The sequence below is a fragment of the Carex rostrata genome, chromosome 6, assembly GCF_964058835.1.
Source record: "Carex rostrata chromosome 6, lpCarRost1.2, whole genome shotgun sequence".
Lineage (NCBI taxonomy): Eukaryota > Viridiplantae > Streptophyta > Magnoliopsida > Poales > Cyperaceae > Carex > Carex rostrata.
In genome coordinates this window covers 517,878-624,683 of record NC_135923.1, presented here as the reverse complement: position 1 = coordinate 624,683, position 106,806 = coordinate 517,878, and the positions used below count along the sequence as shown (strand labels likewise).

Here is a 106,806-nt window from a genome sequence, read left to right as displayed (position 1 = left end):
TAGGAGTATCCGAATTGACTTAAACATAGCCATGGGTGAAAAAGTTTCATCAATTCCCAGAATTTGTTTGAAACCTTTTCGCTACTAGCCGTGCTTTGTAAATAGTCATATTGTCATCCATGTCTGTTTTTCTTTGAAAACCCACTTGTTAGCTATGGGCTTCACCCCATCAAGTGGTACAACTAGGTTCCAAACCGTGTTGTCATACATGGACTGTATTTCAGATCTTATGGCCTCCAGCCATTTATCAGAGTCAGGCCTATCCATTGCTTCCGCATAGGTCAGAGGATCTTCAGTGTCAAAAACTGAGACCTCGTGCAGTCCCAAGTACCTCTCGGGTGCATGGACTGTTCTTGTTGACCTACGTAGCACTTGTTCTTCGGGCTGTCGAACTTGATCCACAACTGTCTGCGGATCCAGTTCTACTTCAACTTGCGTTGAAGCACTTGAGCTCGAGACTAGAACGTCATCCACAACTACTTGTGGACTTGGTACTTCCAGATGCTCATCAGCCAAAAAATCAAGAGGTGGGTTAATCTGATCTAGTTCAGATATTGTATTGTGTGATGTATCTTGAATTTCTTCAAGTATTACATTACTCCCACTACTTCCTTTTGCAAGAAACTCGTTCTCCAAAAGTATACCATGACGAGCAACAACTAATTTGTTCTCGGACTGGTAATAGAAGTAATATCCTTTCGTTTCCTTAGGATACTCTACGAAAAAGCACTTGTCAGATTTGGGACCAAGTTTGTCAGACGTCAGGCGTTTGACAAATACTTCGCAACCCTATTTTTTAAGATAAGACATATTTGGGATTTCCCAAACCATAACTCGTATGGAGTCTTTTCAACTGACTTGGATGAAACCATATTTATCGTTAGTGCGGCAGTATCTAGTGCGTGTCCCCAAAATGATTTTGGAAGGGTGGCGTTACTCATCATGGAATGAATCATGTCCAGCATGGTTTGTTTCATTTTCTTGGCAACACCGTAACATTGCGGTGTCCCTAGAAGTGTGAGTTGTGAGACTATCTCACATTCCTTTAAGTACATTTTGAAAACCATAACTCAAGTATTCGCCTCCACGGTCCTACCGTAATGCCTTAATACTTTTGTTCAGTTGATTTTCTACTTTAGTCTTAAATTCCTTGAACTCGTCAAAGGATTCAGACTTATGTCTCATGTAAGTCAATACTTTCATGAAACGTTTTGAGTCTTTTGTTATTGATGTTAAACACGGAATTTTCCATTTCTAGCATATAAAGACCATTTAACAAGTAAGATGATCCATAATATGTCTCATTTTTATAAATAGAACATCTATTGTCCTTTATAACAAACGAGAAATCATTCATCTCTAAACACGAGATTGATATGATATTTCTAGAAATGGTAGGAACAAAATAGACATTTTCTAGTTCCAGAATAAACCCGCTAGGCAAGTACAATTCTATCCTACCGACTGTAACGGCTGCAACATGTGCTCCGTTTCCAACTCGGAGTTGTACTTCCTTATTGCGTAACTTTCTCTTAGTGCGTGCATATTCGTGCAAATATGAGCACATGATTCGGTATCCAGTACCCAATCATTAAGAGAGATCGCAACATTAATTTCAATAACATAAATACTTGAGACTGAGACTTTTGAGACATTCTCAAACTTCATATCTCCAAGAGACTCCGGGCAGTTTCTCTTCTAGTGACCTTTGCTATTGCTAAAATAGCAGTCAGAGTTAGCAGAAACATTTATCTTGGGAGAGTTCGTTCCTGGAACCAACTTCCCTTTGCCTTTGTACTTAATAGCCGTTTTTCCCTTTTGTTTTCTTGATCTTCTTCCCACCTTCTTGGACCATGAGGACATGAGAGCTATTCTCGATGTCTTTATCAGTGATCCTCAGCATCCCTTGGGGCTCCTGCAAGCTCTTATCCAACTCTTGCTTTATGGGAGTTCACAATTAACTCCGAATAGCTGGGAGGAAATAAGTTCAGGATAACTTCCGTGGCCAACTCGTGGCTCAACGGACAGTTAAGCTTCTCCAGTTTCTCATCATCACTTGTCATACGAAGCGTGTGAGTACTGACAGAGCTGCTCTCTACTATTTAAGCAGGGACCGGTGTATTTAGGATATATTCCTTTTTCTCATGTATGTCTACCTTTTCGAGTAGGTAGCTTAAAGAGAAAGACGTTTCTTTAGCCATATTTCTACAACGTTTAAAGTAAAGATTTTTAGCTTTGTTCATGTAATGTTTTATTCAATAATAAAACTCCCACTCCAAATTTGTTCTATTCCCGTTTGCAGTAGGACCAAGATCCATATTTTCACCAATAACCAAGGCAGTGTATGCATATCATGGCTATCAGTTATCTTAGGTAAGCAAACTTGCTAATCACAACTCTTTGTGATTCTTAGTTTCGTTAAAACATCACGTGTATTTAACGAAGACTTTGCCCCGAGCCTAAAACTCTTTTAGAAATCATCGATAAGTAACCTCACTCTATTTTGTTTTGTTATGTCTCACATAACCCTCGACCACCAAAGGTAAAAGGCGATGCCTACTGAGTAGGTTTCAATCATACAACCAATGAACAATGATGTGAGGAGGATAGAGTGGGAAGGGCATACTACTTAATATTTAATGGGTTGGTGTTTATGCTTAACAGTGCCAGCAATCTTCAAAGGGGTATGTGAAAAAGAACGACTAATGTGATTCTATTCGTATCTTTATAGCGACTTCTTTCATATGCTTCATTAAGCAATTATAGAAATGAAGTCTTGAATACGACTAATGTGATTCTATTTTGAATGGACTGCCATCTAGCTCCGCAAATCGATCACGCAGATGCTTGAATGTTCGTCCCAGCTTGTCAAAGTTGATACCATCAAACGCCTTGCAGTGACTCGTTGCTTTCCCACCTACAGGAAGATGTACCTCTTCGCGTGGTTCCTGCAAAATTTCGTAATAAATTGAAATAAAATCCATAATGAACCATGACTCTGTCATATAGATACAAATTAAGAAGTATAAGAACTTAGCAATAATATACCTCATCTGAACCTGTCAATATCATGGGCATCGGCCATGCGGTGAAACTGCCGAGGACCGATCCAAGGGTTAACTACTCACCATTTGGTACAGGTAAGGGGAGCTCTAGGAAGTCCACATCTTTAACACCATCCACCGTTACTCTTGCATGGTCGGGCGGCATCGGCCTGTTGTGAATTGTTCCACCGGGTGCAACTGGAACATGAATTGTCCCCATGGCCACCACAATAGTATTCTCACCTACTTTCGCCATGAGTTTGCAGCCGAGTTCTGCCTCCTGTACAAGTATATGTATTTACTCGAATAAAATCCGAATATATATGAAACTAAGGCATATGCCAACTGATTTAAATCTGAATTTGCATTACCTCAGTAAACTCGGAAAGATCGGTATATGATTTGACTGACTGGCAGCTGCTCTGAAGGACCGTTGGGGTAAACGTCTTTTCTTGTTGGCCCATCGTCTGCCGAACCAAAATTGCAAGTTCAGATTTCATTTGTTCGGTTATTTCTTGCCGTAATCTCTCCTCTATTCCTCTTACTCTCTCCTCCACTCTTTGATCCACTCTCGCGTTAATTTCTTCTTCTGATGTCTTCGAGGTACGTGTCCTCTTTATCCGGCCCTTCCCGAATGTTTGTGAGTGTGGAATCAGACCTCCCACTCCTCTCACCCTCCCAGGATGTTCCGTATTTGGCAGAGATTTTCCTAGAACATCCTCGTATCGTACCACCGCCAACTAGCCTTGTTTGAAAGCCGCTTCTTGTTCTTCCTGAAATGATAACATGCATGTTACAACATAATAATTTAAAGTGGAATTTCAATTAATAACAATATCTAAACCCTCACAATTCTGTTGATGACCGGTATGTATGTTTCTGGATAAAAGCGTTCCTTGGTCTCGTTTGAGAGCTTCTGTCTGGCTAGTTTCCATGTGACGTGCCTATGCTCAACAGACAAATCAACAAGCTCCTCTGGTGTCAATACAGTACTAGTTGACCCTTGGGAAGACGGATCACTAGATGCTTTCTCGTCTGCAATCGCCTGCATAGCATCTTTAAGTCTGTTTTGGAAACCTTCACCATTGTAACCTCTGGATCCCAAGAAATGCGGATACTTGTTGTGGGCCTGGTTCTCCATCCCAATCTGGCTGGCAGCCTTCAATTTCAACAAATAAATAATTGGCCTTAATTATAAATAAATTTGAATTCTAGATTAGAGATAAGATAGGTGGTTCCTAGAAATAAACATACATCAAATTCCGCTGTCATTCGGTACTTGACAAATTCTTCCCAATCTTTTTCTTCAATCTGGAGCTTACCAAAATCGGGCGTCTCACCCTCGCGCCACACTTTAGTCAACTCGGTTCTGAACTTCCGGAGACAAGTAGCCATTTTCTGATAATAATATTTCTTCACTTCTACTTTTTCGGGTAATTTCCAGCTCACCTACCAAACAAATAGAAATTAGGGTTTATAGTTAAACTAATCAAATGGTTTTTAATGAAATTAGTACCATGTTATCTACCTTAAGTATTTCCCATATTTTTTGCTTGTACTCATCTGGAACATCTTTCCATAGTTGGAACCTTATAGGAATAGTCCTTCTTACCAATATCCCAAAATCTGTTGCAAAACTCGTTGTCTCTCGAGTAACAACCGGCCTGAAATATTTGTCAAGTTCCAGCGTTTTGTCTTTCTCGTTAAACTTCTCCTTAATTTTGTTAGGCCCTCTTCCTCGTTTCTTAATCGATGCCGACACACTACCATCATGATCACTGCCACCTTCCATATCTGTTTTTTTTAAAACAATTAATTGAACTCAATGCTACATTATCTCTAGAAAACTATAATTAGTACAACAAAGTTATACCATACAACAATTAATAGCAATGCAATTACCCGATTATACAATGAAATAAAGAGGAGATAATCCAATCCATGCATAAAATTAAAATGAGACCACAAAATTGATCTAATCTAGGGTTAACAAAAATAATTAAATAAACCGAATTAATTACCCGAATTAATTAGCAACAAATACCAAATAAAATTCTCACAATGCCTTGGTACCAATTATACTTGAGTAACTAGGGTTAACAAAAATAATTAAATAAACCGAATTAATTAGCAACAAATACAAATAAAATTCTCACAATGCCTTGGTACCAATTATACTTGAGTAACTAGGGTTAACAAAAATAATTAAATAAACCGAATTAATTAGCAACAAATACCAAATAAAATTCTCACAATGCCTTGGTACCAATTACACTTGAGTAACTAGGGTTAACAAAAATAATTAAATAAACCAAATTAATTACCCGAATTAATTAGCAACAATGCTAACAACAATTCTCACAATGCTAACAATTTCTCACAATGCTAACAATTTCTAAAAAATTCACAATAAACCGAATTAATTAGCAACAATTTCTAATCCGATCCTAACAACAATTTCTAATTCAAAATGCTAACAATTTCTAAACCATTCCTAACAAATCAATTTTAGAGAGGGAGAGGGAGATGGGACTTACCCGAATTTGAGAGAGAGGGCCGGGTTTAAGAGAGAGGCGGGGCCACCAAGCCAACGGAGAGGAAGGAGTGGAGGAGAGGCCACGGGTTTGATTTTAAGGAGAGGCCACCAAGCCACGGGTTTGATTTGGAGATCAAATCCACATGTAAGTATTGCAAGAGGCGGGGCCACCAAGCCGACGGAGAGGGAGGAGTGGAGGAGAACGCCTTCACGGAGGAGAAGAGGCGGCGGACTAGGTTTTGAGGAGGAGGAGAGGGTGGAGCCGATGCATCCACAAGGTTTGAACAAGGGTTTTGAGAAGGACAGGAGAGGCCAAGGGTTTTGAGAAGAAGACGCCACGGGTTTGATTTGAGGTTTTAGTCTAAGGAGAGGAGAGGCCAAGGGTTTTGAGAAGAAGCCGATGCATCCACAAGTATTGCAATAGGCGCCAAGGAGACACCTATCAGGATCGGTTTTAGTCTAATAACCGATCCAGATAGTATCTGGATCGGTTATTAGACTAAAACCGATCCAGATAGGTGGATAGGTCATGGTATTTATTTCAAATTATCAGGATCGGTTTTTAAAAATAAAACCGATCCTGATAGTTTTTTCTTATATTTGAGGAATAATTAATCTGGTTTTGTTTAAGTAAATATGAGTAGATTTTTAAAATTGAACATGAGTGGTAATTAAAAAATGTATAAATATGAGTAGATATTTTTCAAAATGTTATTTTAAATATATATTTGATGTTTAAATATATATCTTATATATTTAGATCCTATTCTGCTGTTTAAGAATGTAATACTAAAATAAATTTTAGGATGTCATAATTTTTAAGAATTATATTAGAATAAAATAATAATACAATTTTACAAAATAAATTTTAATGTGTAAGTTACTTTTCTAATTTTTTATATAATTGAAAGAAAAATGTGTGTTACTAACTTTCTAACCTGTAAATTGAAAGAAAAATGGACATCTGGATCGGTTTTTGTATAATAACCGATCCAGATAACTATCTGGATCGGTTTTTAGTGAAGAACCGATCCAGATAACTATCTGGATCGGTTATTATGTACAAAACCGATCCAGATTCTATTTTCTGATTTAAGTTGATTTATTAGATGTGTTTGAGATATATGTAAGTTAATTACTAATATAATATCTCTGGATTATGTATAAAAATTTTAAGATATGTTTTATTAAATAATCTATTCGATAATTAAATGGTTATTATTAAAATAAATTGGAAGTAATACAATTTACAAAATAAAATATAAGATGTCATAATCTTTAAGAATTATGTTAGAATAAAATGCTAATACAATTTTACAAAATTAATTTCACTGTAAATTACACATCTAATTTTTTATACAATAAATTAAAGAAAAAAGGACATCTGGATCAGTTTTTGTATAATAACCGATCCAGATAACTATCTGGATCGGTTTTTAGTGAAGAACCGATCCAGATTCTATTTATTTTTCTGATTTATTTTTTATAGAATAATTGAAAGAAAAATGGACATCTGGATCGGTTTTTGTATAATAACCGATCCAGATAGTTATCTGGATCGGTTTTTAGTGAAGAACCGATCCAGATTCTATTTTCTGATTTAAGTTGATTTATTAGATGTGTTTGAGATATATGTAAGTTAATTACTAATATAATATCTCTGGATTATGTATAAAAATTTTAAGATATGTTTTATGAAATAATCTATTCGATAATTAAATGGTTATTATTAAAATAAATTGGAAGTAATACAATTTACAAAATAAAATATAAGATGTCATAATCTTTAAGAATTATGTTAGAATAAAATGCTAATACAATTTTACAAAATTAATTTCACTGCAAATTACACATCTAATTTTTTATAGAATAAATGAAAAAAAAATGGACATCTGGATCGGTTTTTGTATAATAACTGATCCAGATAACTATCTGGATCGGTTTTTATTAATAGAACCGATCCAGATTTATTTTTCTGATTTATTTTAATTTATTAGATGTGTTTGAGATAAATGAAAGATAAAAAAATAACTACATAAATATCTTCATAAATAACTGTACAAAAATAATTGCATGCTTCATAAATATCTTCATTAAATAAATATTTTTCGCCATGAATAGATATAAGCTACAACAAATTTCGAAGAATTACTTGCATGCTTCTCACTGACTAGTGGTTCAATTCATCCTGAAAAAAAAATTATAAAGTCAGTAATATTAACGAATATTAACTCACATTTTCATATTTTTATATTTTGACATACTCATAAGCTTTTAGGGATTGTTGCTAGTGGGAACACCTTCAATCCATTCTCCTTCATTATGATCGTTGCGCGTGTGACTTGTTTCGTTTCCATCACCGCTTGGTAAAAATGTCATGCCAGTAGAAAACGGTGGTATCTCATCAAAATGATCATACGCTTCTTCGTCTTCTACATTATCAATTCCGATTATACGTCTTTTACCAGGGAGGACAACATGTCTGGAACGATCGGTGGGATCAGTTATGTAGAACACTTGTGTTGCTTGTCTTGCAAGTATAAATGGATCATCCTTGTATCCAGCCTTACTGAAATCCACCAAAATAAAACCATCTTCGTCGACTTTAACCCCCCTACGGTTATCGACCCATTTACACATAAATAACGGGATGTTAAATTTTCTATAATCTAGCTCCCAAATTTCTTCAACAAATCCGTAATATGACATCGATGCATGCGATGGTCCGGCACCTTTAGGATCTGACAAATCACTCGAAACAGCTACTAACGTCACTCCACTGTTTTGCACGGTACTCTTTGAATCTTGCTTTCTTGTGTAAAATGTGTAACCGTTGATGTCATATCGTTGGAAGGTCCTAACGACATGGACTGGACCAAGAGCCAACAATCTGACAGTTTCTTTAATGTTTTCTCCCTCTGGAGCTTGCATGACTCTACATGTAAACCATCCTTCAAACTTTTTATTGTGTTCACCGATTAACCACTTGTCGGATTTCTTGGGATTCTGTTGCCGCATGAGAGTTATATACTCGTCCCAAAATGGATGAACGTCAGTGAGGTGTTGCAAAACATGGAAATGTGCTAGTGACATCGTTGTACGGTCAGGCTCGAATAATTTTGCACCGATTGTGCCTACCCCGTGAAGTCTACCCTCGTGCCGAGATTTAGGAATGTCAATAGCTTTCGCATCGTCCATGTAATTAGTACAAAACTCAATAACCTCTTCGGCAGCATAAGCTCTTACAATGCTGCCCTCAGGCCGATATCGATTCCTCACATATGCCTTTAACAAGCCCATGTATCTCTCGAACGGATACATGTACCGCAAGAAGACAGGTCCACACATCTTAATTTCTCTAATTAGGTGAACGATTAAATGAACCATGATATCAAAAAAGGACGGCGGAAAATACATTTCAAGATGACAAAGAGTGACAACAACCTCCTTCTGCATAGCATCTAGCGTAACAGTATCATTTACTTTGCAACAGATGGCGTTAAAGAAAAAGCAAAGCTTCGTGATGATCTGCCTAACACACTTTGGCAATATGCCCCGAATTGCAACAGGAAGAAGCTGTGTCATTAAAACATGACAGTCGTGAGACTTCATTCCTGTCAATTTTAAATCTTCCAGTGAAACTAGGTTTTTAAAATTCGAAGAATATCCAGATGGAACTTTGACACCATGAAGGCATTCCAATAAGCTTTTCTTCTCTGCTTTCGACAGCGTATGCATTGCGGGTTTTAGATATATACAAGTTTTTCCACTTTCTCTTTCTTTCTCTGTTGGTTGTAGATCCGACCGTATGTTCAAGAATTGCATGTCTTTCCGAGCATTGATACCGTCCTTAGTCTTACCCGGAATATTCAATAATGTTCCAACCAGGCTATCACACACATTTTTAACCACATGCATCACATCGAGACAGTGTCGAACATCTAACTGCTGCCAGTATGGTAAATCCCAGAATATTGACCTCTTCCTCCAACTAATTTTCGGTGCCCCTTTCTTTCTCACCGCCTTTTTTTTAAATTTCCCAAATTGAACTTTGATATCCTTTACTCGCGAGTAAACAGTTTTACCAATCAATAGATAATTTGCCCTGGTATTCTCGGTTTTTCCATTGAATTCTTTCTTTCTTTTTCGGTGTACGTGGTGTTAGTTTGTAATAATCTAGAAGTCAATAATACGATAAATTAATCATATAGCTTTGTTCATGAATTGAATGTTTATTTATATATCATTTTGTTGCCTTGAGTATTATTGCATTTATGGATCATTTCGAGTTCATGACTGAAATTGTGAAACTCCATAATATAGATGATATATACTCTTAAAAGGTCACTGACCAAGGTAATTAGCAGGAACACTAATTACCGCTATAAGGTTAGTATGTGGATTAAAAGATGGTTAAGTTTTACAAACCACCTGACACGAGATGTCATTTTAATCACATAGATACATGTTCTAGGAACATGGTATTTGACAGACCCCGAATGAAACATTAAATAGAATTGTGTTCGTGTCATTAATGTTTTCATTCAGTGTCAAAGTTCTACAGTATGAGGTATTTATCGTTCCCACTAAGAAATATATATGAGTAAGTGTTATCTAACGCTGTCCGTAAAAAGCAGTCATAACGGTAGCATTTCCATATATATAACTTAGCTGAGGAAGTGATAGTCTACCAAGAATACTACTTGTCCCTCGTATCTCTATACGAGCTATAGCATCACTGGACCCCTTGATAGAGTTAGATTATCTGCATGCGGTATAATTACAAGAGTAATTATATTTGATAATCTACTCAAGATCAAGAAAAGATACAGTTACCAAGGATGACACACATCTACCTTGAAACTGATCTGATAGCAATGAGACAGAAGAACTGACACAAGTAAATTGTTTACTGGATCGTGATATTGTACAGTACAGCATCATCTGTGTAATTGGATGGTCATGATGTGTTGCCAGATGCCACCCATGACTAACAGAAGTTAAAACAGTTTTAACTCTGTTTACCAACATAACACAGATCCTATTGGGTCACACCATATAGGAGCTACTCGGAGAATCTTACTGATTAATTATAAATTGATTATAATTAATATTAAGATGGTTATAATTAATTATACGTGATATAATTAAATTATAAATGTCATTTAGAATGACAAGCAGAAACAACGGTTAATTTATAAATGTACACGTTACGTTGTATAAAAGTTACCGAAGAATAACCGAAAAGAAATATAATTGTACATGACAATTATATATATATGATTTGGAATTTTAATTGTTAATTATGGATTTGAATTATGGGTTTAAAAGCCCAAAATAATCAAAGCCTTAATTAAAATTAAAGGCCCAAAGTCAAAGCCCAAAATCAAAGCCTTTTACTATTCATGCCTTAATGGTCATTTCACACCTATGCCACCTTGCATGACACCTTAGGGGTGTAGAAACATGGAGAAGAGTGTGGAAGGGTGTGGAAGGGGTATTTTGGTCTTTTCACATATTAAAGGATGAGGTGTCAAGGGCTTTTGGTAAATAGATTTGTTTTGAGGGGTATTTTGGTCTTTTGCGAACCTCCTCAAAACACTATAAATAGAGGGGTGAGGGTAGAGAGAAAATTTGCTAATTCACATGTTAATCTGATTACTTCGTTAATCGGTTTTTCCTCTCTTCCCTGATTTCGGTTATTACGAGATTCGGAAAAATATATTTTTAGATTCTGCGGTATTTCATGTTTTGCTTTATTAGTAAAACAGAATAACTTGCATTCTTAAATATATTTAAATTGTCCCTTTTTTGGTGAATAGTGTTTCTGCAGAATTCCCCGGTTTACGGTATTTCTGGCAGAAGAAATAAATCGCTCTCCGGTTAGTCCTGGTGGATAACCAATAGAGGTATCACACGTGTGATACTGCGAGTCGATTCCATCCCTGGTGAGGCTCTACTCGCTCGGTCTGCATTCCAACTGAGATTTGGAATCAAGATATAAATTGTTATATTAATCTATTTAATTTGTAAATAGATTTAATGCTTTAGGAAATCAATTATGGAGTAGATCTATAAATAGGATTAAACGAATCTTCTTGATTCATTTAATCTGTAGCTTAAGTTAGATGTAAAAATTTTTGTTTTACTCTTTCCGCAGCTTAAGCTAATTAAATGGGTTTGAACCGTTCCTCGAAACCCAACACGTGGTTGGCAGGAAGAAATCTACGATGACCCATGTACACATTTTTAGAGGAGTTAGGTAGCCACACATCGACTGTATCGTCCAGGCAAACAGGGCACGCTTTCTCTCCTTTAACACTGTAACCCGATAAATTTCCATAAGCCGGAAAATCATTAATGGTGCAGAAAAGCATGGCCCGTAAAGTGAATTTCTCCTTACTGTATGCATCAAATATCTGCACTCCGGGTTGCCATAATTCTTTTAAATCCTCAATTAATGGTGCTAGATACACATCTATGTCGTTCCCGGGCTGTTTGGGTCCTGATATGAGCAAGGTCAACATGATGTATTTGTGTTTCATACATAACCAAGGCGGAAGATTATAAATGCACAATAGAACCGGCCAACTGCTATGCTTGCTGCTCATGCTACTGTGCGGATTTATTCCATCTGCACTCAGCCCAAGCTTTAGATTTCTAGGGTCACGTCCGAATTCGGGAAACTCTCTGTCAATATTTCTCCACTGAGGAGAATCAGCGGGGTGCCGTAATTTTTCATCTTTTTTCCGGTTATCTGCATGCCAACGCACTAATTTTGTATCTTTAGCATTTGAGAACAAACGTTTCAATCTCGGTTTCACGGGGAGGTACCACAATGCTTTTGCCGGAGGTCCTTTATTCGGTTTACAATCATCACTTTTATCGTTGGTTATCTGCTTTGGTTTGTAACGTGATACACCACATTTTGGACACTCGTGAAGATCTTTATACTCATTTCGATATAATATACAATCATTTGGACACGCGTGTATTCTTTGAACTTCCAAATCCACTTGCCACAATATTTTCTTCGCTTCATAAACATTAGGTGGTATCTCGTTCCCATCCGGAAGCATTTCTTTCAAAATTTGTAATAACTCGGTAAAACTTCTATCACTCTAACCGTTAGATGCTTTAAGGTTATATAATTTTAATACACCTTTCAATTTTGAAAATTTCGAACAACCATGATACAATTCCTTATTAGAATCTTCGTACAAATTCTCAAATAAACAATATTGCTTATCATTATCAAAATCCTCTTCTAAATCACGTAACATTTGATCAAAATTATCACACCTATCTACCACCATATCATCATTTTCTTCGGTATGGTATTCCTGATGCTGGGTACGAGTGCCTATGTCGGTTTCCAATCCCCGGAGATTATTCCCGTCATTATCACCGGTATGGTAATCCTGATGCTCAGTACCAGTACCTATGCCGGTTGACAAACTCTCACCGTGCCATAACCAACACTTATATCCTTGCTTGAATCCACGATGGATTAAATGGTTCTTCACTTGGGTCGGGTTGGAAAATTTTTGACCATTGTTACAATCACGACAAGGACACGACATCAGTGCACTCCCTTTGCTCGCCATATCTTCCATAGCAACTCTGATAAATTCCTCGACACCTGTCATATATTCATCAGATAGACGTGATGTTTCGTACATCCAACTGCGGTCCATCTGCAATTATAATAAAACACAATTAATTAAGAACAAGGTTGGGGTACTCAATTCTGTTCACAATAGGGCTTACATAGGGCCGGGTTACCATCCTATCCCACTCTTTGAATACTTTGTCTCAGTAGTGACCACATGTTAGTCGTGTTTTAGCATTTAAGAAAATTTCGGCAGCATTTCCCCTTAGTTCCCCGAGTACTCGGGGAACTAAGGGGAAATGCTGCCGAAATTTTCTTAAATGCTAAAACACGACTAACATGTGACCACATCCTAAATTAGACAAAGTATTCAAAGAGCAGTCCCAAAATGGGGACTATTCAAAATTAATCCCTAATGGATTAATTTTGAACGGGTATCATGACCTAAAGGCATTAATCATGCGGTTGTGGCTCATAATACAATACTCTAGCTAAATATCTAATATAAATACATCTACGTACGTACTCTAGCTATCAAAATACACATTCATGCATGCACAAAACTAATTAAACATGAGTTATTTGCATGTTGTACTTACAACTTTTTTAGATGCCGTACCGAGTGAGATGAAGATCGCTGCACCAAATCTCTCAACAATAGCCAATCTACAAAATTAATCCGGAAAATCGGAACCTAATTAAGAGATGTACATATAGCATATATCCTACAAGTTGAAATAAAAAAAATGCTCATATAGCATATATATAGCAAACTCAAAAGCGTGTGCATGCAAATCTTGAAATAAGAAGAGGTATTCAAACTTGTAAAGAAAATCTCAACATATAAAGAATATATAGGTCATATATAGCTAATATATTTCCTCATAAATTACACATATAGCATGTGCATCCAAATATCCGCATTTAAAGGAAAACTTGAAATGAGAAGAGGTATTCAAACTTAAAAGCTTGTGGAACCAATAAAAGAGCTAAATCAAAATTTAGAAGGTTTAGATTTTGAGCGAGGATCATAACCCACTTGTATAGGCCGGATTTAGGGTTTAGGGTTTAGTGCTCCATTAATATCAAATTTGAGAAAAGAGATGATCAAAATGTACTTGAGAAAAAGAGCTGAGATAGCTGAATATTAGCAGGGCGAAATAGCTGTTGCGCTAATTAAGAGAGGCGAGACCTAGGAAGAGAGACGAGTTTCTGACAAAAATCGAACTGAATTCAGCCTTATATGCACTATTAGGATCAGTTGTTAGAAATAAAACCGATCCTGATACTATCAGGATCGGTTCTTATAAAAACTGATCCTAATAGTTGACTATTAGGATCGGTTTTATTTAAGAACTGATCCTGATAGGTTATGGATAATTTGTAAAATTTATAACATTAACATCTGGATCGGTTTTATGCATTATAACCGATCCAGATATCTTCTGGATCGGTTTTAGGCACTATAACCGATCCAGATACCTTCTGGATCGGTTTTATTCATTATAACCGATCCAGATAGTATCTGGATCGGTTATTATCAACAAAACCGATCCTAATAAAAATTCAGCAATTGTTCTTTATGAAAAAAAATAATAGATATTTTTTTTAAGAAACTAGAAAGATATAATTTTTTTTAATTCCATAGAATAAACATATGAACCAAGGTGTACGGTCGTGATAATACAATCACAATGCAAATGAATTCGCCAGTCATTTCCATTAAGGACTGGAAGAGGGGACAAGTGGGTGGTTCTTCCCTTTTGGTGCCAGTAGGATTTACCGAGAGAAATATGAAGATACATACTTTAATAAAAAAAAAAGTTGTGTAAAAAGTTAGTTGAAGGATCATCAAAGAAAGGGGAAGAGATGGATGAAGGATCTTCGGAGTCAGATGAAGAACCAAATGAATAGTCAGACTGAAAAATGTTGATTCTTTGAATTTTGGATGACTGTAGCTCTGAAAAAGGTTGATTCTTTGAATATTTTTACATTCCATTTGTATAACTAATATGTTTATTCAAGGAATAAAAAAATAATTATCTTTCTAATTTCTTAAAAAATATGTATTACTATCAGGATCGGTTCTAACCAAAAACCGATCCTAATAGTTCAAACTATTAGGATCGGTTTTTGGTTAGAACCGATCCTGATACTATTAGTATCTGTTTTTAATAGAAACCGATCCTGATAGTATCAGGATCGGTTCTAACCAAAAACCGATCCTAATAGTTTGAACTATTAGGATCAGTTTTTAGTTAGAACCGATCCTGATACTATCAGGATCTGTTTTTAATAAAAACCGATCCAAATGATTAAACTATCAGGATCAGTTCCCACAAAAAACCGATCCTAATAGTAATAAATTAGGATCAGTTATTACGAAAAACCGATCTGAATAGTTTTTAGGATCGGTTTTGTTAAATAAACCGATCCAGATACTTATTAGGATCGGGTGGCCCATATAACCGATCCAGATAGGCCGATCCTGATTCCAATTTTTCCACTAGTGGAAGGGTGAAATCTAGAAGGAATGATATCTAGAATGAATTGGGGATGCCTCTTCGCTGGAGCTAAAAGAGCAAATTTGATTGGATGGGTCTGTGATAATTGATAATTCTACAAAGAGCAATTTTTTTGCCAAATATTATATATCATACAGCGTTTCGACCATTACTCTACGCCACGGTGACGCGATGCGTCTTTGATTGGCGTATTAAAATAATTAACTTCAAATGTATTATTAATTACAAAAAATAAAATTAGTGAACAAATTAATTATATACTTAAAAGTGAAAACATAGCTTGCAATAAAGGCAAATCGATCTAGGCCTTTTAAATCAGGATTTAATTTCCAATCTCGATGGAAACATGCATAGAAATACAATTCTGATTAAATGGATATATGACGTCGCAAACAGCGCGAAGAATATTCCACAGTGCTGCGCATGCGCCCGCGGACTCCCGCGTGAACAAGTCAGAAGTGGCGAATAAACCAAATATCATGGAATTGGAGAAATTCATGCGATACTTCAATTCGCTGGAGACAAAAAATAGCTAATTGCACTCCCTTGTATTGTCATTTCATTGCTCCTCCTCTGAAACTTCCCTCATTACCTGAAACAAACCTCTTTAAGAAATAGGAAATTTTGCTTTACTTGCTTGTTTCCATTTCATCTATGCTAGCTCTAATTATGTTCTACTAATTACTACTCGCATATACTATTATACTCCCTCCCTCCCTCCATTTCAAGAGATTGGGAGAGATAGGGAGGCCGGACTGAAGAAAATGGCCTCTTGATATCTAGATCCTTTCTTATATAATCTCAGTCATCAATTTGTGAAACAAGATCAAGTGACAACAAACAACTTCAATAAGCTAGATAGATAGTAGACGAGATAAAATTCGATGGAAAGCAAGTCACAGCAAATGGAGAAGATGATAGAGGCGCATTGTCAACAATTACTCGATGGTATAGTTTCATTCACTATTCTGGATCTCGTTGCTTGTTTCATCTTTTTCATTATTATGCGTTGGATCGAGAACATAATGGAGAACCGGCCGTTCTTGTTCCTTCCTGCCTTGCTTTTGCAATTTCTTTTGTCATATTTGCTTGACAAGTTATGTCCACAATATATTACTCTCATCCTCTCTTACATCTACATCTCCATGTGTAAATCCATACTTCAAAAGAGCATTCTAAAGATTGACTTCTCTCTAGTCACTAGAAACCGAGGGAAGGATTTTTTCTCCATGTGTAAATCCATACATCCAAAGAGCATTCTAAAGATTGACTTCTCTCTAGTCACTAGAAACCGAGGGAAGGATTTTCTCTCTCTGTGTAAATCCATACATCCAAAGAGCATTCTAAAGATTGACTTCTCTCTAGTCACTATAAACCGATGGAAGGTCAATTTTTTTCTTCTTTGTCTAATAATACTCAATTTCTATGTCATGATAACAGACAAATTCTACCCAAAACAACTTCATTACCTCCATTATTAACTTATATCTCACTCAGATACCCAATATAACAAAGCTCCAGTCATAGAATAGGCACTCAACAAAACAGAGTCAACACCCGAGGTCGACACAAAAGATGTTAGAATAAACAGAGACGAACTGGCATTTGTAATGGGGAGAATTGGTGAACCAACAACCAAAGAAGAAGAGCAGACAGATAATTTTTGTATGGGGTATGGAGAATTCTCTGCTCTGTTTCAGGAATCAGAGCCCGGTTTGGATGAAGTGAAGGAAGCGTTCTCTGTTTTTGATCAAAACAGAGATGGTTTAGTTGATGCCCAAGATTTTGCAAAGAGTACTAATTAATCTCGGATTAAGAGAAAGCACGAAGCTTGAGGCATGCCAGCGTATGATTGCACAACATGAGCCTTTTGGGAAATTCTGATTAATTAGAAACAATATCATTCGTGTTTCTCTCCAATTGATTTTTGTTGTATATTAGTGATTGATTTATAAACATATTTTATTCACGTTATGGTTTTTGGATAGATTTTAGTTATATTGACAACAAAATTTATAGTAGTCAACGACAATCAATTTAACAATTCGAGTATCATTAAATTCAATATGCAAACCATTTCAGACAAGAAGAGAAGAGGTATGTACTAATCATGGCTAAAGTAGTTTGCTTGCTGTTAATTTTGTTTAGTTTTGCAGTAATCCAATTTCATTTATTTTTTTATTTTTCATATTGCCAGACAAAATTTTAACAATTATTAATATAAAAAATTGAATTGATAGGCAAGTTTTCAACAATTTTGATGAATCGTGCAGTAAAGTAAAAAAAAAAATAGTTAAGTTGTATTACTTTATAGTTTATAGATAATGTGCATGTAATTAGTCCTGAAGATCAGCTGCAGCTTGATTGGGGGATTGAAGACAATGAATAATTTTAAAAGGCGCTTTGTGTTTTTTGTTTTTAAATCTTAATTATATACTTATCTTATCTAGTACTATAAGAGTTTCTAATCTAATGTGGCAGTTTCTAATACAGCTTTAGAAATGTGGAAGAGTTTCTTATTTATAAATTATGCAGGAGATGAGAGTTTCTTATTAAGAAACTGTTTATAAACTCTATGCTAGCTAAATGATTGACTGAAATTGTTTCTCCTTTTAATTTTATTGCTGACGTGACTTAATAGAAACTTTAAAATTAATTTCAGAGATATGAAAGTTAAAAACTTTAGAGACTATAATTTCTAAAAAGTAGTTAACAGTTATTTAGAAACTCATTTGAGTTGCTGGAACGTAAATACCCTTAGTCTTCTTAATTATGTTGCTGGATTATGGTATTTTGGTGCACAGTTACTATGATATGGATTCACTTTTTTATTGTTTTGGATATGATGCTGGTGATAATCAGTCCTCTGATATTCACATTTGAACTGTGATCTTTAGTAACTCCTTTAAGTTTCAATATATTCAAACGGGCTTAGGCCTTTTTGTCAAAAAAGAAAACTATATATATATATATATATATAGTAAGGCTACGCTATTTCGCGAATTAAACGAGCTGTTTTAATTCACGCTTATATCTCTAATTTCGAAGTTCAAATAGCCGATTCAAACCGTTAGTTGTTTAATCTATATTAAAATGTGCTTGGAGACCAAATTTTATATTTTTTAGAATTTTTTTACTATTTATTAAGATAGTTTGAAAATCGCTGTTTTTTATTAAAATTCTGCACCATTAAAAAACAGCGATTTTCAAACCATCTTAATAAATAGTAAAAGAGTTTCAAAAAGTGTAAAATTTGGTCTCCAAGCACATTTTAATATAGATTAAACATTTAACGGTTTGGATTAGCTATTTGGACTTTGAAACTAGATATATGAGCGCGAATTAAAATAGCACGTTTAATTCGCGAAGTAGCGTAGCCTTATATATATATATAGGACCATTAGCCAATTTTTTTATAAATACCCAAAAGAAATATAAAATTACGAAATCTACCCACTGTCTGATTGAAATTCGAAAAATACCCAATCCGGTTAACCAATAACCGGATTTGGGAAAAACTTCTGGTTAACCATTAACCGATTACCCATTAACCATTCAAAACAATATATCCGGTTAATGGTTAACCGGAAAGTTGTTGGTTTTTTTTTTTTTTTTTTTTGTAAAACAGAAAATTTTAAATTTTTTTATTTTTTGTATTGAAATATTAGAAATGTTGAATATATTTCTTTGAAAATAGATAAAATACAATATAATTTGATTTATTAGAAAGACTGCAACAAATAACCGGATCAATATTTTCCAGGCCGGATTTTTCGCGGCTGTAAGAAAAATTAATATATTTCTTTATGTGTTATTGGAAAAAAATAAAAATGCTTAGATTTTGAGTTATTGATCCCGGTTCAAAAGTCACTTCTATGTAATCCAGAAAATATTGTAATCTTTCTAGGGCATTTAATTTATAAAAAGTTGTATCTATTTTGATAATTCTTTTTAATAACAATTGTTAAATAACTTAAAGTTTATATTTTTTTTTTAAAATAGATACAACTTTTCATAAATTAAATGTCCTAGAAGGATCACAATATTTTCTGGATTACATAGAAGTGACTTTTGAACCGGGATCAATAACTCAGAATCTAAGCATTTTTTTTTCCAATAACACATAAAGAAATATATTAATTTTTCTTACAGCCGCGAAAAATCCGGCCTGAAAAATATTGATCCGGTTATTTGTTGCAGTCTTTATAATAAATCAAATTATATTGTATTTTATCTATTTTCAAAGAAATATATTCAACATTTCTAATATTTCAATACAAAAAATAAAAAAAATTTAAAATTTTCTGTTTTACAAAAAAAAAAAACTAACAACTTTCCGGTTAACCATTAACCGGATATATTGTTTTGAATGGTTAATGGGTAACCGGTTAATGGTTAACCGGAAGTTTTTCCCAAATCCGGTTATTGGTTAGCCGGATTGGGTATTTTTTGAATTTCAATCAGACAGTGGGTAGATTTCGTAATTTTATATTTCTTTTGGGTATTTATAAAAAAATCGGACCATTAGTCTCCGGTGACGCGATGCGTCTTTGATTGGCGTATTAAAAGAACTTGAAATGTATTAATCACACAAAAAAAAAATAGTGAACAAATTTATATATACTTAAAAAGTGAAAAATACACAGTGCTGCCTGACTCCCGCGTGAACAAGTCACAATTAAGTGTCAAATCTCCAATTCATGCGATACTTCGCTGGAGAGAAAAAAACAGCACTTCTCTAGCTAATATTAATATAAAACAAAAGTTAATTAATTAATTGCACTCCCTTCCCTGCTTGCAATTGTATTATCATTTCATTGCTCCTTCTCTGAAACTTCGTCCCTCATTACCTCAAACAAACCTATATATATAGGAAATAGGAAAATACGCTTTAATTACTTGCTTGTTTCCATTTCATGTATGCTCTAATTATGTTCTACTAATTACTATTCCTATATACTATTGTACTGATCTCTCCCTCCATTTCATCAATTTCTGAAACAAGATCAACTGACGTCAACAAAAACAACTTCAAGCTAGTAGACGAGATAAAATTTGATGGAAAGCAAGTCACAACAAATGGAGAAGAAGATAGAGGCGCATTGTCAACAATTACTCCATGATATGGTTTCACTCACTATTCTGGATCTCGTTGCTTGTTTCATCTTTTTCATTATTATGCGCTGGATCGAGAACGTAATAGAGAACCGGTTCTTGTTCCTTCCTGCCTTGCTTTTGCAATTTCTTTTGTCATATTTGCTTGACAAGTTATGTCCACAATATATTACTCTCATCCTCTCTTACATCTACATCTCCATGTGTAAATCCATACTTCCAAAGAGCATTCTAAATATTGACTTCTCTCTAGTCACTAGAAACCGAGGGAAGGTTTTTTTCGGTATATCAACATGTTTTGTTATATCGGTATCTTTCCTATTAGAACCATCTGTTCGTTACTATTATTTCAAGAACCTAGCCTTCTTTCGTTTCTTGGTACCTCATCCTACCATCGCTTTGTACCCAGTAGAAACTCTCCTGGAAAATAGTATCAACAAGTGCTTAAGACAAGAAGATGAGATTGACATAATAAAAGGCATGAAACTAACCATAGATGATCTGACATATGTAATGCAGATATTATGTCAATTTAGTAGTAGTAATGATGAAATAGAGGAAATAGGTGAACAAATGATGGGCTGTCAAGAGTTGTGTGCCTTGTTTGAGGAGTCGGAACCCAGTTTAGATGAGGTATGCGAGGCCTTCTCTATTTTTGACCAAGATAGAGATGGTTTCTTTGATGCCAGAGATTTGCAAATAGTACTGATTAAGCTTGGATTGCAAGGAGATTCAAATTTGAAGACATGTCAGCATATGATCGAGCAATATGACAGCGGCGGAGGGGGAAAGATTAATTCGACTGATTTTTGTAAACTTTTAGAGACTAGCCTTTTATGAAAATTTATTCATTTGTTTCATAAGATTACTATCGATCAGCACATCTGGTTTTCCTTTTACTAGGCCAGATTAGCTGTTGTTAGAAATATTTTAACATACTTAAGTTGTTCATTACTAGCTTGTATATGGATATATTAATCAACAATGACAAGGAGATTAGTTTCACCATTTTTTGTTTTGCTAATATTTATGGTACTGCAAATTTATTGGGGTAGAGCCAGAGCTCTAGCTAATTTAATGTATTGTGTGTTTGAAATATTATTCTATAAAGCCCACTATGAAAAGATTCTTGTCGGTCTTAAGAAGGCCCAACAAGCTTCAAACTACAAACTCAGAAAAGTATTTATCTTTTTTTTTTAATTTTTTTTGCCATCTCAGTCTCAGAACATCTGCATTAAAAAATTAAAATTTATTTATTTGAAAAAGCACACGTGATATTTCTTATTTAATTTCTGAGATGGAAAATAATTTCTAATTTAAAAAGTTTTCTTTTAAAGAAACTGTTTTCTAATTGTTTCTATTGACTCTTATTCTGTTTTTTTTTTTATAGTAATAAATGCTGCGTAGTTACTAAATAAATTAAAAGTTAATTGCACAAGACTACAAGAGAAGAGTATAGAGTTAAATGCTGGTATAGAAATTAAAATTAACTTAATTTTTCTTAGTGATTGACAGTTGTTTTTAATTTCGCTTTCACCTTTCCTTTCAGATTTTCTATGACATGAGACATTATTACCACACGTGCTGCACGAGAATGTGACAGTTCCAATTAGAGGTGCTATCGGGTCGGGTCGGATCCGGGTACTATTATATTTGGACCCGGACTCTAAAAGTGTTCGGGTCCAAATTTCGATCCATATACTTATTTGTTTCAAATCGGGTCGGGTCCGGATCCGGATACCTATCTACCCATAGATATTTCGGGTCCAGTCTTTCGGTTCCGGGTAGATAGATACCCGTAACTTGTTTGTGGATTATCGGGTCCGGTTCGGATACGGGGCGGTTCCGGATCCAGAGCAGGTATAGGTCACAACTCCAAAGTATTCGAAAAATTATTTACATTTAAATATAATTATAATTTCTTAAACATCTCATATAATAAATCATTATAATATAAATTAAAAACTACTGCAAAATAAAAATTATACTATTAATCATGTTTATAAATAATAAAATATATCATGCTACATAGCAAAATAAAAATAATAACTCTAAACTATTAGTTTGTTGTTGGTTGTTTGGAGTACTCATGGTGTAACAAAAAATATTGAATTCAGTTTTTTGTTAATAGCTTTTGAATTCAGGAGGATAGAGGAGATATAATTTTTAGAAAGTAAAATATTAGAGATGATGATTTCCTTTTTTATAATTCAAAAAAATCTATGAATTGAATGTAATAGAAGAAAAAAGGTATAAAATAAGCTGGTTATGAAAGAATAAATTTGACAATCACGTGTCATGTGTCACATGTGTATAATATCACATGTGTATAATATAGAACAAAAATTAAAGGGCGTAATTAAAGGGCTAGTTAAGGATGTAATTAAAGGGTAGTGTAAAACAGTAGCATAAATTTGGTAAAGTTTTATCAAATTATAGCTCAGCTGAAATATATTATCTAACACAAAAACTTGATGCAGAGTTATTAATATATATTTTATCGGGTATTTATATGGGTATCGGGTCGGGTCCGGTTATGGGTCGGATAATTAAATGATACTCATATCCTACCCATTACAGTATCGGTTCCGGTTCGGATATTAAATTATTAATTTTGTACCCATACTCATAATTTAATCGGTTATATTTTTTAAACCATACCCTATCCAAATTAATCGGATCCAGATCAGTTCCGGATCGGATCCGGGTAATCGGGTAAAAGTAGAACCTCTAGTTCCAATACCGAATTGCTAGCTCCTCCTCTGAAACTTCCCTCATTACCTGAAACAAACCTATTTAAGAAATAGGAAATTTCGCCTACTTGCTTGTTTCCATTTCATGTATGCTCTAATTATGTTCTACTAATTAATTACTATTCCTATATACTATTATACTCTCTCCCTCCATTTCAAGAGACAATAATATAATTTCTACACTTTTATCAATTGGAGAGATAGGGAGGGGGGGCGGACTGAAGAAAATGGCCTCTTGATTTCTAGATCCTCTCTTATATAATCTCAGTCATCAATTTCGAAACAAGATCAAGTGACGTCAACAAACAACTTCAAGCTAGCAGACGAGATAAAATTCGATGGAAAGCAAGTCACAACAAATGGAGAAGATGATAGAGGCGCATTGTCAACAATTACTCCATGATATGGTTTCACTCACTATTCTGGATCTCGTTGCTTGTTTCATCTTTTTTCATTATTATGCGTTGGATCGAGAACGTAATAAAGAACCGGTTCTTGTTCCTTCCTGCCTTGCTTTTGCAATTTCTTTTGTCATATTTGCTTGACAAGTTATGTCCACAATATATTAATAGATACTCTGCAATTAAGTAGTTAGTCGTGAAGATCAGGTGCTGCTTGATTGGGTACGTGATTGAAATGAAGACGACGAATAATTTTAAAAGGCGCTGTGTTTTTTGTTCTTAACTATATACTATCCTTAGCTCAGAGATGTGGCTTAGATATTTATCTTAGTTAGTCTTCTTATGTTGCTGGTTTATGGTATTTTGGTGTCTGCGTGCACAGTTGCTATGGTACAGTGTTGTAAAAATGACCTTAACGGTTTAATTTAAACGCCCGTTTAATTGTTAAGGGCAGCTAAAGCGTCACGAATATATTAATCGGAGGTATGTTAACGGATTTTTCCGATTAATCGATCAATTATTTTGTTTATTCCTGTTTAATCGTTCATTTATTTCAGTTTATTTCTGTTTATTTCTATTTTTTCCAGTAAATATTTATTTTCACATTTTTCTCGAAATTTTTAAATATATCATACAAAAAAAAAAAATCAAACAACCATGTTTTCTGAAAAAAAATGAATTTTGATACAGCCGTAACCTGTAGATGCGGCCCCTTTTCTGGAGGGCACATCTAGGAGATGCGGACCATTAATAGTGGCCGCATCCCCTAGATGCGGCCACAACTTTAAATATTGCGGCACCTTTTTTTGGGGCCTCATCTAGAGAATGCGACCACAACTTTTTCTTTTTCTTTTTCTTTTTCTTTTTCCTTCTCTCTATATTACGGCTAGAGGTTTGCTGTCGGGTAGGGGTATCCCGGGCACGGGTATCACGGGTAGACGGGTACTACGGGCCAGGCATCACAGGTTTTTTTTTCAAAAACCGTGCCCTGCCTGTCTTATACCCATGCCCGTTGTACCCTCGGGGGGCAGGGCGTTCCGGTCCAGGTTTTTTTTTTCTTTTTTTTTCTATATATATATATATTAGAGGAGGGATCAAGTTAACAATTTTTGAGTTACAACAACCATTTTCTATATTTTCAAACTCTAAATTGTCGATCCAAACCGTTAAATGTGATCTCTACAATAAAATGTGCTTGGAGACCAAATTTTATATTTTTTGAAATTTTTTTACTATTTATTAAGATGGGTACAAAAACTAGTCAAATTCAGACCATTGAATTTTGTACCCATCTTAATAAATAGTAAAAAATTTCTAAAAAATTATAAAATTTGGTCTCCAAGCACATTTTATTGTAGAGATCACATCTAACGGTTTGGATCGACGATTTGGGCTTTGAAAATGTAAAAAATTATTGTTATAACTTGTTGTAACTAAAAAATTGTTGTAACTTGATCCCTCCTCTCTAAATTATTCTTGCGAAAATTTGTATATTTATTCGGCTAAGTACAAATGTATTTATTTATTTCTTTAGACGAGTCATTTTATTTTATTTTTAAATTCTCATTCTAATTATATAGTTTCATATTTTATTTATATCTCGAAATTTTTAGTTTACATTTTAAATTAATAATATATTTCCTAAACGTTCATTTTAAATTGATAATATATTTTGTAAACGTTCATTTATTTTTAATAGGTTAAATAAAATATAAATAAAAATATCTTAAATCAATTACTTTAAAATAATAAAATATAAATAAAAACTTAAATTGGAGACCAAATTAAAATGTGCTTGGAGACCAAATTCTGATTTTTTTTACTATTTATTAAGCCAATTTGAAAATCGCTGATCCAACGTCTACCGTTGAACAAAAACTTAAACTGGAGTTTTGAGACACTACACGACGTTATTAAGCCATTTGCACTGCATTTGCAATCACATACGCTATGTATATATGTATATATGTATATGTATAATATATGTATATATGATATAATATATGTATAAATTAACACGAAAGATTCTCTTAAAAAAGTGCACTAAATATCTCTTAATTTGACCTAGTTATTACTTTTTATTTTAACAAATATTGCCAGTAGATCTCCTTTTTATTATAAAGGGCAGAAATATATCACTAAATAATATTGCTCAAACTAAGCTAAATACTAAAAAAAAAACGTGTATAAATCTTTTTTTATTGAGAATTTTATATATTCAGTTAGAATCAGTTCAACATCTTATAGCATTAATTTTTGACATCTTTGTTATTGAATGTTTTTATCAAGTACTAGCTCTAGCGCTGTAAATTATATTATTACACAAGTGCTTAATTTATTTAAACTGAGTTAGGGTGTAAAATTACAGAAATGTAATTAATTTTTAAATTTTTTATCTCTTTATTATAATTGTTTCGGTGCAGTAGTAAATATACTTGCTTGATATATATACTATACATATACATATACATATATTATATTAAAAAGTTTGAATTTGAATTTTTGGGGGGAAATAAAATTTGAATTTTTTGGGTAGGCAGGTACGGGTAGGCGGGCACGGGTGGGAGGGAAACCGGCTCCATTTTTTTCAAAAAAATTTGAATTTTTTTAGGCGGCACGGGCACGGATCGGGCAGGCACGAGTGTGGTTCGGTCCGGATACACTCAGGTTTTTGCTCCAAAAACCGGATCCGGCCCGTTTAATACCCGTACCCATTTATCTGTGTATACTCGGGCTTGAGCACAAGTACCCCGGACAGCGGACACGGGCCGACCGGTCACGGGCACGAGCTGCCCCAGGCGGGTGTTAGCAGATGTCTAGTATATGTACGGCTGGGTTTTCAAATAGTCAAAATTCAGCCAACATGGTCAAATATTGCGGCATTTGTTTTGAATTGAACGATCAAACAAATTTAAGTGCTACATACACAAATGCATGCCCGGTCACAACGTTGATTTAAAGGCCCCATGTGTACATGATTAATTGCTACACAATTTCAAATATATTGAGGCTCTTTGGGCCTTTGGGGTTAAGATCTCACATTTCCATTATTTCTGTCATGTCTGCATGCGCTCGATTGGATGTCTACATTTGCTTTCAAATCAAAATCACATGCAAGAAAGAGTAAGAAATAAGGTAATATCACTCTTAATTAAAAACGTTTATCGTTTTCGTTACCAAGCAGAATAAAAACTGTATCCTTTTTTTGAAGCAAAACATTAATTAGTTCTCAAATATTTAATAATTTCATATGATTTTATTATTAATTACAAATTTAAAACGGTTAGACTAGCATACGAATCGATGACCTTCTAATTAAAAAGAACTTCATTATATTTTTTTTTTTAAGTATGAGATGAGCGTCAAAAAAATTTTAAACACCTCAAACACAACTACTAAAATCTACAACTTTTGATATACATAAAAATTAATTAATTGTACGTAGCATATGAACTAATTTACATCAATTGAACTTAAAAAAACTGGTGAATAAATACCACTAATTAATCCTGACATAACGCCCCAAATAGTTTCCATATCCATATTTATTGATGTGCTTTTGAAATGGCAGAGAAAATTTAATATTGAGCAGATACCTTATCCATATATATTTGTTGATGTGCTAGGTAAGAGATTTTCTTCACTATTGATTTAACAAGTGATCCATTTTTCCCACCCAGCACATGCATTGGCGGCAAACTGACCACATTAATTAATTAAGAAGAGACGCATCAATATAATACATGCAGCAAGCAAAGTTATAAACACTCAAAGCATGCAACAGTTCAATTCAAAACAAATGCCGCAATATTTGACCATGTTGGCTGAATTTTTTTCAAATCGATCTAGGCCGTTTAAATCAGGATTTGTGCTCCAATCTCGATGGAAACATGCTGATTAAATGAATGACGTCCCAAACAACACGAATGATACTCCCGCGTGAACAAGTCACAACTCTCACAGATGATGGAATAGAGAAATTCATGCGATACTTCGCTGGAAAGAAAAAACTGCACTTCTCTAGCTAATTGCACTCCCTTCCCTTGTATATATTATATATCATTTCATTGCTCCTTCTCTGAAACTTCGCCCCTCATTACCTCAAACAAACCTATTTAAGAAATACGAAAATTCGCTGTACTTGCTTGAATTGTTTCCATTTCATCTATGCTAGCTCTAATTATATATGTTCTACTAATTAATTACTATTCGTATATACTATATATTATACTTCAATTTTCGAAACAAGATCAAGTACTGACGTCAACAAACAACTTCAAGCTAGTAGACGACATAAAATTCGATGGAAAACAAGTCACAACAAATGGAGAAGATAGAGGCGCATTGTCAACAATTACTCCATCATATAGTTTCACTCACTATTCTGGATCTCGTTGCTTGTTTCATCTTTTTCATTATCATGCGTTGGATTGAAAACATAATAGAGAACCGGTTCTTGTTCCTTCCAGCCTTGCTTTTGCAATTTCTCTTGTCATATTTGCTTGACAAATTATGTCCAACATATATTACTCTCATCCTCTCTTACATCTACATCTCCATGTGTAAATCCATACTTCCAAAGAGCATTCTAAAGATTTACTTCTCTCTGGTCACTAGAAACCGAGGGAAGGTTTTTTTCAGTATATCAACATGTTTTGTTATATCAGTATCTTTCCTATTAGAACCATCTGTTCGTTACTATTATTTCAAGAACCTAGCCTTCTTTCGTTTCTTGGTACCTCATCCAACCATCGCTTTGTACCCAGTAGAAACTCTCCTGGAAAATAGTATCTTAAGACAAGAAGATGAGATTGGCATAAAAGGCATGAAACTAACCATAGATGATGTGACATATGTAATGCAGATATTATGTGAATATAGTAGTAATGAAGAAATAGAGGAAATAGGTGAACAAATGATGGGCTGTCAAGAGTTATGTGCCTTGTTCGAGGAGTCGGAACCCAGTTTAGATGAGGTATGCGAGGCCTTCTCTATTTTTGACCAAGATAGAGATGGTTTCGTTGATGCCAGAGATTTGCAAATAGTACTGATTAAGCTTGGATTGCAAGGAGATTCAAATTTGAAGACATGTCAGCATATGATTGAGCAATATGACAGCGGCGGAGGGGGAAAGATTAATTCGACTGATTTTTGTAAACTTTTAGAGACTAGCCTTTTATGAAAATTTATTCATTTGTTTCATAAGATTACTATCATCAGCACATCTGGTTTTCCTTTTACTAGGCCAGATTAGCTGTTGTTAGAAATATTTTAACATACTTGTTGTTCATTAGTAGCTTGTGTATGGATATATAAATTAACAATGACAAGGAGATTAGTTTCACCATTTTTTGTTTTGCTAATATTTATGGTACTGCAAATTTATTGGGGTAGAGCTCTAGCTAATCTATTTGTATTGTGTATTTGAAATATTATTCTATAAAGCCCACTATGAAAAGATTCCTGTTGGGCCTAAGAAGGCCCAACAATCTTCAAACTACATAGTCAGAAAAGTATCTCTTTTTTAATTTTTTTTTTTTTTTGCCATCTCAGTCTCAGAACATCTGCATTAAAAAATATATTTATTTGAAAAAGCACACGTGATATTTCTTATTTAATTTCTGAGATGGAAAATAATTTCTAATTTAAAAAGTTTTCTTTTAAAGAAACTATTTTCTAATTGTTTCTATTGACTCTTATTCTGTTTTTTTTTTTTATAGTAATAAATGCTGACGTAGTTACTAAATAAATTAAAAGTTAATTGCACAAGGGTAGAGTTAAATGCTGGTTGAGAAATTAAAATTAACTTAATTTTTCTTAGTGATTGACAGTTGTTTTTAATTTCACTTTCACCTTTCCTTTCGGATTTTCTATGACACGAGACATTATTACCACACGTGCTGCACGAGAATGTGACAGTTCTAATACCGAATTGTGACTGTTTTAGAACTTAAGTCATGGCTCATGCCGAAGAGTCCACATCGTCTGCATTAACTCAAAAGAGCATCTTTTGAGTTAATAGATATCGGCCGTCTGATTGTAAACGGAGTCCATTCGGTCTCCACCTAAAACATAGGTGTCTTTAATATTAGTGCGGATTTAATTCACACGAATCTTGAAACTTATCGGACGGTCCAGATGTATTAACTCAAAAGATTCCTTTTTGAGTTAATGAAGAGAATCCGAATTCCATGTGGAATTGTAGATACACTCCAAATTGGTATCAATATATTTTTATTAATTATTAAATATTTGAAAAAAATATACTTTTTTTTTAACGCATGTCTTTACAAATCATAATGAATATTCAGGCAGCATGGGTTCACATTTTAATCTGAAAGCATATGTTCAGAAAAAAAAAATATATATATATATAACAGAACTCAATATATAATAATTGAGCAGTTGAGCTATGTCCAAAAAAATGTTGGTAAAGGTTGAATTTTCATTTAAGAATTCCACGTGGTGGAGTTTGTTAGCTATTTATTTTGCGCAAATCCTGGAGGGTCTGCAATTCATGTGGAAATGACCACAATTCCATTCAGAGAATTTGATTCAGGAATTGAAACTGGAAAAGCCCCTAATGATCTACAAAATTATCACCTAATGATCAAATTTATTTAATACAATTATAACCTAAGACAAGGTTTCACACACTCTTTTATTCTGCTCAATACAATGAAAAAGAAAGCCCCTTTGAGGCATTTCCTTGGAAAGACAAAAAAAATTACTGATTGGCGGGTCCACAAACCGACCACATCCAATGAGTGCCACAGAAAGAAAGGTCTCATCTTCTCTCAAGCAGCTAATTAAAACCACTAATTAATTAATTAAGTACTTAAGTACTAGAGGGAGGATGAAAGAGCCACACAAAATCAGCCCCTTCTTGTGTTGTGCCCCTAACTAGCTATCACACTACTTACCTAAATATATGTGGAAGTGGAATATATATATATATATATATATAGCAATGCAATTCCTTATATGCTGTTGATCTAGCGAAACTGGCCACCGGTGAAGGTCTGACCGAATGACCAACTAGCAGGGGCGACATTATAAGAGACGACAGCGTGACCGTCACTTGTGGTGACCTTGAATGAGAGACCTTGCCCATTGAGGTAGCTGTTGCTTTGCCAATTCTGGCCCCAATTGCGCGACATAGCTTGCCAATTAACCCTCGATCCTTTGATATACACAGAGTGAATGTCACCGGCACCCCCTACATTGGTTATCAGCACTAGGTTGAAGTACGAGTGTCCATTTACGGTGAACCTAATGCCGCCTCGCCTCCTACATGGCACCCTGACAACAAGGAAAATAATCATTCATTAAATGAATATTTATGCTCTGTTCAAAGCATCTGACATTTTACAATTTTATTGACAATCAGGAGATTGCTTCTGAAAATTCCTAACTAAATATAATAACTTCTCTGAAGGGGTGAAGTGGGCTGGGCCAAGATAATTGGGCCCAAAAAAGGCAGAGCATTTCACATTTTCACAAAATTTAAAACAGTAGTAACATATATAACCAGACATATATGGACAAGGTGGTCTAGATGTAAATTTAACCTGTCTGTTATGGATGTAATCACTAACAAAAGAATCAACCACAGACCTTCTGTATGCAACAGGGACAATACCGGCGCGGTACTGAGCAATACGCAAAAACACAGGCTCAGACAAGTCGAAATGCTGAAGTGGCGGGTTACACCAACCCCCATTGTTATTCGGCAATGCATAGTTTGGTGGGCAGTAGTTAGTGGCGGTGACCACAATCGCGCCTGGCAAGCACCACCGTCCGTCATTGACGCACTTTATCTGATAGCAGGCCCCACAACTGAGCCCATTGTTGAAAAGTGCAGTGCTCAATGCAGCTGTGTTGGTACCATAACCCTGACTGTATAGGTTGCCATAGCCACATGCTCCACCTAACAGCAAAACAAAAAGGTCGTCAATAGTGTGAACATGCTTCTAGGTCTCTTGTAGGACCGTTATGTTTCTCTTTTTATTTTCATTTTACTTTTTCTTACAAATGGGCCTGGGCCATTTTATTTTGTGTTCAAAATGCATAATTGTACCAAAAAGGCAAATATATATACAAAGAGGAGGGTTCAAATGTCTCTATTTTTTGTGTCTCCATTATGTTTTTATTTTTAAAAATTTAAATAACTCAAAATTTAAAACTTAAACGTCAAAATAAAACCGTTAGATATGATCTATGTTATTTTCTCTATGTGCCCATAAAAAATTATCATATTTTGATTTTGTTTTTATATGAATCAATAAGTTGAAAAATCAACGTCTAGAAATTATCCATATTTGTATACATTTTTACAAGCTCAAGATGACAATCAAAACAAAGTTGAAATGCCATAATTTTTTACATGTGCATAGATAAAATGATATAGTTCGTATCCAACGGTTTTATTTTGAATTTTAAGATTTAAATTTTAAGTTATTAAAGTTTTTAAAAATGGAGGCATGATGGAGGCATAAAAAATGAAGGCATTTGAACCCTCCTCATATATATATATATATATATTTATTGGAGCTCCAATTCTTATAGTCTAATGAATGATGAATGCATTGCTCCATATATAGGTATATATCAATTAAAGAACTTGAAATCAAAGTTGATAACAATTAACTGCACATGAAATCTTGGTTTCACATATATATAATTAACTATGCAAATCATATATATATATATACCCATAGTGCCGGAAGCATCACTGCCACCATAAAATGTAGCATGTGCATTTGACCATCCAGCACCTCCTCTTCCATAGCATTGCACAGGAGAGAAGAATGACAGTGCCCAAGCAAAGAGAAAGCCACCAATTGCCACCTCTTTCTTCATCTCTATATATGTCAAAACAGAGTTTAGAGCAAATTTATAAGTTTCATATATACAACTCTCCTTGAACAAGTACAACATAAATAAACCATAGATGAGACCATAAAAGAAAAAAAATGCACCTTACTTGAATTGGAGAGAGAGAGAGGAGGAGGGGGAAGTGTTGGGTATAAATCCTAGCGTTGAGGGCAGAGAGAGATCTTTCAGGTATATATATAGAGGATTGAGGGAGGATTTTATTTTGCTAATACACCCCTATATAAATATGATAATACTTTACACTCCTTCAAAAGTTTTTCCAAAACATTAAAATTTTACAAAAAAAAGCAAAGTTTGTAATTGAATAGCAAGGGTAAAGTTCTTTAAATTGAAGTTAATGCAGGGTTTTTTTTGCAATTTGACAAAATTCTTTGACAGTTGACACTCTCAGAACAAGAACAACAAAGGGATTTACTGAGTGTAGGAAGACACGATCGAGTGACTAATTGTAGAAAATGAGAGGAGAGATGTTGAAGCAACAATTAATTAAGAAGAGCACTTAATAAATGAATAATGATGTCATTTTGATGAAAGCGTGTGGTGTGGTACCAGAAAAGAAAACAAATAAGTAGACTGTATTGTGGGGGCAAATTTGCGTAAACTTGGGCAAAGATACAAAGAGAGCACATGCATGCGTCTTCTTTTCAAGTTGCCATTTGCTCTGTGGCTCTGTGCCCACAAGGATCTAGCGCACTATTTTAATTTGCTTCTCTTTCTACTTTCTTAGAAGAAATTAAGATGGGACCTAGCTAGCTCTGTAGTCTGTACCTTTTTGATGCTGTAAAATTTAAGTGTAATTAATCCTAGTAATTACTAATTAGTGTAGAAATGGCCAAAACTTACTTGGGACGCGGTTGCACGTGAACAATATATGAATCTTCCTTCCATATCTAATATCTTGGCAAAAATGAATGATTGTAAATTTCTTAATTAATTAATTTGTCTTTTGTTTTATACGTGTGAGATATGATATGATTGGTTTAGAATATATATCCTAGGTCTAGCTAGTGTTGAGATATCATACAACTTTCTTTCTTTTTGTGCATTTAGTCAATGGGAAGGTAGGTAATATGAACATACATGAAAGGTTGAACAAGGCAGGTGTAGTGCGGTGCATGTGCAATTGTGCAATTGTGCATTGTTGCTTTGATAACTGTACTGTACATATTCCCCCCTGAAACCTTTTTCTTATTGTTTCTCACATTTTCACTTGCAACTTGGAGCTGCTACTATCCTTCATTTTCACACCTCATGAAGTTAGCTTTTATCAAGTTAATTAACACCACCTCCATCAACGATTAATTGTTCAAAGTCACAAGACAAAAGGAATACAGAGGCCAGAGGCAACTCTAGATCTGAAAACAACAACTAATGCTCAAAATTTGCCACCAGTTCTCAAATTTTTTAAGTTTACTAGAACAGAATTTTACCGTTTTCCTTTTAATTATATATTAAATACCCAAGTGATTGTTAATTGATTTTACAAGCCTGTATGTAGTTGTATTATATATTGAAAGCGGAGATACTTATCATTTTTCTCAGTTACCAAGCAGGAATGATGACCTACATTTTGCCAAATAAGATTTGTTTTCCATCTACAGCAAATCTATCCCAATTAATTTCTTGCCATGTCTTCCCGGAAAAAAAGGTGAATAAGGCATGAGCTGTTTGTTGTAGGTGTAACGACCAAGGCACCGAAGCAACTAGCAAGCAAAAAGATATCTTAATTTAATAAGCTGGATTTATTGTTCTACAGTACAAATGCATTTATAGCATACAAGAAGAAAAAATGTGCACCGTCAAATTTCTATTGCCACTATTCGAGGCACTTCTTTAATAGTTCATTGAATATAATATCTCACGTAAATTTGACTTGGGTTCTAAAAATGGAGAAATGGAATGAGAATTTTGTCTTTAGTCTTTACAGTACCAACTAAAAGATAAATAAACGGGAATTCAACAGAAAAGATATTTTGCATCAACATCCTCCAAAAAATGAAAGTTGGCAGTTGCTTTAAAAGTGGAAAGCATGAAGATAAGCACCAGATTCTAATTACTTTGTTTTGCACCACTCACTAGTCACTGGTTCAAGTTCAACTCCAACAAAAAGGCTTCTATTTACACTTTATGAGAAACAGGGGATGAGGGGATGAGGGGATGAGGGAGGGGAGCATAGTTTGAGCTTTCAGCTTTAAAAAGAAAGCGTCTAATTGTCCACAGTCTTTTGTCCACCATTTGTCCACAGCTTTGACTTGCGCGAATACTGTAAAATTACTTCTACATGCTGTATAATTATACAATATATCACATAAAAAATATCAGTTAACTACAAAACATCCAGCAACTATTTGAAGGGGTCACATAATAGTTAGAAAAAGATTGCAACTTGCACAACATGACAAAATAAATGTACTTTCAAACTGTACTTTCGGAAATTGCAGTTATAGAAAGTTATTGGCAGTTAGAGTTAGTTATTAGCGGTTATTGGCACTGAGTTGAATCTTGTATACTGTAAAATTGAATCTTGTATACAGTAAAATTTTCAATTTAATCTTGTATACTGTAAAATTGAATCTTGTATACAGTAAAATTTTCAATTTAATCTTGTATACTGTAAAATTGAATCTTCTACATAATAAAATTTACAATTGAATCTTGTATATTGTAAATGTACAATTGAATCGTCTATACTGTAAAATTTTCACATAATACTGTAAATTTTCAATTGAATCTTGTATATTGTAAAATTTCTAAAACTAAACCATAAAATATTACCATCTATACTGTAAGATAAAATGTAAAAAATGCTACATTTCAGTTTAAATTACAATCTGCAAACAATCATGTATACTGTAAAATTGCAAAATATAAACCATAAAATAATACCATGTATACTATAAAATTGCTAATTCTATACATACATCCATCATCACACACAAAATCTATTCACCACAAAATAACATCTGTTCACCACAAACAACATATGTTCAACACAAGATAAAAATATTCACTGCAACATTCAGAATAGCATAACAGCAACAAAAAAACTATGGACAAATAACTTTTACATTAAAAACCTCCTATGTTCATTGTTCAGATGAGTAAGAAGCCTCTCCATCATCTCTTTCCTCCAGATTTTCACAAGATGAATACTGTAAAATTACAAAATGAATACTGTAAAATTACAAAATGAATACTGTAAAATTACAAGATAAATAATGTAAAATTAACAAATCATCTCTTTCTTCCAGATTTGCACAAGATGAATACTGTAAAATGACAAGATGAATACTGTAAAATTAACAAGGCAATACTGTAAAATTAACAGATTAATACTCCATATCACCTCTATATCATCTATTTCCTCCAGATTTTCACAAGGTGAATACTGTAAAATGACAAGATGAATACTGTAAAATTAACGGGGCAATACAGTAAAATTAACAGATCAATACTCCATATCTCATCTCTATCATCTCTTTCCTCCATATTTCATTTGAAATGCTAGATCTGTTACTACATACAACGAAAACAACAAATTCAACATAAATAACTTATTAGATTTGAATTTTGCCGTGCTCTTCAACAAAAATAACTTCTATTCGATTGCGCTCCACGATTGAATGTTCCATTGCGATCATGTATAAAAAACGAGATCGAGTCAGTAATCTCAATTAAAATCGACATTGCAAAAGAAAAATGAATCAGAGAAGGTAAATACAAAAAAACAACAATTACGATTTCGTTGCCGTCGCGGCCGATCCAGATTATTTTTCCGATCCGATCCGATCAAAGATGAAAAATGTCATAAGCAGATTATATAAGAAAATAAAAATAAAAAAGTTACAGATTATTATAGGAAAAAGAAAAAAGTTACAAATTGAAGAAAGTGGAGCGGGAAGTTCATGAGGAGGTTGAGGTTGCCAAAGAATGCGAAGATGGATGGAGATCAATTAGGCTCTGCCATGGAGAGCGGCGTGCTGACATGTAGTTACTGTGCCAAAGAAGGAGGTAAAGAAGCCTGAGGCCAAATCTATTGAGATCGAGGCTGCTAAGGACGAGTGGCACCAAATCATGGGGGCGCCTTACGGAGAAGAAATCGCCTCAGAAATTTAAGATATCGGAGAAGAAATCCTTTTTCAGATATCGATCGATTTTTAGATTCAGAAATTTTTATCTCCGTAAAGCAAAAAAGTAATATCGGAAAGAAATCGCCTCAGAAAGAAACAAGTTGATCGGAGAAGAAATATTTTGAAAATGAGATTCACAAAAGGGAATAGAGGCACGGAAGGAAGGTTAAATAGGCGGAGTAAGGGGTTAGAAGTGGGGACCGGTGTCCGTTAAAATTAGTTAAACACGGGGTGGATAGCGCTGTGGACAAATGGTGGACAGAAGGCTGTGGACAAAAACCTTTTCTCTATTTTTTAGGCTATATATATTTGGCACAAAATTAGGTACAATTAATGGCTGGTTGAATTGCGATTAAGATTAGTTGGGTTGCGAAAATTGAGGGTGCTTAGGTAGGATTTGACATAGACATATATAGAGGTTTGAGTTTGACTTTCTAAAATAGAGAATTTTGAGCTTGCTCGAATTATCAACCTCAAATGAAGAATATTGCATGGCTAATGCAAGAGCACAATTTTCAATTTGAGTTGACCGATGCTACCTTACGATCGACTGTCTACAAGATATATATATAGCTTGTCATTGGAAACTGGAAAGAAAAAACAATTCGATCCTTGTGTTGACCTCCAGTTGATGATAAATAATTTTATTGGGCTAGGATAGGCTAGGCTAGCTCATTGAATTTATGGAAATGTATAATATTAACATGCATGTATGATCAGTATGATGTATGAAATTGAAACCAAACTAGTGTGATTAGATATATAATTAACACAAGAAATGGAGTGAGAAAAATTGTAAGATATATAATATATATATAGCCTGTGAATCACAGCCTGAGCCTTACTTGCAACGAGTGAAAGAAAACGCCTGGAAAGGGTTAAAAGAGAAGTGATATACGGAGATTAATTGGTGTCAGAAACGACCAGAGAATTAGAAAAAAGTGCAAAAGTCGCAAACAACCCATGTGAAGATGTCGAACACACACACACACACACTGGTCCTTTAATTTCAGTCGTCTGATTAATTGGATTATTGTACGAAGCATTTCGATTCAACCCGTCCGATCGAATCCTTTTTTATTACCTAATATGTAATATCCCCCCTTAAATTTTAAGCGGACATTTCTTCAGTTCAGTCCTTGTTTGCAGATGGGATATATTAATAAACTTATTCTGCTGTTGTCAGTCACGTTGTTATTTAAGTCCAAGCTTCTAAATAGCTAGCTATAGCGGTTTTGGATCCAGAAAGCTAAGCTACGGACTAAAACTGCGCTAATCAAGCTACGACCGCTATAGCGGTAATAGCGGTCCGCTATGCTACATGGGTTATGATTTTGCAATTTTTTTTTTTCTGAAAACATGATTTTGCAATTTTAATGGGCCTTAATATCTAGATTGTTTTTTTTTTTTTACTTTATTAAGCTATATCAATACAATGGAACATGTGCGGGCTATACCACTATATCAATTAAATTTTGTATCGTGCATTAATATATGGTAGTGGTATATTTTGAATATAAAATATATCGATAGTTTTTTAATTAGGGATATTTTGAATGACAATTTGAACTTTGTATTGGTTTAATATGAATAATATTAGAACTTCTTAATTAATTTGATATTTTTTTTCTTGATGAGACATTTTTACTAGGCAAAGCCTTCTATGGACATAAGGACCTATTTGTAAAATGAACATATTTTTATTTTTAAAGTTCAAACAGTCGATCCGAACCATTCATCTTGTTCTCCATATTAATATGTGCTTGGAGACCAAATTTTACATTTTTCTGATTTTTTTTACTATTTATTAAGATGGGTACAAAATTCAATGGTCTGAATTTGATATTTTTTATACCCATCTTAATAAATAGTAAATAAATTCAGAAAAATGTAAAATTTGGTCTCCAAAGATATATTAATATGGAGAACAAGATGAACGGTTCGGATCGGCTGTTTGAACTTTGAAAATAAAAATATATTCATTTTACAAATAGGCCCTTATGTCCATAGAAGCATCACTCTTTTTACTATTAGTAGAAATATAAAATATAATTTTTGAAATAAAAAAACGCTATTTATAATAGCTTTCGCTATAGCTCCGCTATTCGCTAAAGCTTTTTTTTTTTGTCTCCCCGCTACACCGCTATAAACGCTATTTAGAAGCTTGTTTAAGTCACATCTTGTAATGTAACGTGATCAAATTCAATTTTCATTTATTATCATGTTCCGTAAATCGTAATCACAATTATGAAAAATAGTCATAGCATCCTAATAAACAAGGCACGCTAGTTACATCCTCATTAACTTGGTCATGTTGTCACTAAATGTCACATAGTTGGTCAACTCACGCTAGTCATAAGTTGTTATTTCTTTTCTTCTTCTTTTTTTTCCAAATTTTAAGTTGGTTTATGTAAGAAACAAAATTAGAAAAACATGTTAAAAAAAATAAAAATTATAAATAATTATAAAATAAAGCAATAATGTTGTAAAAAAAAAATTTATATATCATAAATTTGTTGTTTGAAATTTGAAATTGTTATATAAATAAATAATGATATAAATTTATGACATACTATCATCAGACCAATTTGCTTGTTATGCAATTTTTTCCCGTAATAATCATTGCACGCAATACGCAAGTTATGTTGCATGACCGGTACGCATCTTATGCCGTATCGTGTTGTGATGTGTCCGATCGATCACATAGTGACTTTTTGATATTCCTATATGCATATAAAATAAGAAATATAGAAAATAAAACATATAATAAAATATCTACCTCAAAAAAAAAATGTTAAAACTGGTTTAAATTGATGATAATTTCTTACTTGCATGCCATTTTTTTCAATTTAGCAGCAAATAGCAAATAAATTTTCAGTATATTCCTATTACTTAAATTAAATTGCTACAAATTTCCACCGCCTCTCCTGAACAAATAAAAAAAATAATGAAAACAACGTGTTAGCCGTTCGTGCCTGTTCAGACGTGTCTGTGCGGTGTTTATATTCATTGAGAGAATATAACAGCTAATGTGAACCTTCTTACCTAGTACATGCTAAATTCAACGACAGCCTATACTCTTATTTTGTGATAATATATGTATAAAGAGTAGGGATAAAATGTTTTATTGGTTTTGTGTCTCGTTATATTTTAATATTATTATTTTTATTTTTAAAATTTAAATAATTGATTTGAACTTTTCAAAATAATTTTTATATTAAAATATGCTTGGACAACAAATTTTACAAGTTTTATAAATTTTGTAGTAATTGTTTAGAGAGATGCAAAATCACTATATGTCCTAAAAATCTATGAAACTTGCGCCTCTTAAGTATTTAATTTTACATTTAATAAGAACATATTTGCAATTAAATCGCTTTAATTATTCAAAATTAATTTCGTACAATTGCGTCCCTGAAAAGTGAAAACAATTGTTTCTTTATAACAATCGAATCAACACTCTTTTTTTTAAATGCTCGATAGTGAACAATCAAATCAACACTCATGTATAAAAATTGGGAATAAATCTGTTGTTATTAAAAAGGAATAACATGAACTTTTTATTCTGATTCTAACCGTTCAAATTTTTTTATGTGTGAATCTCAACAAAAATATTTTTTCATGTATAAATCTCAATGAAGATGAACAAGAACAGTTGGGATCGGAATAACAGGTTCTTGTTAATTCTTTGGAATAACAGCACATATATTTTGTAAAAATTGACACCTGAACTTTTTGAACAAATATATAAAGTTTCATTTTTTTTTAAAAAACAAATAAATACAGTTTTTTCAGCACTTGTGGTTTGTTCTGGTAAAAAACAAAATGGCAATTGCTGATTCGATCTAAAACTCGGAATGCAGCTGCCCCTAGTTCTATACTGGCTCCGCCCATGTAGGTTACAAGATGGGTGTAACTTTTGTCTAAAAAAGAAAGAAGGACAAATTTGGTACAAAATAACCGGTGTTTCATTAATTATTATATGAAACAACATGTTTATAAATACAACCTGAATATCCCATAAGTATAAACTGTAAACATGTTTATATTTTATGAAATTGACATTTCATTAATTATTAATTCTACCAACAAACTAAAAAAATAAGAAAGAAAAATAAAATTAAATTGACATTCAAGAACTATTCAAAAGAAATATAAATTACGATGTTACCCTGATATTTCATATATGGTCCCGTATCCGTATCCGATGCGTATCATATTACCGTATCATATCACCCGACATCCGTATTGTGTTAAAAATTATCCTATAGTCGTATTCTTTGTTCATGTATCATATCTTATACGATACGATACAAGTACCTGTATTCTTACAACATAGATAAATTATTTAGTGAACGAAAATGAGATATTAATGAGTTGTTTGGGGAGAAATGGGCAACCAACTTGAATTGCAATTTGAGTGCTGGCGACGAAATATCAACTTGAAGCAGATATAATTATAATGAATTATATATATACGTAGTACGTAGTACGTACGTACATTGCGAGACACACATCGATGATCGATCACATGTAGATGTAGATCTACTTTAAGTTTAATTAATTGGAAGATAGTGTGTCAATGTCACAGCGCCTGTTGCAACTTGCAAGTGCTCGAGTCGAGTGTCACAAGATTCGGTTAAGTTCCCACCTCCTTAATTACTTAGTTAGTTGTGTTGTGTTGTGTGACCACACGCTTTAATTTCTGCATGTTGTGCATGCTAACACATACATAATTTTAAGGGTTCTCTCTCTCTCTCTCTCTCTCTCTCCTTTCCTCGAATTCCTTTCCTATTGTACCGTTTATTTTGGAATTTTGTAGCTCGTTGAGATGTTGACACGTTGTCCGCTTCTTCATCCAGCGCCCCGCATTCGGTGAGAGATTTGTTGGTTATGTTGCTTTGGATGATGTATTATTGTAATTTGTTTGCTTCTTTCAATTGAAAATGACAGCTTTCTTTGTAATTTATTTCGTCAACAAGAATTGATTTCACAATTAAAGAAACCAACTTTTCTTCACACAAAAAGTTGTTCTTTAAAAAGAAAAGCAGCTAATGGTAGTAACGCAACGACGAAAGAACCAAATTATAACTCAGATGAACTTTTCATCCTTAATCAGGGATTCCAGTACCAATTTCAAAGCAAACTAAACATCCAAATCTGTGTAAATCTAAGCATTAAGCGGCCCACACGAAAGTGGAAATTCAAGTTCATTTTCTCTTTCTGAGTTTTCGGATTAAACATTTCTCGTACAAGTATTAAAAAAACAATTATGTTATAGATAAAAATTTCGGAATATTTGATCTTCAATTATTCAAATTAGTATGGTCTGTGTATAACGGCCGACATGTGAGAACAGCCTCCTCAAGAGAAGTGGACCAGAAAATTTGGAATTTCTTTCCCATAAAGCAACCCCAGTATATGTAAGATCTATGATGTACGCGAACACAATAATTTGCTACATCTCTAGCTTGTTATACCATATAATTTGCTCTTCATAATTGTAACTATGACTAGAAAGACCAAATTCTCTCTTCTCATTAAGGAAAAAAACTTCCCCAACTATCACCATCAACAAAATTATTAAATTCACCAATATTTTGCATAGACTAAGAAAAGGTACCCCCATGGCAACAGCAAACAATTACCAATCTTTCACTGAAAAGCTGACATAGGAATACTGACGAAGAAACATGGCTCTGTTTACTAATGTCAAAAACATAGTTAATAATTCATAATTGGAGACAATGCATCATCCTCTGTGCATTACCGCAAAAATGAGAGAGAGGGAGAGAGAGAGAGAGAGAGAGAGAGAGAGAGAGTGTTCTGCAAAGACAACCTCTCACTGATAGTAGTGAGGTGGTCTGGCTTGCACTCCATTGAATGGCATAGGCTGAGAACCTTGAAGGTGATTGCCTGAAGCTGGGGATGGTGGGCCCGGTTGAGAATTGGCTGAAGCTGGGAATGGTGGGCCAGGTTGAGAAGCTTGGAATGGTGGGCCATGTTGAGGGAATGCTTGACCTGAAAAAGGCATAGCACCTGCAGGGTAAGGAGGCATTTGCCCATTGTACATGGGAGGTACTGGGCCAGTATTTTGCCAGGAATTAGGAGCAGCCGGCATGGGAACAGGTGGTCGTGGCATTGCGCCTATTCCACCGATTGGTACAGTGTAATCCCTGCTCTTGTCACTGTATGCCTGAAGACAATAAGACACCCCCTTTAATGCAAATATATTATCAACTGAAGGCAACAACATTTTTAGATAAACTGCATTCAATTGCTAAGAAATGCACCAAATGTTGCCACAATTCCATTGATTTTTAAAGGAAGTTCATCAAGGAAAGTAATTTTTCAGTTTAAGAAACATAGAAACCCAAAGAATTACCAATCTCGTTAGTGCAATTTTATCTAGACACTATAACCTCAAAATAAGACAAAATTGCCCTATGGTATCATACAACTTCATATCACAGTTGCAGGGGCGTATGTAATTCCATTTGTTTTAGTGGATTATGTTGAGGTCAAAATTATTTTGAACATATAATCATATTAGTACCTTAACAACAAGATCAGTATGACGCGAGTATGTGAGATGAATCTTACAGTAGCCCCCATCGTAGATGCTATGCCCCTCCAATGCCCCTTTCGCAACTTTAGCTGTCGCTATATCTGTATTCAGACATAATGGGGTTATCTATGACATGTATGTAAATATTTAATAAAAAAGTGGGTACCCACATGTCATAGGCAAGCACTGGTCATCTGTTTACAAATTATTTGTCCAGCGGCCAGCCTTTCTATTTTCAATTATGTTTTTATTTTATGTGGTTATTGGTTGCACCATCAGTTTAAAAACTGAAACCAATTGGATTCTACTTATCTTCACAATTGAGATTTAATTCTGTTAAAACTCTTTTGTTACTTATCTGCAAATTGGGAAACCACATATAGACCAAACCTGTTAAACCTAATATCTAAAAGTTTCTAGTACGAGAAACCAATACCTGGATACTGGATCAAAGCTTGGGTTCCTCCATTCTTCTCAAAAATGGCTATTTTCTGCAGCACTCCAAATGCAGAGAAAACCTAAAATTTGAATTCACTCAAGTAAATAGTTGTAAACGGAAAAGGAGGATAAAATAAATTTGAAAAATAGTGGCTCAGAGAGAGATACGGACCGTATGTAGGACATCAACTGTGATAGGATACTGTGCATTTTCAAAATTAGCATGAAGGACATTGCTCTCTAACTCTATCTTCTTCCCATCTGGGCCAGTAACTTGCTGTAGAAAATTAACAAAGCTTGACATCAAAATCCAAAACCCAACATAAAAATACAATTTTGTTGGACAAGGAAATAACCCGTGTATTTAGCAGCTTGCAGGGAACAAACCTGTGCAGTGCCCTCGATTGCAGTAGGATTTACTGGCAGGTATGGATTAGTATAATCTCTACACCAAATTGAAAAAACAACTCGGTTAAGATTCTTCAAGATTGAACAATTGTAGCGTGCATTTAAGGACTATTTAACTTTACCTGCTTCTGTGCGACTGGAACTTAATATTTAGATCAGTATGTGCAGAATATGATATACGCAGATAGCATGTGTTGACATGCTCTGGAAGCAAATACCTGTCCAATGAGAAAAAAAGAAGAAGAAGGCCATTTAACAATGAGTTAAAAATGAGGTGCAGTTATTTAGACATTTAAGTCCGAGCCACCATTCATACAGACTTGTCTAGATGTTACATAGATGAAGATTTGAAAGAGAAGTAATAAACACCTCGGTATACTTCTTCCATCCAAAGCATCTCTTGCCGCTGTAGCAGTATCTGTATCTGGGTACTGAACCAGTGCCTACAGGGAAAAGATGCAAATAGATATATCAATGCTATTTCTTTCTGAGTGCATTTTGTTAAGACAAAAAGAGGAGCTGGTAACAGTCAAAACATTGTCAGGAAATTAACCTGAAAACCCATAGTCTTTTCAAACGTAGCAAGTTTCTGGACAAACCCAAAGGCAGAGAAAACCTGAAAATGTTTTAGAAACTTAAAATTGTTAACTAAATGTAACTTGGAAGCGATGATGCACAACAGAAGCATCAAAACTGACAAATAACTAGAGAATAAATTGTACAGATGCAACAAGGCAAGGATAGTATAAGATCACGAAGATGCAATGTTCTATTATGCAGAATGAGTACAAAACAAAATACGCAAAAATGCAGAAGCAGACATTTCAAAGTTTGGGAGTTTGACCTCAAAAAGGGAGAGCTTTGATAAATGTGAAGGTTCCCTACATTTAAATTGCGGATAGCGATAAATAAAGAATTAAAGATAGTAAATGATAATTCTTGAGATAATAAATCGCAAGAAATTCATATAAAATTAGGTATGAGGTTGCAAAACAAACATGGTATCTCTCCAATCGAAGATGCTGGTAAGACTCCGAGATAACATTACGCCTGCCCAGCGACGCAAATTACATTACTACGAGGCAGCAATTAGTTAATCAGCTAATGTTTCACATATATCCTTGCAGATTCGAGAAATTTCATCTTACCCATGAAAAGTATAAAATCAAACGGGCTATCCCCCAACAAATTTGAAGTTACACAAATGTTTCTCTTGTAAACAAAGAAAATAGGAGAATATTTGTGTAAACTCTATATATAGTTATATATACCTATATGAGGGACACAATAAATGATCTTTAAACTTTTCAAGGAAAGTACATGAAATACATTAGATTCCCGGAAACAAGTGAGATATTGATCTAATTGATTACACAAGGTGAATGTTCCTTGATAGACCTTAAGCTTATATACTAAACACACAACAAGATTACAATTTAAACAGGACAACAATTCTCAGAAACAAAATTTCTTAGAACCAACAGACTGGCATTTTACAAACAAAAGGAAAAAAAAATTGCCTAAATTACAATATGCCCTCATTATCCTTTCCAAGACACCCGGAAATATACATAAAACCTCTCAAAAGTTATTTCTTCTACACAAAATAGATATGTTTTTAATTTTCCAGTTCTATCCTAGATCACAGGTAATGAATAAATGGAAAGAGAGAGAAAAATAAAAATAAAGCAAGGTAATATATAAGGATATTTTGAGTGATTTCAAGCATATTCATAATTTCAAGGTTAAGGAAGGTTAACAGGGCATTTCTGTAATTTGGACGGAGCAAGAAGGTAAATTATGACTTACCAGATGCAATACATCAATGCTGACATCACCAGCCTCGACACCTTCTATAGTAACGAGAAGAACATTACCAACAGACTCTCCTACAGTCTTGCTATGCACAATTTCTTGTCTATTTGAGTATTGGATATAGACTGTTTTTCCTCTAATTTGCGCTGGCTCTGATGAGGTGGCATAGTACGAAACCATGGATATAGCCTGGTTGAGCTCAGCCTGGAAATATTACAAATTGAATGCACTCAGATAAGCCAAATTATGTGCCTATCAGGTAACTTTTTTATATATTTTCAGAAATAAATCGAATCCGAGTAATAAACTAAACTACGATGGAGCATTCAAACAACAAACAAGTCACAGAAGAGATAATAATTACGAATTCGACGAAGGCCTGGTTGCGATTGGCGCCGACATTGCACTTAGTGTCGACGATGGGGCCGAAGGGTTTGCAGAGCTCGGCGAGCTCCTCGGGCGCGCACTCCCAGGGGAGGTTCCGCAGATGGAGCACCTTTGAAGGCGTCTGAGTGTACCTGAATTGCTGCTGCGTCGCCGTCGAAGAGGAAGAAGACGACATCGCGGCGGTCGGAAAGCGACTTTTAGGGTTTGGTTTGGTTGAAGAAAGAAATAATTCGGTTTTACGAGGTCACAATATATCGGAATCGGAGATCACGCTAACAATTTCTTTTTTCTGAAACAACGCCTTTTGTCTTAAGCTTAGCTGTTTTAACTTTTAACACTAGTTGTTTTAAATCGGTTATTATTTACATTTCCTCGAACTGGACGTGATTGGCCTATTAGCTCAGCTGGTTAGAGCGTCGTGCTAATAACGCGAAGGTCGCAGGTTCGAGACCTGCATGGGCCATCATTTACATTTTGGTTGGTAATAGTGTTTTTCCTTCGCCCGACTAAGATGGTTGGAAAGGTTTTTTATTCATTGGGTGATTTGGGTCCGGTTTAGTCGGTTTTGAAGCGAACCGAATTAATTTAGACCAAACAGTTCGGTTTCTCGGTTTAATAGTGCAGTTCGGTCTAGAAATTTTCAAAATCAAAATAACCGAACCAACAGAACTTATATATATTATGAATTGGTCAGGATTGTCCCGGTTTATTTCTTAATAACTCGGTTTATTTAAAACAATTGATTAAAAATCCTATGTAGGATAGCATAGTAACTCGGTTTATTATGAATTGGTCAGGATTGTCTCGGTTTATTTCATAATAACTCGGTTTAATTCTTAATATACTTCAATTTATTATAAATTAATATATTTCGGTTTGAACCGAACAAACGGAAATATATATATCGCGAATAGCATAGTTATAACGAAAGCTATCCTACATAGGATTTTTTATTTAAAAAATTATATTTTATATTTATATTAATTATCAACATTATCTAAAGTCTCATAGAGCAATAAGTAACACAAAGTTGATTAAGAAATTATATTATTAACATTGAACAAGTACAAAGTCCAAATTGCTATTCAAAATATCTCTAATAATATCATAAACTATCTATCTTTCTTCATTCAAAATAACTGAAGCATCATGATATAAACTATATATTTTTTTTCTATAAAAAAAATCTAAACATTATGGAATAAATTTTTTTTTTATATTTAAAAACAAAATCAATCTAGACTTTGAAAAAATGATCTTTAAAATTAATTTTTAGTTGGACATTTATATAAAAGCCTAAGTAACATAGCGTGCGCTATAGCGCGTAGCATGTAGCACAGATAGCGGACTACTATTACCGCAATAGCAGTTGTAGCTGAAATAATGCACTTTTATCTCATAAATTAGCATTCAAGTTTCGAAAACACTATAGCACGCTATTTAAAACACTGTGAAATATCTGTATCTAATTTTCGAATACTGATCCAGATTCCATGAGATAATATCGGACCAGTTTTCACTCCTACGCTGTCTACATGTAAAATAAGAATGTAAACGGATTGAATATTAATCTTTTATATTTGAATTTTAATGAATATAAAATTTGATGTTTTGACGGCTAGAGATATAAATATAATTTTAAATAAGAAAATGAATATGTCTCAATCTGTAATATTTTTTATTGCAAAGTGCAAACCAAAATTTTAATTTGAAAACGGATACGAATTTGCAATTTGATTTTTTTATTTATTTATTTTATTGCAATTTGCAACTCAGTACGTATTGCAGTGGATGTGAATTCCTTGGCGTTGGTATTGCAACAGACGTTATGAACCGTTCGTATTGTAATTAGATTAGCGCTCATCATCATCACAAAATAACATAGACCTATTCCTAAAACCCCTACTTCGTTTTTTACTTTCACTTTCCCTCTTCCTCTTCCTCTTCCTCTTCCTCTCCCTAGGCCTAGGCCAAGTTTTAAGAATTAAGGTACTGACTACTGAGTGAGTAGTAGGTTGAAGGCGGCAGCAAAGAAATGGCAGCAAGCACCTATTCGCCGTCTCAAGGCACCGAGAGGAGGCAGCGCCAACAGCAGATGCGCCGCCTCTCCATCCAGTCCGACTGGGATCGATCCGACGGCCGTTCTTTCATCCAGTGCCGCCCCGCCTGTTCGTTCTTTACTCTATCTCTCTCTTTTGACTTGGGACTGTATGCGTTGAAGCTGTTTCAAATACGCTTCCCCTTTCATTTATATTCAATTTGGGTCGTCTCCCATTGATGAACTCTTCAATTTTGACCAAACCAGTTTGTTTGTTGTGGGACCTTGTTGGTTCAGTAGTATAATTTTTCTAGTCATTAATGGTAGTTAGAAATTAAATAAAACTTAAACGGCTTCTATTTGTTGCAGTTCTTCGAACAGGTGCTGCCAATGCTGCATCAGGATCTGCTTATGCTGAGTTTGGGACCACTAAGGTTATTGTGTCAGTGTAAGTTACTTAAATTAATTTGATCTTTTATCAACCGGCAGGTTACTGTTACTGTTACTGTATTACTGATTGCTTTTACCTCATTTTGGAGCAACTTATTTCTGTATTTGTGTTTTCTTGTCTAGAGTTGCACCAATGAGGGTAGATTAGACACTTTCTAAAAATTCATTTTGTGATTAGTTTGGTTTAAGCAAGGCTCACTTTTTGCTAATTCTACAGTAATATGGATGAAACAAATAACTCACTTTAAATGAGTACATTTGTGTAAAATATTCACAAAAAGTTCCTCACTCAAGTACTACTTGATTATTTCCCTTCTTTTAATTTAACAATCAGGTTTGGGCCAAGAGAAAGTAAGAAAGCTATGATGTATAGTGACAATGGTAGGCTAAATTGTAATGTGACCTTCACAACTTTTGCTACCTCTCTTCGTGGACAGGTAATTTCAATATTTTACCAAATTTACGAATAGTTACTTAATGGAAAACATAAATTAACATCAAGGGATAATAGATTTCATTACCGGGAGGGCAACATTTTCAGAGTATGATAAAATTTTGAATTGTGATTCGACTATTTGAGACATCCCCATTAATCACACGTGTAATTAGTGCCCATGCCTGATTAAAAATTGGGATTTTCAGGGGTCTGACAATAAAGAGTACTCAGCCATGTTGCACAAAGCATTGGAGGGGGCAGTAATTCTCGAAACTTTTCCCAAAACCACTGTTGATGTCTTCGCATTAGTGCTAGAATCTGGTGGAAGTATGTCAAGTTTCTTAATTTTTTTTATAAAAAATATTTTATAATAAAAGATACTAAACACCATGTTATACCTTCCAATCTTGAAAGTAACACTTTATAAAAAGGTACAAAACCTTAGTAGACCAAGAATTTTGAAACAAAACCTCAATTTAACCCTACGAGTTCTTCATGGTCCATAAATAATTACTTGTTATTCAAAATAATAAAGTTTATTTTTTTTTTACTGCAGGTGATTTGCCAGTGATTATATCTTGTGCAAGCCTTGCCTTGGCAGATGCTGGAATTATGATGTATGACCTTGTTTCTTCAGTTTCAGTGGTATATTTTTTCTCGTGAACTATTTTGATCCCTTCATGATACCTAGCTCTGATTTACCAGTGATTATATATATTTTTTTTGTTTAAGTAGTCGTGCATAGGGAAGAACATATTGATTGATCCGACAAATGAAGAGGAGGTTTGCCAGGATGGAAGCTTGGTGCTTGCATGCATGCCAGCCAGAAATGAGGTCACACAACTCACTCTAACTGGAGAGTGGTCGCTGCCAAAAATCAACGAAGTATGTCTTTTTACTCACTTTTGTACTGCACTGTCTAAGTGAAATGTATTAGATCGTCTTTAATAGGGGTTTAACAAATCAAATGTCAGTAAAATTTGTCAATGCACTGCTATATTTGTTCAATTAACAATGCATACAAACTGCTTGCTCCCATTTGGCTTAGCTTTTGTTCAATTTGGGCTTTTACAAAAAACAACAAAACAATATTATAAGTTATATATTATTTTTGTCAAATGCTTATACGGTATATAATATTTTTTGGAGTAGAACTAGGGTGTTCTTACACCAGATCTTCCGTGAGCCTAACTCCAACACCTATGGGATTGGCTTCAAACGATGAATCTAAACCAATGAAACCGATCTACTAGAGTAATGCATTTACATGCAAAATTTTAAATTTTCGAATTAATTTAGTATAAATTCAAGTGGTTAAAAAATGATGAGATATGAACGCATTAAAACGTTCTTTTTTTACTGCTCGACTTTATACCAAGTTAATTCAAAATTTTATAAATTTGACATGTAAACGCATCACTGGAGAAGTAGATTGGTTTCAATAGTTTGGATTCGTCGTTTGAAGCCAATCCAATAGGTTAATATAGAGTTAAGCTCATCAAGAGGCTTGGTGAGCTTAAGAACACACTAGTTCTACTCTATTTTTTGTTACACTTGTGAGTTGTGACATTGATTAATTATTCGAAAACTATTTTGATTTCGATTGTGAAATGAGGAATGGCCAGTTCTCATAATGTATTTGTATTATTGCCAACTTGCAAGCTTCACATACAAGATTCAGTACCATACTTCCATTTCTAAAAGGCTTTTGTATTTTGAGGAATGGATTCATTCCCTGGATTAAATCAATCTTTTGGTGACATATATTATTGGTAAAGGTCCAATGTCATGGTTAATCCAAAAAACCCATGGGTGTTTGAATGAAGCAAGTAATTGTATGACAACATTTGGCATATACTCCAAAATTTACTTGCTGCATCACCTAACTTCGTTGTTAAAATGTAAATTGATACATGCTTTCTGAAGGAGCTCTCTTCAAAACCAAGAATGTACCAACTAAAAACAAACAAATGTCACACATTCATATTATAGGTTACTGTGAAAAATAAGCGCGTCGTCGAGCATAGATATGTATAGGTGTTATTGTCAGACTTGTAACCCATGATTTTTACCTTTCCATTTATTGTCTGACATCTTGTTAAGTAGTTTCTCATCTAACCCCTGTTAAGCAGGCTATGGAGCTTTGCATGGACGCTTGCTTAAAACTTGCTGGTATCATGAGATCATGTTTGAAAGAATCAGCCAACTTGTCAAACTAGTTCTTATGCCTTTTAGTTTTTTTTTTTTTTTAATTTTTTTTATGTAACTTTTCAGTCCTTTTTTAGCTTCTATTACTGGTTGTTAAGATAACCCATTGATATTGTTTTTCTTGTTATTGATCTGGGGCGGTTTTCTTTATAATCTTTACTGTAGGCAATTGCTAATCTGTTCAAATTGTAACTTGTTTTCATCTAGAGAAGCACTCTCTATAATTGTGTTGTTTGATGCAACCTTTTACTTAAAGAAACTTTCACCATGTTTGATACAATCTTTGCACCTGGGGTTTGCTGTTTAGTTTTGATTTGTTTGCGACTATGTATTCCGGTTAATATATTACTAATATTCGAATAAATTATAGCCACATCTAATAATAAAAAAAACTTGGCAGATTACATTTTAAGATTGCTATTTTGGTTGATTATTTCTAGAATGTCAACTTATCCTTGAGAGCTGTGCTGTTCAAGATTTGTTTTTGTTTAATTTTACATTACCAGGCTATCTATTTGCCAGAAGAAAACAGGAAAAACGATGTTTGACAAAATTAAATATCTTTCTATTCCGGGGAATTAATTGTTGTTCATTGAAAAATTGAATATTTCTTATTTTTTGGCTTGACTTTTATATCACTATCTACAGTATGCATTTCACCAGGATCCAGGAATGAGTAGCTGGTTTTTTCAGTGTTTTTCTTTTTGTTTTGCTTGTGAGAACATATATCCATGCTGTACACTCCAACGCAAATTCTCTTTCTAATTGAATTGAAAAAAAAATTGATTTCAAAATTGATAAATAAATAGTAGATCCAAAAATATTTATATTATATAATATGACTATATTTGCTGTAAAGAGTCTGTCAATGAAATGCTCAGAGGCTAAACATCCTTATAAAAACAGTTAACCAACGACCATTTCATTTCATCACCAAACAAAACCTCCAAACCTTTCTTCAAAGAAGTTGATATAGCAAAAGATCTGATGACATTTTCATATTCTGGCTTAGCTACTGTTCTTTTACTGTTCTTCCTTGGCCTCTTCAGTGAAGCTCCAGCTTCTATAGCTGCAGCTGATGATCAACTGTTGCTCGCGTTTGAGAAATGGATGACTGACAATGGTCAGGTCTATCAGAGTGCTTTTGAAAAACAGAAACGCTTTCAAGTGTTCAAAACCAACTTTGAATACATTGAATCCATGAAAAAACAAACCTGGGCGTACATATACTGTTAGCCTAAAATAAGTTTGTAGACGTAACAATTGATGAGTTCTTGCAGAAATATGCCACATACCGAGCTCAAAGTAGGTCGAAAGTGTCAACTCCATTCAAGTATGCAAACTTGACTACAGTCCCTGCTTCCATTGATTGGTGAACTCTTGGTGCCGTCACTCCAATTAAAGATCAAAGTAATTGTGGTAAGTTAAATTCAAATGCATAAATAGGATAGTTTTCACCATCTTTTTATTTTGAAAGAAGAAACATCTTGCTTTCATTAAGAGTTTACTTGAGTAACTTAATTTTTGGATTAGCCAGAAAAATTTACATACTGAAAGAAGGGAAGGGAGAAATACTGACTATATATACTAAGAGGAGGGATCAAGTTACAACACTTGAAAGTTACAACAAAGTTACAACATCATTTTTTTTCATTTTCAAAGTCCAAATTGTCGATCCAAACCGTTAGATATTCAATCTATATTAAAATGTGCTTGCGGACAAAATTTTACATTTTTTGAAATTTTTTTGCTATTTATTAAGATGGGTACAAAATCGCTGTTTTTATTAAAATTCTGCACCATTAAAAACAGCAATTTTGTACCCATCTTAATAAATAGCAAAAAAATTTCAAAAAATGTAAAATTTGGTCTGTAAGCACATTTTAATATAGATTGAATATCTAACGGTTTGGATCGACGATTTGGACTTTGAAAATGAAAAAAAATGATGTTGTAACTTTGTTGTAACTTTCAAGTGTTGTAACTTGATCCCTCCTCATATACTAATTATAAATATATTTGTAGGTAGCTGTTAGGCATTTTCAGCTGCAGCTGCTATTGAAAGTATAAATCAGATTAAAACAGGACCATGCTTTTAAATGGGTGCTTGACAATGGTGGCATCACAACTGAGGAAAATTATCCATGCATACACCAGCGGTACCGAAAAGAAAAATCAGAGGTGTGATTCTACTAAAACCAGTGACCATGCATTAACAATAACAGGTTACCAGTATGTCACACCTTATAGTGAGCCATCTCTTAAGAGCACCGTTGCAAATCAGCCCGTTTCCATATCGATTGATGCAGGAGGCTCAGATTTTCAATTCTACTCTAGTGGAATCTTCACTGGTACCTGTGGAACAAGTCTAAATCATGTTGTGCTTGCAGTTGGGTATGACACATCTAACGGGACAAACTACTGGATTGTGAAGAATTCTTGGGGTACTGGTTGGGGTGATTCAGGTTACATAAAAATTAATGCAGAAGGATATTTCAAGTACAGCTGGTCTATGTGGCCTAGCCATTGAACCAAGCTATCCTACAAAATGAGTTCCATGCTGAGATTATGCGGTGGATTTCTCGGTTTCTTGCGTGTTTCTCGTGAAAGAATTGTATTATTAATTAATATTTGGGTTGATTTTCGTTTGTTTACTTGTGTTTGGTTTTCAGATTGTCTTCTGATTGCAAATGAAATAAATTAATTACTTGCAAATAAAATATATATGGTTCATTTCTAGCATACACCAATTTGGTTGAGACTAATTAAGGCTTGATTGTTGTTGTTGTTGTTGTTGTTGTAAAAATTATATGATTTGCAGCGCAACAGAGAATGAATTGCAAATATAAACTAGTTTAATTAGGCTGCATGCATTTATACTCGTCAGTATACGACTTTTACCCTTTTACCCATCAATTAATTAGTATTCAGTTAATAATGAGTTAGGCTAATATGACACTAGTGTTATATCAAACTAAATAACACCACATCTTAAACCCTTAGATCTGCTTTAAGATTCGTACTATCCGCTTTTACTGTTCAAGCACTTCATTTTGTACAAATTTTAAAGCAGATCTAAGAGTTTAAGATGTGGTGTTATTTAGTTTGATATAACACTAGTGTCATATTAGCCTAACTCGTTAATAATATAGTTTCTTTCAAAATATGTAATTGCAAATATAAATACTAAAATAAGCTATCTGATGTACTTTTTATTGTGCAGTTTTTCAATCTTGAAATCAAATTAGTCGTAGTATTTCTTTATTAAATTTGGTATCTACCTTCCTCCACAATAGTTACTTTTGACTCTCGCGGATAGTGATAGATTGTTGTAGACAATTAACATGCATGTGATGTGCCATACTGCCATGTTGTGATTAAATCACATAAAAATGATCACATGACAGTTACACCGTGAAGGTTGGTCATATTTAACCAATGTAGTCATGTTTGGACACACTTAACTATTTTTTATTTATTTTAAGTTTGTTTAAGGAAGAAAATTATAAAAATATGAAAAAGTTTGAAAAAAATTGTAAAATAAAAAATAATATAGTAAAAATATTTAATGTGTAAAAAAACAAATTTTTTTGTCCGTACTTTGAATCCATATTTGAAATAAATAATAACAAAAATTTATATTATTTTGGTTATGTGTAGTTTTATTTGATAAAGTGCTGTGTTGTTTCGTGTCATGTATCATGTTATCTTTTAAATGATGATCAAGACATATGATTAAACAAAGTACACGATTGACAAGAGTTACAACAATTCATGACATGTCGATCGTTAGCAGATTCTTTATAAAAATAAAAGCACACACACTCAGTTAGATGCCTTGTATATTTAAAAATAGAGTTAATTGCTTACATATATATCCATCATAATTTTAGAAACTTAATTATAATTTCTCAATCGATCTTAATATGCGAATATATATATATATGCTATTTTTAATTATAATTTCTCAATCGATCTTAATTATAATTTCTTCATCCACTTCACTTAAGTTTCATGTAAAAATAGGACTAATTGCTTACATACTTATCATAATTTTAGAAATAAAGAAAATAAAAGAAGTATGTAATAGCTAAAAAATTAATTATGCGGTCCTGCCTATTTCATATATAGAAATAATCTTGCCTACTTAATTAAGACTCAATAACAAATTAATTTCCTTATTTAAAGAAAGTTAATTATAGACTCAATAATTTTGTAACGAAAGTTAATTAGAGAATGTTGGTAATTTTCTTTCACCACCCTATAAATTAAGCCAACAAAACTATTCCTCTCAAACCACTGACAAATTAAATTAATTAAGACTAACAAAAATATTCTTTTTTCTTTCTCGATTCTCAGCCAGATGACATATGTTAATTGTGCGGTGGTCTCTATTCCATATAAGAATTATATTTTATTATTTAATATAATTTATCTCCAATATCTCAAAATTGCTTTTGAAATAAAGTGTTATCTTATTATTATTTTTCTAATAAATCAATAATAGTAAATATTAGTAAACAATAGTTTTATATAGGTAAGTGGACATGACTATACTTTATCATTCTCTGTATTAATAGTGTTAAAAACTTGTATAAAATGCAAAAATTATGCTTTATCATTTAAATTGCATGTCAACATGCTTTACACCAATTTTTTTATTAATTAAAAATAAATAAATAAAATATCGTAAAAGAAGATTGACTTGACAGAAATTCGATCCATAAGAAAGAGGAATAATTGTGCCGTCTTGGACGATATAAATTCGCCCGTTCCGATTACTCCCAAGAAAAGAAAATAAAATAAAATAAGGGATGGTATCGTCAGTTCCGCCTAGATGAAACAAAAAAGAAATAAAATTTGGAAACGTTGTTGTTTGTTGCGGGACATATGTTTTGGAAGATATATATCATGACTTCATAGATTTTTTTAGTTGGCAACAAGTAGGGGTGATTAATGAGCGAGCATGAGCGAGTTAGGGTATGCTCATGCTCACTCATTAAATAAATGAGCGAGTTTAAATGAGCGGATAAATGAGCGAGTTGTAAATGAGTGAGCTTTTAATGAGCGGATAAATGAGCGAGTTGTAAATGAGTGAGCTTTTAATGAGCGAGTTATGAGCAGCTCACGAGTTATGACTTATGACTCATAACAAAATTATATAGTGTGTCCACGCATAACAAAATTTGTTAAAAGTCATCATAACAAAATTTGTTAAAAGTCATCATAACAAAATCCAACAAATTGTCATAATTCATTTAAATGAGTGAGTTGTTATGACTATTATTTGTTTCGGGATTTAGGCGGAGGTTTTGGTTCTGCCAATTTACAAAAAAAATGAATATGAAACTATGAATATTAGTATATTACACACGATTAAATGTTATATTGTGCTCACTATATTACATAGGATCAAATATGAAACTATGCTTACTATTTATCAATTTTAATGAGGCAAGGTTGATGTTACACAGAATTACATAGGATTAGATGTGGCAAGGATTAGATGTGGCAAATGTTTAATGAGCGAGTTATGAGCGAGTTGGGTCATGCTCATGCTCGCTCATTAAGTAAATGAGCGAGTTTAAATGAGCGGATAAATGAGCGAGTTTAGGCGAGCTTTTAATGAGCGAGTTATGAGCGGCTCACGAGTTATGAGCGATTTACTCACCCCTAGCAACAAGTTCAATTTAAAAGTTACTCATTTTATTTCTCGTTTATTGGACGGGTTTAATTATAAGGGCCTAATAATTGTACTTCAAATAAAATTTCTGAGCGTGTTCTCCAAGTAGTTTAACAGAAAAAAAATTCAATGTTATCTAATTTTCATTTCCAGCGCTAATATCTAAATATTTAAAGTTTTGTTTATAACATTTTACAATGCTACTCGCAAGCATTTAAACCTCTATTTGCAAACATTAAAACTCTAAATCTGTATAGTTTTAACTCCTAACTACTTTTGTTTTCAAGCCAAAAACGGAAAGATTTCTTTCACCCATTTTTTTTTCTCTGATCTTTCTCATCCATTTTCTGAACAATCCGTGTTGAATTTTGCAAATCTAAAAATATGAAAGTTTTTTATTCGATTTTCTCTTTCAAATGAGATCCATTAAGAATAACTTTCGAATTATATTTGTGTCGTAATTTTTTTTACCACTTTAAATCTTTGTGACTTTCAGTTTTTTTTTTTTAATTTTTGCTTCAAAATAATTTAAACCTCTGTTTACAAGCATATAAATCTCATGTACAAGCATATAAACCTCATTAATAACCAGGGTTCTAAATAGCGGCGCTATAGCATTTTCGAACCATAAAAGTTATGGCGTTATCAGCGCTATAGCGCGCTATTTCGCGCTATAGCGGCGCTATTTGGGAATAGCACTGTTTTTTCAGCCGGCACGCTATGACGCAATAAACGCTATTTAAACCTTTGTTAATAGCACTTTCAATCTCTAAAATAAAACATATAAACCTCATGTACAAAGAATTAAAACCTCAACAATAACATTTGAAAGTATATAAACCTCAACAATAACACTGCATTTACAAAGCTCATTTACAAAGCATATAAATCTCATGTACAAATAATTAAAACCTCAACAACAACATTTCAAAGCATATAAAACTCAACAATAACACTGCATTTACAAAGCATATAAATCTCATCTACAAAGCCTTAAAATTTTAATTGTTGTAGACTGAGATTTAAAAACTTGAAAATTTAAAATGCTCATAAGTTTTACTAATTGGGGATATTAGTGCTAAAAATGGAAGTTAGATAATATTAAAAGTTTTTTGTATTAAACTAATTGGGGACGGATATAATAGGTCGGTTACCAGAACATTTATCTTATTTATAGACTCGATCGATAATTTGGGAACGATGATTAGAGAAAGTTGGTAATTGTCTTTTGATCACCGACTCACCACCCTATAAATTAATTAAGCCAACAAAGCTCTTCCAATCTCAAACAACGACAAAATTAATTAATCAAGACCGGCCAACAAAAAAATCCTTGTTTATTTCTCGATTCTCATCTCGAATGGCGGATGAACGGTGGACTGACTATTATAATGAGTTCTATTTCACTTATAGTTATATTTTGGATGAACCTGCTTCGACGTCCAATGCATCACAGTCGCTAAAAATTGTTGAAAGAAGAGAGGAAGAGGAAGAGGAAGAGGAAGAGGAGACGGAAGAAGAGTGCACAATTTGTCTTGAAAAAATGTTTGATAATGAAAACAAAGAAAAAGTGGTAAAGGAGACGCCATGTGGGCATAGATACCATGGCGAGTGCATAGATACGTGGTTAGAAATACACGTATCATGCCCATTGTGTAGGTACAACATGACAAGGGATGATGGAGAGGAGGAATTTCCCCAAGTTGAGATGTATATTTCAGATGAAGAGCCAGAGGAAGTTGAATTGATTTTGAGAATTAGCTAGTCTTAAGTCCAATAGGGTTTTTGTTTTAGGTTTTCATTTTTCATGTTTCATTTGGTACTGTCAATCCAAACCTCTTATAGAAAGGTACCAAAATACAATAAAACCGGAGTTACATAATAGTGCCATTTGTTTTTTTGATGATTTATATAAGGAAAGTTACATAATAGTCATAGATTTTCTGAAAATACAATAAAACCTATCTAAGATAACACAAAAACCGGAGTTGGTGCCAGAATTACTAGCAGGCGCCTGGCACAATATTCTGAGAAAATGAAATTTAAAAACTACTTCTGTAAATTGCATCTGACCTCTTTGTCAGCATCATTCTGTCTCCAATTTGTTGAAATAGTAGTAATCTTAGACATTCCGGATCTAGATGCATTTGGATTCCCATTTTGCCCCTCGCCAATAGCAGTTTGAGTTCAATCATGGACCTGTATTTGCTCCTGGATAGCTTCATGGATTGTGAATATAGCAGGATCCAGGCTACTGTCAAATTCACCCCTCTACCTATGAGATCCCTTGGCTCTCCTAGGTAATTTTGTGTTACCCTTCTTGCCCTTGGCTCTCTCATCTCTGTATTGCTTTGTCTGACATATCAAGATTGAGGTCCTGAATACTGAAACCAGAATGCTTAAAACTAGAGGAAAAGAAATACAGTGACTAAGTGTGAGAGTGAAAGTTTGTTCACAATAAAACATCCAAATCGATAGATACCTTTAATTATGATGCTTTTATTGTGTTGGTCACTGCAAACGTGTGAAAGTTTCACTAGCTTCAATTATATAAAACCAATTATATGTTTTGATCCATATGTTTTATGTGTGTGTGTGTGTCTGGTAAGTGATCTCTGTATATATGGATTTTTCAGAGGAACACGGCTCATAGTATTGTTCTGACTGTGAAATCGCCTGTCTTTAAGAGGTTAATAAATAATTTGATGGCTGAACCTAGCAAGGAGTGCCTCAGGCTCAGGCTAGCTCAATGAATTAGCCAGGTTGTCTTCAAAGTACTGCTCCATTTCATGTATACTGATGCTTTAATTTGCCACCACTACAGGAGCTCTTCGATAATGATTGGCCTGAAGGGAATTAATGTGGACCTACATGAGCTGACTCAACAAGTAGTGATGGCAGCCAATATGTACAAATTGGGTCGTCTCAAACGAATATGTCAAGAGAAGTTAGCCAAGCACATTTTTATGGAAACGGTTGTGAATTCTCTCGATCTAGCACACAACTGACAACTACGTACGACTGCCCACACCTGAAGGAGGTCTGTTTTGAACTTGACAGTAAGCCTGAAAATGTCATAGAGTTCATGAAATCAGATGGGTATGTGGAACTAATGAAAAGATGCCCATCTCTAGCTTCTGGTAGAATATCGAGAGTTTGATGAAACAGAGAACCGAGTAGCTTGTTAGTGTTCTGTTATCGTTGCTTTTTTTTGTCTTGCATGAATTTCTCAACAATTAAGAGTTGATTGATGCAACTCTCTGGCAGCTACTATTAGTTTTTCCTTCTTTTTACTACTCTTTTTTGCCCTCGGGTATCTATCTATCATTTGTTAGGACATGCATGCGCGCGCTATTTTGTGGGGTATCTTGTCTTAGTTAATTGATATTGAATGCTATTCTGTTTGTAGTGTGCTGCATCTGGATTAGAGGAACTTAATTATAGTCTGTTTCAGAACTTGAATTAATTTTCTTTGGTTCAAACAGCTAGCTAGCTTTTGATTATTGAATTTGGCCATTCTATCAACTCTTCTAAAGGTTATTTTTATTAATAACTTTCTTTTCACAAAAGCTCTTTATTTTCTGTATATTCTTTAGCCCCTAATAAAATATGAAGTTTTTTTTTTATTATTTAGCAATTTACATCATGGAATTCTAATATGTCCAATATCGCATAATTCTTTCTAGTTTTTTTTTTCAATAAATTAAAATCAGTCAACAAACTCACAATAATTTAATTATAAAATTTGTGGCATCTTATCATCTTACCACGCACATTGAACGCTTTATAACAAGATAACAAACTCATAGCTCAACATAATCTGGATGTTAACCTTGTTACACGCTAGAATATATATGCATGCCTTCTAATCTGATGTTATCTATTTCCTTTTGAGCACCAACCTAGCTAGGCATTTTATAAGTAGATAAATTGTAAAGAGGCATGGACAGAATAATTAAACATATATATATAATCATTTAATTACCTCCCAGAAATTAGAACATTCATTTCCAATTAATCTAACCAAACCCCTATATGTTAATTTACAGTTCATTATAATATATAGTAAATTGATATGAATTAATTTGTGAAATATCGATGGGAATAGGTTCTGTCTTCGCAAAATTCACTTTTAATCGACAAAACCCTCTGATATTAACAGCTAATTAAGTTCCCATATTGGGCCTCCAAAGCCTTCTTCGTACTTCATTTAAGTATACAATTAAGAAACAACCACCCCTCACTCCTCACTCCTCACTGTAAAATTGTAAATGTACATCATACCAGTATACCACCTGCTTCATTCATTCATGCAACACCAAATTTTAGCAGAAAGGGATCTCATACGCCTACGGGCTTCTCCCTCAAAAAAAGAAAAAGAAAGAAAGAAAGAAAGAAAGGGATCTCATAGCCAGGCAGCACATAATTGATAAAATCAACAGCAGTAACATAATAGATAGAATTCACAACAAATGTTTTCTTTCTTTACAACAAGAGAAAAGAAACCATGTATAACAAGAAACCATCACCTGATGAATTTGCTCAGCAAACTCCTTGCTCTGACTAGGTCATGTGAGCACAAAAAAAAAAAAAAAATACTCCCAAAAAGTTCAGGAAGAAAAATTAAAAAATCCCTGAGCAAATGTTGAGTCCACCAAAGCAACTTATATACAAAAAGAGAGGATTTAACACTTTAGAGTTCGGCACTAGAAGAGTCTCTCTTACGGCGGGGATGAATGGACATGGTTCGCTCAAGTTTCTTCTTTGCTGTGTGAGCCGCTTTGTTAACAATCTCAGCCGCAGATTCTGCCGCTTGCTCCACAGTCCCCTCTGCCATCTTCCAGCTCTCTGTTGCTGCCTCTGTTACCTTCCCAGTAGGTGTACTTGCACCGCCACTCCTGTACCTCTCCAAAAAGAGAACTAAATAAATAAGCTACTGATAAAGGGGGTTGATGCAAATATTTCAATATCTTGATTTGAGGCACTGACATTGGAATAACCAAAATAAATGGTCTCCCATTTGGCCATTTGTATCTCTCCTTGCCACTGTTAAACAAAATGAATTTGAGCAGTCTCTCCCTCTTTCGAAAAGAGAACCAATAATGAACAGTTCCAAAGGGTACCATGATCAGACAATAAGGCTATACCGACATTTACTATTTTTTTTTTTTTAATAGTAGACAAGAAGTTGTTGCACAAAAAAAAGAAAAAAAAGAATAAACAAGTAGTCAACCAGTGGAGTGCCCCCTTTCATACTATCCTCTCATCATTTAATAACATCATCTTTGTTCAAATCTAATTTCAGTCAAGGTCTAAATATCAAGATTGAGGAAATTGGAAATATTCACCAACTTGTAAATTGTTGCAAAATGCAAATTTTGTAATTGTCATTATTACAATGATTAACACATGAAGATCTGACAATGAAAAAAATTTTGTTCGATAAACAATGAAACATTGCATCATGATAGTTTTCGGTATGCATGTATCAAATTAAACAGGTGATAGATCAAATCACATCCCAAATTAATGCCGGCTTTAAGTTCTAGAGTTCACTTGTGGCAATAGCAGGATTGCCAAAGAACCCAATTCTACAGTATTTTAGGAAGTTAGAAGCATGTATCATGCTCAAGTGAATATTTTAATAATTAGAATTTCTGACGAAAATTTGAATTTGTCCCAAGCAAGCAGTTGACTAAGCCATTCAATTGAACCCCTAAACTAAAAAGAAACCACCTCCCACCCACAAATCATAATTATAGGTACTGATTAATCAGTAGTACATAATTTAATTTGTAAAATTTACAAAATGCAGAAAGAGATTGAAATTAAACTAACCTAGATTCAGGGCTATGTTTAAAAAGAGCGAGCCTAGCTGGCCAGGACCGGATCATATCCCACCAGCTCATCAGACCAGTGAAACCGATGGCCCGCTCGACGGGTAATTCACCAGCTGAAGCCTCTGATTTCTCCCTCGCATCTCCACCTTTGTCTCCGCGCGGATGCTCCGACAAAGCCTTGGATTGAATTACCAGAGAAGAGGCGATAAGAAACAGCAGGAATAGAGGAATTATTTTCGCCATTGTTAGTTGTAAGAGAGAGAGGCGAACCTAGTACGGCGAATTTAAAGGGAGATTGGGTCTGGGTCTGGGTGTACGTGGACATGGCGGGCGTGAGACGTGGCAATGGGGGGGATCGGAGATGGCGTCACTGCGTCAGTGCTGGTCCAATAGCGGTTTGACTTGAGTCGGTTTTAAAGTTTGATTCCTTCCTTCCTTCCGGAAGTACCCTGCAGTGCACCAGCAAGAAGCAAGGAAGATACATTAATTTACAGGTTTGCTGGTGAGTTGGACGAATCTTTATCTAGCCCAATATAATATAATATCAGCTCTATTATTAGAGGTCAAATTTCAGTCTGGCCCAATAAAATTTTAATTTTGTGTTTATAAAATGTCAAGCTGTATTGTTAGTAGTGGGAAAAATGATACGGCGGAGCTGACTCCGTTATGTAACGACACAGTTACGATCGATACGAAATGGTATGATAAGCGTGTCGATTACATGTTATGACTCGCGTGACCCGTGCTATGATCATTTATGTGTTGTGATCATTTTTAGAAAATTTAACACGGCACAGCACGTCATGCGAAAGATACAGTCACGACACGTGATCATGCAAGTCCCGTGTAATTAGGACCGTTAAATTTTGAAGAAATGATGAATTTTAAATAAACTAACTCAAATTATGATAAAATGGTCATGCGAGTCACGTTTAGGCACAACGTGACTCACGTGACGTGACTATTCGTGTGCCGTGATTACTCCTTGATATTTGAATCACGACACAAATAACTTGATCACAACACGGCATGACACAACATGTTTTTTTCCACTCTAATTATCAGGGGTGAATTTAAAAAAAAAAAGATCATGTAAGCAATTCAAACAAATATTTGAGTGGTATGATTATGGAGAACTTATACAATCTGAGACCCGTTATCATTTTCTCTTAATCCATGAGTTAGGTTTGGTGTTTTCTTATTTTCAGTGTTGTAATACAGAGATGGCTCAAGAAATAGTCAGAGAGCAATATAAGAATCATTAGTTGTCTTTATTTATCTACAGAATTTGGTAACTTTTTGCTGATTTTTTAAATTTGGTGATCAAACATACGATGACAATTTTTCTTTTGTTTTTTCTTAACTTTGTTTCTAGTTAGTATGTTTTCAGTTTTTTTTTTTTGGTAAATTTTGACGGAAATCACTAAATTTTGTCTTTTGTCACGAATTAGTTACTCAAATTTAATTTGTTCCAATTAAGTCACTGAATTTTTTATTTGTCTCAATCCAGTCACTCTATAACTTTTCGTTCAAAATAATAACGAAATATTCTCATTCCGTTAATATTTATGGAATATGCCAATTTCGTTTGTATTTTAGACGGATTGAGAATATTTCGTTAGCATTTTAGACGAAAAAGTCATAGAGTAACTTGATTGGAACAAATGAAAAAGTCAGCAACTTAATTGGAACAAATCGAACTTAAATGATTAATTTGTAACAAAAGACAAATCTTAGGAACCTTTAGCGAAAATTTACCCTTTTTTTTTAAAGAAAGTATGTTTTCAGGTTTAGTATTGTAATTTTGTTTTGTTTCTCTTTATATGTCTTTTAGTATGATAGTTTTTTTTTTTTTAAAACTTAATTTATTACATCATACTAGCTAAGAGTGTGAATCTCAAGTTGAAAAACATGAATAGATTGTGAATTCTATATAAATAAAATTTTGTACATTTTTTCGTTCTATTTTATATATTAGAAATAATATCTCCACGTAGAAACACAAATATATGTTGTTATGACATTAAAAATGAGATATTGCAGTCTGAGGTGTAATGACTATTTAGTTATGAGTGGGTCTATGGTAATATGCATATTGCAGTCTGAGGTGTAATACAAAATTTAAACCTCTGAATTTTCATCAAAATTCGTGTTAAGAGATGCGCTAGATCAAGTGTTGGATTTAGGATTGTTCCCGGCCCGTCATGTTTTTATGGTTGGGTGGTTGTTATTTAATTTGGTCCAATTAATGTGATTAATAAAATGCTTGATTATTTGACTGATGTTTTTTGTTCCGAATTGCATGTGCTTGCCTCAGTAAATATGTCACTTTGCTAGCTTGAGTAATAGATGTTAAGAATAATCTAATTGTGAAGTAGTGTTTTTGCTGCCAGCCACTCAAGTAACTGGGTTGCTCTTTAATTTAACTATTTAGCTTCCAACGTTTATGCAAGTCATTAGCCTTTCTTTGCCCTTCTTTTCTTTTGTTTCCTTCTTGCTTGCGCAAAGAAATAACAATAATATTGTAGCGTGCAATATCAACTGCATGTTAGCCTTGGTCAGGGGTGTCAACGGGTACGATAAAGATTGCAAGGCCTTTATTTTGTTTCCTTTGGCCTTATCCTGCAAAGAAACAATTCAATAAATTTTGAAATAACAATAAGTGATATGATTATCCATGAATTATTGATAGTCACTATCAGAGTTTCAAAAAAAGAAAAATTATCCATGAATTAGATCAATTTTAACAATTTGGAAAAGAGAAGAGGCTTCAGCTGTTTCATGTAGATTCAGGTACAGGCGCCTCAGCAATGAGGTACCAGTAGATTCAGGTACTCTGACAATAATGGTAGGAAAAGAGAAGAGACTGTTTCATGTAGACCGGTATGTTTTAGACACGGATCCATTCAGGTGCCTGATGGAGCTTGCCCTTGCCAAAACCAATTGCGGGTATGAATATTGCAAAGATGTGATTTTTCTTGATTTCGACGCGATTCTGTTTGAACACATGCTTTGGCTCGTATCGGAGGACTACTCTGCTTCTACTACTTGTCATTCTAATTTGATGCTTCATATGAGAGCAATACTTGATTTCTATTCTCAATGAATATATTTGTACTTTTTTTTCATAATTTACCCTCCAAAAACAAAATATACGAATAGTATTAATTTTAGTTCATGTTTAGAACTTCCTATATATATATATATATCAGGAAAAGAACTACAAGTATCTTAATTACATTCTGTGACTAGTTCAGATCTTTATATATATAGTGAGGTTATTCTCTACTTAAGTATTTGTTCCATAATTTGGGTTCTCTACAGTATCAGTGTTTTATTCTAATTCGGATGTCACTGGATTATATTTTAGGTCAAACTCTGAAATATTTAATTACAAATTGCAATGAAAATATATAGGAATTTGATTACAAAAGTCATCCAAAATACGATTGGTTGTTTACTTGTAGAGATGTTACAAAAGTCTCTCTCTCTCTTTTTTTTTTTTTTTTTTGGAGATCTTCGCAGAGGATGTTACAAAAGTCGGTATGGAAATTATGATCGATCAAAGCTAGTGGGTTGTGCTATGTTTACCGAGAGAGTTTGGTGAAGATAAGTCTATAATTTATTAGATTGTTTTTAAATGACGAATTCAAACAGTTGAAACCGATCTACTTCACGAGTGATGCGTGCGCATATAAAATTTTGGAATTTTGGAGTTTATTTAGTACAAAGTCAAGTAGTCCAAAAATGATAAAACTTTATTATTTTTTTTTACTACTTAACTTTATACTAAATAAATTTTAAACTTTCAAAAATTTGCATGTATACACACCACTCGTAAAGTGAATCGGTTTCGACAGTTTGAATTTGTTGTTTGAAACTAATTCGATAAATTTTAAAGTTTTTTCTTTTTTAAATCTTGATAGTGGCTATCAAGTGATTTTTTTTTTTTTTTTTAAGTTTGAAGTTGTGTCATCAAATTTTCTTGATGAGCAGAACGCATACTAGCTTTAGCTTTGTTCGAAAATATAAACGGTACAGTATAATTTCGTTGAATTCAGATTTATCATCTTAATTTACCTTTGTATGCATGTATGGTGATTGGTGACTAAAGAAAATTATTGCGGGCAGCGGGGATCAAGAGAAGCCCAAAAAAATTATCATTTAATTAATTAGTAAAATGTATTTTGGTTACTCTAAAAAAGGAGCAGGTTGTGGAATTTTGGATCTCCATCATATGAAATATATATAAATATTTGCCCATGAACAAATTAAAATATATTTAATTAAATTGAGGAATAAATAAAAGTATAGAGAGAGCACCTCCTAGTTGGTCTAACCACTCTGAAAGTTCAGCAGACCACCATCTAAAGTTCGTCAGGCCACAACAAAATGTTTTGAGGAGGTTATAAATGTTAGAAAAAATAATTATTAATACTATTGACCAGTTAAAATAAAATAAAGTGCTAACTAATCATAACTATTTGAATGTAATCATTATAATATTAATAATGATATCCACGTACCTAATATGAGAAATTTCTCATCATAACATTTCTCTTAAGCATTTTTTTTTCCAATAACACATAAAGAAATATATTAATTTTTCTTACAGCCGCGAAAAATCCAGACTGAAAAATGTTGATCCGGATTATTTGTTGCAGTATTTCTAATAAATCAAATTGCATTGTATTTCATCTATTTTTAAAGAAATATATTTGACATTTCTAATATTTCAATACAAAAAATAAAAAAAATAGATTTGCTAAAAAAAATAATAACAGCCAAACTGGTTATAACCGGTTTTGGCTTTTTTTTTTTCAAAACATAAATTTTTAAAAAAAAATTATTTTATGTATTGAAATATTAGAAATGTTGAATATATTTATTTGAAAATAGATGAAATACAATGTAATTTGTTTTATCAGAAAGACTGCAACAAATAAACCGGATCAACATTTTTCAGGCCGGATTTTTCGCGGCTGTAAGAAAAATTAATATATTTCTTTATGTGTTATTGGAAAAAAATAAAAATGATTGGATTGTGAGTTATTGATCCCGGTTCAAAAGTCACTTCTAAGTAATTCAGAAAATATTGGGATCCTTCTAGTACATTTAATTTATAAAAAGTTGTATCCATTTTTGAAAAAAAATAAAAGCTTTAATTTATTTAATGATTGTTATTCAAAAAGAATTCTCAAATAGATACTACTTTTTATAAATTAAATGTACTAGAAAGATCACAATATTTTTTGGATTATCTAAAAGTGACTTTTGAACCGGGATCAATAACTCAGAATCTAAGCATTTTTATTTTTTTCCAATAATACATAAAGAAATATATTAATTTTTCTTACAGCCGCGAAAAACTCGGTCTGAAAAATATTGACCCGGGTTATTTGTTGCAGTCTTTCTAATAAATCAAATTATATTGTATTACATCTATATTCAAAGAAATATATTCAACATTTCTAATATTCCAATACAAAAAATAAAAAAATAAAAAAAATTCTATTTTGTAAAAAAAAAAGGGCCAAATCTCCAATTTATTGTACCTGCTAACTGGACCCTATATCCGGTTAACAAATAACCGGACCCTTCTCAAATTTCCGGTTACTCATTAATCGGACCATTTCTCGAGATTCGGGAATTGAGTGATCGGAAAGAAAGGCCTATTCCGGTTATTGGGTAACTGGATAGGATAGATTTCGAAATTCAATAAAAACTAGGATAGATTCTGTAATTTCATTATTTTTTTGGGCATTTATAAAATTTTTGGAAAATTATATATTCAAATCCTTTTCTTTTCTTCTTTAAAATTTTACTCTTTTACTATTTCAAACTTTCTCTTTTGTTCTTTTAGGACTCTTTTACTATTTTAAACTTGTCAAATAAATAAAATAGTGAAAAATGTAAATATATTCTCTTTTTCTTATATTTCACTATTTCGAATGTTTGTCGAACAACCTCACAGTAGTACAGATCTCAATGAAAATCGTTTTTCATTATCATATCAATACCATATTCGATAAGGTTTGTATAAGATTTTTTTCGTTAATTTATTGATTAAGGACTTGTTCATTTTTTGAGAATTATTATTTTTTTACTCTACAGAATTGGACATGACTTGTACGTTTGTCATTGATTTTTACCAAATTCATATATTACCATGTACTTACTGTGCATGATGGTGTGGGTTTCAAATTTGAATTGATACTGAAATAGAGAAAATTGATGTGCAGACGTTAGTCTTCATTTTTACAGAAAACAATAGTAAAATCAGAATTTTAAAATAAATATAACCTGAACCCGGTTTACATGATCCGAATTATTTGGTCCGTGGAAACAGACCGGTCACTAAAATAAAAAAAATAAAAAAAGAGCTTGGCCTTTCGACCGAGAAGCAACTAGAAGGTCGGCGATTGCCCTATGCCCCTATGCCCTTTGCCCTTTGCCCTTTGCCCTTTGCCCTTGCCTTGCCTCGCCTCGCCTCGCACTGCTCAAGTGAAAGTTGCAAACAAACAATACTAGAAAAGAAAAACATCGCACAGCAAGAAACGAAGCAAAATGTCGACGGTCATGCAAAAAATCAAGGATATCGAAGATGAGGTATACCCTCAATCTCAATCTCAATCTCAATCTCAATCTCAATCTCTCTGTTGCTTTTTTACTTATTAAGCTGTATAGTATATAAACGACAAATCAGAAGATTGTATTCAATTTACAAACTATTTCCTTCATTTTACTGGTATTTTTGTTGATATATGTGTTAAACCCTCGATGCCTGGAAGACAAAAGAGTTCAAGCAGATTGTTTTCTGCCTTTTTAGTTGTTAGAGCTGTAGATTTTCTAGATTGAGCTCTGACATTCATTGAAATGAAATGCTTACCTGGACAATTCTTTTTGTTTTTTTTCTAACTAGGACCTTTCTCAAATGAAATATTTTGGGTTAAACTATTATAGGTAACTATAACCTATGATGTTCATCTTATTCTTATTCTTCTCCCTTGTGCAGATGGCCAGAACACAGAAAAATAAAGCTACTGCGCACCATCTGGGACTTTTGAAGGTATACAATTTTGTCCTTTTTACTCCCTCGGTGGTGCACTAAACAACTTTTTAAATATTTTATTATGTCTTTTGAAGGTACTCTAATTTAGTCTCAAATTGAACCAACTTCATATATAATTGAATTGTTTCTAAGGCATGTGGACTATCTTAGTATTGTTCCACACTGGTTTCATACATTTTTATATATATATTTTTTTAAAAATTTACTGGTAATTGCTTATGGGGCTTTGTTATACTGTTTGTATGTACATTATTCAGGGTAATTGGAATAAATCAGGTGAAGTGGGGCATAGACAATTTTTTCATCAAATTAACTAATCATCACTTTTGTAACTGAAATGTTTCTTATTCTTGCATAAAAAAAGGCAAAACTAGCTAAACTAAGAAGGGAGCTTTTGACTCCATCCACCAAAGGAGGCGGTGCAGCAGGAGATGGGTTTGATGTGACGAAGAGTGGAGATGCACGTGTCGGCCTTGTGGGCTTCCCCTCTGTTGGCAAATCTACACTTCTTAACAAATTAACGGGTACCTTTTCTGAGGTATGTGTTGCCAATCTCTATGCATCCCTTTGTTTTTTTTTTTTTTCTTTCTTGCTTGTTTTACCAGAAATTCTTGACTTTTAAATTGTATTATATGCAGTAGTAATGCATCTTACCAATTATATATGATATTTTTTTACTAGAAACTGTTATTAGTCCATTTCTGGCTAACTGCGCTTGTTACAGTCTGGGTGCCTATGTTGAAGGAAGTAATATATTTCCTTTTTTTACATAACTATATGTGATTTGACAGGTTGCTTCATATGAGTTCACAACTCTAACATGCATTCCTGGAGTTATCATGTACAAGGGAGCCAAAATTCAGGTTATTGCTTCTATCTGTTCTTCTTTAAATTAAGGACCTGATAAGTTTTATGGGCTGTTGATCCAAACTCTGGTCATAGTTTTCTAGAAGTGCTTCTTTTGCTTTTCCCATTATGCTGTTTAATTCAGTTACGCGAGCTTAATTGTGGTTATTTGATGACTTAGTTGGTGCGATGCAAAAATATTAAGCTCTTTTCCAAATAATTCCCAAAAAAAGAAAAAAGCACATGCGCCGTGCAATACAATATGTGCATATATTCCTGTTCTTTTGCTGATAGAACCACGACAGTACCCTTTTTTGGCTATAATGCTACTTAGTCCTTTCTATGGAACATCGTCCAATATTTGTGCAATTTTTTTCTTCAAATATGTTTTTGCTCTATAAATTTCCCTTTAAGGCAATTTGTAATGTTATTTATTTTTATTTTTTTCAGCTGTTGGATTTACCTGGTATCATTGAAGGTGCAAAGGATGGTAAAGGTAGAGGAAGACAGGTAGTTAAAACTATATAGCTACTAACTTGCAACAATACTTCATTAAGATATTTTAATCTATACCATGTTGTATGAATAGGAATGCAGAACCATATTTTTTTAAAATGGATAATAACTGTAGTAATAATTCTAGTAATATATAATAATATTTGTAATGTTGTTGTTTATTTCAGGTTATCAGTACAGCTAGGACATGCAACTGTATTCTGATTGTTCTCGACGCGATAAAACCAATAACTCATAAACGTCTTATTGAAAAGGAGCTGGAAGGATTTGGTATAAGGTATTAATGCATTCTCAACTCTAAATTTTGTATTTTAATTGTTAAGCGGTACTGCTAATGAATGAAGATAATAATTTGCTGACTAAATTTAATGGCAAAGTCAGGTTAAATAAGGAGCGACCAAACCTGACTTTTAGAAAAAAGGAGAAGGGAGGCATCAACTTCACATCGACAGTGACGAACACGAACCTAGATCTGGAGACGGTGAAGGCCATCTGCAGTGAATACAGAATGCATAATGCCGACATCTCTCTGCGCTATGATGCCACTGCTGACGACCTAATCGACGTCATTGAAGGAAGCCGCGTTTACATACCATGCATCTATGTTATTAATAAGATTGACCAGATTACCCTCGAGGAGCTTGAGATCCTTGACAAGCTCCCTCATTACTGCCCTATCAGGTTTCTAAACTTTTTTTCTTTATCCGTGTTTTGTTAGGGTATTGGATAGTACCTACAAAGTTTCTCAACTATTCCAAGAAAGAAAAGCAACTTTTAGGTAGTCATCTGGTACAATGCTAAAGTATTATGCTGCTAATCTCTAGTTGAAGTGGGATTGAACTAAATGATGTAGATTTTAGGTTTCAAATGCACATGAAATGATATGATACAAATATTTTGCATATTTGCTTCACCAGTTCGATTTACTTCCACGTACAAGGAGATTTGTAAAGTTTTGAGATACGAGAATTGTCTAGTGTTGCATTTTTTTTTTTTTTTCTGGGTGCGTTGTTCAAAAGATTGTACTCAGGCTTTTAGCACTGGTTACTGGTGATGCTCTGATTAGTCTTGGATGTTGCTGTCTATTATTTTCACTTAGTTATCTGACTTAGGTAATTTGAACTCAATCGTGGCATTAATTATCTATGCATTACCAAAAGCATTATCGTTAATATTGTCTACTACAAGTTGCTTTCATCTTAAAGTTTATTTCCTTCTGTTTGTTTTTTTAATTGTAAAACAAACAGTGCTCACCTGGAATGGAATCTTGATGGGCTATTGGAGAAGGTGTGGGAGTATTTGGACCTGGTTCGCATTTATACAAAACCAAAGGGAATGAATCCAGACTATGATGATCCTGTCATCTTATCATCCAAGAGGACAACAGTAGAAGATTTTTGCAATAGGATTCACAAGGACATGCTTAAACAGTTCAAATAGTAAGTCCTAATCATTACTCGCCCCTGAAGAAAGAGAGAAAATTACAAAAAAAATAAAAAGAAGAAGAGCAAAACTGGCCCAATATTTTTTTTTTTCAAAACTTGTTCGTGAGGTGTGGCCGAAGTTTGAATAATTGGTTCTGAAAGGAGCAGAAAATAGGAATACTGAATAGAAAGGGTGAATTTCATATGCAAAACCTGAAAATGTTAAGCCATCAGAAGAGAGAGAACTTATATAGCCCCACAAAACCTATCTTTTATAAAGCATGAGGTGCAAAAGAATGTGCATTGCTGTCTCATTTGCTTTTTGAAAGAGACCAAACTGTCATTGAATTCTATGTTTCCAAAGCTTTACTAGATAATATTCATTTTGTTGGGGGGGTTACACGTGATGTTTGTTTGATACGTTTGTACTAGTCTCGGATATACATGACCCCCCCCAAGCCATCAGAAGAGGGAACTTATGTAGCCCCACAAAACCTATCTTCTATAAAGCATGAGATGCAAAAAAATGTGCATTGCTGTCTCATTTGCTTTTTGAAAGAGACCAAACTGTCATTGAATTCTATGTTTCCAAAGCTTTACTAGATAATATTCATTTTGTTGGGGTTACACGTGCTGTTTGTTTGATACGTTTGCACTAGTCTCGGGTATACATGACCACCCCCCACCACCAAAAAATAAAAAAGTTCATCAAATTGGATCACTAATGTGTTTTTCCTTTTTTATTAAATATACAGTGCACTAGTCTGGGGTTCAAGTGCGAAGCACAAGCCTCAAAGAGTTGGCAAGGTTTGTCCTCCGACAATGAGTTTGCATTTTAATTTTTTTTTCCCTCTTCCAGACATCAGCAAAATGAGACTAAAGAATCAGGGCTTAATATTCTGAGGATAATTGCTCTTTTTTTAACTAGTGGTTGGCTGGACATGGGAATTAAAATTATATAATTAAACAATACAAGAAAGTTATTCTTAAAATGTTGGTTGAGCACCTTTTATGTACAGTTCGACTAAAATCACTAAACTGTACTGAGAAAAAATAAATAAATAAACTTGGACAATAAAAAACTGAAACCTTATTGTATTGCCCAGGTTTACAACTGACCTAAATTGATGTTGTTGTTCTTTGATTTTTTTTTTTTTAATGCATTTTAATTGTTTTTTCATTGTGTAGGAGCATGAACTTGAGGATGAAGATGTAGTTCAGATTATCAAGAAAGTGTGATCACCTTCTATATTTTGTAGTTCCCGGCACAGCTTGTTTGGGTCCTTTACACCTCTTTTCTGTGTATTTTCAGTTTTAGAAATCTCTTGGGATTCTTCAAGTTTTGTTGCTGCTAGATTAGTTTTATATCCTGTGCTTTTGCTATATTAGGTTTATTTGTCATTAACTTAATAATTTTCTGTTTAGTAAAATTCTGAACTTGTATTTTATCTGGCATGAACTTGGGATAAAGAATTTTAGTTTGAATTTTGTTGGAGTTTATCATCTTTGCATGAAAGATGGAACCGAGCAGTTCCTGGATCAACCTAGCTTCATCTGCCATCATGTCTGACTCGAATCTGACATTGACCGAAATATAAGCGAGACTGGAGAGTGCTGATGTGAATTCGTCTTCGAAGACCAACCTGATCTGAGATTTAAATTTGTCTTTAATCTGACATCAATAAAACTATTTCAATCAGAGAGCAGTCTCTGTGTGCTAATTGATATGACTATTTCAATCAGAGAGCAGTCTTGCTTATCTTCTAGCCTATAACCGACCTGTCAGCATACAAAATGACGATGGATATTATTACAATTACAATGATCCTGGGGTGAGCGTTATGGCTGAACCCCTCTCTGATCTTTCTTTTATAATGTTTTGGCTCCTTTTTTTTTAAAGTGAATTGGGTAAGATTGCCGAATAGAATTTCAACTAAGCGATTGAGATAATGAGATTCTGAAATGAAATGAGAGAGAACCTTGCTTCTGGAAGGGTTTTAACCGTTCAAGTCATGTCTCTAGTTTATTTTTTTGTTCAACGAAGGTGGTCAAAGGGGACAGTAATTGCCTAATTGCTACTTGAAGATTTACTTTATTTTCTCATTTTGTCCATTAATTATAATTATTAACGAAGGAAGAAGCTTTTAAAATTATACCCGCCCCACACACACACACACCCACACACCCACACCCACCCTTTTTTCCTCGCAGAGAAAGGATGGTAGAGAAGACAACAAAAGGTGTTTTGTTTCTTCTATTGAGTTTTTTTTTTTTTTTTGACAAATTCAAAGTCAAATTAATTGTTGTCTCCTCTCGTAGCTCTCTCCGATTAAAATAATCAAATTAATTAGATCACAGAAGAAGACGGGGTAAATTAATCAACTTGATTTTTAATAATTTTCAAATTAATTGGGTACGGGTACATCTCGGGTACAAGGGTATACCGGTACGGGTATGGCGGGTATAATTTTCAAAAACCATACTCTACCCGTCCTATACCCGTACCCGTGTACCCTTGACGGGTAGGGCGGGTACGGGTATTTTTTTTTTTTTTTTGCTGTTTTTTTTTCTGGTTTTGTTTTTTTTTTGGTTTTTTTCTGAATTTTTTCTTATTTTTTTGGGGGGAAAAAATCAAATTTTTTGAATTTTGAAATGTGATGAACAGTACTCGGATATACGGGTACGGGTACTCGGGTAGTCGGGTACGGGTAAACTCGGGTAGGGTATGGTCGGGTATTGGTCTAAAATAACGAGTCCGGTCCGGTTTTTGCCCGTACCCGCGTACCCGAGTACCCGACCCATACCCGGGCTCGGGCACGGGTACCCTAGGCGGCGGGTACGGGCGGGTATACCCGTTAAGGGTATTATTCAAACACTAATGAGCACTAATCCGTTCCTCGGGTACTGTTATTTCTTTTATCCGATATTATCCCTAAATTCCCAACAAATTAATATTGACATATACTTGTTTATTTGCTCTTTCTGTTTCCACAAGTATATATAAAATGTCCACTATTTGTATGTCCCATCGTCTCAATTTCTAATTTAATTTCCAAACAAACAAGAACGACATGTTAATTTAGTCAATGTCCTGACCAATTTATTAATTCAAACTTATAAAATTTAAATGAATACTTGTATAAACTTAATATGATGATCACAAGTCTGTTTCTCTGTAAGCAGATTCTTCACGCCTTCTTCACGCCTTGATTTTTTATAAGAGAAAAGGTAATGTCTCCAGTGCTACAGTTTCCCGAAAATCTCCGTATATAAAAGTCTTTCCTTTTTAGCTTAGTTCTAACGCGCTTTCAACTGCCACAACTGCTATAATTTCAAGTACAATATGTATGTTTACAGGATAATATATGTATGTTCACAGAATAATATGTGTATGTTTGCAGGATACTATGTGTACGTTCACAGAATAATATGTGTATGTTTACAGAATAATATGTGTATGTGTATGTTCATGGAATGTGGTCCCCAACAGCTGTCACGCGTTTTTAACAATTTTCACGCATTTTTATGTTGATAGAATTTGTTGAATTAGTTTACAGGATTTAGTATTGATGTTTACAGAATTAGTTGAAAATATTCGGGGATTTTTGAGGAACTGGAGTTAGAGGACTGTTAGCTGCTTTCTTTTTATAAAAGGAATTCTTAATTTTACATATTCGCCATAATGCTTTATTTATTTTAAATTCATAATCTTATACATGAGATGACATATGTCTTTGTCACTAAATTAAATGCTATTTCTTAACCATAGTTTCAATTATGTACTATTTTCTTTGTTTTTGCGCTACATTTTTAGACAAATATATACGGGACTGCATTAAAAGTTAATATGAGCTTAAAATTCAATAAAATATCCGAATTTAATTTCAGAGACTATGGTATCGATTGACAAACTCAAATCGCTGATCTTGTGTTCACATTTCAAAATTTTATTTTATAGAATTCGTTTTGTATAAACAAGAAGTAAAAAATTATTAAAAATAAATAAAAAGACTAAAATAATTTTACAACCTTTTTGTTCTATCCGAATTGGTGTGTATCATACTTTTTTAGCATCTAATCACAAAATAACCAAATATATCTGTATAGGGCCTCCAACTTTTTGGATACATCAAATATTTTTTTTTGTTTTTACTACAATTTTAAAATAACCCCTAAACTCACATAGTTTCTTGCATATCATCTCATTAACAAACAAACAACAAAATCAGCCTGCGCATGCAACACCTTGCTCTTATACCACACAATTTAGCTTTATTTTCTTTGGGGTAACACTGAAAGATAAAATTGAAAAATATCAGATGGATGCGAAATATATTAATATTAGACTCAGTAAATATTAAAGGAGAATTTTTAAATTAATTTAGTTTTAAAAAAAAAGCAATAGATGACACATGTATCTAAAAAATTATATTCAACTCCTTATTACAAAATTCTGAATCCTAACGAGCGTTGTGAGCCCAAAAAAAAAAAAAAACAGACATGCATTTGCCAGTGGGAGTGAACTCAGTTTCTGCATTGTTTTCTATATAACTTTCGATTAACAGGAAAAGTTACATAGATGAGAGACAGTGAATCTGGGAAGAGAGAATGCACACATGTCACGAGGGGATTGGACAACAATTACGGTTGTGGGCTCTGGTCTGTCCACTAGCGAAGCGAAACCATTTTTAGTCTATAATCGTCTGCAACGCTTTATTTTGGAAAAGCGTGAAACAAGTTGTTATTTACCAATATATACTAGTCACATTTTGACCCGCTATGTGTTTGTCTATGATTTTATAGCTACATAATTCCGACGAAAATTTCAACAGAAATAAAATAAATAGATCGGAGAAAAAGAAAAAAAAGCAAGAGGAGAGAAAAAGGTTGAATCGGTGGGCAAGCCAACAAAAAATACATACATACATGATTAATTTGTGTGCTTCTAGAAAGTTCATTATTGTATTATTTCTTAGAGAAACTTCTTATAAGAAAATTACAAAAATTAATTCACCGTCCGCCCAAAATTTAGAGTAAAAATATTGACAGAGCTAATCTAATAGCTAATAAAATAATAAAAAGATATAATATATACTGTATGAAGTAAATTAGCTTTGTCAATATTTTTATTTCAAATTTAAGCAGGCGTTGAGCTATGTATGAAATTCCAGAAAGAAAACAAAAAATTAAGTCAAACTTCATATTTCTGAATTCTTATAAAAGAAAGGACCAAAAACCAAATTCAGTAAATTCCTAATATCAGAGGTTCCGCCTTTTCACTTGCGCACACAGAAAACACAGAAGAAAAATATAAAGTCAAATAAAAGCCGTTGTCTTTCTCCTCTTCTCTTCTCTTCTCTTCTAGATTCGAAAACATTTTCAAATAATCTTAATTTCCACACAAGAAAAATTTATCACCTGATCTATCTTTCCATCTTCTCAAATTGGGCGACCTTAATTTTCATGATTCCATAACAAAAAATCTCTCTTCACTAAAAAACACACAGTCACTCACTCATTCTCTTTTCTAATAACAAACCCTCTTGGTCTTGGAGCGATAATGGTGTTCTGGGAAGGGTACCTGAGCGATGAAACGATGGGAACCTTTGGCCCGATCGTGCTTTATTGGATTTACGGTGGCATCTACCAACTCTTACCTCCATTGGAGCGATTTCGACTGCACACGCGCCAGGAAGAAGCTCAGAAAAATCTCGTTAGCTTGCCTTGCGTTGTCAAAGGGGTTCTTTTGCAACAGTTTTTTCAGGCCACAGTCGCTCAATTGCTTTTTCTGGTAAGAAATATATATTTCAGAACTCAGAAGCCTGATTTACTTGTTTCCTTTCTTCTTTTTCTCTGAAATGTGCTGCCAATGATGAGACGAATTTGGGTAACTGTAATAAACTGCCACAATATCTTTTCCAGTTTCTTTCCATTGCATTTTTTCAATGTGATTAAAAAATTAATCATAACCGATTTCAGTAGGCAACTCTAGATTTCATTTGGTGTTTTTTGTTGACTTTATGTTGTTTAGGTTCTTGATTTGGGCTAATTGAAGCTCAATTTAGCCAAAAAAGAAAGGGGTAAGAAAACTATAATACTTGGTAACATCACACACTGTTTAATTACAGCTCCTCAAACACCATAAATTTCACGTGCACATTCAACAATATAAAATTGATAAAGGAAATAACCTATAAACAAATGCCATAGTACTAGTAGTACACAAAAATGGACCCAATGCAGGAGGCAGATCTAGATCTTGAGCCAGATCCAGTACCAATGCCCTGCCAAAATAAACACTACTGAATGTTTTGAAATTACCTCATCATAGGATGATACGAGATCGAGTGCTTCAAAGTTCTTTTTGAGAAAATGTACAAGTAAAGGGCATATGTGTTATTTTTATGCGTTGTTACATACTATATTTTTATTCTTTTTAAGTAATGGTAGGCCAGGCTTGCTCCACTAATGGTATTAATAGGGTGGATCCCTGAGAATGAATACTAAATAATTTGTATAAATGCACCAATTAGTGTACCTTGCATTGCTGATTAAGAAACAAGGAAACGGATAAGTTCTAGGGTTTTTATTTTTCAAAAATCTAGTCCCTATCCGAACCAAGATTTACGTGTAAATTAGATCTAAGATAGAGTGTATCCCTAGATGCTTAGAGAAGCGGTGTAGTGGATGAGCTTCTTGGGTCAAATGGCTACTCGATGTGTTTGTCCTGAGTGTCTTAAATCAATCACTTATTTTCTCAGCCTTCTGAAGTTTAAATTCATTGCATGGATTTGTCCTTAGAGTAGCTGTTCTTTGACGTCTGGAAATTCATATTAGTTATAAGTCTTTTAAAATTAGAATTATTCGTGGTAGACTGTAGGTCAAATAATAGCTCCAACATCTCATAATTATTTGATACCAGCTCTAGAAAAGTTAATTCGAAAATAATTTAAGCTTATAACTTGTATGGTTATTGTTACTTAACTTGCATGTGAGAAGCTTATTCAAGAATTTAAAGACCAATTGTGCAAAACCTTCTTAACTTTTATGTAGTGGCATATAACTGTTTATCCAATACTGCTAATTGCTAGGCGAGGTTTGATGTCAATATATTTTAGGTGTACCCCTTCATTTAAGGGGATTCATTGATGGTCATCTACACAATGGGGCTAATTTGAAGACATTGGTACCTTTGATCATTTATAGCAGTTTCATGTTGTATCCAGTGGTATGGTAGTTCCATAGTTCTACCTATGATTTTTGGGTAACATGCAATAAAAGGATAATTGCATATTTATTCTTTGTTGGGTTGTTTTTGGCTTTGTCCAATATTCTGATTCCCTCAATAAATATTGTACGGTTTCAAAAAATTTCTTTTTTTTATGCTGATTTGACCTTGATTTTGAATATATTTTGGTAGCTGCTTGACACATGTCTAGACTAACCAAGCTGCCCCATTAACTCATTCTTCCATTTTATTCTTTGAGGGAAGTTAGCGGCCTATGAGAGGTTTTAGAGTTTCTTTTCCTTTGTCATGTAATTCCATTTTTCCCAATCATGTTTCCAACCGGGAACTGGTGTTTCTGAATTAATAGAATTTACCTAATCATGTCTTGTTCCATGCTGGCAAGACATGGTGCCAACATTCTTTTTTTTACTTTTTTTTTTGTTTAGTGGTGGATTCTTGCAAATTTAGATCAGTATATTTTTAACAAGCCTCAAACTTCCTCAAAACTTTGTACTACATCTAACAGGTTACTTATTTCCAGATCACATCCAAGACAAACCTGGGGGGACCCAAAACACAGCCTACCATCTTCATCCAGCTCATCCAATTCTTGGTCGCCATGTTCATCATGGACACATGGCAGTACTTTGTGCACCGATACATGCACGAGAACAAGTTCCTGTACCGGCACATCCACTCGAAGCACCATTCCCTAATAGTCCCATATGCAATTGGGGCTCTCTACAACCACCCTCTGGAAGGCCTTCTATTAGACACTGTTGGTGGGGTCCTCTCCTTTTTGGTATCTGGCATGACGGCCCGCACTGCTGTCTTTTTCTTCTGCTTTGCAGTGATCAAGACGGTTGATGATCACTGCGGCCTCTGGCTGCCGGGGAACATCTTTCACTTGTTCTTTGAGAATAATACAGCATATCATGACATACACCACCAGTTGCAGGGTTTCAAGTATAATTATTCGCAACCGTTTTTCCCAATTTGGGACCATATTTTGGGGACGCACATGCCGTACAGCCTGGTCAAAAGAGAGGAAGGCGGGTTTGAGGCTCGACCAACTAGGGGGTGGAAAGAAGAGTGATGGTTTGTGTTTGGGGCACATGAAGGGTGTTTTTGGTAATTTTTGAACTGTATAGGATAAGAGGGCTAGAAATGAACTTGGGCAAGTATTTTCCATTTGTTATTTTATTTTATTTTCTTTTCTTTTCTTTTGGGTTTTTGTAACTATAGTCTTAGTTATTTTGGTTTGTGTTAAATATGGTTTCTGTTGCATGTTTAGTGAGTATGTTATGTGATAGTTATGTATTGTTTCTATGGTTTGTATGTTAATTTCACAATTAGATGGAGGCTGACAATGTTTATTTGCCAAATTTATATGAATTCTCATGTTATTTGACCGATACTAGTCATGTACAGTACAGAATGAATTTAAGAGGAAGAATACATTATTACCAAGGTATAAGCAATTAGTCTCCCAAAAATTGCCATTTCTGGCAAGATTACTATAGTTAAATATAGAACTGAAAAAGATAAATAATTAATTTCAGTATAATATGTCCACATTATTAATTAATGAAGCAGCAGTGCATGAGCAAACGTAACTGAACCATCCCACAACTTCCTCCTGAAAACACCAAAAGTGTTACTATCTGCTTAAACCATATATAATATCTACATAACCAGATGTTTGTGACAAAAAATAAACATCTCAATATTTATAAAAGTATCAGCAGCCTGATAGTTTACATGACCAAGAAATAAACATCATCTTTGTGTTACTTAATTATGGTCTTGGAATGAAACTGCTAACGAGAAGTGTCAATACCCTATAATTGAATAAAATTTGACGATTCATCAAGGTTTAAAATTTTAAATCACCAGATGTACAACATGCATCAAATTTCATCATTTTTAATAAACATGATATGTATAAATAATATAAATCATGACTAAAATGTTGACCTTTTCAAAATAAACTTCGTTTTTAAAAACTATATAAAAAATTGTCCAAGTGAAACCCTCCATATAAAAATGTTAGCAATGTTACATGGCTAAGTAGTCTAGTTATATAATATGTACGATATAAACAACAGGATCCGTGGCGCAATGGTAGCGCGTCTGACTCCAGATCAGAAGGTTGCGTGTTCGATTCACGTCGGGTTCAAAACCCCGATCCATACGGATATATATATATTTTTTTCTCTTTTTGCTTTTCCATGGAGAGAGCTGCTTATATTTGCCATCGGACATCGGATCGCCAATGAGATGTGTGTTTATCACGGCGTTGATGAGCTGAGCTAATTAATTAGAAAGGTAATTGAGAACAATCAGATGCAACTTGATTTCTTGGCCCGTTGATGAAAAAACATAGTTGGATACTTGGATAATATATATATCACATATACCCTGCGGCTGCAAAACATGAACAGCTCCCATTAACCCTTGCTTGATCTTCTTCATTTTACTCCTACACTATTATTGCAAATTTGAAATATTGATTCCAATTCCAATTCCAATTCCAATTCCAATTCTTTCTTTTGGAATATTTGTGCCCCTTCCTAATGACACTCAAGTGCAAATTCAGATAGAATATATATATCTCCATTTGTGTTCAATTGCTCAATGAAGTTTAGCCCAATTTCAACTCATTCAACCCTCATTTATGCTGTTTTCAAAGACAAGTGTTTCAATAGAATGAGGGTTGAATGAGAGAGAATCAAAATATAAATATTGTGCTCCGATAAATCAATTGCTTGTACTTCTCCTCTCTTCTACTTTCTACTTTCTACTTTCTACTTTGGATGGATAAATCAATTGCTTGAACAATCTAAATGGAACCAGATTGACCCAACTTGAACTAAACGATTGAAAAACGAAAATAATTCAAACCAAGTAACCTGGTGGAACGCTTGTTCAAGTTAGTCAGACTAGTGAGTCTTTAAACGGTTTGGTCAGCAAACTGATTTTGTTAGGCCCATCTCCCTGGCTGAGTTATTATCAGAATTTATTTTTGTAAAGCTGATTGGATCTAATGATGTATATTATTATAATGTGTTAGTGACTGATGCTTCAATTTTGGCTTCGCTGATACTGGTAAGTTTGAGTACTGGTCTGGTTACCAACTCCAGAGCACAAGGATTTAAGTGACAGAATTTGCTACATCTTCAGTCATGAATTAATTAAAAATTGAAAACTTAAAAGTTTCAACCTCTCCCTTACTCAAACGTTGCTCCTCTCAATTCCACATGCTTCATTTGATATATATATATATATATATACATGTTGCCCTCTAATTTAGCAATTTCGGTCATCTCATTTCCCGTTTATTAAAAAATAAATAGTTAACCTAATAAAAATTGCAAAATGTATAATATACAATCAAACAAAAACCGGATCAGAATACACATCTTATCCTTACAAACCCTTATTCTTGTACAGCATATAGTTGTAAAACTGTACATGCTTAATTTTATTAGGATCATGTCGATAGATATTTGAATGCCTATTCTTTTACCAGTATTTTTGTACCGGTATGGTTATTGTTTGAACTGTACTGGTAAATGAATTATGTAATTCCTGTTCAAATAAAGTAGCAAATTAAGTTTTTATGCAAAAGTTTATTTTTTTTTTTGAGGTGTCATCAGGCAAGGTCGATTCTGAGCCTGTAACTGGTATGGGCCCTTCCAGTTGCAGAGGCAATTCCTGTTCCTGCACCCCCTTTGGCATCATCTGCAGCACATGTTAAATTGTTTTGTTTTGGAGATGTTTACCAACAACAAACAACCAAGCCTTTAGTCCCAAACGATTTGGGTTGGCTAGAAATGAAACCCAATCAGAGACGCATCAGAAAATTTACCAGTATCAGAAAATTTTCCATAATACATTGAATTGAGCACACAACATTTTTTCCACAAGTCTGAAGCCAACAATTAATTATTCGCGTGCCGTGTGGCAGCCCTAAGTTGCTCCTCCAGACTTTTCTTGAGTGCCTCCAACTGAGCTGGTTCCATCTTTGAGACATGAGCAGACCTGATATCCTCTATCTTTTTGAGAGTTGCTTGAAGGGCCTCCTTTTTTTTCTTTCCTTGTTGTAATCTGGTAGTAAGGTCTGACAGCTGCTGACTGAGAGCTGTCTGATCAGAATTAGAAATGGATTCTGGTAATGATTGGCCAAGAACCTTAGCAAACAAAGAAGGGGTGTTGGAAGGGTAGGCACAACTAAAGGGATTTCCAGCAGGTGAGAAAGAGAGGACTTCGACATGGACCCCGCATAGAAGAGAGAGTTCGTAGGCCTTGTGGAATAGGCCCTTGCGGCGTTTTGAGAAAGAGACATCTCGTGCTTTCTGGTTTTGAATCTTCTCAAGCGGTAATACCCTTCTACCTGAACTAATTCTCTTTCTTTTGAGCGGGCTAGGGCTAGCCCGATCCTCTCCTCCATTGATTTCCATGAGCGTAAGCTGTGCTCAAATGCGAGTGAGTTGGTTTGAGAGAAATGAAGATAAATCGGAAATGAAGAAGTCGGTGGGGTGGGGTGGGGTGGGGTGCGGTGCAAAATGTGCATTTATAGAGAAGAGAAGTCGGTGGAAGTGGAAATGATGTGCATTTACGGAGAGATCCGAGCTTAAATACCGCTTTTAGATAACCAAAAAAGGAAAATGGACGGTACAGGTCTACAGGATATCACGTCCGACGGTCCGAGTCTAGCGAAAATAAAAATAAAAATAAAATAATAGACGGTACATTACATTTTTCCCGTCAAAGCCGGTGAACAAAAGTCAATTAAGCTTCCAATTAGTCTTAAATAACTTAATAAGCTACTAATCCAGGAGTTAGCAAAAAAAAATTTAGGTCAAAGGAAGCACAAAAAATTAAGTTGGGATTGTACAGTTTTTTCACATGAAAAAAAGGTGTTGGATGGATTCTCTCTCAACTTTCTTTTTTGAGCATCCACCTCGTTCCTTTTCCAAAGAGTAGATATTTTACAACACAAATAAAATAAAATTTAGATGATTTCTGAGACGGAACCAGGGGTGCACAACAAGACTCAAAACTCAGTTGAAAATTAATTTCAATTTAACTCGCTAATAACTCGAGTCAAAATTAATTCGAGCTAATTGACTCGGTTGATTTATAAGTCGAATACAAGTTACTTCCAATTCGGTTGGACTCACACCAAACTCTAATTCAAATATTCCCAAATTTTGCATCTCCAAGTCTTATACATGTTTTCCACAATATATTATATTGCCGTTTGAAACTAAAAGAAAATTATCGCTTCTCAAATGACACTGATTTTGAAAAATTATAAAAAAAAAATGTAAAAAAAATGTAAAATTTGGCATCCAAGCACATTTTAATATGAAGAACATGTTGAGTATTTGAGCTTTGAAACTAGATATATGAGTGCAAATTAAAATGCCCACTTTAATTTGCAAAGCATGGTGGCCTTACTCTATATATATCATAATTTATTTAATTCATTAAATTTATCACATAAAATTAATTAACTTAGTTCTATTATTATACCATGACACTACTGTTATTTTTCTTAACGCATAAGCATTTTACATTGTAAGTAACACATTTATTTAATGAAAAAATAAATTCAAAAATTAAGCCTTTTCAAATATAATAACATATTATTTAAAAGAAATGAAATATTCCATCATAAAATTACTAAATTTAGTTTTTAATAACAACTTAGTTTCGTAAATAAATATGTCATACTAATTAAAAAAATTATATCACTAAGTAAGAAAAATATATGGTATATAAATAACAAAAGAATTAATCAATGTAAAAATAAGTAAGAAGAAAAAACATATATAAAAATATTGGATGTATGTTCAAACACAAATAAAACTACAATACATAATTTATAAAACTTATTATCACAGAAAAAAAAATCAATATGAAATAAATTGGAATAAATGGAAATAAACAGAAATAAACGGACGATTAAATGGTAAAACGGCCGATTAATTGTTTTCACCCGTAAACATGCACTCATTAAGTGTATTCGTAACGGTTTGGCCACCATTAACGATTAAACGGTCATTAAGACCGTTTTTTACAACGACTCAGTATTTAATATGCTGTTAGTCAATGAATAAATTTATAATAATATTTTTTTAAGTAAATTGATGCATCATTAAATGCTTATTCTTTTCTTGGCAGGCTTAAAGAAGGTGACAGGTGACATGAAGACGAAGAACCGTATGGAATATTATAAGTTCGATATCAAGCATTAGTTTGAATTATAAAAAAGGGAGACCTAATTAAGCAAAAAATAAATATTTAAAATTAGAGAAATTTGGATATATATCCATCACAACTTCTTTAATTAAATATTTACCTATCCAAAATTAAAAATTAGATATTTTCCATCTAAACATAGTTTATTTATTAAATATACCCACTTTTCACTCTTTCACTAAAAAAATATAAATTAATATTAATAAAATATTTTAGAGACCATTTTACCCCTATCATTCCTTTCCTATATTCTTTTCTTTTCTAATTTCTTGCGTGACATTTCTTCACCCCACGCCAGCCCTCTCCCCCTCCCTTGCCCTCCCTCTCATATGCAAAGATTCTAATTAATGAAACTTTTTAATATGTAATCAAATTCTAATTAATATCAGAAGTTTAGTTACATGATAGCAATAATAATCCTAAAAGTTGCAATATGCTCAAAACAACCGAGCTAAAAGGAAAATCGTGAAATTAAAGTAAAAATAGTGAAAAAGCTGGAAAACCAGAACCGTAGCACAGATACGCCAAAAAGTTCATTTTTAAGATATAGAGTATATGATTAATAGGTTGTTTCATAGTTTAACCAAAATATTCATGATCAATCTATATGGAACTGTATCAAAAGGAAGCAATGTGTCATACACTATCAACTCTTAACAGTTAACAACTGTATCTATATTGAACTTCACAACACGAGGATACAGTCCCCGTATCATTGTGTCTTGTGGAAGCTCAAAGTGCCAATGAAGGTTAGGGTATTCATCTGGCTAATGCTACTCGATAAGATCCTCACACAGGAAAACCTAATTATCAGAGGATGTCAGATAAACATGGGATGCAAGCTGTGCAACAGTCAAAGTGTGGAAACGACGGGACACATCATGTGGTCCTGCCCATTTGCAAGTAGGTTCTGGAGAGGACTGTGTGCCCAGATCAATATACCGACCCGCATGGAGCAGAACATAGAGGATGCATGGCTGGGAGGACGAATGACACTGCAGGGAAGGGCAAGAAGCATATGGGATATGGCCTGGGCAGGAGGGTGCTGGACTATGTGGAAGGAGAGGAACAGGAGGACCTTCTCGGGCACAACAAAAACCTTGAGTATATTAATAGATGAAACCACAACGAATTTACATAATTGGGAGCTTTTTATATAAAATTAAGTGTAAGAGGGGATTGTTAGACCAGGCAGGGGCATACTGTGTACTCCTGGCAGCGATATTTACTAAATAGATTACTTTGGTGCTAAGTATGAAACTTGTAAATACACTTTCTTTTTAACATATTTGTTGCCGACGATTGTCGACAACCTTCAAAAAAAAACAATGACATGGACAAAATTAGAGCACAAAAAGACTCGGATATAATGTTACACAGATAGCTTGAATGAAAATGTCTCTCTCTCTCTATATATATATATATATCAAGACTCGGATATAAAGTTCAATAAGGAGATTCATGAGCATATATAATTTGCCACATGTAGTTGAACAATTGAAAATGGTCACGCAAAATCTTGGAGGAGAAGAAAGGTCACGCTGTGCCAGAACTTCTCGGATTCGTGCAAAACAGTAGCAGACCTGACGGAGGAAGTGACTTGGCACTGAAAATTTTATGAACAAAAGGTGCGGGTGCATCGCAGGGAGTTGGGACGGATCAGCATACAGGTAACAGGATAGTACAAGAGGGAGAAACACATACTGGTACGGTACCTGGTACAATGACCCGGTACCACCCTCCCTGACAGGGTCAACACCAAGGAGAGGCAAGCTACTTTTTAAAAGATCAATACTCTTAACTATAGATTGCTTTGGCAATATTTTCATTTTATTCCTTCTGATAACTTTAGGTTTTCTAGCAATTTAAACTTTTATTTTTCAGTTTTTACGTTTCACTTATTTAACTTTTGAAAAGAAAAACACAGCTCAAATCTTTTAAGCTGGAACACTTTGTATTTTATTCAGTTACAACACTTTTGTAACAGGTATCAATGAATTCAATAGGGGCTTGATCCTTATTTTACTAAAAAAAAAAAAAGTCACTCAAAATCAATCACGCAGGAAGTTTAGGAAAGAATATGTTAAGGGTAAAATTGTCTTTAAGTGTTTTATTAATATTTAGATATATTTTTTAGTAGAAAAAGTTGAAAATGGGTATATTAATAAATAGGTTATGTTTAGATGGGTAAATATCTAATTTTTTTATTTTGGATGGGTAAATATATAATTAAAGAAGTTGTGATGGGTATATATCCAAATTTCTCTTAAAATTTTATGTTTCTCCTTGAGTTAAATACAATAATCACAATCTTTTTCTTGTGGAATATAAGAACTCTCATATAAAGCCTCCGAATCTCACAAACTGTAAAATACAATTAATATTTATGCTTGCAATATATAAAGGTCTCATAATTATCAATATGTTTATCTTTTCATTAAAACTAACTCTTTAACCATTATTACCTTTTTATCCCTTATTTAAAAAACGATTTCAAAGAATAAACAAGTTACATTACCCCTTATTTATTTATTTATTTTTAGATTTTATTTTCTTTTACTATTTTCTTAGATAGAAAATCACTACTTTTAAATAATTTAGAATCTTTAAATCAAGTGATTTTTACCAATCTAAAAATAATAGTATATTTTTTTTTAAAATATATATATAATTTGATTTACAAGTATATTGAACGTTCAGATTGACTATTTGAATTTTGAAAATTAAAATATTAATCCTTACGGACCAATATGGGTTATGCATACTACCAGTTGTGACGTCAAAATGCTTAATATAAAATTATAAACATATTTGATTGAATGAACTTAATATATTTTCTTCTGTTTTTTTAAAGCTTTGCAGAGACGGTTAAGTGGTGAGCGAGACTTTAACTCTCTCTCGATCTTTGGATATCTAACTGTTCTAAAAAAATTTCATAGCCAACCGTGCTACCGCAGCATTCTCTTATTTTTTTGAACTTGATGCATTTTGTGACGTCAGAATGAACTCAAACAGGATCTGCATCTGCTATAATTCTCCTTCCTTTAATCCTTTATCGATCTTCCACCGTTGATTAGAATTGGATGGTTTGAGTTTAAAAATAAAGGATATACTAATTAATTTATTACTCCTTAATTTCTTTCTCCCAGCGCTACCCCTTTCTTACCCGTATTTAAATAGTGAGTGCCGTTTTTCATTTCCCAGTCTCTCTCTCAGTCTCTCTCTCCCTCGCACTGGAACCCAGCTCATTTAATTTCTTTCTCCCTCGCTAGATCTGTGTGCATGTATTTGCTTGCTTGTTGTTTAAGATACTTCGTTGATTGCTAAACGTGGTGCAATTTGCTTCTTGTTGTTACATTTATATTTGTTTGTTGTTCAATGCATGTGCTGATACAGTACCATTGCTGTCAATGGTGGTACAGTACCGTTTTTGTTCAATGCATGTAAGTTCAATGTATGTAATTTGAATGTGTTGATATAGAAAACATTTTATTACATGGGAGGATTTAAGTTCAATGTTTAATGGTGCACAAGATAGTCAATAGCTAGCACTGGAGCACAAATGAATCAGTGCTATGATAGCACAAGCATGAAGATGTATTCGCACAAATCTTTAATTATAACTCAGCACAACTCAAATAGAATAACAGATTTGCACCTTGATGTTAAAAGGTATATATATATATTAAAATGTAAATCATATATATCTAACCTATTGGTGTTGTGTGTGCCCCTAAGTTCTATCCCTTAATTACATTGAGATGCTTCTGTGCAACAAAGACTTAGTGAGCCAATTTCACTCATACAACTTCATATACCATCAATGTAAAATGAAACAAAAAACATAAAACATGGTACAGTAAAAATGTGACCTTAATCAACTTCTAAGAAAATACAGTACAGTAACAGTAGATAGAAGATAAATCTTGATCTTTATTTCTTTCTTTTTGTGTAATTCTACAATGTTATATTACATCAATATTTATTACCAACACAATGACTTACTCATATTCTAATTACATTATTTTTTTTTGAATAAAGTTGGAGATTCTAATTACATTATGTTATGCATGTAATTATATTATGTTATGGCCTAACTATATCTCTAACAACATCAGCTATTCTAACAGCATGCTAACTAAAACCCATAACACCAGTGCGCCTGTACTATTTTGGTGCTAATTAAGCTCATATCATCTAATAATCATATTGCACAATTATAAAATTGGTTAGAAAACCACCGTTTATTTTATTTTTATGGTTTTTTTATTAAAAAATAATTAATAGAGGAGTGGTGAAATTAGGGAAGAGTTTTGTTAATAACTCTTAAACATTTCCCCTTGTAAATTAACCTGAAATTTTTATCAATATCCTCCATTAAAAAAAAATCAGAAATGCCCTCAAGTTTTTTTTTTAATGCCCCAACCGTCAGAATTTCACCGATGAAAACAATAGAAAACACCAAAAATTAGTTAGTCGGGGTCATTACAAGAACATGGCTGGTAATTGTGGTAAATTTTGAGGTTGCCTTCTGAATCTGATGTGCATGGTATTAATTATCTACTGTACACATAAATGCCGGTACAGTTCAGGCCCTGAACTTCAGGCAATGCAGTCAGGGTAAAGATGGTGAACTCTCTACCTCTGCAGGGACTAAAAATAATATTTTATTTATATTAAGGTTCTTTCCCATGATTTCCTGTATTGTATAACTCGGGATGTATCATGTTGTGAACACAAGATGTTTCATCAAATGTCCAGCTGACGGTTTTGTGTGTACTTCATTGGAAAGTGGAAACCTCAATAAGATAAGGCTAAGCATATACAGGGTATTTTATCTCTGCTGAATATGATTAATCAAACTTCAAGCATTCTGGTGTATTATTTCTGTACCATTATTTAGTACAAAGCGCTTAATTTAATTTATTCAAATTTTAATCCAATCCAACATATATATTATGATAATTATTTCTTTCTAAACTACTTAGATTAATTTCTTCTGTGAGGTGTCCTGGCAAGGTTGGCTACTCAAAACTACCCTCTGGATGGGGCCACACAAGGAGGCATGTACGGAGGTGGGGGCAACAAGCTTGTCGATGGACTCGGTCCATTCTTTACTAAAAACACCGTTTTCATTCCCCATATCATGTGCCTCTCCAAATGGCAATGCAAAAACCAAACACCTGAAATTAACCAAGTTAGAATTTCAGAAAAGTTCAAACTTTTACCCTTCAGCACCAGGTAGCATCTCTAACTTTGAATTCTCTAAAATCAAGCTCATTTAAGAGTTGCATGTGCAGCGGAGACATGGCGCTTTCTGTTCATAGGGGGTATATAGTACCAATATAAGTTTAGAAAAATTATTGACTTTCATTATACCTAACAAACTCGGTGAAATATATTCTGTTCATACGGCCAAGGAAGCACTAGGCTGAAATTGGTACTGTTAGTCTGGTACCACCTTGGTACCAGGTACCAGTTCAAGATGCTGACATGGCTGAGGCAACAGGCAAGTGTGCATTTACAGAGAGAGATGTTTTTAGAGGAGGTTTACATAGAATAGTCACTTTGTAAAGGTTCTTTAGAATAAATTAGCCTTTTTTTTTCAAAAAAAATTTACTGTTCAAATATAATTTATGCAAATTATTTGCTTAGCAAATAGCATCAGCTAGGCACATACCGGGATTGTGTGCTGAAAATCTAATTGCTACCCAACCGTTCCTTGGTACCCCAATTGTGTTCTTTAATGGCGGATTCATCAAATTATATGTCAATGGATCCGTTGTCGCATTGAAATTCCCGAGGCCCCATCCTACCACAAAGAAGCTATAGCCATGGATGTGCATAGGATGTGCTTCACCTCCAAAAAGCGATGTACCTTGGTACACCACCTCTACTGTCTCATTATAATTCAAAACCTTAACTTCTCTTCCTCTTCTTGTAAAAGGACTCTCGGTCTGATTTTCTGCAGTGAAGTCAAAGAAGACTGGGGGTTTGTCTGGAAACTGGGTCCCATACACACCACTGATTCTCTTCCAGTATGCCTCAAGTATGGAAATAGTGGGTTCGACAAAGCTGATGTTGTTTGCGCTGGTTGCGAGTCTTGTCCCGTTACAAACTTGTTGTTCACAAGATAGCACATTTAATGACAAAGTCATAAGAATTCGACGGTCGATTTCGGTAGGGACCTGTAATGCTTGCTTGCAACTAATTAGATATATGTTTTTCATACAAATAACAGTTTGAGAACGTAGGTTTCAGATAGTTGTTGTTAATTACATTTTCATTCATGTTTAGTTGTCTTGATCGTTATTTGGAATTTATAACCATTCCAGTAATATCATATTGCAAAACCTATACTACATCATGATATTACCTCTTGCAAAACCTTTCAGTTCCCGAAGTACAAATATGTAGATTTGTCAAGTGGATATTGATGAGAGCATACTTTCTAAAAGCCCAGTTGAAATGTTTTGGACTTCTTTTAAAACCTCAAATTTCACTTTTTGAGAAAATAATATGTAGTTCGTACCTTGATTGGATGGTCCCCATCTAACAGTCCTCGGATGGAAAAAGTGAAATTTGTCGATGCATTTGTATCATTGTAGTCAGGAAGCAGTGGGAAGATGGGACTGGTTGATGATTGGTTTTCGAAACTGTTAATGTATTCAATAATAGCAGTGGTGGTGGTGTTGTCAATAAGGTTTATGTTTAGTGGTTCAAAGGGTCGTGCTGCCATGTAGTAACGATTTTCGGGAGATTGATTCGCTTCCAATAGGAAATTCATTGTCTCTCCTGGATATATCACGATGTAGTCACTTGTGATTGGCTCTGTATAGATCCCATCAGACCCAACCAGGGTTAGGTTGTGGTTGGCAACAGAAAGGAAGAGACCAGCGGTCATGTCGGCGTTTATCATGCGTAGGAGGTAAGTTTTTCCATATTCTACTTGTATTTTGTAGGTATATCTGTAGAAGGAAAAGATAGAAAGTCTAAGCTTTTAATTTACAGTTTGACTAACCAACTAATTCAATCAGTTGGCAAGTCAAATTAGCTCAAAATGACATCTTTTGCCATTGGATTAGAAATAATAGCCAATAATAATAAGGCGAACTTATATCAAATGTATTAATTTTATTTTCCTTATCACACAACTGGCCAGATTTTTAGCTTAATTAATTATCAGTTGCCTTTATGAAATCTATAAGTTAATTGAGGTAATAATTATATGATATTTATTGTGAATTACATCCATCTATGAGAGAATCAGAAAGAGTAAAAGAGAGACCATTTGAAGAGCAATTGTAGAGGTCACCGGGTTGGCCATTGATGGTGTAAGCATCAGAATTTTGAAAAGCACCCCCAGTATCCAGTGCTCTCTCCAAGACTTCGATCACATCTTCATTCCACCACTCTCCTACAATAACATTTTTTTTTAAATTCATTTGTATTCTAAGAAAATAAATTATTATTGTTTCACTACATCTGTTTTCATTGTAATTATTAAGTAGTAAATCCAATACAAAGATACATCATTGTTAGTTTTGGCAAACTGAATTTTTGCTTCTTATATCAAATAGAGGGTTCAAATGCCTCGTGTCTTTCATGCCTCACATTCTTTATCTCCCTTTTCAAAGTCAAAATGGTCATTCCGAACTACTCAACATGAGCTCCATATTAAAATATGTGACCAAATTTTATATTTTTTGAAAATTTTTTACTCTCTTTTTAGATAGATAAATAATCACTGTTTATGGACCATCCAGAAATAGTGATTGTGTACCTATCTACAGACATAGTAAAAAAAGTTTCAAAAAATATAAAATTTGGTTTCCATAACACATTTTAATATAGAGATCATGTTGAGATGTTAGGATTGACTGTTTGGACTTTGAAAATAGAAATAAAAGATGTGAGGCTACCCTGAAACATGAAAGACACGAGTCATTTTAACCCTCCTCAGATAGTAAAAATATCAAATATTGTGTATCAGTTGTAAAACAACAGTGATATAGTTTCCTTTGTTATATATGACCATATCTGTTTTTCTTAAATTGATTACCCAGGCCCAGAATAATTGGAATTTAAGATATGAATATTAACCTATAAATGAAAATGAATGATTAGGGGGAAACAATAAACATTATTGATAGTTTGATACCCATACCAAGAATGACAACGTGCTCTTCGTCTGGGGTAGGGTGGGGGTATGTGGTGCCAGGTACTGGGTAGATGACAATGGCACCGTACACAGTTGTCCGCAGAAAATCATTGTGTGCATGCCACCAGAGGGTCCCTTCCTCTATGCTCAAAATAAGGGTGTAGGTGAATTCATCGCCTGGCATGATCGGGCACTGTGTGATGTATTCTGGCCCATCTGACCATGGATTTCTTGGCTGCTCCACACCGTGCCTGGATTTCAGAGTTCAATATATATAATGTTTATGATGCAAAATTGAGCAAAAGTTTGGTCAGTATACACCTGCCGTATTCTGGTAATGAGAGGACAACTAGTGAGGTAAAAAAAATTAAAGACAAAAATAGGAGAGTGTATCACTGGCTTTCATTAAACTTATTTCCATAGTAGGAAATATCGGTATCGGGATCGGGATCGGGATCGGCCCCAGCCGATACCGATCCGGGATCGGCGTATCGGCCGGTATCGGCGTATCGGCCGGTATCGGCCGATTCGGATCGGAAAATTGGACTTTTTTGTCAGAAGCTTGTTTTACACTAAAAAAAATAGGAAAAAAATGATAAAAATTAATTTTTCAATAATTTATGTTTAGATAAATGATTACAATCAAATAATCCACTAATACAATATAATACAAGCATTAAAACTATAAACATATTTTTTTACTGCCAGAAACTATGTCGTGCTGGCTGGATCACTTCATCGCCGTCTGTATTATAATAAAAATGGGGATATTGTTGTCCGGAACTAAAAAAAGAAGACATTGTAGATCCAAATGAATGATTGTTAACATCTTCATATCTATATGCATATGGTGGCTGATTATACCCCCCACTAAACCCTGATGTACTCGACATCTCATCATAAGAACTAACATTTTGACGTCTTGTTAGTTCATTAATATTTTTAAATCGTGTTTCTCTTAGTTCAATTCCTGAGGTAGAGTTCCGTGGTTGTTCTCTATGCTGATTATCAGGTTCACATCCCTTCTCCATTTCTGAACCTTTTTATATGGAGTTCTATTTAATCACGGGTACTTGGCAGCATATATAAATCTTTTACTGCTACGTGGTAGTTGGGTATTGGACCAAAACAGCATAAATCGGACCAAAAACAGAAAATCCATCAGTATCGGCTCGGTATCGGATCGGACTCGGCCGATACCGATACGTATCGGCCGATCCGGATCGGTATCGGCCGATATTGCCTACTATGCTTATTTTTGTACCAATGTATAGTCACATTATTTCTGGCACGGTTGTAGACAGTAACTTGGATAGTATCTCCTTTGTATGCGTAGAGTGTGGGGCCCGGGAACTGGCCATTTACTGTCGTTATGTTCTTAGTGTGACAGAGCCGAGTATACGGTACATCTTCGACCTAGAAAAGAAAATTTAAATGAATAACAATTATAAAGTTATATTGACTGCACTTCATCTCTCGAGGATTGTAAAATGTAGACTACTAAGAACTGTCATTATTTACAGGATACCTGTTTTGGTTACCATGAAAGATCACATGACTTCCATACATAATTTGCACTTACAATAAAGGTGTAGTTACGAGATATGGATTGGACCAGACCCAGGAAGAGGCCATGAAAGATAAAGAAGAACAAAACAAGAAACAAGAAAGTGTTTTTCATGCTTCTTTCACAACAGAACCGAGGAGAGAAGAAATGGCCACTAAAGATTTATGCCAGTACTCATATATGATCAGGCCTTGTATATATATATATATATAAATGCAAGGTAGGGCATTGTGTATTAAGGGATTAGCTGGCTAGATTTGAATGGCATGTAGGGTCAATTAACTTTATAGGGAACATGCTTTGGATAACTTAATTAATCCAAATCGTATTCAGCCCAATGTTTTTTGCTTATACATGAATGTATATGTTAAAAAATTGTTGAGGGAGGCTATGGTACTATGCATAGATCACATCAGTCGGTACTATGGATCTATATTTTTATTTTCAAAGTTCATATAGTCGATATGAACTATTCAACATGATCTCCATATGAAAAAGTACTTGGATGCTAGATTTCACTCTTTTTTTAAATATATAGAAAATCACTTCTCTCTGATGGTCCAAAATCTTTAGATCGATTGATTTTCCATCTATCTAAACAAATAATGGTTAAATCATAAAAAAAATGTGAACTTTGGCATCCAAGTACATTTTCATATTAAAATCATGTTGAGTGGTTCATATCGATTGTTTAGAGTTTAGGAATACAAATGCACCAATGTGGAATTGTGGATGAGGAATATACAAATGTAGCATACTGGATCTAAATTTAAATAACTCATAAGACCTAAACTGGAATATCTATATCATTAATATTCAGGGGCGCACGGACGCAGGATTTTTGCCGGGGAGGGGCAAGAATCGGATTCAAATATCTTATCGGGTTCAAACCCATTAGCTTATCAGATCGATTCAATGCCTTAAAATCTTTTTTTTTTTTAAATTCACAAAATTGAGATTTTGATTTATTAAAAATAAAATCCATAAATATATTCTACGCGTTAAACCGATAATTTCGATATGAAGAATGCGAAAAACCTCCAAACGATCGATTTTATATGGATTTTACAAGATTTAACGCACATTTGGGTGCAACTTGGGTGTTAGATGGCAATCCGACCAGTGGGACCCACTGTCATAGAGCCACCATTAGAATTAATTTGAACTCCTCATTTAATGTGACCCCTTCATTTTGGGTACATCCATACCACATAGACCAAAACATGAAAAAGCCATGGGCTCACCATAAACCAAGCAAATTCAAAAATTAAAATAAAACAAGAAGTATTATATTAGATCAATGACATATGGGACCCCTTCGTAAGATTCTTCTCCCTCCTTTGTTATCTGAAAATTAGTCTAAAGAAGAGGATTTTTAGAACTACAAAATTTAGAAGAAAGAGGAAATTATTCTCACCAATAATCAAGAAAGAAAGAACTTGACCTCTTTTTCTTCAGAAAGGGGCAACTTAATTTTTTCCACTACTTTCGAAAATTCAGGGGAACGCAGCTCCCCCCCTCCCAAACTAAACTGAGTCTGCCCCTGTTAATATGTACATAAGTAAATCTTACAAATATTTGTATAGTTACTATGCTTTTTACTTGTTTTGGATTTTTACTTTACAAAATGATGGTAGGTGAGAATGGTTAACTAGCTCATGATGCAAGGTTCTTAAAATGCAACTCATAAGTATCTTAAAGATAACCTGTGGGTTTAGTATTGAGCCCTCATCTCTCTTTCAAGAGAACACAGGTTCAATTCTCGAGAATAGAATCTAAAAAATGCTAGAATGTACTGGAGCCCTTTAACAAAACAAAACAAAAAAAAAAAAGCTTTCATTTGTGCTTATTTTATTTTTGTGCACTTGTTTAAACAAATCAGTTACATTCATGCAGATTCATACATCCTGATTTCAATCATTCAATGGAAAAAGCATTGTGGATTAAGATTTTGACTGTATGATGTTAAATCAACTTCAAATCAAATAGCCAACGTCACCTGCTTAGACAAAAGCATGTAGCTCAAAAGCAAGATGAATTTGGTACGACATTCGTAATTTGACTATGAAACAACTTCAATAGATTATCTGACAAATAAAAAGGTTGCATTTTTTTTTCCTTCTAGGAAATATTGTCCAGTTAGAGAGCTTTCTTTCCTTCATTCAATGGGAAAAGCATATCAATCACATTCATGCAGTTATTTTAATGTATCACGTACGGTTGTATCAATCACATTCATGCATACAATTGGTGTTAGAGATAAGCATATCAATATTTTTTGTATAATGTATCACGGTTGGTGTTAGAGAGCATTCTTTCCTTCGTGACAATTGATCTAGAGAGGGTATAAATTTTACACGTTTATCTGATCTAGGGTTATCAATTTTACACGTTTATCTGATCTAGGGTTATCAATTTTACATGTTTATCTAACCTGTATTGTATTCGAAAACACAGATAAAGGATCCAATTATATATGTACATATATATGTGTGTGTATGTATGTACACGTACATATGCATACATATACATATGTACATATCTATATGTATACATACAGTAAAATCAGCAGTTACCGTTAGATCAACAATTTTGTAAAATACTTGATAAATAGTAAAAAAATTCAGAAAAATGTAAAATTTGGTCTCCAAGCACATATTGATATGGAGAACAAGATGAACGGTTCGGATCGACCATTTGGATTTTGAAAAGTCGAATTTGGCACATATTGATATGGAGAACAAGATGAACGGTTCGGATCGACCGTATGTATTTTGGCCCATATACATTCGAATGCACATTAGTCACTCTCTCTCTCTCTCTATATATATATATATATATATAGAGGTTGGCTAAGATCAAAGTGGTAGTTCCTAAGCTTTGGTGCTACCAATTTGTTTTTCAATTTTCAAAGTTCAAAATGTCGATCTAAACCGTTCAAATCAATCTCTATATTAAAATATGCTTGGAGACCAAATTTACATTTTTCTGAATTTTTTACTATTTATTAAGCCACTTTGAAAATCGCCGATCCAACGGTGGCTGATCCAACCGTTGGATCAGGGATTTTTAAAGTGGCGTAATAAATAGTAAAAAAATTCATAAAAATGTAAAATTTGGTCTCCAAGCATATTTTAATATGGACATTGACTTGAACGGTTCAGATCAACGTTTTGAACTTTGAAAATTGAAAAACGAATTGGTAGCACCAAAGCTCAGGAACTACCACTTTAATCTTAGCCAACCTCTATGTGTGTGTGTGTGTGTGTGTGTGTGTGTGTGTGTGTGTGTGTACATATACACATCTGTACATATCTATACATATATATGTATTACATATACATCTATATATATATATATAGAGTGTGGCTAAATTGCTACCGGCAGTATTTCAGCCAAGTGCTGCCGAGGCTATATTTTATTATGTGATGTTCAAACAATAAATTCAAACTGTTAGATGTTCAATCTATATTAAAATCTACTTGGAGACCAAATTTTAGATTTTTTTTGAAATTTTTTTACTATTTTTTAAGTTGGTTTGAAAACCACTGTTTTCAGTAAATTTCTGCAGCATTGAAAACAGCGGTTTTCAAACCAGCTTAATAAATAGTAAAAAAATTCCAAAAAATGTAAAATTTGGTCTCCAAGTAGATTTTAATATATATTGAACATCCAACGGTTTTGATTTGTTGTTTGAACATCACATAATAAAATATAGCCCCGGCAGCAATTTAGCCACACTATATATATATATATATATATATATATACACACGTATACATGTGTACATACATACTTATACATGTGTGTGTGTGTGTGTGTATACGCGCGCGCGTGTGTGTGTAAAGATGAGCTACTCTACTCCATGGAGTAAAACGCGTTTGTACTCCACGTCGTATTTTCATTTTGAAAGTCCAAACGACTTATCCAAACCGTTAGATGTGATCTCCATATTGAAATGTGCTTGGAAACCAAATTTTACATTTTTTGGAATTTTTTTACTATTTATTAAGCAATTTTTAAAATTATCGTCTTGTTGTGAACAGTAAAAAACAATAAAAATTTCTGGACCATTGGATCAGCGATTTTCAAAATTGCTTAATAAATAGTAAAAAAATTCCAAAAAATATAAAATTTGGTCTCCAAGAACATTTCAATATGAAGATCATGTTGAGCGGTTCGGATCGGTCGTTTGAATTTTTAAAATAAAAATATAGTGCCATGGAGCACCAACGCGTTTTACTCCATGGAGTAGCGTAGCTCATCTCTCTCTCTCTCTCTCTCTCTCTATATATATATATATATATATATATATATATATATATCCATTCTATTATTAAGCACGTTGGGTGTCCGATTCGCCAGCGGCTACGATTGAAAGTTGAAATTTCAGATTTAATGTCAACCATTCAATTACATAATCTATCTTTTTTTATTAAATGCATCTGAATAATGTGTAGAAGTCTAAATTTAACTAAAAATATACTCGCCACACGTACCGCCACATGATGCATTACAATTAAAATTAAATAAACTCTGAAATTTAGCAATATAATATATTTCCTTATTTCTTCCTCTCCAATTTAGCGATATAATTATGTTTCCTTATTTCTTTCATTCCTTATTTCTCTTCTATGTTTCTATAGCTATTGCCGTGAAAAATCTAGAAATATTATCAATTTTGTTTCTATACATATTAGGATATTTGATAACAAGTTATCTGGCTTTTAGCAATTTTTTTCTTTGTTTCCTTGTTTCTCCTCTTCATATATCTACATGCATCTCTTGTATCTTTTATTTGTATGAGAATACATTGGCATATTCTTTTATTGTTAAATAATTATTTTTTATTAGTCTATTTTTCATGAAAATATGTTATTTTGTATGAATTTTTTTTCTCTTATTATATTCCGTTGCAACGCACGGGAATGATACTATTCATGAAAATATGTTATTTTGTATGAAATTTTGTTTCTCTTATAATATATATATATATATATAGGAGTTAGCTACGGTGCTACGCGTAGCATAGAGGGCCTCCGTGCAACGGTTTAATATTTGAGTTTTTAAAATTCTAACAGTCGATTCGAACCATGCAACATGATCTTCATATGAATATGTACTTGCAAACCAAATTTTATATTTTTAAAAAAAATTTAACTATTTTTTTAGATAGGTAAAAAATCATTTGATCTGAATGGTACATAATTTTTAGATCAAGTAATTTTCTACCTATCTAAAAAAATAGTAAAAAAAAAATCTAAAAAATGTAAAATTTGGTTTGCAAGTACATATTCATATGGAGATCATGTTGAACGGTTCAGATCGACCATTAGGATTTTGAAAACTCACATATTGAGCCGTTGCACGGAGGCCCTCTATGCTACGCGTAGCATATTAGCATTTTCCTATATATATATATATATAGAGAGAGAGAGAGAGAGAGATGGGCTATGGTGCATTGCAATGCATAGGCCATGGTGTGCATTGGACCATAAATCACCGATTCAAAGTCCAAATGACCGATTCAAACCGTTCATCTTGTTCTCCATATTAATATGTGCTTGGAGACTAAATTTTATATTTTTTGGAATTTTTTTACTATTTATTAAGCCACTTTGAAAATCGCTGATCCAACGGTGGCTTCTGATTTTACTGTTCCAAACAGTCACCGTTGGATCAGCGATTTTCAAAGTGGATTAATAAATAGTAAAAAAATTCCAAAAAAATATAAAATTTGGTCTCCAAGCACATATTAATATGGAGAACAAGATGAACGGTTTGGATCGGTCATTTGGACTTTGAATCGGTGATTTATGGTCCAATGCACACCATGGCCTATGCATTTCAATGCACCATAGCCCATTTCTCTCTCTCTCTCTCTCTCTCTCTCTATATATATATATATATATATATGAAGATGATACATGATGCAATAAAGTTTTGTATTTAATTAAATTTGATAATACAAATTAGTTGTATTCATTATTCTTTTTTTTCCTATTTTGAAAAAAGTATTTTATCAAAAACACAAATCAAAATGTCAATGACATTTTTTTATCCGTTTATCCGACTCGTACCGTATTCGAAAAGACGAGTAAGGGTAAAGATTTTTTTTTCATTATCATAATGGGTACAGGTATGAAAATGCCTCCACCCAACCCGTATCGTAGCCGTTGATACCCCTAAATTGATCTATCATTATTACAGTGTTTTTTTGTTGCAAAATTTTCAATTGTTTGATAGGCTTTGATGTCCATTATTGAAAAGAAGTCATAAAACTCAAGCTAAGTTCAAAGCGTATCAAGTAGAATTAATATATATTCAGAGATAAATGTCATCTTCATCTCTCAAAAGTAATGATGATTTTTTTACCAAGTTTGTCTCCTTTAATTTCGTGGCCTATGGGATAATTTACTCAAGAAAAAATAACTTGTACGTAATGAGAAAAGTTTTGGTTGAGTTTTCAAATTTTACGTTTCAATGCAAAAAGCAATAGCTGTAAAAGTTGAAGCTAATTTGATACAAGATCAACACTACAAAAAATTGACTGCAACCAACCATTGAAATATTTTGATTTGTTGATATATTACCAAGCAAGCTTTAATTATGACATACTTTTGAATATTTTTGATACACTCTTACTAGTACATGCAGGGGCGGAACTAGAATTCAAGTATAGGAGCTAAATAGTATCATTAATTTTACATTCTATTTATATTTTTTTCTATATATTACATTTTCAATTTGACATGCTTTTAGCTAGAAAAATGTCCTAGAGTTGTTATACCCAAAGGTCGAGAGTTCGATTTTTCCTCACGAACTTTGATAGCTACTACCAAGTTTTCAAAAAAGAAATGAATATGATTTTGGTTTTTAAAATTTACATTCAAACCCTTTAATTTTGTTATATTATTATGAGGGGCGCTACATGTAAAAGAAACAAATAGTATGATTTTTACATACTTAGTAATAAAAAGTTTCAAATCCTAGGGTCGCTTAGCACCCTAGCCATAATTATGATCCGCCTCTGAGTACAGACTCAAACTTACTACGGTAGTTGATGAGTTTAACTCTTAAACTTATTACATCGATTTCAAATGATGAATTGAAGTCGTTGAAATCAATCTAATTCATGAGTATTATGTTTATATGTTAAATTTGTTGATTGCCAATTTTATTTAGTGTAAAGTTAAATGATGATGATAATAATAATAATAATAATAATAACAACAACTGAGTACATTAATATAACTTAGACATATTTTTTTTACCAATTAATTTTTTACTGAATAAATTTGCAAATTTATAAATTTCAAACGTATCACTAATAAAATAGATTTGGTTTTAATGGCTTAGGTTCGTTGTATGAAGGTTTTGAACATTAAACAAAATCAGTGATTCAATTTTTAATTAAATAGTAAAATTAAGTTATTAAAGCAATAAATAGTAAATAATTATCATTAAGATAGGACTAGTGTCCAACTTGAGTTAGGAATTTAATTGGTTAAACGATAAAGAGCCGTTAAAAATCAACTGTCAAAAATCTTACACTGTTTGATAAAGAACTAAATGATTTCAAATTGTCTCAAATTTAATAACACTCAATTTGAGTAATAAAAATACAGCTACGATTTCAAGTTTACTAGTTTGAACAATATGTATTTCTTATATAAAAGTTAGATGTAAAATATAATTATCAGTAACGATTTTGATGATGACGGTGACGGTGACGGTGACGACAATGCTAAGCTGTTACATCTTACTGTCAGACGATTTTTTTTTTTAAAATAGAACCAATTTTAAATATTTTAACATAATAAGCACTATTAATTTGATTTTTATAAAAAAACTGCTCAGATCGGTGAAGTCATTTGCTATTGATTTATGTGGTCATATTATATAGATGAGTTATAAAATGGCTACACTAATCCAGCTCGGATCGATGATGCAAGTGTCTTTGTGCCTGGAGTTGTTTTTGTTTAGAATCCAAATCAATAATACTTGTTTCGTTAAAAATACTATATTTGGTACTATTTAGATAAAAAAAAATCATGTCACACAAAATACTTGCAACTCTGACGCCTAAGATTAAATTCGGTTGAGAATGAAAAATAGTGCTGTTAAATTCAATTTAAAAAGCTTCAGCACGATTATATTTTTACTCATTGTATAACTTAATTTCTAGGAGATAAAATACGCCAGAGGAAATACATAAATATATATGTAACATCATTTTTGTGCGTGTAGACTGTAGAGTGATGTGCTTGTAAATTTTAAAAAATAAATTCATTAATATAACCTATAAAAAGGTACACATTTTATAATTTCATGCGTACGGACGTCATTGCAAAAAATATCTTTATAACCTTTTGAATTCGTCACTAAATGTTAATAGAAATTTAAAATTAAGATCAGAAACCACTTTCATTAAATTAAGCATATACTAACATGAAGTATACATACATTCATGCATATATCTTTGATGCAAATATTGACACGAGTTAGCCTATCCATTATTCTTTTCAGGCAAAATGAGCATCAATCAACTGTATGATTATATAATTTATTTATAGTTGTGCAATGAAAAAGTTTAATTGATGTCAAAAGCACATTAATGGGCCAATTAGGCCATGTACAATAATACCCAGAAATAACTTGAACCTATGCAGATTCAGTTGAAGTTTCAAGTTATTTCTGGATGGTAATTGTTAATAGGAGTTAATACACTCAAATATCCTGAAATACATTTCCCATCAATCTTTTTTGTTCAAAACTCTACTCGCAAATAAGTTGCAGAGAAAACTACATAACAAGTATAAAATCTAAGAAAACTCAAAAGACTAATAATGACAAAGACAAAATTCAATATAACAGAGACAACATATAAAAGTGCATACCATCATAAAAGGTTTTCAAAATTAACCTACCAAAGACAAGTAACAGTTGTTTCTTACCAAACCACCTCTCTCACTAGAACAAAACAAACTTTAGAACATTCACCAAAAAAATTCTAACTCATCCTTTGTTGGAGTTCCTTCTGAAGAACCTTTGCCTTGGCCTTCTCCTTGGCCTGGGATTTGGATCCCATAATACCGCCACCCCACTTCTTCCTCATTTCATCATATTTATCATTGAAGTTCATCTAACAAAAAATTTAAAAACAGTAAGCATTATATGCCAGCAAAATCACAGAATTAATGAAATTCAGAAATAAAATCAAAATCAAACCTTGATTGCCTCAAGAATCTTGCTGAACTCCAACTTGTCCTCATTCTTCACAGAGGTAAGGCACAAGACAGAAGAAGTCTTCTTGTGCACAATCTGACATTCAAAACAATTGATTAGGGTGCTGAGGTTTAGACAACTCCAATTTAGAACCAAAAATGCATTATTCTCATCTGATAATAAATAGATTTATAATAACTAAACAAAGTCAACAATACAGGTCAAAAGTAAAAACAAACACCATACAAATATTAGAATGGTTTTACAAATAAAATCCAGAAAATAACAAGTATATGCACCTGACCAAGACGGGACTTCCCCTTCACAATGCAGTATGGCACCTCCATTTTACGGCACAAGGCAGGCAGCCAAACCACGAGCTCGATGGGGTCCACATCATGTGCTATCACAACCAGCTGAGCCTTGTTCTACAATCATTATAATTTCATTATAATACAATAAGCAACTAGAATATACCATAGCCCTTGTGAACAAAAACATGTTTTTTCTGCAGATTACAGGAGTCTACTAGCAAACAACAGCCACCATCTATTTTCCAAACAAAAATAAGCCACTGTGGCTATATTTGATCGTTGTGTACATAATGAATTTCAGGTTGGAGTCCAAGAAATATTTAGCACAAAACACACAAGAATGGTTATATACCTGCTCAATGAGATATGTGACATGGTTCAGGCCATACTTCACAACAATAGGCTTCTTGACCTCCACAGTTTTTCCCTCGGCCTCAGCCTGGGCCCTCTTAAGAAGCCTCTCCTTCTTGGCAGCTCTGTCCTCAGGCCTGTACTTCAACAACATCTTGAAAAGATTTGTTGCTGAGCAAAGAAGAAACAAGAACATATGCTAGTTAATACGTTAAGCTTAATGTAATTAAAATGCACTGTTTCACTCTAGCTCAACAAATTAATTTTACACATTTTAGTTAAGCTTAAAAAGCTAAATGTCAATGAATTGATTTAGCTGTGATATGTTACAATTCAAATCAGACCAAATAACTTCCACATGTATAAACTACAGTAAAACAAATCAGAACCAAAAAAAATTATATCACTAATAAAAGTACAATACCCAACTGAGGTAAATACATGTACTATAAAATTCAAGCAGCAGCATATGATTACATATACCAACTGGATTGAAGATGGGGAAAATATGTTCCCATTACCAGAAAATAATTTACAGCAGTCC

The 106,806-nt window shown here is 33.6% G+C and overlaps 9 protein-coding genes, 2 non-coding genes and 1 pseudogene across 17 annotated transcripts in view; 6 read left to right on the top strand and 6 right to left on the bottom strand.

Moving 5' to 3' along the window:
- Positions 1-30,582: 30,582 nt before the first annotated feature.
- On the bottom strand, positions 30,583-33,086 carry LOC144556055 (expansin-A10-like). Its single transcript, XM_078304539.1, has 4 exons — positions 32,973-33,086; positions 32,701-32,850; positions 31,604-31,916; positions 30,583-31,288 (listed from the first exon to the last, which is right to left on the bottom strand). Exons 2-4 carry the CDS (start codon positions 32,846-32,848, stop codon positions 30,982-30,984), a joined length of 768 nt encoding a protein of 255 aa, XP_078160665.1. The 5' UTR covers positions 32,849-32,850; positions 32,973-33,086; the 3' UTR covers positions 30,583-30,981.
- Positions 33,087-42,468: 9,382 nt separating this feature from the next.
- On the bottom strand, positions 42,469-46,934 carry LOC144555393 (polypyrimidine tract-binding protein homolog 1-like). Of its 4 annotated transcripts, XM_078303701.1 has the most exons (12): positions 46,608-46,934; positions 46,238-46,447; positions 45,427-45,503; positions 45,273-45,309; positions 44,982-45,044; positions 44,798-44,871; positions 44,551-44,646; positions 44,408-44,465; positions 44,193-44,297; positions 44,019-44,100; positions 43,571-43,683; positions 42,469-43,210 (listed from the first exon to the last, which is right to left on the bottom strand). In XM_078303701.1, exons 3-12 carry the CDS (start codon positions 45,471-45,473, stop codon positions 42,857-42,859), a joined length of 1,029 nt encoding a protein of 342 aa, XP_078159827.1. In that variant the 5' UTR covers positions 45,474-45,503; positions 46,238-46,447; positions 46,608-46,934; the 3' UTR covers positions 42,469-42,856. The 4 variants fall into 4 exon arrangements, with proteins under 4 accessions (XP_078159827.1, XP_078159829.1, XP_078159828.1 ...); XM_078303703.1 differs by lacking the exon at positions 45,427-45,503 and having other exon boundaries at positions 46,608-46,889; XM_078303702.1 differs by lacking the exon at positions 46,608-46,934 and having other exon boundaries at positions 45,427-45,478; positions 46,238-46,378.
- An 85-nt stretch (positions 46,935-47,019) lies between these two features.
- Positions 47,020-47,093, top strand: TRNAI-AAU (transfer RNA isoleucine (anticodon AAU)). The gene has a single exon. It is a non-coding gene; the product is annotated as a tRNA-Ile (tRNA).
- Positions 47,094-48,445: 1,352 nt separating this feature from the next.
- On the top strand, positions 48,446-52,025 carry RRP41L (3'-5'-exoribonuclease family protein). 2 transcript variants are annotated; one of them, XM_078303705.1, is made up of 7 exons: positions 48,446-48,798; positions 49,038-49,116; positions 49,453-49,555; positions 49,761-49,881; positions 50,111-50,199; positions 50,290-50,439; positions 51,687-52,025. In XM_078303705.1, the coding sequence occupies exons 1-7, from the start codon at positions 48,666-48,668 to the stop codon at positions 51,771-51,773; spliced, it is 762 nt and encodes a 253-aa protein (XP_078159831.1). In that variant the 5' UTR covers positions 48,446-48,665; the 3' UTR covers positions 51,774-52,025. The 2 variants fall into 2 exon arrangements, with proteins under 2 accessions (XP_078159831.1, XP_078159830.1); XM_078303704.1 differs by having other exon boundaries at positions 48,600-48,798; positions 51,684-52,025.
- A 1,850-nt stretch (positions 52,026-53,875) lies between these two features.
- On the top strand, positions 53,876-54,292 carry LOC144555205 (oryzain alpha chain pseudogene; annotated as a pseudogene).
- Positions 54,293-61,875: 7,583 nt separating this feature from the next.
- On the bottom strand, positions 61,876-63,613 carry LOC144556179 (uncharacterized). 2 transcript variants are annotated; one of them, XM_078304684.1, is made up of 3 exons: positions 63,457-63,608; positions 63,284-63,411; positions 61,876-62,349 (listed from the first exon to the last, which is right to left on the bottom strand). In XM_078304684.1, exons 1-3 carry the CDS (start codon positions 63,526-63,528, stop codon positions 62,139-62,141), a joined length of 411 nt encoding a protein of 136 aa, XP_078160810.1. In that variant the 5' UTR covers positions 63,529-63,608; the 3' UTR covers positions 61,876-62,138. The 2 variants fall into 2 exon arrangements, with proteins under 2 accessions (XP_078160810.1, XP_078160809.1); XM_078304683.1 differs by having other exon boundaries at positions 63,284-63,613.
- A 5,974-nt stretch (positions 63,614-69,587) lies between these two features.
- Positions 69,588-74,637, top strand: LOC144555392 (GTP-binding protein-like protein). The gene is made up of 10 exons (XM_078303699.1): positions 69,588-69,894; positions 70,301-70,354; positions 70,722-70,895; positions 71,149-71,220; positions 71,654-71,713; positions 71,887-71,996; positions 72,101-72,400; positions 72,967-73,158; positions 73,899-73,950; positions 74,332-74,637. The coding sequence occupies exons 1-10, from the start codon at positions 69,853-69,855 to the stop codon at positions 74,380-74,382; spliced, it is 1,107 nt and encodes a 368-aa protein (XP_078159825.1). The 5' UTR covers positions 69,588-69,852; the 3' UTR covers positions 74,383-74,637.
- A 3,927-nt stretch (positions 74,638-78,564) lies between these two features.
- On the top strand, positions 78,565-81,650 carry LOC144555391 (very-long-chain aldehyde decarbonylase GL1-9-like). Its single transcript, XM_078303698.1, has 2 exons — positions 78,565-78,934; positions 80,913-81,650. Exons 1-2 carry the CDS (start codon positions 78,704-78,706, stop codon positions 81,465-81,467), a joined length of 786 nt encoding a protein of 261 aa, XP_078159824.1. The 5' UTR covers positions 78,565-78,703; the 3' UTR covers positions 81,468-81,650.
- An 828-nt stretch (positions 81,651-82,478) lies between these two features.
- Positions 82,479-82,550, top strand: TRNAW-CCA (transfer RNA tryptophan (anticodon CCA)). The gene has a single exon. It is a non-coding gene; the product is annotated as a tRNA-Trp (tRNA).
- Positions 82,551-84,026: 1,476 nt separating this feature from the next.
- On the bottom strand, positions 84,027-84,834 carry LOC144555204 (agamous-like MADS-box protein AGL61). Its single transcript, XM_078303445.1, has 2 exons — positions 84,363-84,834; positions 84,027-84,115 (listed from the first exon to the last, which is right to left on the bottom strand). The coding sequence occupies exons 1-2, from the start codon at positions 84,832-84,834 to the stop codon at positions 84,027-84,029; spliced, it is 561 nt and encodes a 186-aa protein (XP_078159571.1).
- Positions 84,835-91,439: 6,605 nt separating this feature from the next.
- Positions 91,440-96,779, bottom strand: LOC144555737 (laccase-15-like). The gene is made up of 7 exons (XM_078304151.1): positions 96,385-96,779; positions 96,067-96,218; positions 94,809-95,053; positions 93,930-94,058; positions 93,174-93,607; positions 92,322-92,829; positions 91,440-91,824 (listed from the first exon to the last, which is right to left on the bottom strand). Exons 1-7 carry the CDS (start codon positions 96,481-96,483, stop codon positions 91,676-91,678), a joined length of 1,716 nt encoding a protein of 571 aa, XP_078160277.1. The 5' UTR covers positions 96,484-96,779; the 3' UTR covers positions 91,440-91,675.
- An 8,434-nt stretch (positions 96,780-105,213) lies between these two features.
- Positions 105,214-106,806, bottom strand: part of LOC144555390 (large ribosomal subunit protein eL8y) — a 2,370-nt gene continuing 777 nt past the window's right edge. For both annotated transcript variants that reach the window (XM_078303696.1, XM_078303695.1), the window contains exons 4-7: positions 106,264-106,433; positions 105,897-106,025; positions 105,601-105,693; positions 105,214-105,514 (exon numbers count right to left, since the gene is read on the bottom strand). In XM_078303696.1, coding sequence (XP_078159822.1) covers positions 105,383-105,514; positions 105,601-105,693; positions 105,897-106,025; positions 106,264-106,433 — 524 coding nt within the window. In that variant the 3' untranslated portion in view covers positions 105,214-105,382. The remainder of the gene's footprint in view (positions 105,515-105,600; positions 105,694-105,896; positions 106,026-106,263; positions 106,434-106,806) is intronic.

Excerpts from the sequence above, each read along its gene's own strand:
- LOC144556055 (XM_078304539.1), bottom strand. The coding sequence starts at position 32,848 with ATGAAGAAAGAGGTGGCAATTGGTGGCTTTCTCTTTGCTTGGGCACTG. Across the intron at positions 31,917-32,700 it reads TGATGCTTCCGGCACTATGG|GTGGAGCATGTGGCTATGGC; the intron begins GTATATATATAT and ends TTTTGCTGTTAG. Across the intron at positions 31,289-31,603 it reads GTCCCTGTTGCATACAGAAG|GGTGCCATGTAGGAGGCGAG; the intron begins GTCTGTGGTTGA and ends CCTTGTTGTCAG.
- LOC144555393 (XM_078303700.1), bottom strand. The coding sequence starts at position 46,805 with ATGTCGTCTTCTTCCTCTTCGACGGCGACGCAGCAGCAATTCAGGTAC. Across the intron at positions 44,872-44,981 it reads AAAAGACTATGGGTTTTCAG|GCACTGGTTCAGTACCCAGA; the intron begins GTTAATTTCCTG and ends TTTTCCCTGTAG. Across the intron at positions 43,684-44,018 it reads AGCTTTGATCCAGTATCCAG|ATATAGCGACAGCTAAAGTT; the intron begins GTATTGGTTTCT and ends GTCTGAATACAG.
- RRP41L (XM_078303704.1), top strand. The coding sequence starts at position 48,666 with ATGGCAGCAAGCACCTATTCGCCGTCTCAAGGCACCGAGAGGAGGCAG. Across the intron at positions 49,882-50,110 it reads AGTGCTAGAATCTGGTGGAA|GTGATTTGCCAGTGATTATA; the intron begins GTATGTCAAGTT and ends TTTTTACTGCAG. Across the intron at positions 50,440-51,683 it reads CGCTGCCAAAAATCAACGAA|CAGGCTATGGAGCTTTGCAT; the intron begins GTATGTCTTTTT and ends ACCCCTGTTAAG.
- LOC144556179 (XM_078304683.1), bottom strand. The coding sequence starts at position 63,528 with ATGGCGAAAATAATTCCTCTATTCCTGCTGTTTCTTATCGCCTCTTCT. Across the intron at positions 62,350-63,283 it reads AAACATAGCCCTGAATCTAG|GTACAGGAGTGGCGGTGCAA; the intron begins GTTAGTTTAATT and ends CTTTTTGGAGAG.
- LOC144555392 (XM_078303699.1), top strand. The coding sequence starts at position 69,853 with ATGTCGACGGTCATGCAAAAAATCAAGGATATCGAAGATGAG. Across the intron at positions 71,714-71,886 it reads GTAAAGGTAGAGGAAGACAG|GTTATCAGTACAGCTAGGAC; the intron begins GTAGTTAAAACT and ends TGTTTATTTCAG. Across the intron at positions 73,951-74,331 it reads AGCCTCAAAGAGTTGGCAAG|GAGCATGAACTTGAGGATGA; the intron begins GTTTGTCCTCCG and ends TTCATTGTGTAG.
- LOC144555391 (XM_078303698.1), top strand. The coding sequence starts at position 78,704 with ATGGTGTTCTGGGAAGGGTACCTGAGCGATGAAACGATGGGAACCTTT. Across the intron at positions 78,935-80,912 it reads TCGCTCAATTGCTTTTTCTG|ATCACATCCAAGACAAACCT; the intron begins GTAAGAAATATA and ends ACTTATTTCCAG.
- LOC144555204 (XM_078303445.1), bottom strand. The coding sequence starts at position 84,834 with ATGGAAATCAATGGAGGAGAGGATCGGGCTAGCCCTAGCCCGCTCAAA. Across the intron at positions 84,116-84,362 it reads GTTGGAGGCACTCAAGAAAA|ATGATGCCAAAGGGGGTGCA; the intron begins GTCTGGAGGAGC and ends CATGTGCTGCAG.
- LOC144555737 (XM_078304151.1), bottom strand. The coding sequence starts at position 96,483 with ATGAAAAACACTTTCTTGTTTCTTGTTTTGTTCTTCTTTATCTTTCAT. Across the intron at positions 96,219-96,384 it reads CTCGTAACTACACCTTTATT|GTCGAAGATGTACCGTATAC; the intron begins GTAAGTGCAAAT and ends TTTCTTTTCTAG. Across the intron at positions 95,054-96,066 it reads AATAATGTGACTATACATTG|GCACGGTGTGGAGCAGCCAA; the intron begins GTACAAAAATAA and ends TCTGAAATCCAG.